Source organism: Argopecten irradians, chromosome 8 (assembly GCF_041381155.1).
Source record: "Argopecten irradians isolate NY chromosome 8, Ai_NY, whole genome shotgun sequence".
Classification (NCBI taxonomy): domain Eukaryota; kingdom Metazoa; phylum Mollusca; class Bivalvia; order Pectinida; family Pectinidae; genus Argopecten; species Argopecten irradians.
In genome coordinates this window covers 26,897,206-27,041,384 of record NC_091141.1, presented here as the reverse complement: position 1 = coordinate 27,041,384, position 144,179 = coordinate 26,897,206, and the positions used below count along the sequence as shown (strand labels likewise).

The 144,179-nt window shown below is 36.1% G+C and overlaps 5 protein-coding genes and 1 non-coding gene across 12 annotated transcripts in view; 4 read left to right on the top strand and 2 right to left on the bottom strand.

Moving 5' to 3' along the window:
- The window catches only part of LOC138330011 (glycerol-3-phosphate phosphatase-like), a 10,557-nt gene extending 9,419 nt beyond the window's left edge, over positions 1-1,138 (top strand). The window contains exon 8 of the mRNA XM_069277354.1: positions 1-1,138. This exon is cut by the window's left edge and continues 577 nt beyond it. The gene's annotated coding sequence lies outside the window, so the exon portion shown is untranslated.
- Positions 1,139-5,432: 4,294 nt separating this feature from the next.
- Positions 5,433-11,258, top strand: LOC138330010 (glycerol-3-phosphate phosphatase-like). 2 transcript variants are annotated; one of them, XM_069277351.1, is made up of 8 exons: positions 5,433-5,726; positions 5,930-5,997; positions 7,295-7,387; positions 8,575-8,712; positions 9,238-9,300; positions 9,462-9,612; positions 10,077-10,218; positions 10,921-11,258. In XM_069277351.1, the coding sequence occupies exons 1-8, from the start codon at positions 5,648-5,650 to the stop codon at positions 11,105-11,107; spliced, it is 921 nt and encodes a 306-aa protein (XP_069133452.1). In that variant the 5' UTR covers positions 5,433-5,647; the 3' UTR covers positions 11,108-11,258. The 2 variants fall into 2 exon arrangements, with proteins under 2 accessions (XP_069133452.1, XP_069133453.1); XM_069277352.1 differs by lacking the exons at positions 5,433-5,726; positions 5,930-5,997; positions 7,295-7,387 and adding an exon at positions 7,885-8,156.
- A 1,184-nt stretch (positions 11,259-12,442) lies between these two features.
- Positions 12,443-13,345, top strand: LOC138329811 (uncharacterized). Its single transcript, XM_069277105.1, has one exon. It carries the CDS (start codon positions 12,443-12,445, stop codon positions 13,343-13,345), a length of 903 nt encoding a protein of 300 aa, XP_069133206.1.
- A 40,944-nt stretch (positions 13,346-54,289) lies between these two features.
- On the top strand, positions 54,290-105,365 carry LOC138330008 (protein PRRC2C-like). Of its 5 annotated transcripts, none has more exons than XR_011209506.1 (5): positions 54,290-54,651; positions 70,396-70,496; positions 91,843-95,735; positions 100,833-102,527; positions 102,559-105,365. XR_011209506.1 is itself a non-coding variant. In XM_069277350.1 (4 exons), exons 3-4 carry the CDS (start codon positions 91,858-91,860, stop codon positions 100,867-100,869), a joined length of 3,915 nt encoding a protein of 1,304 aa, XP_069133451.1. In that variant the 5' UTR covers positions 54,291-54,643; positions 70,396-70,496; positions 91,843-91,857; the 3' UTR covers positions 100,870-105,365. The 5 variants fall into 5 exon arrangements, 1 of the variants encoding a protein (XP_069133451.1); XR_011209505.1 differs by having other exon boundaries at positions 54,291-54,643; XR_011209507.1 differs by lacking the exon at positions 54,290-54,651 and adding an exon at positions 69,411-69,540.
- Positions 105,366-109,747: 4,382 nt separating this feature from the next.
- On the bottom strand, positions 109,748-123,749 carry LOC138330007 (nucleoporin NUP35-like). Of its 2 annotated transcripts, none has more exons than XM_069277348.1 (11): positions 123,626-123,749; positions 122,831-122,976; positions 122,317-122,414; positions 121,392-121,512; positions 120,535-120,595; positions 118,231-118,327; positions 117,269-117,322; positions 113,478-113,547; positions 113,069-113,197; positions 112,586-112,747; positions 109,748-112,311 (listed from the first exon to the last, which is right to left on the bottom strand). In XM_069277348.1, the coding sequence occupies exons 1-11, from the start codon at positions 123,651-123,653 to the stop codon at positions 112,234-112,236; spliced, it is 1,044 nt and encodes a 347-aa protein (XP_069133449.1). In that variant the 5' UTR covers positions 123,654-123,749; the 3' UTR covers positions 109,748-112,233. The 2 variants fall into 2 exon arrangements, with proteins under 2 accessions (XP_069133449.1, XP_069133450.1); XM_069277349.1 differs by lacking the exon at positions 123,626-123,749 and adding an exon at positions 123,504-123,622.
- A 4,269-nt stretch (positions 123,750-128,018) lies between these two features.
- Positions 128,019-128,091, bottom strand: Trnai-aau (transfer RNA isoleucine (anticodon AAU)). The gene has a single exon. It is a non-coding gene; the product is annotated as a tRNA-Ile (tRNA).
- Between the last annotated feature and the right edge of the window lie 16,088 nt (positions 128,092-144,179).

Here is a 144,179-nt window from a genome sequence, read left to right as displayed (position 1 = left end):
CGATAACTTAAATATTTATTTCCATTTTCAACAAAATTTCATAAATTGCTTTATATCAATGAGATCTTGTATGAGTTCGATAATGGTCAAAATCTGTCAATATTTGCAAGAGTTACAGGACTTTGAAATCGTCAAAACAGATAAATCCATGTTATCCGTGCGATAATTTAAATATTTATTGTCCATTTTCAACAAAATTTCATAAATTGCTTTATATCAATGAGATCTCGTATGAGTTCGATAATGGTCAAAATCTGTCAATATTTGCAAGAGTTACAGGACTTTAAAATTGTTAAAACAGATAAATCCATTGTTTCCGCTCAATAACTTTATTATTTATTGTCCGATTTCAACCAAATTTGATGTACATGTATCGCTTTATATCAATGAGATCTTTGATGGGTTCGATAATGGTCAAAATACGTCGATATTTGCAAGAGTTACTGGACTTTAAAATCGTCAAAACATGGTTTCCGCTATATAACTTCAACCAAATTTTGTGTATTGCTTTATATTAATGAGATTTAAAATGGGTTTGATACTTGTCAAAATCCATCAATATTTGCAAGAGTTACGGGATTTGATATCTTCACCTAATTATTAACAATATTTTCAACTGTAAATAACTATCTTATTTTTTGTGATGCTGTGCGGGTGACACATCCACTTCCGTGGAATTCTTGTATGATTTTAAAGATGCCCCGCCGCTTACAAATGGTATTTTTTTTCACTATCAAAAACAGGAGCAGATGATTTAGTATTTTTATTCTGTTACAAAAGTTACTTACTTTACACCATTACCACCACTGAAAAGTTTGAGCTTCTAATTTTACTTCCAAGTTAAAAATATGAAATATAATTAATTGCATCCCGAAAAAATTCCATGTCACTATATCCTATATGGAATGAAGTACTGATTGTGCATGCACCAAAGGTGAAATAAATTATTTTATATTATTTTTTGTGTTAATTAGACATACATGTATATATATACACGATTAAACACCAATTATTGTTCAAATGATGAATATCTTTTACGCTCTTTTATGGCGGTGGAGCATCTTTAATAAAACAAAATTTGGGGTTGTATATGGTGCATATGGTTAATCCGTGACCGTAACTTTTACGAAAAAACCAATATGGTGCATATGGTTAATCCGTGACCGTAACTTTTACGAAAAAACCAAAAAAAAAAAAAAAAAAAAATAATAATAATAATAAGATAGTATAGACAGTATAGTATGAAATCCACAACAAATATGAAAAGGAATTGTCCATGTGAATTAAATTTGTGGCTATTACCGGTACCTGGGTAAATAAAATCTTTGATATTCCTGTATATCAGTTGTACAGATCTATATGTACTTTCAGTTCTTTAGTAATCCAATTTTTATGTTGAAGCTAAAAATTTAAGAAAGAAGACAGTTTCAAAGTTGTAATGATGGACCCGGTGACTTTAATGCATGCTTTTATAAGTGGCTGCTGTTGTATGGTCATAGCTATGTGACCTGTGATTGAACCAAATATCTGTGTTTGTGTACAATGGACAATAGATGATACATTTATGTATGTGTCCTTGTACAAGGTAACAATTATAACTTACTACTTTCTGTGTCTGATTAACCAACTCTCCCAGAATTTATGTTAACTCTACCTCAGCTATTTATAAATTATCTATAAACAGAAAAATGATTTCTGTATGTGTGGCAAGTCAAGTTACCTTGGGCTGATAATGCTCCAAATTTAATGCACATCTTTCATACAAAATGTACATTTACCGGTATGTATCTTTTCAGACCTGAGGTCAAAGCTCAAGGTCACTGTTACCTTAGATATGATTATAATTTGTTGAGATATATGTTTTGGAGAATTGGTGTTTGTGATGACTGAAGTTGCTGGCAATTTATTGACTTATGTTGAACTCTTATGTTTCATGATAAATTTGTTCTGTAATGAAAAACAAGTAAATAGTATACATCATCCTCAAAATTCAAAGGTTACTATCACTGCCATTATATCCAACCCAAGTCTATTTCATAGCAAAACAACTAAAAGCTCTGTGAGAGACAACAGATGAGTCAGGTAGTTTGGACATTTCATGAAAAAGAAGTGAATAGTATAATATATGTGGCTTTGTGGGTTTGATGTCACTCTATGTAATCTTCATCATGTTCATAGGAAGTCTCTGCAGGTCTGTGATTGGTAAATTTTTCTCCGCTACTGCCTCCAGTTTTACTACGACATAGCTACAAGTAGTCCAGGGGTGGATGTTACATCAGTGATAATTACCCCTGGAATATCTTGGATGGTCTATGGGTGGATATAACAACAGTGATAATAACCCCTGGAATATCTTGGATGGTCTAGGGGTGGATATAACAACAGTGATAGTAACCCCTGGAATATCTTAGATGATCTACAGTGACAGTAACCCTTGGAATATTGGGGATGAATACAAAATAGTCTAAACATATATTTACCAAATTATTGTAATATTTAGTGCTTTCTCGTTTTATTGTGCAAGAACACATGTCGGTAAAGTTGCTACGTAATTATCAGCTCATTACTTCATATTGTCATTTTGTTTGAAGAAAACAATTTTTTGATTAATTTAAAGTACATTATAGAATATTATGAATTTCATTGTTGAGATATATGTTTTGGAGAATTGGTGTTTGGTATCTGCGTGATTGTGGCTATAAAAAAATAAGTTAAACAAAATTATGGCAGTGGAATTATTCTTTTTAGTTGAATGCTTATGCAACAATTTGTATAAACAAATTTAAATATAAAGATATGATAGTCTACAAAACGTTTTTACAGCGTATCGTGATAGTGATATTGTATCAAAGAAATAAAGATATATATAAAAAAAAATAATGAGGTATTTGCTGGTTTATCATCCTATACAATCACCTTGTAGTAGTTGATGACTTTCTTATTTTTGCAATACAAAACGATTCCTGGATAGTTGACTACTGTGACCTTGAATGAAGGTCAACTGTTACACACGACTTGTGGCTGCCATCATAAAGGCTTGTTAACTTAATGTGAACAACCTTAGTAGTCCTTATCCAAATAAGCTACAACATGCAGGCGCAACACCATAGCTTTTCGGCCATTAGTGAAAAAGCCATTCATGTTTTGGCCTTTTTAGCTCGCACCTCAAAGAGAGGGAGCTTATGAATCTTTCCCGTGTCAGCGTTGGAAATCCGAGGTGAAAGGTTTTGGTGTAAGTGTTAAAAAACTGTTATCTATAACAAGTAACATTGATTTCTACAATCATTTTGGATTATAATTGTTGTTACGGGTGTGGACAAACATACAAAGGAACCAAATGCTGGATTTTGATAATTTCAAGACGCCTAATAGCCGAAATAGCCAGGGTAAGGTTTTGGTGTAAGTGTTGAAAAACTGTTATCCGTCACAGCTGACATTGATTTCTGCAATCGTTTAGGATTATAATTAGGTATTGACAATCTCTTAAAAGGGGAAACTGCTTAATTTTTGTAATTTCAAGAGCTCATTGGGCTGAAAAGTTAAGTTATGTAATGTCATTGCTATATTTTATAATACTGGTAAACAAGGAACCTGATTTAAATCAACAAAATTCCTGAGACGAGCTTTGCTGTTCTCAAACAGCTCTTGTTAACCCTGAATGATTTGTTTAATTCTTTGTTAGATTAATCAACGTCCTATTAACAGCCAGGATTATGTATGGATGACCTCCCATTTATTTGTGAGACTGAGGTATATTTGTGTTGTGTCTTCTTGTATAATGGAACTCTTGTCCTTTTTATATTGGCATATCATTAAAGCATTCTGAAGACACCAAGCAACACCCCACCTGGTCACATTATACTAACAACGGGCGAATCAGTCGTCCCACTCCCACTCCCTTTATGCTGAGTGCTAATTATGTATAAGCAGTAACAGAAATTACCACTTTTATATACACAAGTACTATGGTGCAGTAAGTTATCGTGCAGTAATTTAGTAATATGCTAAAATGTTGTGATTTCTTAACACATAACCAGAAACATTAAATATATAGATTGGAAATTCCGACATGTTTACGATCGGCAGATGTACCCACGTATGTGCCTTGGTTTTTTTCCCTGTTTTTCAAAATAGCTAAATACAGGAAAATGACTTTATATATAATATTTCAATAATTTTCAGATAGTGTGAGTAAATGTTTGAGAATAAAAAAAAAATATATTTTGAAGTCATATTTGAACAAAAGAAAATACACTTTCGCGGTTTTGATTGTATGATTTTCAAAATAAAGCACAGGTAAATAAACTGGTCATATCAAACCATTATATAATGCTTAAACTAAAAATTATGCATTTTTTTATTATTCGGTTTTCAACTACTTTCATTTACTAATATATAGTCACGTGACGTTCAATATATAGCATATTAACTTTCGTTGTTTCCATTTTCAGAAAGACCGAGTAGAGAACATATTCCTTTGTGAACTTCAGTGCACAAACGCGGCATTCTTCAGGTTGTCGTTCTTTGGCCAACGCTTTTCTTATAATTAATTTATTTCGGTTGATACGGTGTTATATTACCCTTTATTCGACTCGGGCGATGTGTACATGTAACACCAAATGAACCTCATCAAAGATTCGTAATTGATATTTATGTTTCTGGCATATTACCGAGCGGCATGGAAATTATTTGCTTTACAATATATGTATCTATAGCCGTGCGTCTGTATATCATTCTACATGCCTAGGTATCTCTATAGGTTATGCGTTACCGTTTTCTCCTCGTGAATATTAAAGAATTTGCAGGGTACGGTTCCGTATTACTCGCATTGTTGTCATTTTACGGTGTTTTGTGTACGATCTCTGAAGCGATTCCTTGGCAATTGTACACAATTCAACAACCTGAATATGTTGTCTAATACATGCAGAGACTCTATATCGGCCAGCTACATTTACATACATAAACTGATGACACGCAGAAAATGCAAATATCTATCAGTTGGTATAAGCCGTTCATTCGAATATCAATATGTGAATACATTTGTATATCTGAATCGAATTTTAACTTCCTTGCTGTTCTAAAATGCTCAATAAGAGTATTTACTGATTTGAATTCGATATGACGTCAACAATTAAGCGCATGCAAATGTAAACGTTCTTCCACGAAATTACATTTATATATAGAAAGTCAGATAGCAAATTGGTCTATTTGTGTTTTGAATAATTGATGTGTTGGTAGTATTCTCTGAATATATTATTACCCAGACACGCTGTCAGATTATTTTTTTAGTCTGTAAATGTCCGTGGAAGCAACCAGATGAATAGGACACGTGCATCATTAATATTCTGTATAATGCATTGTGGATTCAAATGGCACATGACGTAACATACAATAAGAAATTCCATACTGCACATGGAATTTTATGTAACTCGTCTCAAAGTGGAAATCGTCATTCTCTTCATGTAATGTAACATACATCTATTATGGTATACAATTATACTGTATCACGCTTTCTCCCCCGTGACAGTTCAGAACCACATGTACAGTAGCTGCATAGATATACTTTGGTAAATATATTCTTCAATGCCCTTTACATGTAGCTTTATTCAGCCTAGCTAGCTAACCATTAGCAGACGACACCCTTACCATGGCCTGTAGACATGTCGATCTTAAAGTCACGGAGGAAATCATGGAGTCAACAGACAACTTTGTGTTTGATTGTTTCGGTGAGTTGGGGTTCATACATGCACCTTTGCTATATGGTATTGCTTTGTAAATGATCACTTGGTGTAATATGTGTAACGGAATAATGTTATGTACATAAACCATGCAGACTTGTTCTACCTACTGTACACTAGTGAGCTAAATATATAATTAGCACTGAGCCTGCTGTTTATTGCAATATTTGATTCCTTGGATTTTGGTCTAGGTGTGTTGTGGAAAAATTCAGAGGCAATCCCAGGCAGCGTGGAGACGATAAAGCTGCTGAAATCACGGGCGAGTATATATTACGCTAAATATAGGAAATACACGTTACTTGTACTTAATGATGCTCCTCCGCCGACAAACGGTATTTTTTTCACTATCAAAAACAGACGATAAAGTATTTTTCTTCAGTTACAAAGATTACTTCCTTTACACCATTATCACCATTGGAAAGTTTGTGCTTCTAATTTTACTTGTGAAGTTAAAAATATGAAAAATAATTAATTGCATCTCGAAAAAATTCCGTGGCACTATATCCTGTACGGAATGAAGTATTAATTGCGCATGCACCAAAGGCAAAACGAATTATTTTATATCATTTGTTTGTGTTACTTAGAGATACATATACACGATTAAACACCAATTATAGTTCAAATAATGAATATCATTTAAGCTATGTAGGCGTGGGAGCATCTTCAATATTACGAGCATGCACATACACGTATGTTACATGTACATGTACACTGAATATAGTAAATATTTATAAAGGTTGTGGAGGACGAGCGAGTTAGTGTAACTCTGAATACGATGGATAAAAGAAGGTCGTGTATATATTTTAACTCACAAAGTTGACAATCATCAATTTTAAGGTCAACTAAAATGAGCCTCATTATGCGTCACGCATGCGTTTGGTATTAAAAAAGAATGCAGCAAGGCTGTGCTGTGTCTCCCTCAAGTTTTAATTGTGTTAACTCGCTAAATTATTATAGTTCCAGACACACTGCATTCTCGATATATCAGGGGTTAATATCACTGTCAGTACATCCTTCCTTGAAAATTAAATAATTTACAGGTTAGTAACCGGACCCTGACCTATTAATTCGTGGATCGAACCCCGGTCGGCTAGATAAAAGGCGAATGACTTGACTACTACACCACACGATTACCAAATATAATGATATAATTGTAGTAATACATTTGGTCGTATGAAGAAGTTGCAGATAATGTTGCTGAGAAGACATCCTCAATACTCCCTGGGTAACTATCACTGACGTTATATCCACTATAACCACAGTGATAGTTACCAATAGAATATCGGGGATACTGAAAAGAATAGCTGATGATAAGATGATGAAAAAAAATGCCATTAGAGTAAAGAATATTAGGGGCCTATATGAAAATTACGGCAATGACGCGACAAAGAATGCATCTGTTACATGTGTTGTTTTGTGTCCATTGGTCCAACAGTTTTAACATTGAAAATAAATTTAATTTCGCGCGAGCTCTAAAGTTTGTCTCTTACATTCACTATTCTTTTATCAACAAACTTTTGTAATACCTGCTTTAATTGACATTTTTCAATTTACAGGGGAAACGAGTTTTCTACCTAACGAACAACAGTAATGATACAAGACAGTACTACCTAAATATCTGTCATAAGTATGGCTATAATGCTACCGAGGTAAGTTACAGGAGAGCCATATTTATAACCGGTTACTTTCCTGGGTCAAATACACCAAAAATGTTTCAATACATATAAAAATTAAAAGAGTATATATATGATTTACTTAAAGGCCCGCTACCTTTTCGAAACAATTTTTAATTTTCAAAATTGGAATGCAAAACGAGATTGATAATTTTGTAGATTCGCAAAAATTGTTAGCTTACTGTTAATACTAGGCCTGTCATCACCCTCTACACATCTAAAATAATGTAAATTAAATGTTAATTTTCATAACGCGGGTCGTATTATATTTCCCGCCGTCGTCCTTATTACCAGCGTTAGTTGACTATCGCTGAGTGAGACGGTAAAACAGCGAAACGAATCTTCAATGTTAACATAGTTTACGAAGGAAATCTTGCATTTGTTTTGTATTATAACCTCATCTGTATATGTTTCCTTATGTTATAATATTTTTAAGAATCTCTATTTTTGTGTTTTAGGGATTTTAGTTTTGATGTTTGATGTTACAAACAATATATCCACCAAAGCGCGAAAACATCATTTCCGCTAAAATTACCGGCTTTTCGGTACACGTGTATCTAGTCACTATTAAGGAGAGAGTTTGCCTGTGAACAACAGTTGCCTGTGAACAACAGATGCTTGCAAAAGTTTGGTAATGAACAACTATAGGATGGGAAAGTTGGGTTAGGAGCAAATGAAGGATGCGAAGGTTTGGTTATGGGTAACTGAAGGATGGGAAGGTTTTGTCATAACAACAGACGGATGCGTAAGTTTGATCATGGTCAATTGAAAGATGCGAAAGTTTGAATTTAAACTATTTTATGCGTAAGTTTGGCAATAAACAATTGAAGGATGCAAGAGTTGGACTTTGAGCATTTATAGGATGCTAAGGTTTCTCCGTGAGTCTCTGAATGATGTTAAAGTTTGCTCATGAGCAACTAAAGGGGGCAAAAGCCTGACAGTGAATAACTGAAGGATGCGAAAGGTTGGCCATGAGCAATTGAAGAATGAGTACTAAGCAATATGAATGTTTAGTCTTGTAAATACAAAAGGGCGTAACACGCTTTGAAGGTGTATTTGGTAGTCTTCTCCCATCAATATAGGGTTACATGTTCTTGTCTGTAACATATTGACATAAACCGTGTTTCTTGGTTATTTTATTAGTTTACATGTGTTTTACTCAGGACGAGGTGTTGTGTACAGCCTACGCCAGTGCACTGTACCTTCACAACCGGAAGTTTAATGGTAAAGTGTATGTAGTCGGGAACCCGGCCATGGGGGAGGAGTTGGACAGGTTTGGAATACGTCATACTGGCCTTGGGGTAAGTCGTATGGCTATTTAAAGTTAAATAGTCGCTGTTTATATATAGGAGGCCCTCCTTCTGTGAAAGAAACGTCGTATCATAGGCTTATTTTTATGTTTTTTTTTCTCGTTTTATTCTGCCTCTTGACAAAAACGTTTACAGCGCACATCGGTATGTTTCTCAGCTTTATTAAAAAAAACCAACACATTTATAGAATGAAAACGTCGACACATAGCCACTGACCTCAACTATTTGTCTGTACTTCGCTATGGCAGTTTATCTGATTAAGATTGTAGCATCAACATGATGATAGACAAGTACGTTTATCTTTCCCCAATGGTATTTATTTTACCATTTCCATAAATTAAGCCAGTGGTGTCGTCGGAATCAAGTGTTGCTAATGTTCCTAGTTAGATGTAATACGATTCGGTGTTTCAGTCAAAATCAGACGCACACTGATCAGTGATTGATTTTAACACGAGTAACGAGCTTCATTGAGTTTAGTTACTGAACTTTAATTGTCTTTTGATCTATATACTACAGCCTGATACAGTGGGGGATCAAAGAAGGCTAGAAGATTTCGTCCCAACGGAACTCGACCCAGAGGTGAGACAAAGATAAGGTTATAATGAATTCAACTGTAAAATGTCAATTTCATTTTCTTTTTTATCTTTTTTTCCCATATGGCTTGAAACATGGTTTATATGGATAAAAATGAAAGACAATAATTCATGCTGCAAAATTTACAACATTTTTTTTGTATACAGGTTAGCTGTGTGCTAGTAGGGTTCGATCCTAACATCAGTTTTATAAAGATGGTGAAAGGTGCGTCGTACGCCCGACGTCCACACGTGTTGTTTCTAGCGACGAATGAGGACACCCACCTACCCCTCCACACCGAGGACGTTGTCGTACCAGGTACGCCTGGGTATCAAGTCACGTGACAATTTGATAGGTCTAGGAGAGTATTGCGTAGTTTCTATTTTCGGCCGGCCAATGGTCAATCATACAATTGGGCAATGTATAGAGTTGATAGTGGCAGAAAACGTGCTAACACAATACTATTTTGCGTGAAATCAATGCTATTGTGTATTGGCGCTATACTATTATTTGCAAAGTCAATAATGATATAATAATACGAGCTAATGTATATTGTTCTTATGGTCATTTCCATTTCCAGCTACCTTGCAATTGCCTTTTGGTTTGGATAGAACAGAACATATTTTGAATCCTAACGCCATAACGACGAAAATTTGTACAGTTTTGCCGTTTGTCAGATTTAGAATAGTACTTTCCGAGTTTCTGACAATGAATTGCTATATCACCTCTCTTGGTAAACCTCTATACGTGATCCTGATGCTCATCGTTCTTAATGTTGGCAGGAACCGGAAGTATCGTGTCTTCTATCAAGGTGCCTGCGAGAAGAGAACCTATCGTCGTCGGTAAACCCCAACCTGCGATCTTTGACGTCCTGAGGGATGCTCATAACTTAGACCCGGCCAGGACCATGATGGTTGGAGATACGTATGTATATAAGTATATTTACTTATATTCCAGTGTTTACTATCACTGTCGGCATATCCACCCATGGACTCGTCTCATTAAACTCCATATGAACGAGGTTTACGGAGTGTACACAGTGAATTGTGGATTTTAGTTAGATTTTCCTGGATCATATATATATGTCATAACAAAACTGAAGGCTCAGTGGGCGACAACACGTGATACAGGTAGTGCGGTAGAATAGCATCGAATAAACGGTACAATGTATGGCTTTGAAGCTGGGTTTCACTCTTTTTAAAGGATTTCTCCAGGCTTGTAATTGGTCGTGTTATATTTCTCCTGAAGTGACTCCAGTTTTACGATAGGGTTGTCCAGAGGTGGATATTACGACATTGATATTGACTTGGAACAACAAGGGGGTATATCTGAAAGCTGTTGTCGGGTTTATGCTTTTTATATTGGGAAGACGCTCTGATTTCAGTTACAATTGAATTCATGTCTTCGATACATATCTATTATTTATTTAATTTAAGCAAAGTATAATTAAGTTTTTGATATCTTTGATAAAACCATGAATCGCAGGGGACCGATGCATTTTACCAAACGGGTTTATGGCGTTATTAATCATGTTAAGAAAATTTGAAATTAGCATATTGACATAAAATTTCAATAAAATGAAAATGTTCTTTTTTTAGCGGATCGATAATACTATTTACATTTCAGACCCAGTACTGACATCCTACTGGCCAAAAACTCGGGCCTAAAGTCCCTACTGGTCCTTTCTGGGATCACTACTCAGGAGGACATGGAGGCCCTCGGAAGGTCTTCTGATCCCGCCACGAGACGTCTTGTACCGGACTTCTACGCCGAGTGTCTGGGGGTACTGGGGCAGTATATACAGGAGGGATAGGGAAATTAAGTTACTGATAAATTTATATGTCATTTCGTACATTGATGATTTATATATATATGTGTGTATACATATTAATATGATATCAATATATCAGTCAGTTCCCTGTGCTGGCCTGTTATTGTGTTCAATTAAAATTTTATTCTTTTCATACGATTTGGATTTATGATATGTGAAAAATCGTGATCGAGTCATGCGAGTATACACTGGCCATGACATAGGCTTTCTAACAGAGATGTTTGGCCTATACATGTTATCCTCGATATTCCAGGGGTTACTATCTCCCTGTAATATGTCATAGCATAACTGAAGAAATTTTGCTACAACGCATGAGCAGGTACAAGTAGTTTGGTCCAACAGAATCGAATAACGGTATATTGTATGTGTTTAAAGTTGAGCGTCGCTTTCTGTGTAATCATCAAAGAAAGTCTCTGTAGGGCTGTGATACGTCAGAACTGGCTGCATTTTACTATGAGATAGTACAGGGGTGGATATAACGACAGTGACAGTAACCCCTAGAATATCGATGATACAATGTCGGATGTTCTAACCAAATATACACTATATAAAGTCCTACATAAGTCAACAGCATCCATATGCATACTGTATAACACTTCGAAGATATGAATCGGTGGCATGATTTTGATTGGAGAAAGTCTTTTAAACATTCTATTCGATCTTTGACAGCATAAATATTAAAATTTGTTTATTGAACTGCAGGACCCAGTTTCGCGAACATTCCTTAAATTTAATGAAAGTCTTAACTTTCAATTCTCCATAGAAAAGCAGTGCAGATTTTAAGGAAGGCTCCTTAATTTCAGATCGTTTCCCTAGCTTCTGTAATACTTTCCTTTGGGGAATTTAAAGTTAAGAGATTCATTAAAGTTAGAAATGTTGTTGAAACTGGGCCCAGGGTTTACATCCTGTGTCTTTGCATACATTTGTTGGTGTTCTACAACAAAGAATAGATATATACTGAAGCCAAAAACAGTATTATTGTCTCTGCAAAAAAGTAATTGTCTCCGCTAGGATTCAAACTCGAAACATCTGGATTAATTGAAACGATTTATGCAACATCTAGTGTTTAGCAGGGTTACATATTGATGTTAAATATTCCCTGGTTCAGTCTATAAGGGTATGCTCAAGTGATCAGTTCCGGTCATGTCTGTCAACGTTTTTCGTACATCGGAAGTGTAGGCTATCTCTTCAATACACTACCGGAAGAATCTCATCGAATGTTAATCTTCTGTACCAAGGAACTTATATATGTACATGAAAACTTATCAATTCGCATGATACAACTTTAACCTTAAAGCAGAGAAGCACAATTTCAAAATGTCTGACTCTATATTAGATGAAAATGCTAGCGCTGCCAGCGTAAATGATGCCGATATCAAGGAAGCGTTAGATGGGTTAACGGCGTTGCAGAGTGATGGTTCACAGGAAGTCGACGTATGGACTGGCACCTTGTCTTTAATCAAATCTGTTCAAAGAAGTTCACTGGGGTCGGGCAAGTCGTACCTGACCGCCGGGGTTTTCACAGAAAGTGGGATGCTACTACTCACAGACCACGTAAACCGGAGACTCGTTCTGGTAGACCAAAGCTATAATTTTGTGGACGAATTCAAATTGGATGGAAAACCTACCGATATCACGCAAGGCAACGAACCGAAAGAGTTCTTCGTGGCTTTGAGGGAAGATGGCATATTGAGGTGTACATTTAAGGATGGCCAGTTCAGTGCGTTGGGACGACTACTCAGCCCTACGGGAGCATGGGGTATCCGTTTCCTTGGAAACACACGTGTGGTGGGTACAGAAAAGTTTATATCCGTTGTGGGTCCGGATGGCCAGGATATTCGGTCGATGAGTAAAAGTGGTGCCGATACGTATCTAGCCTTGCTGAAAGAGGAGAATATGTTATACCACAAAGATAGCAATACCATCGTCGGTAGGCGGATGGAGGGGGTAGAGATCTTCCGGTATTCTACCAACAGTTTGGTATATCCGGTCGGCCTCGGTCTGGATCGGGACGGAAACCTGTATGTGTGCGGACGTAACTCGAAAAACGTCCATCTGGTGTCCAAGGACGGACTCAGAGACAGGGTAATCCTGTCCAAACTTGTCGGCATCTCCAGTCCTTACGCTGTGGTGGTCAACCCTCATAGACAAGAAATTGTGGTCACTTCCAGCCAGGAAACTGTAGCTTTCGAGGTTTATAGATTTTCTGAATATAAATGACACATTTTCTGTACAAAAGTGGTATATATGCAGTTGTAACATTATCTTGCAAGGACATCCTAGTACCGTGCACGGCAAATTCAAGATTAGGGTAAGAAAATGTGCTTCAAGACAATATAGTAACCCGATTGTTTTGCGGTTGTGTGCACCGTACCAGCGAAAGCTTATCATATTTATTCCTAAAAATGATCCCCATTGGCCAACTTATATACCGTGGATTAAAGGCGTAGACAGATATATTCTTGTGTTAGTTGTCAGTGTTGACGTCTAGATCCTTGCTCGGATTGTCTGTTTGATTCACTACGTTACTCTACGAGTGTATCCGAGGTATCGAGGTTTGCCGAAAAAATACAAAACTTAAAGTTATATGTGCCGTAACTGGTCGAAAATTTGGACATGTTATTTTTTCTTCAATTATCTATCTAAAACCATAAGTTTTAATGAATAAAGCTGTGAAAATCATTCAAATGGACAGACAATCATATATAATGCCTTAAAAACGTTAGTTAGAACACATTGGTTATAATTAATATGCACTGTGAATTCTTTATTTTTATGCCTTATACATGTTTAGATGGAAATATACCTTCAGAAACCACTTTACAATTACTAATAACACTGTAAAAATGTGCAATGAAATTGTGGACACCAAGATGGCTTCATGGTCTGACCGTATGTTCTCATTTCATTACACTGAAAATGTTAATATAATGATTTTTGGCAGTACTGCCAAAAATCATTTCCAGTCCTTTTTGTTCTTGAGAAATTAAAACCTATGCATTGAAAGTATTGTAATTTTCAAAATGTTGGTAACTTTTGGAGTTGAATAACATATCAAAAGCTCTTCTTTCTTGATTCGTGACTATGAAAAACACGGCACATATAATTTTAAACTAATAAAAAACCCAAACGGAAATATAAAAAAATGCTACAGCACGATACATAAAACACCCTATCATTACATGTTGTATCATATACGTTTTATTAGGGCTTTTTACGTCTGTATCTGTTAAATGAGGGGACCTCGTGAACTCGCATGCATTCTAAGTAAAATGTAACATGGCGTAATAGCTACCGACACACAAAAGTATAGAATCATTGTTGCTGAACTTGAACAGATGAACAAATTAAAAGTGTATTTGTTACATATATGTAGTATATTTGTTTGTTTTCTGTGTTGTTAAAAGTCAAGTGAGTTGAGCGACTGACCACTGCCCAGTCTGAAGTGTTTCATGTTTGACAGGATTTAGCATGGAGATGAAAAATGATACATTTGCATATATAAGCTGTATATACTGCATCACAGTAGCCTAAATGTTTTGATTAAAAACAGATAAGTGGTTATTTGAGAGACACATTGAAAAGTAAGCGTAAAATTTGATTCTTATTTGTGCAATATCATTATTAACTTGAGTAAATCAATAATTTGTTTGTTTGTTTAGTTTTACGTCCTATTAACAGCCAGGGTCATGTAAGGACGTGCCAGGTTTGTTGGTGGAGGAAAGCCGGAGTACCTGGAGAAAAACCACCGGTCAGCGGTCAGTACCTGGCAACTGCCCCACATGGGATTCGAACCCGCATCCCAGAGGTGGAGGGCTTGTGGTAATATGTCGGGACATCTTAACCACTCGGCCACCGCGGCCCCAAGAGTAAATCAATAAAATAAGGGGATCAAGAATTGAGCCCTGGGTAACACCAACATTATGAAACCAGAATCGAGAGAAGTTATTGATAAATACTTTTTTACTCATGTTAGATAGATAGTAAGTTTTCAATCAAAGGAAAGAAATTCTCTGAAATACCATACGATTTCAACTTAAAGTTCATTCAAGAGAATCCTTTTTTGTGGTTGTAAAACTTTCAGGATGTACTTTCTGAAAGTTCTACCAGACATACATGTATAAGAAAACACAGGGACCTGGCACGAAAATTTTTAACCAATAGTATAAATATATATATGTATACTATTGGTTAAAAATTTTCGTGCCAGGTCCCTGTGTAAGAAAAGTTCGTATAGCTTATTCTTGAATGCCTCACAATCCATTAAAATGTTCTCAAAAATGTTCACGTGAAAGATTTTCTACATGTATAAAGGTACATATTTCAGTTCCATATGTCGCGATAACTTTGTCCGTGTTTTCGTGAAAATGGCACTTAGACGTAAAATGGAGAATGGGATAGATGTACAGATCCTTGATCATCATTTCAGAAATGACCCAAGGTTGAATCTCTGGACTTCCCGTCTGGTTTTTTTTTTTTTTTTTTTTTTTTTTTTTTTTTTTGACAAGCCACCATCTTTAAGATAACATTTTCATAGAATGACTGCTTAGCATACTTTTTTTTACCGATGATTGTATGTTTAGCTGTTTTATGCTGTATGATCCATCGCATTACCGCTATTTTTCTGAGGTCTGAATTCATCTAAGGCTTATCTTTTGGTCTTATCACAGGCTTTTGGCTCTTAAGATATACATGTACATTATTTTGTACGTACACCTTGGAATTTCTCATTTAGTGAAGGATATTCTTGTCATAGAAACGTTACGTCGTGTTATAAGCCAATCAGAGGCGATTTTACAAATGAAAAAAAGGATGATGATGATGATCAGATTAAACTAGCAAAACAAAATGTGTTATATACATCACAATCACATTCGCAGCAATCAAAATATTTTAGATTTACATACCATCACTAATTTGCACTAAGTTCACGTTTATATTTGCTTTATTTCCATATATCTATAGACATATACTTATAAGACTAAGAGTCTTAATTTTGATAAATTTCCAAAATATCAATTTATGAAAAAAATCTTCATTTTTAGTAGTTTATACAATGTAAGTCTCACTTATAAAAATCTTAACTCTTTAAAACATTCTTGTTTTTGGAAATACATTTTTTGGAATATACATGGTTTCGGAATATAAATGTTATTATTAGTACTCGTTTTGCAAAGCTTCATTTTAAAAAGCGTTATCTCCCTTTCTCCATTCAGCACGTGGCCATTCATGCGCGCAGAACTTCAGCAGAACACTCATTGATGCACAGCATGCTGCTGACCACAGAATTATGAGATGACAACACAACAGGACAATTCTTTTGATAATGGTATGTACGTAAATGAATTATGTCAGTACAGATGCTATCAAAGGACATCAATGAACACACGAAAGAAACTTGCATTTCGATGGCAATGCCATTGATAACAAGCAAATCCTAGCGACCAATACCAAAGTAAGGTTCTATAATAACATTACCAGAGATACATAGATCTAATATACGATGGTATTTAATTCTGACTGTACTCTCCATATCGCTGTCAATCAAATCGAAAGTCCCTAGTCCACCATGAGTGATCAGCATCTCTCGACTGCGCAAAAATGATCCATAGTTGAAATTTAACATTGCTTCTCTGGGAGTCAAGGTCAGTCATATTAAGAGTGGGACACAACATCTTTTTCTACTTCAAATTATAATAAAAATGTTATTTTCAAGGTAATTTTGAAAGGTCATGCATTGTGGTGTAATATCCTCCTTCTTTTAAAGTGAACAGTCGGGCAAGGATGGCTAAAGTCGGTAAAAATGGTGTGAATGTATCCAGTATAATTTCTTATGAAATTGAAAAATAAAATCTCTCGTCAAAATCTGTCTGCGTACGAAGAAATTAATTTAAAGTATGGAAATTCTAAAACGTCCTCTCGGCTCACTATGTCAGTGGTTACATTTCCACGCTACCTCGCTTTCAATGCTTTCAACTTTTCTTTACTTTAATGGTCAGAACTGGGAAACTAAGGAGAACTTGACCGTCGTATTAATATGAGAACTTTTGGAAGGCCAATGAACGCATTTAGACTGGTTTTCTTTGCCCGACTATTCACTTTAAGGTTACGGCAGTATCACAAAGTTACATGATGTACAGTAGATGTTTTGTTGGAGTGAAGAGATGAAATGGGCACTTGAAAAAAAGGTATATCAGAATCATTTCATTACATGCAATTCAAGTGTTTGATGGATTTAAATTGATGTATTTAATTTTAACTCACCCTGTCCAGGGCCCTTACAAAGTTAAGCAAAATGGGGCGCTTATGTTTCTGTAAATAGAAACAAATTTGGACTATAGCCATTCTTAAAATTATTCTACCAAATAAGCCATAGAGCAATTTGTAAAAGAAATCAGTACGGAAACCTATACAAATTTCTTATTTTTTGTCTGGATTTAAATCATAGTAAGTGAAATTGAAGCCTAAAAAAGAGGGAGATGTGCTATAGGACAGAGGGGCACTTTTTGGGTAGAATAAGGTATAATTAGAATGATAAAAAAGGCTAGAAAATTTTTTAGAGGTATTGATGCATACATTCAGTGCATATATGCATGTATGTACATTAATTGAATGCCTTGGTATAGTATCAATTTTAAATATTATTACCTGAACTACCATTAGATAAACTGCAAGTATAAATTTAACCCAAGAGTGAAGACCTTTGGGATGTTCACCAGTCAAATCCAAGGTCGTTGAACTCTATCATTAATCTCCTTTAGGAATATGACATCAAAAAGGACATTTTTTATCCTTAGTTGAACAGCTGGTCCTGTCCATTCTCAATCCATTGTCATTTTTATTAAATCAGCATTCACGTTTTTTTATTGCTGAAGTCGCGGTCAGCAACCTTGTCCAGCTGAATGCACACACATATTATCTAAGTGAGACGTTTCCTGTCATACAAACTCTGAATTTAAGTTCCTTTTGTGTATTTTAAGTGTAGTTAAAGAGTATGTATGGGAAACAGGAACTAGATCTTTTTGAGAAATTTGATGAGCAAAGGGGTAGATGACCATATTTTACAGATACAAATGCTTTAATTTTATGTGTCATTTCTTTTAAACAAAATTCTAGTTTAATTTGAGCAGATAAGATTTCTTATAATACAAGATATACGAAGCTCATTGATGAACAAAACATATACCGGTACCTAGTAATTTAAAGCACAGTTTGATATCCCAGCTAGGTTTGAAGGAATTTAAACAATTGAAACAGACTGCCAGCTTTAAAGTTTGTATTGTATTTATCTACAACCTTTATGGAAACAGGAACTGTCTTTGGAAAGAAATTAGACAACAAAACAGGGTGATGACCGTATTATCAGTGGTGTTCCGATATCTGAGCTTTTCTGCTAGCTAGGTGTTTGAGTTTAATTGTTATCATATTCATTAAGTTAAATTAGAGATTTATCGTTAAGCAAAACTGACAGGAAATGAACTACACATACCTGCATGCACAATGATGTAGCCATCGAATCACGTTCATGACTTTAATGAGCAAAGCTAGCCTAGCTAACCAGAAAACCTCAAGTTTTTTTCCCCACTTAATTGGGAAGGTGTCTTTTATCCTATTTTTGGGAGAGAATTGGTAAATTGGAAAGGAAATTTCCAGGAGTAAACTGTATTTTTAGGGAATTTGGCATGAATTTGAAAAATTTCCATTGGGAAATTATCGGCCCCTAGAAAAAGCCATGAACCTACATAAGTAATTGAAACTTGTCGAAAATTTTCCCCACAAAAAAGAGAGTTTTAAATTCTATAGCTAGATAATGTCTGTTAATGAACACTTGACCTTCTAAAACTTTTAATTGACTTAAATCTTCTGAAGACCAGAGACTTAGAGATATTTGACCTGAAGTATGTATACGGAGAAAATGATTCTAGGTATATGCATATTCAAATGAATGACATCTTGACCTTAATTCATTCATCTTTAGACGTGGGTCAAGTTAGTATGCAAAAATCTTTTAAATATTCTTGGTTCCAGAGAGGGCCATTATAGCCCTGATACATGTAGTTGGTCTGTCAATGACAATAAAGTGTGCCTTTATAGCATGCTGGGATGAAAGGCTATGGAGGTGTTCAAAAAATGACCTTGATCTTCATTCAAAGTGACAGAGGGGTACATATTTCAAATAGGCCTAAATTTTTAAACAGTTTTTCCTGAATAACAAGGCCGTTCATGCACAGACCTATTAGATTATATATTGTACCTGTTACATAATATGCTTGGATGAAGTGCTATAAAGTTTGTTTAAATGAATGACCTTGACTATGATTCAAGTTTTACAAAGGTCAAGTAAGATCAATTTCTTATAAGAATATGACTTCAATTACCAAGAAGTACGTCTGGTGATGTTAAACTTAGTCTGCATCACATAAGAGATATATAGTAGATGAGTGATTTGGGTCCAGTAACAATTGAAGATAAATTTTCTTTATGCTTACCTGCAAGTCTCTTACATTAGTCATGCATATACACATACAAAAATGTAGGTATGTAGTGCAATGCCAGTCATTGTAACTTTGTTCCCACATGCGCCCAGATCTAGAGGTGTAGCGCTTATTGGTAGAATTTCAAACATTTCACTACTTGTAAGGCGCAGCTACATGTGTTGTGATTTTGAGACACTTTTACTACTAAGCCACAAGCCTCCTGGAGATAAAAGGCTTACGGTAAAATATTGACCTTTTTATCCTTGTGGCCAACGTAGCTTCTATATTTGTTATAAAAAGACATTCTTCATTCATACCATGTCTACTTATGAAATAAGTTATATGATGAGATAAATGAATTCCAATCTCCTGTGAGGTATTTGTATACTCTAACTGTCCATATCTAACACATTCTCAAGGTGATTTAGACCTCTTATCACCTTTATGAGTGGCGCTGATCAATACTTTCAGACCACTGCTGTAAGACTTCATTGTTTTGGGGGACTGTTGACCTCGCCCTCACCCCGATGTCTCTGATAATGAACTCATTTAATCAGGTCGGACAGCTGAATTATGAACTTTATAAGTGGTTTTATGGTATATTGGTCAATTTAGGTATTGTCATACAACTAAAAATAGATTTATAGCATGTCTATCAAAACTTCCATATTCCTGATAGTTAGGAGCCTGAGAAGTTATTGGGTCACCTTACAATGAATGTATATTTAATATGAATTCTGTACTATGGGCCGCGGTGGCCGAGATGTCACGATTTATTACCACAAGCCCGCCACGTCTGGGATGCGAGTACGAATCCCATGTCGGGCAGTTGCCAGGTACTGACCGGTGGTTGGTGGTTTTTCTCCGTTTTTCGCGTAATTTCACTGGACAGCTCAAATTTGAATTCAAATGTTTGTGTAAAAGGATGAATAATGATTTAATGAATGCACAATTACCAGTAAGGACTCTTGATTGTAAATATAACATAGATATTTTGAAAATAATGTATGCAAAAATAAAGGATTTACAATAATTTCTCCAAAATAAGCTCGTCAGGAAATCATTGAAAAGTCTGCACATGCGATCAACTAGGTGATCTCTGTATTATTATGAAATTAATGTGAAGTAATTATATGAAAAAATATGTAATTGAAAATCAGCTTTTAATACTGTCCCGATCAAAGATGTGATACATGTATTATGATGGTGGAAATTTGATGTTATAAAGAAATAATTTCAGAACAAATTGTTGAAAGTATAAGTGCTTCAAATAGACTTTGATGTCTAAAGATAAATGGAATGATAAGTTGTAGATTTTAGTTTAGGATAACCATGCTGCACTTTTCTTTACAGTCAAAACAGGAAATCGTGTTATCAAATAACTTTAAAAAATACTTATCAGGAATACGAAAGGTGAGAAAATATTAAATTGTGTTTTTGATAGGTTTGATTATACTTTTTTTAGGTAAAAACATTTTAGGCCAAAAATGAAAGATTAAAAAAATTTTTTTTTGCTTTAATGAATTCTTTTGAGTCTAAGACCAATGCTGGAGGCTTATTAATTGACAGGTTTGAAAATGGTGTTGAAAATTTTATGGTTTTAGTTTGGTTTATGACTTTGCTGAACAAAAAATAAGACATTGATGACATCTGTTTCAAAGACCTGGTCCATAACGTTCGAATTTGTTGAAATATATTAAAGGCATTGACTTTCTTTCAATGTAACAAGAACCAACAAACGGCTATTGCCAAACTTCTTTGAGAATATTTCAAGTTGCAGTCACCTCATATAGATATTGATTGGAAATCTTTGAAAAGCAAAGAATAAATTCAGAAAATCCCTATAAAAATGTATGGCTGTACATGTTATGTTACAGTGTAGAAATGAACTTTTTGTGCTTTATAATGGTAAGTGAAGATTTGTTTCCTTTGTGGTGTAGCATAATGGATTGACCTTTGACCTGATGGATGTACTTATACACTTCATGTGTATTTCATACATTGTTTACCTGGGTCCAGGAAGGATGTTTGTTATTACATAGTGTATTTATAGATATGATCATCCTAGTTCATTTCAGATTTGACCATGTGATATACAGGTATCATGACGCCACGGTCAGCCGTTCGATTGTATGAATCCAAATTCACACAGTCTGAATATTTGTAAAGTACGTTAAAGTACAACTTGTAAATACTGACCAACATGTTTGTGACTATACATCAAACCATCATTATAGACTCTATACAAATCAGTGGTTTTTATCTCTCCATTAAAATCTGATTAAAATTAGAATCATACCATGATCTTCTCAGAAGTAAGCATTTCAATTTGATTGGTTGAACATTCTATTAACAGCAGGGTCACTGATGGATGTGAGAGATACCCGGAGAATATACACTGGTCTATGGTCTGCACCAGGCACCTTCCCACCATGGGATTTGAACTCATAACCTGGATGTGGAGGGCTTGCGGTAACCTCGATCATTGGAGCCACTAACAGCAATCAGTTTTTAAAATTTGTGAAAAGGAATTATGGGTTGAATTAGAATAATTACATAATGAGAAATATTTTTTGTCATCAAAGCTAAACCATTCAGAGTAGGATGTGAGGATACTACAGTAGAACTTTGATGCAGCATCAGTTTACCTTGATTGGGATAGTAAAAACAATCAAACCTGTCTATTAAGGATAACGAAAATGCCCTTTGTAGACAGGTATTCTTTATACAATTATATGTATAGTAATTAAATTGCACTAAAGGTTGATGATGAGCTTATCCTTTATATGCAGGTGTCTGATATACAAAGGTGTCCTTAATAGCAGGTTTGACATATTGGATTGTAATCTATTTAGTGTTGATATACACATACAATTAAACTTGCCTATAAAGACCACCAAAGGGACAGAAAACATCATCTTTACATAGTTATGTGGTCTTCATACACAAGCATTGTTCTCTAGAAATTGGGCATTTACGATCCAAAGAAAATGGTCTTATTAAGCAGTTGGAATAAATGTGGTGATGTTATAAGCTCCATATGTTTTCATATAGAATATTTTGCAATTTTGTTGGTCTGTACAATGTGAGGCCGTAATTCCTGTTTACCACATAAATTTCAAAAGGCGCCTTCAGTCTTAAATTCACACAAACCTGAAAGTTTGGATCATAAGGCAAAAAGTTGCTTCATATGAGAGCAGAGTTTTGAATCTTTTCCAAGTCATAAATGTGCTGACTTCTCAAATTGGAGGCAACACCTGAACTGTCAACAAACTTTATCATGCTGTAAAGTACTATAGATATTTGTGACCACAGGTGATGTATACCTTACTGGTAGCTGACAATGGATTCTCAAGGGTTTTTTTCCATAAGGGGACTCGGGAAAGTACACTTCAACAGACTAGAAATGAGGACACAAAGGCCCCCCTTTAAGACTTGTATATTTACAACTTATATCTGTATATAACTTTGGGTGGGGTAAGTTTTTCATTAAAATGAGTTTCTGATAAAGATAGTGGCACTTTTCATCCCCTCCTTGGACCATATCTTGCATTATATATAAATGATAAATATATATATATATATATTATAAAAAAATATTTGATTAACCATTTTATGCTTATTTTACATTTCGTCATTTCTTTAGTGAACGGCCATTATCAATTCAGATAATGTCTTTTGGTTTTTATTTGAAATATCATTGGTCCAACAAGTTAGTTCTTGTTAACTTAAATTTGCGTCTCTGTATCACATGTTACATATGCAAGATGTTTGCCAAAATTGTGATTACCTCAGCATGGTATATGTTTGAAAATAATATAAGCCTAAGTTTAATTTAATTCAGAAATTTGGAGGAAATAAACTTGGGTGAATCAATCATTATATTATATTTGAATGAAATTAATTCACTTTTACTTCAACAGAGATGTGATATTTCACACACTCAGGTACTATCTTTAACTAAAACTCCTGACATTCCAAAATGGACCATTCTAGCCTTTAAGCTAAAGGAATCTAAATGTGTCTTCAGGGAGGAATGGATTAAGATGAAGTGCTTCAGACTACCAACTCTTTTTAAAGTAAAACTTTAAAACTCAGGACCATTCAAACACTTAAAAAGCCAGAGTAGCCTTTACTAAATGAGATACAAACAGATTCAGAACCGTAATGCCCTTTCCATCTTTGTTAGTCTTGATCATCTTTAAGACTCAACATACAATTAAAACTGAGGTCCTTGCTAAGTGTACCACCATTACTTGAAACAGGGTTTGCATATATAGTTATAGGCACAAATGGAAGTAGGACCTGAAAAAATGCATGGCCACATTGGGGTTCAAATCCCTGAACACACTCTGGAGTGATCACTAATACAGCTACCTGGTCACCAGCTAATGACCTGCTCCAGGATCCAGAACCATTACAGATATACATGGTTGTATAAGACCTATGTGTTTGATACATGGTTGCATAAGACCCTGGAGTGGATTGTGATTTTGTAAGGGTACTTCAAACTTCTGTTATCGTCACTGTGTCAACACCATTCGCCTGTATGATGGCACTAGGGACACTTCATACACTGTGTGGAGGTAGCTTGCAAATATTTCAACAAGGCACCTAAATCTTGAGCTTTCTACAATGATTTTTCACTTCCCATATTACTTGTAGATATAACATACATGAATATATAGAATTATATAAGAAGCCAGATTTATTGACAGATGAAGTCACAAATATGCTTACTACTGCAATCCTTCACCCTTTTCTTAATCTGTATTGTCCACTTAGAATGACAACCTAAATCCAATGAAGTCTTTTGTGCTCAGAAGTTGATGGATAGGTTTTGACATTTACCTCATCAATCTGTTTCAAAATTTTAGATAAAAAAAGGAATGATAAAATTTTAGTGAAGATATATATACTTAATCTTCTTCAAGGCTTTCAAATGTGCTTTATATCGCCCAAGACTAATAAAATATCCACACATGCTTCATTGCCTCTCAGATGTCCTTTGTTTTGTCCAAGAATTTTCAAATTGTCATGCTTGCTTCATTGCCTTTGAGATGTCCTTTGTTTTGTCCAAGAACAAAATTGTCATGCACGCTTCATTGCCTCCAAGATGTCCTTTGTTTTGTCCAAGAATTTTCAAATTGTCATGCATGCTTCATTGCCTTTGAGAAGTCCTTGTTTTGTCCAAGGATAAAATTGTCTTGCATGCTTCAATGCCTCTTAGATGTCCTATGTTTTGTCCAAGAATTTTCAAATTGTCATGCAGTCTTCATTGCCTTTGAGATGTCCTTTGTTTTGACAAAGGATAAAGATTGTTTTGCATGCTTCATTGCCTCTTAGATATCCTTTGTTTTGTCAAAGAATTTTCAAATTGTCATGCTTGCTTCATTGCCTTTGAGATGTCCTTTGTTTTGTCCAAGAACAAAATTGTCATGCACGCTTCATTGCCTCCAAGATGTCCTTTGTTTTGTCCAAGGATATTCAAAATGTCATGCTTGCTTCATTGCCTCCAAGATGTCCTTTGTTTTGTCCAAGGATAATCAGATTGTTATGCTTGCTTCATTGCCTCCAAGATGTCCTTTGTTTTGTCCAAGGATAAAATTGTCATGCATGCTTCAATGCCTCTTAGATATCCTTTGTTTTGTCAAAGAATTTTCAAATTGTCATGCTTGCTTCATTGCCTCCAAGATGTCCTTTGTTTTGTTGAAGGATATTCAGATTGTCATGCTTGCTTCATTGCCTCCAAAATGTACTTTGTTTTGTCCAAGGATATTCAAATTGTCATGCTTGCTTCATTGCCTCCAAGATGTCCTTTGTTTTGTCCAAGGATATTCAGATTGTCATGCCTGCTTCATTGCCTCCAAGATGTCCTTTGTTTTTTGCAAGGATATTCAAATTGTCATGCTTGCTTCATTGCCTCCAAGATGTCCTTTGTTTTGTCCAAAGATATTCAGATTGTCATGCTTGCTTCATTGCCTCCAAGATGTCCTTTGTTTTGTCCAAGGACATTCAGATTGTCATGCTTGCTTCATTGCCTCCAAGATGTCCTTTGTTTTGTCCAAGGACATTCAGATTGTCATGCCTGCTTCATTGCCTCCAAGATGTCCTTTGTTTTGTCCAAGGATAATCAGATTGTTATGCTTGCTTCATTGCCTCCAAGATGTCCTTTGTTTTGTCCAAGGATAAAATTGTCATGCATGCTTCAATGCCTCTTAGATATCCTTTGTTTTGTCAAAGAATTTTCAAATTGTCATGCTTGCTTCATTGCCTCCAAGATGTCCTTTGTTTTGTTGAAGGATATTCAGATTGTCATGCCTGCTTCATTGCCTCCAAGATGTCCTTTGTTTTGTCCAAGGATATTCAAATTGTCATGCTTGCTTCATTGCCTCGAAGATGTCCTTTGTTTTGTCGAAGGATATTCAGATTGTCATGCCTGCTTCATTGCCTCCAAGATGTCCTTTGTTTTTTGCAAGGATATTCAAATTATCATGCTTGCTTCATTGCCTCCAAGATGTCCTTTGTTTTGTCCAAAGATATTCAGATTGTCATGCTTGCTTCATTGCCTCCAAGATGTCCTTTGTTTTGTCCAAGGATATTCAGATTGTCATGCTTGCTTCATTGCCTCTAAGATGTCCTTTGTTTTGTCCAAGGACATTCAGATTGTCATGCCTGCTTCATTGCCTCCAAGATGTCCTTTGTTTTGTCCAAGGATAATCAGATTGTTATGCTTGCTTCATTGCCTCCAAGATGTCCTTTGTTTTGTCCAAGGATAAAATTGTCATGCATGCTTCAATGCCTCTTAGATATCCTTTGTTTTGTCAAAGAATTTTCAAATTGTCATGCTTGCTTCATTGCCTCCAAGATGTCCTTTGTTTTGTTGAAGGATATTCAGATTGTCATGCCTGCTTCATTGCCTCCAAGATGTCCTTTGTTTTGTCCAAGGATATTCAAATTGTCATGCTTGCTTCATTGCCTCGAAGATGTCCTTTGTTTTGTCGAAGGATATTCAGATTGTCATGCCTGCTTCATTGCCTCCAAGATGTCCTTTGTTTTTTTGCAAGGATATTCAAATTGTCATGCTTGCTTCATTGCCTCCAAGATGTCCTTTGTTTTGTCCAAAGATATTCAGATTGTCATGCTTGCTTCATTGCCTCCAAGATGTCCTTTGTTTTGTCCAAGGACATTCAGATTGTCATGCTTGCTTCATTGCCTCCAAGATGTCCTTTGTTTTGTCCAAGGATATTCAAATTGTCGTGCTTGCTTCATTGCCTCCAAGATGTCCTTTGTTTTGTCGAAGGATATTCAGATTGTCATGCCTGCTTCATTGCCTCCAAGATGTCCTTTGTTTTGTCCAAGGATATTCAAATTGTCATGCTTGCTTCATTGCCTCCAAGATGTCCTTTGTTTTGTTGAAGGATATTCAGATTGTCATGCCTGCTTCATTGCCTCCAAGATGTCCTTTGTTTTGTCCAAGGATATTCAAATTGTCATGCTTGCTTCATTGCCTCGAAGATGTCCTTTGTTTTGTCGAAGGATATTCAGATTGTCATGCCTGCTTCATTGCCTCCAAGATGTCCTTTGTTTTGTCCCAGGATATTCAAATTGTCATGCTTTCTTCATTGCCTCCAAGATGTCCTTTGTTTTGTCCAAGGATATTCAAAATGTCATGCTTGCTTCATTGACTTAAATCAGATGTCCATTTTTTTTCCAAAAATATTCAAAGTGTTCAAATCTTCACCCATATTTTATTTCCAAGGTTGTTTAAAGCTTCACACCTCTCTGATGCCTTTTCTTTTGTCCAAGGCTGTTGCTTTCTTCAGGGTTTTCTCTGAATTAGTTATAGATCGATCCTGTCTTCATAACCAGTACTATATAGCCACTTCTGACATGTATAGTTATGGAAAAATCTATCTGAGTTTATAAACAACAAAATCATGATCTCAATTCCTGTAGATTCTTGAAAACCTGATTGAAAATAAGCTATGAAAATAAGCCAATATTTATGATTTTATGATTCATGAAACATTCATGCATGCTCATGATTTAATCATATGTATCATACTATGATTGTAATGCAGGGAATTATTTGAAAGAAAATCTCTTTGGAGTTTGTTCACATGTTTGCTCAAAATGGCACATAAAGTTATTTAAATTTCTAATAAAAGAATTCACTTTGATTAGCAGTTAATTTAAATCGCTTTTTTATTTTTTAAATAAAACGTTAAGTCTCACAGAATTTATTTTCAAATAACCAGATCAAAGATATAAGATAGAAAATGTAAGTAGGAAGTGTGTATGTTATAAATTTAGTGTTCTTGAAACTATTTGAATAAGGAAAAGAATCATCATTAAAAAAAAAAAATTTGGCATGTATTCAAATCTTCAAGCTTTTAGCAAACATTAAGTACACTATTACATAATGTTTGTAAGTTAAATATACTTATGTAAACATAATGTATGTGAAATTTATATAAGCATGCAATCAAAGTAGCTTAGATATCAAATATCTAAAAATAGAACCTAATACCTCCATAAAGTCGTGTTTTTCTCAACTGTTAATATTGATTTACTGGATTTTGTCCTTTGTAAATTATGACATAATACATGTATTTGTATTTCTCAAATGGGGAATGGAGACTTATCATTATTTTTAAAAAAATGTGTGTATATATAGAAAATTTGTGACTTTATGAGAGACGACTTCCTTGATATATTTAATCTGACTCAATAAATAATAGATATATACATTGTATATCGGAAGTGGTCAAGGAATTTGTAATGTCCTCAGGCTAATGTTTATTGTAATCAGATAATACCAACGTATCCATAAAAATATCATAAAACCTCATTTTTATGTCCCGATAGATCTCTTAAGACAAGGAGTCTCCCTGTCTCCCTGCCTATCTATACTTGCCCTATATTTTTATGCATGAATGCAATCTTTAATCCTAAACCCTCAATACTCAAGTTTTGTTTAAAATTGTTCCTTAAGAAGCCTGTACACGAGGACAGAAATTGAACATTTTTCAACAATCATTGATCTTGAGATATAATAAATGTAACATGGATATGATAAAAAGATATTTCTTAATCACAGAAACATTTCAAGTAATACTTTTGTATTTGTAAACTTCACAACAACAGGTTAAATACAATGGACTCATGATAATTCCGGGCACCATTAGTCCAGAAAACTCATAACCCTGACAGAAATGTAACTTAATGGATTTGATTCTTGATATATTCTACAGAATCTAGCAGTCCGGAATTGTTGCAATCGAGATTGCTTGGGCTCAGATTATCTAGGGTCCAGCTGTAATACAAAATCCAATGATCAAATAATTGTCCAAAGACGTTTAGAATTGGAGAATGTGATCTTTACATTCTGACTGTGATCGAGGTATAGGATAAGTTGATACAAAATGTTGGTGCCTTATATCTGTCAACATGTTATTTTACCCCAAGCTTTATCAACATTCTTAAAGTGAACAGTCGGGCAAGGATGGCTAAAGTCGGTAAAAATGGTGTGAATGTATGCAGTATAATTTCTTATGAAATGGAAAAATAAAATCTCTCGTCAAAATCTGTCTGCGTACGAATAAATTAATTTAGAGTATGGAAATTCTAAAACGTCCTCCCGGCTCACTATGTCCGTGGTTACATTTCCACGCAGCCTCGCTTTCAATGCTTTCAACTTTTCTTTACTTTAATGGTCAGAACTGGGAAACTAAGCAGAGCTTGACCGTCGTATTAATATGTGAGAACTTTTGGAAGGCCAATGAACGCATTTAGACTTGTTTTCTTTGCCCGACTATTCACTTTAACTTTCAGGAAATTTCATAACTTAATGAGACATTCTCATAGAAATAGTTACAGAAGTAATAAAGGAATATTCCTATAAGTTAGGGATGATCTTTAACTTAAATTGTTCTCTTAACTTCTGTAATGCTCTCCTATTTGGAAAATATCAAATGAAGGGACTTTCTTAAGTTAATTGAAACCAAATGAAACTGGATGGCCCGTATTATGTGTATACACATATATACTGTCTAAAGTCTTAAAAAAGTCAGCTGTGTTTAATACTGATAGCACTGCATGCCTTAAGCATAGACATTTGTTTACTATATGTTTTAAAGAAAGTTCATTGGTCTTAAATATGACTGTTGTTGAGTTTTAAGATTCTTGTCTAATAATAAACAGATCTTTATCAGATAGTCTCCAATGATATCATAGTCACACACTCCAGTGAAACCACAGTGACTTCTATTGTAAGTTGGGTGTTTGGTCCTGAGAAAACTTTCAATATTTAGTTTTGAAATATGCCTTGTGTTGTAACCTGGGACAGTCTGCCTTTTGGCTGGTACTTGAGATATATAGCACACTCCTTAAATGATAGATTTACAAGACCGAATTTATTGGAGAACTAATATTTATGCTGTATATTAGTTGAAGTATGAACTCAAAAGAAAAGTGTTTTTTAAATCTCCCTTTATTTCAAGTACAACTATCAACAGATGGACTCTGAAGTAAATTTTAGATTTGGGTTATATATTTTAGGATAAAATATTTTTGCAATCTGCTAAAGTTGTTCAAGAGGAATAATTTGGTTTGAATTGATTGAACCTTATTCCTTGATTATGATGAATTTTTTTCTGTTAAATCATGCTAATTTGATATATTCTAAACACTTTAACCTGTTTGGGTAAACATCCCAGCTATTTCAATTTTTTACAGGTATTTATATTGGGCTTTAAATTATGAAGTACCGTTTTCATATTGATGTATGTGCTAATACAAATCCCACTTTCACATCCTTTTAGGATCATTATTGTATCTCTTGTACCATAAATTACTTCAAGATGTGAGAATCATCCTAGTTATGAAAATTAATTGCCAAAAAAGGTTCTCATTTCATTAAGGCTTATAATTGTCAGTCTTCAATGCCAAATGCTAAATCTTCCAAAACAAGAAGACTTAAGTTTTGTTTAAATGTGATAAAATTCATTTGTGGCTGTTAGCTATATGCTCAAACGCAACAGTGATATCTGTTAGTTGATTGAAAATTAAATTAACAAATAAGATTTTGTAAAGTAATCAAATAGGAAATTAATCTAATTCATAGTGATACATTATAGTAGTTGAAAATAGATGGCCAGTTATCTGGGGTTCGAACCCAGGACCGCTGAACAATTGATGGATATGCTCTATTGATATTGAGCTACCTAGCTGGTTGTTGGTGAATGATCTTGTCGAGAACCACAACAATAGATAGATATTAACGATTACCATTCAAATTCACCACATATCTTCAAGGTTCATGACATCATATCTGCATTTGAAGTATTAGCATCCCTCAGTGCACTCGACACTTGGATGTTGTGAAGTTCATGTGACTTAATAAATATTAAATTGGGGGTTTTAATGAAGAACTGTTGAATATATTATACTGGTAACCTTAATCTGGTGAAAAATGAGATAAAAATAGCTGGATACCAAATCTCACCAGAAATTGTTACTGAAAACCTGCTCTTTTCTATATATATGTCTGTTTACTCTCATTTTTAAGTTATTAGACAGTTACTTGACTGGATCTTAACATAAACATGACACAATTATTGTAGATTGTCAATCTCTCCCTCTTTCCCCTAACCCCTGTGCAGTTCAAAACCTAGCAGTCCATGTCACAGATTTTCATCTGTCCTTACTCTGCAAATTTGCTCATATATATGCATTATTTTATTAATCCGTCTAGTGAAATGTTACCTGCTGTTTGCACCAACAGATACAATTATAGACCTTAATAAGACCTGATGGTACCTGATGTTCCTTGTGTAGCAAAATTAGTCTGTGACCTTGTAGTCACCTTGATTTCCTATCACCTGTCCTATTGTTATGTAAATAAGGTACAGTGTGTTAGAATATCTTGCTTGGTTATGGCATGGTATTTTAATATTAGCAGTAAGTGCATCGCTATAAATATGATTACAGAGGAGCTATATGAGTAAGCAATATATATTATATTTTACAATATGTAGTTGCCTCTGATATGCAGTTTAGAGCAGAAAGATTTAAGAGGTTAGTAAACATTTGTAGAAGAAGAAGGAGAATACACATTTCTATTGCATGCCCCGACCAGGAATCAAACACGGATCTCCAGTGTTAAAAACTGCTACTCTGCTGACTGAGTCAAAGAAGCATGCTCCGTTAGCTTTAATGATAAAGACAATGTTAATTAACACAATGAACAAACCACACTGAACCTTCCTTTTACACAATAAACAAGTCAAGTTGCCTTTCTACATCAGAACGCTTCTTATACAGAATGAGTCCTTTTGCAAGCATGATTTGCTCACTGAGAGCTTACATACATGTATATAAAATTAAGCTTGCATGGAGGCCAACAGTCCTTTTGCATTGAGGCCAACAGTCCTTTTGCATGGATGCCAACTGCAGTCCTTTTGCATGGAGGCCAACAGTCCTTTTGCATGGAGGCCAACAGTCCTTTTGCATGGAGGCCAACAGTCCTTTTGCATGGAGGCCAACAGTCCTTTTGCATGGAGGCCAACAGTCCTTTTGCATGGAGGCCAACAGTCCTTTTGCATGGAGGCCAACAGTCCTTTTGCATGGAGGCCAACAGTCCTTTTGCATGGGAGGCCAACAGTCCTTTTGCATGGAGGCCAACAGTCCTTTTGCATGGAGGCAAACAGTCCTTCATTGAGGCCAAAAGTCCTTTTGCATGGAGGCCAACAGTCCTTTTGCATGGAGGCCAACAGTCCTTTTGTATGGAGACCAACAGTCCATTTGCATTGAGGCCAACAGTCTTTTTGCGTGGAGGCCAACTGTCCATTAGCCCTGAGGCCAAGTCTTTTTGCATGGAGGCCAACAGTCCATTTGCATTGAGGATACAGTCTTTTTGCAAGCATGAGTTGCTAACTACAGAGAGCTTGAGTAAGTCTGAAATTAAGTAACGAGTCCTTTTGCATGGAGAGTATAAAATTTGAATGCATATATAATTTTAGAAAGCTACTTTAACAAGGATTTTTTTTCAAAATTGATTTGGATATTACACACATAAGTTTACATACTTTATTTACTGTGATGATATTCATTAAGCTAGCAAAAAGTTACAGATCTGTTTTTCCTCCGATTAGTTTTGTGATCTTGCTACATGTTAGTTTGGCTGAAAAATGTGAGTTTGTTACTACAAATGTATTAGGTTATGCTTGTACCCTACGACTTTCTAGTTGCAAGTTGTTTTTTCTGTGTGTGGTAAAAGACCTATTATAAAAGACCTCAACTCATAATTTAATAAAATACCAAAGTGAAGATTTAACAATTATAAATACATTCTCCATAAACGATCAACACTTTGTAGTGAACAATTGGACACTTTAATGGGAATAAAGATAATGATTGCTTATGAGATACAGGGAAAGGAAGAGTGTCATTTAATTCAGTCTATATGATTGACATCAACCAGATTTGAATTTATATCAATTAATATCAAATAATAAAGTCTGTTTTTAATGACCTTTTACAATGATAATCTGTTTCTGAGGCCTTACTTGCACTTTACAATGTTGGATATCAAACATCTGGTAATGAATGCAACAGGGTCCATAAAGCTCTAAGCCTCCTGTTTATGTAAACAGTTTATGTATGCAATAACTCTCGAATCTTTTTATTCTTATTGGAGATGATACCCCACTTAGACACCTGTCTTTTCTACCTGCAACAATCGCTGTCCCCAGATCAATAAGGGCTAATAGGACAGTTTTCACCCAGACAGGCTGTTTATACCATCATTTACATACATCTGAATCAATTTGCCTTTGATTGGTATATAACGAGCGTTTAGTCTGTGCCCTGCGATTCTTCATCACATTCCTAATGATATTGTAAATGTTTGTTGTTCACAATTTGTTTGTTAGAACAATATAGATGAGACAGACCTGATAACAATAGCGAGGTATTTCTGTTGGTTCACACTTTCAGACAAATATCATTAATCTTTTAAATGCCAGGATTTACATAATGATATTGGCCATTTTATCGGTATAGATTGAGATTTCCAGATTGTGTCATGTCAATGCGCAATGTCATCTGAGAAATCCGTACAAAAAAATTGTGTATTGAATTTCTGACGCAGTTGTACTGGGTGGCAAAAGCGAAAGCTATATGTCGTAAAATTGTCGTTTCTATACAAAAGCTTTTCGGGTTTAGATTTTGAATTGCACAGTTGATCGCTTTAGGGTCGATAAGTTTTAAAAGGTCAAAGGTGAATTAGGTAACAAGTGCACTTGGTGTGCTGATGTTTGTGTAAGATAACGGTGAATGGTATTAGATAATAGACGCCTGTTGATTGTCACATTATAGGTGTAACATACCTCAACATTCTTATCAGGCGAGTTGATGCTCCAAACTTATATCTTATCAAAGTATCAAAAGGTTTTTTTTTTTTTTTTTTTAGTTTTTTTCCATTTCTTTAAAATAATTTTTAGTTAAAGAATCTCCAAATTTGATCCCACAGTGCAACTCGACACTTTGTTGTGAAGTTCAGTGATTTCATTGTATCCCTGGTCAAAAATGACCAAATCTCACAGAAATTGTTAAAAACTGCTCTTTTCTATATATATGTCTGTTTACTCTCATTTTTAAGTTATTAGACAGTTACTCGACTGGATCTTAACATAAACATGACACAATTATTGTAGATTGTCAATCTCTCCCCCTTTCCCCTAACCCCTGTGCAGTTCAAAACCTAGCAGTCCATGTCACAGATTTTCATCTGTCCTTACTCTGCAAATTTGCTCATATATATGCATTATTTTATTAATCCGTCTAGTGAAATGTTACCTGCTGTTTGCACCAACAGATACAATTATAGACCTTAATAAGACCTGATGGTACCTGATGTTCCTTGTGTAGCAAAATTAGTCTGTGACCTTGTAGTCACCTTGATTTCCTATCACCTATCCTATTGTTATGTAAATAAGGTACAGTGTGTTAGAATATCTTGCTTGGTTATGGCATGGTATTTTAATATTAGCAGTAAGTGCATCGCTATAAATATGATTACAGAGGAGCTATATGAGTAAGCAATATATATTATATTTTACAATATGTAGTTGCCTCTGATATGCAGTTTAGAGCAGAAAGATTTAAGAGGTTAGTAAACATTTGTAGAAGAAGAAGGAGAATACACATTTCTATTGCATGCCCCGACCAGGAATCAAACACGGATCTCCAGTGTTAAAAACTGCTACTCTGCTGACTGAGTCAAAGAAGCATGCTCCGTTAGCTTTAATGATAAAGACAATGTTAATTAACACAATGAACAAACCACACTGAACCTTCCTTTTACACAATAAACAAGTCAAGTTGCCTTTCTACATCAGAACACTTCTTATACAGAATGAGTCCTTTTGCAAGCATGATTTGCTCACTGAGAGCTTACATACATGTATATAAAATTAAGCTTGCATGGAGGCCAACAGTCCTTTTGCATTGAGGCCAACAGTCCTTTTGCATGGATGCCAACTGCAGTCCTTTTGCATGGAGGCCAACAGTCCTTTTGCATGGAGGCCAACATGGAGGCCCAACAGTTCTTTTGCATGGAGGCCAACAGTCCTATTGCATGGAGGCCAACAGTCCTTTTGCATGGATGCCAACTGCAGTCCTTTTGCATGGAGGCCAACAGTCCTTTTGCATGGATGCCAACAGTCCTTTTGCATGGAGGCCAACAGTCCTTTTGCATGGAGGCCAACAGTCCTTTTGCATGGAGGCCAACAGTCCTTTTGCATGGAGGCAAACAGTCCTTTTGAGGCCAAAAGTCATGGAGGCAAACAGTCCTTTTGCATGGAGGCCAACAGTCCTTTTGTATGGAGACCAACAGTCCATTTGCATTGAGGCCAACAGTCTTTTTGCGTGGAGGCCAACTGTCCATTAGCCCTGAGGCCAAGTCTTTTTGCATGGAGGCCAACAGTCCATTTGCATTGAGGATACAGTCTTTTTGCAAGCATGAGTTGCTAACTACAGAGAGCTTGAGTAAGTCTGAAATTAAGTAACGAGTCCTTTTGCATGGAGAGTATAAAATTTGAATGCATATATAATTTTAGAAAGCTACTTTAACAAGGATTTTTTTTCAAAATTGATTTGGATATTACACACATAAGTTTACATACTTTATTTACTGTGATGATATTCATTAAGCTAGCAAAAAGTTACAGATCTGTTTTCCTCCGATTAGTTTTGTGATCTTGCTACATGTTAGTTTGGCTGAAAAATGTGAGTTTGTTACTACAAATGTATTAGGTTATGCTTGTACCCTACGACTTTCTAGTTGCAAGTTGTTTTTTCTGTGTGTGGTAAAAGACCTATTATAAAAGACCTCAACTCATAATTTAATAAAATACCAAAGTGAAGATTTAACAATTATAAATACATTCTCCATAAACGATCAACACTTTGTAGTGAACAATTGGACACTTTAATGGGAATAAAGATAATGATTGCTTATGAGATACAGGGAAAGGAAGAGTGTCATTTAATTCAGTCTATATGATTGACATCAACCAGATTTGAATTTATATCAATTAATATCAAATAATAAAGTCTGTTTTTAATGACCTTTTACAATGATAATCTGTTTCTGAGGCCTTACTTGCACTTTACAATGTTGGATATCAAACATCTGGTAATGAATGCAACAGGGTCCATAAAGCTCTAAGCCTCCTGTTTATGTAAACAGTTTATGTATGCAATAACTCTCGAATCTTTTTATTCTTATTGGAGATGATACCCCACTTAGACACCTGTCTTTTCTACCTGCAACAATCGCTGTCCCCAGATCAATAAGGGCTAATAGGACAGTTTTCACCCAGACAGGCTGTTTATACCATCATTTACATACATCTGAATCAATTTGCCTTTGATTGGTATATAACGAGCGTTTAGTCTGTGCCCTGCGATTCTTCATCACATTCCTAATGATATTGTAAATGTTTGTTGTTCACAATTTGTTTGTTAGAACCAATATAGATGAGACAGACCTGATAACAATAGCGAGGTATTTCTGTTGGTTCACACTTTCAGACAAATATCATTAATCTTTTAAATGCCAGGATTTACATAATGATATTGGCCATTTTATCGGTATAGATTGAGATTTCCAGATTGTGTCATGTCAATGCGCAATGTCATCTGAGAAATCCGTACAAAAAAATTGTGTATTGAATTTCTGACGCAGTTGTACTGGGTGGCAAAAGCGAAAGCTATATGTCGTAAAATTGTCGTTTCTATACAAAAGCTTTTCGGGTTTAGATTTTGAATTGCACAGTTGATCGCTTTAGGGTCGATAAGTTTTAAAAGGTCAAAGGTGAATTAGGTAACAAGTGCACTTGGTGTGCTGATGTTTGTGTAAGATAACGGTGAATGGTATTAGATAATAGACGCCTGTTGATTGTCACATTATAGGTGTAACATACCTCAACATTCTTATCAGGCGAGTTGATGCTCCAAACTTATATCTTATCAAAGTATCAAAAGGTTTTTTTTTTTTTTTTTTGTAGTTTTTTTCCATTTCTTTAAAATAATTTTTAGTTAAAGAATCTCCAAATGAAGTTTCAGTGATTTCATTGTATCCCTGGTCAATACTTGCCGCAATAAACTTCTTGGCTATAGGTAGAATTTCTCGTAAGTGATTGCATGGTTGAGCATCAGACTATTAATCCAGAGGTCCTGAGTTCAATCTCTGGCGGAGGCAGTGATTAAATCAACAGTGATATAAATCCTGCGCTCTGCTGCATTATGATCAAATTTAATTTGATAAGTGGTAGAGTAACGTCAGACAACTATAGGGCCATCAACCACCAATAATCTGGCCCCAAAATAGGAGAATAGTATTTTTTCTTGTGGAGAATTTGATTGGCTGGTTGATTGATTGGGCTTATAGTGTTCCATTAAGATCAAAGGTCATTAAACATTTAAGCATGACATCTCCTGTATGTGATGTGCTGCGTGTAAGAATGTCTCTTTGTATTTTGGAAAACTTAATGTATGCCCTGAATCTCACTGAAGCATGCCGCGAAGAAAAGGCAATTAATAATTAACATGCTATTATTTTCAATATTTGATTGAATTTATGCAAAGGAAAAATGCCATTGAGATACGACTGTTCCGTTAACTTAATTGGGGATTCTAAATTTGTCATCACAATTAAGACAACAATTTTAAGAATCTGTTGATTTTCTATGAAAAGGTAAAGGTCAAAGTTTTTCAGCTTGCACCTTAGGTTGATAATCCAAGAAATCAATTCTCAAATTCACCTTTCAAACTTCAGAGGTCAAGGTCATGCAAGTATCTATTGTTTTCTGGATATTGATTGAATTGTATACATGTGGCATATCTGATGGAAGTCTGAATAAAAAAATTTCTATTGCCTATGGGTTAAATACCAAAAGACTTTGATATGCTTTGGTATTACCTTGCTGTCTTTATTTGTGTATGCCATAATGGGGTAAAACACTTTCTTACTAAGGAGTGTCTGAATACCTGGTTACAATGGATCTTAAAGTTAATATTATATCCAGTATGTCATATATTGTAAAGCTGTCAATGTTAAGGTAATTAAACCTAATCATTGCGATTATTACATTGTATACTGGGCCAATTACCAAGTAATGTATGTGTTTTCGATAATGTAACAAAAATGATGTCATTTTGTAAAAGATATTAATATTGCTTCACTGGAATTCTTTTTAAAAGTCGTATCTTTTGATCGCAGGTGTGAACGTCACAACCCCTAGCCATTTTATCGTGATGATTTATGGGAAGGTAAAAACACCCAAGATCCTTGTAGTTTGCCATAAACGGTATACATGGTAAAAACAACAGTGATATGTAATAAAAACTACTTGCTTGATATACAGTTCCTGTTTACAAAATATAAATTCTTATCTGTAAAACTTCCAAGGGTGTAATCAGAGACTCATGTATGGGGTAGATCAGACAGGGAATATATAAATAAAATGTTTTGAAGTAGCAATTTGTAACTTTGATTATGAACCGTTATATATCTATAATGGTGTATTTTACTCCTATATGAATAGGTCAGTGAGAGGATAGAAGTTCATATAAGTTTGTGTAAATACAGGGAAGAAAATATGGCAAATAGACCGCTTAGTGGGGTTCAAACCCTGGACCTACTGGAACCCTGGCTGGCTTATATATAGCCATGCAGCGCTCTAATGATTGAGCTGCCTATGGTCACTGATGATCGATCAACCATCCCAGTCCAGTTTTGATGCTCTCTGGCCTCCCAGGTCCATCAAGGGTCCTTTCTCAAGGTCTTCACCTTCTTACTAAGTAAAGACACACAAATCCCTTAACTATTCCATGATCATGTGTATAGTCATGTTCATATAAGTTCAATTGGGAGAGTCTTGATACTTTTTAGGTTACCATAGGCGAAGTCTCCAGTTATCTATTCTAATCACCTTTTGTCGAAACAAACTTAAGTCAAATACTGACTTAAGTCATAAATTTTCATATAAGTTACATAAAGAGAAAAACTTAAGTTTAGACTTAAGTCTGCACTTTTGTTTCGAGAAATCGGGGCCTAATCACCTTTTGACCATCCTGCATGTTTATCACCTCTATACCAACTGACCTTAAGAATCCTGTTAAACATGAAACTAGACAAATTGATTTTTACAGTTTACCCCAGGTCTTTAATTTTTCCCATAAATTGAGTAGTGTATGGCCTGGGTTTTGTTATGATGCAGTGAAATAGCAAAGTAAAGTGGTTTATGTTATATTTCACCCCTTCACCTGACGTTCACCCTAGAAACCTGTCACTTGTCCTAAGTTACAGCAGTGAAAAATACTGGTCACATCACAAACATGGCCATGCTTCTATGATCATATCTGTAATATGTTGAATACAGTGTGGTAGAGACTATACAATTTTGAAGGGTATATTCTAATTGTCATCAATGTATTTTGCAATAAACTGCTTTGCACAGCTGCATGACCTTGAACTTTGACCCAGTGAAGAAAGGTCAGTGGTGAACTTGCCTCCTTAAACATTGTTCACTGATTCCTAAGCATCTGATATACCAAAACTGTAGATAAATTTGAAGAAAATAAAAATTGGTATCCATTCATCGTATATCAAAAGCCTGTAATATAATACAGAATTTGATGTTGTGATAGATATGTTTTCCTCATGTTTTTCTACGTTGTCCTGTTTCATTGAGTGAAGATGAATGAAAGTCTACTCCATTGAGGACCAAACATCATTCACAAACTCAACACAAACGAAATTGCTTTAAAAAGGTTGAAGGATATATATATTAATACTTAGTGGTTACCAGAGGATAAGCCTACCCTGGGACGTCTCTCATCACACCGTGAATGACAATAAATACTATCCTGCTGTAAAGGGGTTGATGGATTCGGCAACCAAACAAAATTCAATTTCTATTTTAGTAGCTGTTTTTTATTATGGTAAGCTACACAAAAAGGGGTATTACTTCATTGAGATTCTAGTACAATTTTTGTTTTTGTTGTAGGTCTATGGTATAAATATTGGCTAACTTTCTTTGGTTGTCATAATGCATAGACGCTAGGTTATTTGTTATTCATTTAAATTTCAGATTATAAAAATATGAAAAGCATGACTCGAAAAAATGGGAATAAGCTAGGAGAAATTGAATTATGTGTTGATTTTGTTTTTCTTTTATTCTAGTTCAATAAAAACTAAATGGAAATATAAAGATGTTGAAAACTGTTTACCTGAGTGTATTATCTGAGTATACCTGAATACACCTGAGCCAGGTGATCGTTAAGTCTGCGAGTTATTAACCTCTGACTAGGTGAGATGGGCTGAGGTGAGCTCAGCTACAGAACTCAAACACACATCACTCAATCATAGTGTCACCGACATTTCTAAACACCAATTTCAATGTAAAAATGATCATAATACCCGCACCTATAGGGTAGATAAAACTTGTGTGAAAGCTGATTTAAGATTCTTTTGAAGACTTGAAAAAAGGTTATACAAATTACTACTGACTGCATGCTTTCATCTTCAATACTTATAGTGTAGTTATATGGAATAAAAAACTATATTCTTGATCGAATTAGGGATGTCAGCGGTATACTACTTTAAAAACAAATTTTTCTCCCTTTATATAGATGATAGCTTCAAATGGATGGAGAATGATTTTAGGTCATGATTTAGATGTGTACAGTACTGCATTGTTCTCTCGTTAACAATTCTACATTTTAAATCAACCAAATTCATTGAAATTTAATTTGCAGACACCTTCCACAGTCAAAATCAATGTATAAGTCCATCAAAATTATTAAGGATATGGTCCCTATACTCCCAGGGGTCTTTTAGGACATGCAGATCCAAAAGCGATAACATGATGGTTAAAATTCAGAAATCTTCTTCTTAACACTCTGAGATATGATATGTAAACATGCAATTGATAGAATCCCATAGTTTTCATAGGTTGAAGGGGTTTCAAGGTCCTGTACCAAAATAATGAATTAAAAGATCCTTCATAGTGACATTTACCAAAGTCATTGTGACCTCCTGTACCGTATTTCACTGGCCCACCTAGAAAAGAAATAAATTTCAAAAGTTCAAAAGGGAAAAGGTCAAAAGTGGAAGTGGTGGTTAGAGGGGAGGGTGCGCAGTTTTAATTAGGACTTAAACAATGAAAATGTGAATAACCTGAGCTTATGTCATGGCGCGGCGTCCGTCCGTCCGTCAACATTTCCTTTAAATCGCTACTAGTCATAGAGTTCTGCATGGATTGTAACCATATTTGACCACAAACATCCTTGGGGAAGGCGAACAGAACTTGTATAAGTTTTGGCTCTGACCCCCCGGGGCAGGAGGGGCGGGGCCCAATAGGGGAAATAGAGGTAAATCCTATAAATCGCTACTTGTCCTAGAGTTCTGCATGGATTGTAACCAAATTTGGCCACAAACATCCTTGGGGGAAGGGGAACAGAACTTGTATAAATTTTGGCTCTGACCCCCGGGGGCAGGAGGGGCGGGGCCCAATAGGGGAAATAGAGGTAAATCCTATAAATCGCTACTTGTCCTAGAGTTCTGCATGGATTGTAACCAAATTTGGCCACAAACATCCTTGGGGGAAGGGGAACAGAACTTGTATAAATTTTGGCTCTGACCCCCTGGGGGCAGGAGGGGCGGGGCCCAATAGGGGAAAAAGAGGTAAATCCTATAAATCGCTACTTGTCCTAGAGTTCTGCATGGATTGTGACCAAATTTGACCACAAACATCCAGGGGGGGAAGGGGAACAGAACTTGTATAAATTTAGGCTCTGACCCCCTGGGGGCAGGAGGGGCGGGGCCCAATAGGGGAAAAAGAGGTAAATCCTATAAATCGCTACTTGTCCTAGAGTTCTGCATGGATTGTGACCAAATTTGACCACAAACATCCAGGGGGGAAGGGGAACAGAACTTGTATAAATTTTGGCTCAGACCCCCCAGGGAGCAGGAGGGGTGGCGCCCAATAGGAGAATTAGAGGTAAATATTCGAATTCCTTCAGAAAAGAAACAATGAACCTGTATTTAGAACATTACTTGGTATTACAAACCAGGTGAGCGATACAGGCCCTCTGGGCCTCTTGTATTCATGTCTTGTAGCAATAAAAAGCACTTGATCCGACTGACTCATGCCGTCAATCATGTGGGTTGCAGATTCTCTTTGATCAGTTTCATAGCATGCATGTTTGTAATTTTTACAGTAAGCATGAAATGTAAACATAAGTAAACATGTAATAACCAGTATTTATGTTACCTGTCTGGGTATTATAACAATATTTGTTGATATGCACCATAGATGTGAAAATGTTAATACTATAATTGATACAATGACAGTGCTACTTTCATTTTACATGCACTTTGTGTGATAATTAGTGCACACTTGTGCATTAGACCTTGATAATCATTAACTGTAGGTATTATCTGGGTGTTCATTCTAAGCCCATCCCTTGTGCAGAAATGGATTTTACATGGAGGCGAGGGCATTTATAACTAATTATTACAATCATTTCCAGTTTGTTTTACATACATGTATATGCATGAACATGGTTGACTACATTTTACACATCATTTCTATATTTTCATAATCTTGATTGCGCCATCTGATCACATGATCTACTGACTATATATAGATATTAAGTTTTTGATATAAAAATACTGTTTTTAGGAAAATTCCCCCTGTAGATATTAACACATTGTCTACAACCACAACTGGTGGGGCAGTTCAATCGACAGGACTACTTTGTGAAGTAATGTTGGTGTTTTTTTACAATTCTTTCCGACTTTCTTCTACGGTAACCTAGCTGGCAAGTCTTTAAATGATCGTGTCTAGGATCTCTGCCAAACTCAATCCTAAAACCACTATTGAAGTACCAAATTTCTTTAAGGTATGCTACTGTCGTAGTACTGACAATGAGCCCCACCCCCTACCCTAGAAATAACTTAATGAATATTGAACGTTCAGGGGTCTTATTACTGAATGTAGGTCTGTTGAGAAACGATAAGGAAGAAGTGTCATAACATATTGCTCCTGTCGGCAGAGCGATTGAACAGTTTTCCAGGGGCCGCAGGTTTGAGTTTGGCTGGTGGCGCACTACTATCGCCGTGTTGCATTTCTTTAGATTGAACGTCTTGCTGTAAACTGTAACATAAAACTAAAATTATATTTACATGCACCTATCTCTTAGACATATGGCACAGGTTAATGTTTCATGTAACCTTGTGTTCTGTATTATTTGTTTTTGTTAGCTATATACAGTTTGTTTGTTGTATGATAATACAGTAGTGTTTTAGATTGTTATAATGTCTAGTCATTACAAAACCTTATGCCACCTCATTGTACAGTTATTTTTTAAACATTTACAAGTAAGAGCCCTTGTTCATTGACATTAAGCTTATAAAACGAACTTGTAAGATGACCCAATGACATTGACTCCAAAAGGCATGGGCAAGCACATACTTTGCAAGCAATCCAATATTTATGACCATGCATGGTCCACGTTATCAACCTTTTATTTAAACAGACTTTGGTGTATATTTATTGTATTTTTCTTGATTTATATTTGAATTGTAAGTCACACTTCCCCTTCTCTACCCAATAATTTAAACCTTTGTCCCAATTTTTTTTAGCCCACCATCATCAGATGGTGGGCTATTCAAATCGCCTTTCGTCCGTGGTCCGTCGTCCGTCCGTCCTTCCGTCCGTCCGTCCGTCCTTCCGTCCGTCCGTCCGTCCGTTAACAATTCTTGTTACCGCTATTTCTCAGAAAGTACAGAAGGGATCTTTCTCAAATTTCACATGTAGGTTCCCCTAGGGCCTTAGTTGTGCATATTGCATTTTGGGACCAATCGGTCAACAAGATGGCCGACTGGCGGCCATCTTGGATTTTGATAGTTAAAGTTTGTTACCGCTATTTCTCAGAAAGTTTTGAAGGGATCTTTCTCAAATTTCACATGTAGGTTCCCCTAGGGCCCTAGTTGTGCATATTGCATTTTGGGACCAATCGGTCAACAAGATGGCCGACTGGCGGCCATCTTGGATTTTGATAGTTAAATTTTGTTACCGCTATTTCTCAGAAAGTACTTAAGGGATCTTTCTCAAATTTCACATGTAGGTTCCCCTAGGGCCCTAGTTGTGCATATTGCATTTTGGGACCAATCGGTCAACAAGATGGCCGACTGGCGGCCATCTTGGATTTTGATAGTTAAATTTTGTTACCGCTATTTCTCAGAAAGTACTTAAGGGATCTTTCTCAAATTTCACATGTAGGTTCCCCTAGGGCCCTAGTTGTGCATATTGCATTTTGGGACCAATCGGTCAACAAGATGGCCGACTGGCGGCCATCTTGGATTTTGATAGTTAAAGTTTGTTACCGCTATTTCTCAGAAAGTTTTGAAGGGATCTTTCTCAAATTTCATATGTTGGTTCTCCTAGGGCCCTAGTTGTGCATATTGCATTTTGGGACCAATTGGTCAACAAGATGGCCGACTGGCGGCCATCTTGGATTTTGATAGTTAAAGTTTGTTACCGCTATTTCTCAGAAAGTTTTGAAGGGATCTTTCTCAAATTTCATATGTTGGTTCTCCTAGGCCCTAGTTGTGCATATTGCATTTTGGGACCAATCAGTCAACAAGATGGCCGACCGACTGACGGCCATCTTGGATTTTGATAGTTAAAGTTTGTTAACACTATTTCCCAGAAAGTACTGAAGGAATCTTTCTCAAATTTCATATGTAGGTTCCCCTACGACCCTAGTTGTGCATATTGCATTTTGGGACAGATCGGTCAGCAAGATGATCGACAGGTAGCCATCTTGAATTTTGATAGTTAAAGTTTGTTACCGCTATTTCTCAGAAAGTTTTGAAGGGATCTTTCTCAAATTTCATATGTTGGTTCTCCTAGGCCCTAGTTGTGCATATTGCATTTTGGGACCAATCGGTCAACAAGATGGCCGACCGACTGACGGCCATCTTGGATTTTGATAGTTAAAGTTTGTTAACACTATTTCCCAGAAAGTACTGAAGGAATCTTTCTCAAATTTCATATGTAGGTTCCCCTACGACCCTAGTTGTGCATATTGCATTTTGGGACAGATCGGTCAGCAAGATGATCGACAGGTAGCCATCTTGAATTTTGATAATTGAAGTTTGTTACTGCTACATATCTCAGAAAGTACTGAAAGGATCTTTCTCAAGGTTCATATATAGTATGTAGTAAAAGTTTGAAAAGCAGGGAAAAGATCCCTCTTTCTGTTGTCAGACATAGATTATTCTTTGGTGGGCGCCAAGATCCCTTTGTCCCAATTTTTTCATTTATGGGATAAATCTGGCATCTTCAGCAGACACAATTAAGGTAGTTCCTGTTGCTATGCCAGTGCCTTCTCATGCCTAGATTGACCTCTGGTCACCAAAAAATCTCCAGGAACATTTTATTTCACTGTCTGTGAGGCCACCCAAAAGGGAAGTGCCAGGAACATTGTACTTCACTGTCTGTGAGGCCACCCAAAAGGGAAGCTGCCAGGAACATTGTACTTCACTGTCTGTGAGGCCACCCAAAAGGGAAGCTGCCAGGAACATTGTACTTCACTGTCTGTGAGGCCACCCAAAAGGGAAGCTGTCCAGAACATTGTACTTCACTAGTACTGTCTGTGAGGCCACACAAAGGGAACCTGCCAGGAACATTGTACTTCACTGTCTGTGAGGCCACCCAAAAGGGAAGCTGCCAGGAACATTGTACTTCCCTGTCTGTGAGGCCACCCAAAAGGGAAGCTGCCAGGAACATTGTACTTCACTGTCTGTGAGGCCACCCAAAAGGGAAGCTGCCAGGAACATTGTACTTCACTGTCTGTGAGGCCACCGTAAAGGGAAGCTGTCCGGAACATTGTACTTCACTAGTACTGTCTGTGAGGCCACACAAAGGGAACCTGCCAGGAACATTGTACTTCACTGTCTGTGAGGCCACTAAAAGGGAACCTGCCAGAAACATTTTACTTCACTGTCTGTGAGGCCACCCAAAAGGAAAGCTGTCCAGAACATTGTACTTCACTAGTACTGTCTGTGAGGCCACACAAAGGGAACCTGCCAGGAACATTGTACTTCAGTGTCTGTGAGGCCACCCAAAAGGGAAGCTGCCAGGAACATTGTACTTCACTGTCTGTGAGGCCACCCAAAAGGGAAGCTGCCAGGAACATTGTACTTCCCTGTCTGTGAGGCCACCCAAAAGGGAAGCTGCCAGGAACATTGTACTTCACTGTCTGTGAGGCCACCCAAAAGGGAAGCTGTCCGGAACATTGTACTTCACTAGTACTGTCTGTGAGGCCACACAAAGGGAACCTGCCAGGAACATTGTACTTCACTGTCTGTGAGGCCACCCAAAGGGAAGCTGCCAGGAACATTGTACTTCACTGTCTGTGAGGCCACCCAAAAGGGAAGCTGTCCGGAACATTGTACTTCACTAGTACTGTCTGTGAGGCCACACAAAGGGAACCTGTCAGGAACATTGTACTTCCCTGTCTGTGAGGCTACCCAAAAGGGAAGCTGCCAGGAACATTGTACTTCACTATCTGTGAGGCCACCAAAAGGGAACCTGCCAGGAACATTGTACTTCCCTGTCTGTGAGGCCACTAAAAGGGAACCTGCCAGGAACATTGTACTTCCCTGTCTGTGAGGCCACCCAAAAGGGAAGCTGCCTGCCGGGAACATTGTACTTCACTGTCTGTTAGGCCACCTAAAAGGGAAGCTGTCCGGAACTTTGTACTTCACTAGTACTGTCTGTGAGGCCACACAAAGGGAAGTGCCAGGAACATTGTACTTCACTGTCTGTGAGGCCACTAAAAGGGAACCTGCCAGAAACATTTTACTTCACTGTCTGTGAGGCCACCCAAAAGGAAAGCTGTCCAGAACATTGTACTTCACTAGTACTGTCTGTGAGGCCACACAAAGGGAAGCTGCCAGGAACATTGTACTTCAGTGTCTGTGAGGCCACCCAAAAGGGAACCTGCCAGGAACATTGTACTTCACTGTCTGTGAGGCCACCCAAAAGGGAACCTGCCAGGAACATTGTACTTCCCTGTCTGTGAGGCCACCCAAAAGGGAAGCTGCCAGGAACATTGTACTTCACTGTCTGTTAGGCCACCCAAAAGGGAAGCTGTCCTGAACATTGTACTTCACTAGTACTGTCTGTGAGGCCACACAAAGGGAACCTGCCAGGAACATTGTACTTCACTGTCTGTGAGGCCACCCAAAGGGAAGCTGCCAGGAACATTGTACTTCACTGTCTGTGAGGCCACCCAAAAGGGAAGCTGTCCGGAACATTGTACTTCACTAGTACTGTCTGTGAGACCACCCAATAGGGAACCTGTCAGGAACATTGTACTTCACTGTCTGTGAGGCCACCCAAAAGGGAACCTGTCAGGAACATTGTACTTCCCTGTCTGTGAGGCTACCCAAAAGGGAAGCTGCCAGGAACATTGTACTTCACTATCTGTGAGGCCACCAAAAGGGAACCTGCCAGGAACATTGTACTTCCCTGTCTGTGAGGCCACTAAAAGGGAACCTGCCAGGAACATTGTACTTCACTGTCTGTGAGGCCACCCAAAGGGAAGCTGCCAGGAACATTGTACTTCACTGTCTGTGAGGCCACCCAAAAGGGAAGCTGTCCGGAACATTGTACTTCACTAGTACTGTCTGTGAGGCCACACAAAGGGAACCTGCCAGGAACATTGTACTTCAGTGTCTGTGAGGCGACCCAAAAGGGAAGCTGCCAGGAACATTGTACTTCACTGTTTGTGAGGCCACCCAAAAGGGAACCTGTCAGGAACATTGTACTTCCCTGTCTGTGAGGCTACCCAAAAGGGAAGCTGCCAGGAACATTGTACTTCACTATCTGTGAGGCCACCAAAAGGGAACCTGCCAGGAACATTGTACTTCCCTGTCTGTGAGGCCACTAAAAGGGAACCTGCCAGGAACATTGTACTTCACTGTCTGTGAGGCCACCCAAAAGGGAAGCTGTCCGGAACATTGTACTTCACTAGTACTGTCTGTGAGGCCACACAAAGGGAACCTGTCCTGTTGGCTGACACCAAATATATTGTACATTCATTAAAAAAATAACAACTTTTACCCTAATCAACTTGGTTTCACATGGACACAACGCAAACTCGCCACAAAAACTTAAATTAAAACCTTGGATTATGCAGTTGAAATTCACATATTTATATAATTCATCAGATTTCGGCTTCTTTATGTTGCTACCAAATAAAGCAGCTGATTGCTTTGAAAGAAGGTAGAGAAATTTTAACTGCATCATGTTTACTTGTAGTAGTATTTATATACTTTAGACTAGGCAGTCTTTGAGGTAGCCACTAGTTACAACTCTATTTCAGTACGGTATAGGGGCCCAATTTCATCAGTATTACATCATTTGTGTTTACATATTAGGAAGCTTAGATTCCTGAAGTTCTGTCATTATTTTCTATGGGTGTCAAATCCAAAGTTAAAAATTTCCTTATGTTTAGGAATGATGATGAAACAGGGCCCTGGAGATATATATACATCACCTCAAAATGACCCTGACTTCACGTATACATATTCATGTTGTATCATTTAAGCTTACACAAACAAACAAACATTGGGTAACCTTTGAAGTCTGACTTGATATTATGCTAAATACACATACAACAGTAATTAACATACATAAAAACGCTTTCCAGCGAGTTGACTTTATATTCCACTATTATTTTAGCAGTAAAACCTTACGACTAGTGTTTGTGGAAGACTTTCCCAGGTACCTGTGATTAGGTACTATAAGTCGACGGGTTGTAATGAAGTCATGGGATGTGGGGGAACTAAATGGTTATCAGGATGGAGATAGATGGAGCGTTTCATCCAAATTGTATTACGGAGTCAGTCAACCATAACATTATAATGTTGCCAATGGCGAAACGTTTAGAAATCACAACCGAGACAAGTTGTTTACAGTCACGATTTTATACAGCCGTATAAAAACATCAATTTTATGACCTCATCTTTATGAAATTGTAGTGAAAGTCAAGTCTATATATAGAATATGAATATATGACTTTATATTGATAAATTTAATGGCTTAAGCTAAACCTTAACTACTGTGGGTTTATACTTAACTCAGGTGAAGAGAACCATATCTTTGTTTCTTTACTTTCTTTACTTACGTTAACAAAAGTGATTATTTGGGGGACACCCTCTTTAGACGGCAGACTATTCCATCGGGTTTTGTCTGGACTCGTATATGATTTCATCCTTTCAATCAACCCATTAAAATTCTTTGTAAATATTATATCTCAGAAAGTTACTGAAGGGATCTTTCTCAAATTCATTTGTTAATTTTCCTTTGTTCCTAGAAATGCATATAAAAAAATATTGTCGATAGGTGGACACGTCAGATTTTGACAACTGAAGATTATTACGACTATTATTCAAACTGTACAGAAGAAAATGTAGCCAATGGGGGTGTGTGGAGGATGAATGTTACTTATAAAAAGTTGGTCAACTGTGAGGCAGCCATTTGTTGGACTCAGACAGATTAAGACTGTTTTTGCAGGATGTAACATCATGTATTGACTTAACAATTATATTTCATATATCTGGTATATATTTTATCTGGTTCCTTGATATGAACGTAATTGATTTTCAGCCTGATGGAGAAGCAAAATGGCGACATATATAAATACACCAGCCATATTGAATTTTGTCAAAGTTGATTATCTGTTGGACATGTGTTTTCCCTTATACATATTGCCAAATATTTTTATGGAAAAAAAAAGAAACACAAAGAAAAGAGCCATCTTGCATTTGACTGATACAGATTCTTTTGGTATAGATAGTGCCAAATTCTCTCTGCGATCTCTTGTTTTTATATTGTCAATGGCATAGTTATAATGACTAACAGTTATTTCAATACATTCTGCTTTTTCCTGCTCCTTAATTGACCACTCCATGGATTAGTTCTTTGGCTACACAACTCATGTGAGTATGCTTGCAAATGATAGAATTTTCATGAAGATAACATTAGGAAAAGTACGTTGATTTTGTCAGAAACATATGACGTCTAGTTGTTGATGAATGTTATGTCAAGGACCTCTATTTAGCTCGGGGAAAAGTGTTAGACAGAAAACGCTGTTTCTTAACCAATACATACACTAGTGTGTTAACATCAAAGGGACAACTAACGCTAACCACAAGCAGACATGTATCATTTGTGGAAATTGGACATTGTTTTATGGTGTGGCTGAGATATATTTTTAGTGGAAACTGGACACTGCTTTATGACATGGTTTTTCTTCTTATAGGTGGACATTTACTGACCATTCTCTACTATAAGAAAAATCGCCCCTTGACTGTTTAATTGTTTACATGCAGTGAACTGATATCATATGTTTCCTGTTCCCTATGTGAAACTTGCCTTAGTGACCAACTGTGCATAAAGACCACCTGTTTAATAAGACACCTTCTTAGGACCCATTTATAACACAATTTAACCTTTGTATAATGACCAATTGGCTTAGACACCACTTTCCTTTGTTAATTGTATGGTTTAGACAGGTGTGTATGTATAATCACAATAAAATATAAAGGTGATATCAGAGATGGCTAAGATCCAGTGGGTCCTGGATGGTGTCCAAGGAGTCAAGGTCAAACAGAGGTCGTACATGCATTAATCTAGGAAAACAGCAAGCAATACCCTGAGTGATGAGTTGATGAGTGATACAACTCCCAGTAACCACCTGTTACTAATCAGGATATATCATTACATATAACAATAGATGTCACTGCTCTAATCTGGTGGGAAAACAATGCCACTGAAATATTAATAAAATAACATTTTTAATCCCTATCTTGAACTAATTTTCTTTCCCCCTCTTCCAATATTGTTCTTCTCCGAGTCATTATGAATATTCATGTTCATCTTCTTTTTTGACATTTTGTTATACCTGTCCAGTTATTTGAGACAAAAAGACTGGCTCGTTTATTCCTGTTTTCTTTTTGTTATAATATATAACATGTTCAATGTAATAATGTTGTTATGACCCCAAAGTCCATACAGACATCCTTCAGCAGATTACATCCTTTAATAATGGACAGTCAGGGTCAACTAAGGACATGGCAGCTTGCCTGAAAGGAGGGGGAGAAATAAAGAAAATTTGATACATTTCTATAGCCTAATATGATATATACTTACACACCTAGCCCAATAAAAAAAAAGGATATAAAAAGATACATTAAAGCATGGACCTTCAAATATTTAACGTCGCCATGATGACTGATATGTCATTATTTCAGAGACCATTTCTGCTCAAATAATTTTTTTGAATAATCTGAAAAGACTGTCGTTATTGGTTTAAACATTTCTTTAAACTTTCTTCCATTTAATTGTCTTATTTAGTAATATGATATAAAGTTACCATTCTTTAATACAAGTAGATTGCCTATTGGCACATTCTGAATCAGCTAAATGTTTGGGTGTTGACAAATGATGTCATCTTGTTAAAATGTCCCTCAGGGGAGATTCCAACTCAATGTCACCTTGTTACCATGGAAACAATCAACATCTAATTATAGTATCATGGTAACTGAAGATTGGTATTTTTGACATTTTCTCAATTTGTAGTTAGTTTATCAGATCACAATCGGACATTGTACAGTATTTAATTTAAGTTTCAAAACATTTTCATTGTCATGAGAAGAACATCAATAATTGCTTGTTTACCTTAATTGTTGTAGGTTTTAGTTGTAAACAGTGTACAATAGTGATACAGTCAACTTCTAGCTTTGTGCTAAGGAGAAGCTACCTAAAATTAGCTCAGTCAGTAGACCAGCGAAGTTAGAGAGTCCACGGATGTGGGTTAGATCCTGGCTGGTGGCACAATACTCTCATAATTGACTTTTGGTATTGATATCATCAGTGACACAATTTGTATCTAAGACACTGTGTTCTAACTTGCATATGTTATCACTGTATTATCAACATTGAATCAAGTCTCCTTAATGTTGAAGAATTTGGTATCAGTAATTGGAAAAATTGTCATTACATTCTTTTCACTGATGGCCATTGCATCTAGATGATGAAATCTCATCCATGGCGTGTTAGAAGTATCAAAATGAATTGATTAGTAATTACAATGAATACTAGATTTGTTGTCTAATTTTCAGTATGATGTGTTTTATTTTTATTTCTTTAAACTTTCACAAAGAAAATATCCATTAAAAATGATTTCCTTTATGACATTAGATTCACTACCTGCAGTAGAGTCTGAGTCAGTCAGTACTACAAAATGTTGGTACATTTGTACATGTATGTGGTATACAGGTTAAAACTAAGATCTATATTTCCCTATGGGGCACCCTTGATTTTGGCCATTGATAGGTCACAATGAACAGTTTGACCGCTTGACCATTGTTACTAAGGTCATTTTTAGTCCGCTAACATGTGATTAGATCTTGATTACCATAGAATATCCCGCTTACCTTACTAATACTATTCTGGTGGGGTGTCTGTTATATAGCCTATAGGAGTGAATCACCCACCTTGTACCATGCAAGGTCATGACCTTTAAGGTTGTCAAAAAGGTCAATTATGAAGATCAAAGTCTATGCCTATAGAATTTAGATGTTGAAACCATAGGTATTATTTTGTGTATGAATATATCTAAAACATAATTTAGTTTTACAATAGTAACTTAAAGAGACATCAAATTTCAAGACTTCAAATTGAGAAAATGTCAAAGATACCAATCTTATCCTTTTGGATACCATGCCCTGATTTCTTGAAACAAAAAGCAGTTATTTCCATGATGTATCTTGTGTTAAAAAATGACTCAAGTTTTTAAATTGTTTTTAGAAATTCAGCCCAGGAAGGAAACTTGGAGTTGCACAACTGTCAAAAGACCTTTTCACTTATATAAAGTGGGATTGGACTTCGCTCATCATTGCATGGTGACCAGGACGCTCATCCCACTACTGTTACACAAATGATGTCCAATTAAAATACCCATGGTTGTGGTATGAAGGTCTTGTGTCCATATGTCTTCAAGGGAGAAGAACTAATTAAGGAAGCTATAAGGAGAGAGGTGTGTATAAAAACAGGTTGGTCATCATCTGTGACCAGAGATAGTGCAGTTGGTAGATCATCATGCAGGCAATAGTGTTGAGATCCCTGGTTCGAGTACAGTCTGGCTACTATGTTTGGAGGTTCCTGGTTCGAGTACCAGTCTGGCTACTATGTTTGGAAGTCCCTGGTTCGAGTACCAGTCTGGCTTCTATGTTTGGAGGTTCCTGGTTCGAGTACCAGTCTGGCTGCTATGTTTGGAGGTTCCTGGTTCGAGTACCAGTCTGGCTGCAATGTTTGGAAGTCCCTGGTTTGAGTACCAGTCTAGCTGCTATGTTTTATCCTCACCTGATATTACATCTATACTGTATTCAACCCAATCAGCACCCTGTTCCTATAAGGGCACCTTCTTCTCTTTGAGGCTTCAATTACACTTACTTTAAATTACTGTTAATTACTGTAAAAAACATAATGGTCATTTAATTGTTTGTTTGTCATTTAACTCTTTGTTAAAATGACATAATACCCTAGTGACACTACTAATTACTACTGTTTTCTTTTAAACCAAATAATCTACAACAACCCTCATTAAATACATCCATTCACCAAAACAAATAATTAAAACACATCCATCCTAACAAATGCTGCGTTTCTGTATGGTGTTGTTAGATAAATCTTCTCTCCCCTTGATTAAGTACCACACTCCCTCTGATCAAGGTTAACTATAGTGTTCCTACTTTCCCCAAAGTTGTTTAAATGTACACCGTTGTTTGAATTCCTCTGAACTAATTGTATATGAAGAGAAATTGTTAAGTAGTGTATAGGTTTTGTAAGGTTTCTTGTCTATATACGCCTACAGATATACATACGGCCTATGTAAATATAGGAACCCCGAGCTATTGTACAGGAGATTATAGTCCTCCCTGGCCGCATTGACATACAGGGTAATCCCGCTTGTAGGGTAAAACTCGGATCTTTTGTTCCGCGTCCATTCAGTTGTGGTTCCACTTGACTGACCACAACTTACACAGGTAGCAGTACCTACCTGTGTACAGGTAATACCTACTCACTCATAGGTAAATCGTTAGTGGGACTGCTGATATATTGCTGTTTGGGACGCTTTTTTCTGTCACCTGTCAAATGTTTTTCGGTTTAGATAGTTTTCGGTGAAACTAAGGATTTTCAAACTACTACAAGAGTGTTGCAATCAAAGAGAGAATTCCAGTGGATCTATTTAAGTCCTTGTGTGTTTTTAAGAAAAAGCTACACTCCGGAAAATATCCAAACAAGATTTTCTTAACATAACTTGGAGTAAAAGTGGCCTTGATTGTAAGATACATCAAACGAGTATGGACTAGAAATAAACACAGGTAAGAATGTATGTATATAGCTACAGTTTTGAGTTTCATTAAGTTTTGTTTTACAGGTATAATTTACCTGTAATTGAATATGAAGTAATTTATAGACGTTTGTAAGTTAGCAGGTGTGGAGAGGAAACAGTCTGAACATCTGGCTGTCAACTGAAGGTGGATTTTCAGGGTGTGTGGAATTGTATAAAAAAAAATAGAATATGGCTTGTAAAATGATCTGTACATGTTTGTGTTATTTGAGTAAATGATCTGTACATGTTTGTGTTATTTGAGTAATTCCTCAGAAGTATGGTGAGTATATATACTATAGGGGCTATGGGTCCTCAGAATTCAGGGATAGGATGGGGTTTGAGGCTTTTGGTAATCAGTTCCAAGAATTAAGGGGTGGATATAGGGATAATGAAAGGGTTTTGGGGTACCCAATTAAGACTATGGGTGGAAGCTATAATTGAGTGACTGAAATTCAGGAGTGAGTATGGTGGAGGATGGGATCCGAGCTTTCCATCCTATGAACATTAATTGCTGTTTATTGTGTGCTAAATAAATATTCTACTTATCTGAAATCCAGACGGGAAACTTAATCATGTTCTGAAATATAAAGCTGGAATTTAACATCTCATTGTATAAATTCCCATCATATATCACTGTGTAATTGATTGAGGTAAACATCTTAAAATAGATTTTGAAAGAGATTTGTTAAAAAAGTCCTTATTACAGTAAGCTATTACAGTATATGACATATTCAGTTATGGGGTTTTCCAAAATTAAAGAATATCTATTTTAGATAAAAGTTAACATTCTATCTGCATGGTCCCGTACAATTATATAAATATGGACATACGTAATGTTTAAAACACACTCCATAATTAACATGTGTGTTGGTCTGATGTTACTGACATTGAAAGAATTAAAAGTCTACGATGGTGCTCAGGTGACTTTTCTCCTCAACTTTATATAGTTAGCAGATCACAGTAACGAGGGTGTGGATTTTAGAAGGAACACAACAATTAAGGTATAAAGTGTATTTATCCCTAGGGGGCTAATGTTTATATCTTTGTCCCATAGGTGTGAGGCATTTTTCTTGTTACATAAGAACATTGTCGGTCCTCAACAATATACCTATTTAGTATGTACAGGTGTGATGTTTACCTTATTGTTACACTCGACCCGGGTGTGGGATTAGCCGGTGACATTGAGGTCATGTGACCGAGCCCTTCGGGTCACTCACTGTCCCGGCAGGTAGCTAGTGACAGATAGGATTAAGTACTAGTGATTTGTACTATTTACAAGGACCATAGGAATGTTTAGTTTACCTACTGATTGTGTAGATAAGACAATCTTAGTGATCAATCTTATTGATGAGGAATTATGTCCTTAGTTTATATAGATTTCTGGATCATCCCACCTCTAGGATCAAAGGCACCAAGTTATATAGACTTCTGGGTCATAGAGAAACTTAATTTTTGAATCCCACCTCTAGGATCAAATGCACCAAGTTATATAGACTTCTGGGTCATAGAGAAACTTAATTGTTGAATCCCACCTCTAGGATCAAAGACTTCTGGGTCATAGAGAAACTTAATTGTTGAATACCACCTCTAGGATCAAAGGCACCAAGTTATATAGACTTCTGGGTCATAGAGAAACTAAATTGTTGTATACCACCTCTAGGATCAAAGGCACCAAGTTATATAGACTTCTGGGTCATAGAGAAACTAAATTGTTGAATCCCACCTCTAGGATCAAAGGCACCAAGTTATATAGACTTCTGGGTCATAGAGAAACTAAATTGTTGTATCCCACCTCTACTTCTGGGTCATAGAGAAACTTAATTGTTGTATCCCACCTCTAGGATCAAAGGCACCAAGTTATATAGACTTCTGGGTCATAGAGAAACTTAATTGTTGAATCCCACCTCTAGGATCAAAGGCACCAAGTTATATAGACTTCTGGGTCATAGAGAAACTAAATTGTTGTATACCACCTCTAGGATCAAAGGCACCAAGTTATATAGACTTCTGGGTCATAGAGAAACTTAATTGTTGAATCCCACCTCTACTTCTGGGTCATAGAGAAACTAAATTGTTGAATCCCACCTCTACTTCTGGGTCATAGAGAAACTTAATTGTTGTATCCCACCTCTAGGATCAAAGGCACCAAGTTATATAGACTTTTGGGTCATAGAGAAACTAAATTGTTGAATCCCACCTCTAGGATCAAAGGCACCAAGTTATATAGACTTCTGGGTCATAGAGAAACTTAATTGTTAAAATCCCACCTCTAGGATCAAACTATCTGGGAAGGTTTCAAACCACAATGTTCATTTTGCAATATAAGATCAACATTTTAGAATGTACCTCAATCTATACATGCCAATATAGATACATACTGCATGAAGCTAAAATATATATCCTTTCCATGTTAGATAATTTTAGGTTTTTGAATATATAAAATGAATTTTCATATACTTACCATTACTCTATAGAGTATTTTTAATTATTTTGATTTGGTCTTTGTATTCACATGGATCCATGGCTGGTTCCATCGAGATCTCTACGAAATTCCACATTTTAGGACATTTTGACTACAAATCCCTGGTAGCGATTAACTCAAGGACATGATTTCAGTGTTGAAGATATTCAGTGGTGCTAATTGAATAATTGACTATGTATAGTGACTTAATATATCCCTCTTAATTAATTTTCATAAATCTACAGTTGAGCTATAAACTACCAGGTGACAAGTCAGTGATGACCTTTCAGACCTCGGTAATTAATTTCTGTATAGATACATGAATGTCATTGAGATACTTTTATCCCTGATTGATGTTGACATCAAATTGCCAATGATGTGGTTCACCGATTATTGTTTTGTGGTTGATCAGTTCTTTATGTTAGCAACAATTTATTACTTTGGACCGTTCTGAATCCTGTGGAATCAGGTCATGTTCCAGTTTTAGAAAACCCCTTTTTGGTGTTCTGCTTATAGACTAAATTATATGGAGAAGAATGCCATATCTAATTGTAGCATCATGTATGAGCTATTAGACTCCATGACATAGACGTTGCAGTTGATGACATCAGAAGTTTGGGGCATAAGAAGTTGCATGATATGATATATTAGAAGTTGGGGACATCAGAAAATGGTGACATCAGCAGTTTGAAACATCAGAAAATGGTGACATCAGAAGTTTTAAATTGAAACATCAGAAAATGGTGACATCAGCAGTTTGAGACATCAGAAAATGGTGACATCAGCAGTTTGAGACATCAGAAAATGGTGACATCAGAAGTTTTAAATTGAAACATCAGAAAATGGTGACATCAGCAGTTTAAGACATCAGAAAATGGTGACATCAGCAGTTTGAAACATCAGAAAATGGTGACATCAGCAGTTTGAAACATCAGAAAATGGTGACATCAGCAGTTTGAGACATCAGAAAATGGTGACATCAGCAGTTTGAGACATCAGAAAATGGTGACATCAGCAGTTTGAGACATCAGAAAATGGTGACATCAGCAGTTTGGTATATGAAAGTTGGTGGCATCAGAAGTTTGGTACATCAGAAGTTACCATTTCTTTTGATGGTTATGATTTGAGACCTTAATGTGTAAGAGATGGTCATGGGCTGTCATAATCTGAGGGTGATTCAAACTGAGTGTTCTTATGGGTCATCATGATTGGAGACTTGAAATCATAGGATTTAAATAAAAAAAATATTGCTTATTGCTCTGTAAAATAATTTGACCTGGGTATATAATTAGAAGTACTAAACCATATATTGACATTTTAGTGCTAATAGATTATGGATGAGAAATGAGATATCTAGGATATAGTTCTATTGCAAAATTCTCTCTAGGACATAGTTCTATCGTAGTTCTATTGCAGGATTGTCACCTTCTTGCTTTTATGTTCATGTATACACTAAAAATGGGCAGTAATTAGCATTTTCCATTCATTGCTTGGACAACATTATGGAGCCTTTTCTATTAACTTTATACTAGATATGATAAATAGACATAAGAAAATTGGTCTCTCATTCATATTGCTAGACCATTTCTATTAACTCAGCATTAGTTGTGATATATAGACTTAAAAATTGGTCTCAGAGATTATGTTACTGTTTCCCATGGGTTAATTACAAATGTAGATAGGACAAACACCTACATACATATACAAACACCACTCTCCACATGGGACAATTTTCTGATAATTATCACAAATTGAATAAAGTTAAACACATGTAATTTCTGACGACTGGTCTCCTAATTTTGTTTTTGTGTAGCTGCTTTAGAAATTGTATAACATTACAGTGACTGTATATAGACACTAATCGTGTTGTAACTATGAATGACAACAGGTGACATATGACCGACGAGTCATTCTCACTCGGGCCAATTTACACTCTCCCGTACTATAATATCCACGAGGTCTTTACTGTAATATCCACGAGGTTCAATGAACCTTTAGAGAATATACTGTGTACTATAGAAGTACAAACAGATCCCCTTTGGAGATCAACACTACTACATTCCGTACCTCAGTGATGTTTTCAAGGTATCTGGTCCAAATTATGGCTTGGACAAAAGTAAAGGAAATTTGTTAACTGATTATTTTGAAGAAAAACTTTGCTTAAGAACTACCTAGATAATTATACTTACAGGCTTTATATGTATATATGGACCTATCTGGAAGTCCATAAATTGTTCATCCATTTTCAGGTGTTGTAGTCAGCAGGTCTACATTACAAAATTCTGAAGGAAAATCATATCCCTACTAAAGCACATATAGTGGTGATGATTTGTTCTTATTTAAATATAGACCCCTAAAATATCTCTAAATAATCCGGACATTTTATAAAGTCCCTGTGAAAGACATAAAAAAATTCAAGAATTATCCAGATTTATTCCTAATCTGATTTTCAGAAACCCTGATGGTAACAATTAAGCTTAAAAGGGGCAAGAACTTTAGGGCTAGGTTATTGCCAGTTGTTCATTTGTTGGGGTTCATTTAAGGACATTACAGCTCTAGAAAGTGGAAGAGGCCAGAGTTTTAGGAGAAAAACTGTGCACTATGATACCTGCAGGCTAACTACATACTCCAAAATTGGTTTGAACTACCAAATTAACCCAGAGGTAAAGGGTTGAGGGCTGTAGTAGCCAAATATTGCTAGACTGGTCCTTGTTTAATGTTTTGAGATTTATGAAAGGCTGTACTGAAGTTAAATGACCTTTAGCTGTGAGTATATTTACATAGATCTGATAGTTTGTATCTAGAGTACAGATACTGAAAGTATTTACATGTGTCTCTAACTAGATTTGACTGATCATGTGCATACTGCCATTCTCTTGCTTACTAATTTGTCACCATCAATCTTCTCTCTGAACTCCCTTGAGATACAAATTCTTGTTGTTGAGGTTAAAATGCACAGTTTTTGCTTGATATTTGGTTTGAAATTCAGTCAGGTTTATTATGCTTTGTTTTTAGCCTGGAAATAACATTTTGACTTATTTCTTAGATTGTCGCATACATGAATGTGTTTTTGCTGAACTTACAAATTCTTTTACACCTGAATTAGACATAAAGATATCAAATAGTGTAAATTGAAAGTAAACTTGACCTCATATTGTCAAAATCCACCTTTCATTATGTTTTCTTGGCAATTTATCTATAAAAAAGCATGAAGTCTTGATAATGACAATCTCATTTTTTCATCACACCTGTTTAAGTCGACATATACAACTCTATAAAGTCTGTGTGATTACTGTCACTGAGTAACCATAGGATCCTAATGTGGACTTGGCATCTGTGACAAATAGTATCAGAATAACAAATAGACCACTTAATGTAAATGTCAAAAAATCAGGACATTCTTATCAGGGTAATAAAACCACTTAGATGAGAAATAATAAAAGCATATTTTGGAAGTGACTTGTACGTACAATACGGCAGTACTTGTGACATATCCTTCTTGTACAGAAAAGCAGAGCTATCAGATAAACCAGGTCATCATTGACAAACTGTTTAAGTGTTTTTAACTTAAAGTGAATTGTAGTATTTAAGACTGTTTTAGTAGTCATTAAAACTATTCATGGTTTTCGTGATCTGTTTTTTGTTGAGCATCAAACTAATGGCCGCCTCCATCAGATCAAAATCCAGATGGCTATTTGGTGATATGTCTTCCCTTGCTCCGCATTGACTTTTAATCAGAGGCGATTAAAAAACAAAACAAAACGGGGTAACCTGGAATATATAAGTCAAAACAATAGTCACTCCTTTGGAAGTCCTTTGGTCTTGGTGATTTAAACAAATGATGGACTTCAATTATGCTTAAGGCTATTTCATCTTCAAAGGTTTGCCATTTGAGTACATGCTTGACCTTCAAGTTTGAAGTATTCACCTTCAAGAACGTTTTGATTTATTTAAGGTCTTAATAAAACTTAATTAAGTTGATTTGTTGTCCTCGAATGAGTGATTAAAGATGCTCCACCGCTGACAAATGGTATTTTTTCACTATCAAAAACAGGAGCAGACGATTTAGTATTTTTCTTCAGTTACAAAAGTTACACCATTACCACCATTGAAAAGTTTGAGCTTCTAAGTTTACTTCAAGTTAAATATATGAAAAATAATTAATTGCATCCCGAAAAAATTCCGTGCCACTATATCCTATATGGAATGAAGTACTGATTGCGCATGCACCAAGGCGAAATAAATTATTTTATATTATTTTTTGTGTTAATTAGACATATATACACACGATAAAACACCAATAATTGTTCAAATGATGAATATAATTTATGCTCTGTCGGTGGTGGAGCATCTTTAAGGTTGATGGTGTTAATTACACTAGTATGAATTACATTACATATTTCATTATGCATTGATGAAAACAAAAGCAGGAACAACAAAATAATAGTTTAAAGTTAGAGAAATTGGGGCTTGAAAAATATGAGTAGGTTTATCAGATGAAATACGGTATTAGGATTGTTTACTGTACCATGTCATCTCTACCATACATAATACGCATTATCGTGGGATTATATAGAATTGCAAAATCTATTGTTGGAAATACAACATATCAACCAAAAAAACTGTCACAGCGACACATTGTATGGATTTTTGTATAAAAATCTGTGGAGACAGCTTGAAATTAAAGTGAGCAAAGAAAACAAATTTACATTTATTTGAATGTAATTACAAGCCAAGATGTGGCCTAGACATGTGGCAGAAATAAACTAGATTAAACATTTAGAAATATAAGAAATATACGATATATCTATAAATGTAAGGACAAATATTTAGTAATCTTTTTTTGTCATGCATTTCATATGCTGCCATTCAAATTTTTTTTTTATGCATGCATTGTCCGAAAAATCTTTATATCGGTCAGTGGCCTCAATGTTTTGGTCATCAGTGGCCAGTAACATCCTGTGGTCTGTTGTTTCCACTCTATTGTTAATCGAGCTCTAACATGCTATTTTGATATTAAGATGTTCATATCAAGATGACATATTTATGACTAGAGACAATTAACCTGACACAAGGTTTCCGACATCTTCGGTGTAAAACTGCCAACGTTTTTTGGTTCATCACGATTGATTTACAAATCTAGGAGTAAATAATTATTTTGTAGATTGAGATTCATATAGCCATTTAAAAAGAAAACTTCCTGAAAGCTTTGAAAGCATCCTTAAAGCTTTTTGCAGGAGAAAGTAACATTTTTGTTCTTGTACATTTGCCATATTGGTTAAATTTCTAAATGTATTTGACCAACTTCAAGAGAAATATAATTAGATTTTGGCATGTCATGGATTGGTTCCCCTAGATATGTTGTTGATGGTGAGTGATGTCTGCCATTTTACTGTTGTGTGACATGTTTATACAGGTAAACACTATACCCTTATTTACCTGTAGTGATCAGATACTAATTCTACCTGATGGCACTTCCTGGACCCGATCTTCCCTAAAACCCCGTCAATATGTCGCCATCAACAGGTATCAGTATAGTTTAGTGATGTATTATCAGTACAGGATCTTCAGGTGTAACCTCCAGGTATATACAGGTGATTTAATTAAAGTCTCGTTAGTGCTGATAAACAGGTTCTGGTCTCTACAGGCCATGGTGGTCCAGCTAGTGGTTAAGGTATTCCATCTTTTCACCACTAGCCCTTCACTTCTAGGTTATGAGTTGGAATCCTGCATAGGGTGTGTGGTTACAGGTACTGACTGTTGATTGGTTGTTTTTCTCTGGATACTCTGGATTTTCTACATCTCCTAAACCTGTCGTCATAATATATGACAATAAACAAAATAAAAACAAAGCTTTGATCTAAATCTATTTAAACTTTTGAAAGGAATTCCTCTTGTGAATATCTATATAAAAAAAATATGCTGATTCTTTCTTGTTGATTTTATTCATCAAATCTGGGTACATAAGAGCAACATCCTCTAAAATTCACCATTATTTTATATTTGTTGTGATGAACTTTATTACAATTAATGACCCTGTGGGATTAGAAGGTCAATATAACAATCAAGTTGTTACCTCTAAGCTGTCCTCATTGATGAAATATCAATATTGCCCCTTTAAAGATGCTCCACCGCCGACAGAGCATAAATGATATTCATCACTTGAACAATAATTGGTGTTTAAAAGTGTATATATATGGCTAATTAACAGATGAAGTAATATAAAACAAATTTATTTTGCCTTTGGTGCATGCCCAATCAGTACTTCATTCCATATAGGATATAGTGCCACGGAATTTTTTCGGGATGCAATTAATTATTTTTTGTAATTTTAACTTGAATTAAAATGAGAAGCTCAAACTTTTCAAAAGTGGTAATGGTGTAAAGTAAGTAACTTTTGCTACTGAAGAAAAATACTAAATCGTCTGCTCCTGTTTTTGACAGTGAAAAAATACCATTTGTCAGCGGTGGAGCATCTTTAAGTAATGTTTACCAAATTACCATACCATTATGGTAGAATTGATTCCGTTATTGTTACCTTTAGCTTCATTAACGAATGCATATGTCATAAAGTTAGATTTTCTTTTGTGTGTCAAGTCGTTATGGATCCATTTCACAATTGGTAATTTATAGCTTTGCACCAATGCAGCTTATACTTCATTTAAGTTAGACCAGTTCAGAAATTGTTTGAAAGACCGATTTTGAATTGATGTGGATGTGATCTATATGTCTGTTTTTTAAGATGGTAATGGATATCTTTAACAGTATTTTATATTCTTGTTTTAAAGGTAAACATGCAGGTGTGTATGTTGCAAACTAAATTCAAGTCTGTTCAAGACCGTTTTAATGTTGATAAATAATTCATCCAAAACAAATACATCCACGAATAATTTATTAGTTGACGAGATTCATAAAATGATTTGGTGTAAATATATAGCCTGTTAGTCAACTCTCTTTGAAGCTAGATTTGGTTTAGAAAGCATGAAGATTTATTCTATAGGATTTCAGATATTTTTCTTTTTTTCTAAGAATAAGACGAAGTCTCAAGTGACCTATTCTAATCGCCTTTTGTCCGTCGTCGTCCGTCGTCCGTCGTGCGTCGTGCGTCGTGCGTCGTCCGTCGTATGTCCGTAAACAATTTACATTTTCAACTTCTTCTCCAAAACTGCTGAAGCAATTTCAATGAAATTTTGCACAAACCTTCTAAGGCATAAGGCCTATCAAAATTGTGAATTATATGGTCCCCATCCCCCAGGGGGCTGCCGGAGGGGCCAAAAAGGGTAAAATTTAGTAAAATTTCAAAAATCTTCTTCTCTACTCACAGATGTGGCAGAATCAAATACTCTTCATAGATAGAAAGGTCTTAAGGTCCTTTACAAAAATTGTGAATTATATGACTCTGGGGTCTCTAGTTTCCCCCTGGGGAGGGGGTTAAGTTTACTATAGTTTATATAGGGAAAACACATTTTTGAGCATTATTTGGTCATTTGTAATAGGAAATGAGTCAAATGTTGTCAGAATTGTCAGTATGAGATGGCCATTAAATCCTATTAACAAATTTTCTATGACTGACCCCCAGGGGCCTTAGGGGCGGGGTCAAAAGGGGTTAAATAGGCTAAAACTTCAAAAATCTTCTTCTGAAATTCTGGAAATGGTAGAATCAAATTCTTTTCATAGATAGAAAGGTCTTAAGGTCCTTTACAAAAATTGTGAATTATATGACCCTGGGGTCTCTAGTTTCCCCCTGGGGAGGGGGTTAAGTTTACTATAGTTTATATAGGGAAAACACATTTTTGAGCATTATTTGGTCATTTGTAATAGGAAATGAGTCAAATGTTGTCAGAATTGTCAGTATGAGATGGCCATTAAATCCTATTAACAAATTTTCTATGACTGACCCCCAGGGGCCTTAGGGGCGGGGTCAAAAGGGGTTAAATAGGCTAAAACTTCAAAAATCTTCTTCTGAAATTCTGGAAAAGGTAGAATCAAATTCTTTTCATAGATAGAAAGGTCTTAAGGTCCTTTACAAAAATTGTGAATTATATGACCCTGGGGTATCACGTTTCCCCCTGGCCTGCGGAGGGGGTCAAGTTTACTATAGTTTATATAGAGAAAACACATTTATGAGCATTTTTTGCTCAATTTTCATTGGAAACGAGTCAAACTTGGTTTGAATTATTAGCCTGAGATAGCATTTTAACATCATATCCATATTGGTTCAGGCCGACCCCCTGGGGGCAGAGGGGCGGGGCCAAAAAAGGTCAAATAGGCTAAAACTTCAAAAAATATCCTTCTAAAATTCTGGAAATGGTAGAATCAAATACACGTTATAGATGAAAAGGTCTTAAAGTTTGTTTCGTAAAAATTGTAAATTATATGACCCTGGGATCTCATGTTTCCCCTTGGGGAGGGGGTCAAGTTTACTATACCGGTATATGTCTTTAATTTGTTTCATTATTTGTTTCATTATATATTCTAACTCGGGTGACCGTTAAAGCCCATGGGCCTCTTGTTTCTAAGAATAAAACTTTTAATAATTTTGTCATGTATTTGTATTATTGCCTCTAATATATATACTTTAAATCCTTTGTAACCCCATTTTCGGGCCTGCAGTGGCCAAGTGGTAATTTAAGATGTTTGGACATATATTACAACAATCCCTCCACCTCTGGGTCGCAAGTTCAAATCCCATATGAGGGACAGTTGCCTGACCACAGGTTGGTGGGTTTTCTTTGGGTACTCAGGCTTTCTTCCACCATCCAAAACTAGCACGTTCTTCATTGACCCTAGCTGTTAACAGGTAGTTAAATTATATCAAATCATGATTGAATAAAAATATATATGAAAAAAAAAATCCAAAAAACTTAAATATCACACCAAACCAAATTGCAGCCACGTAGAGGTGTATTCTTTATATGGTCTGATCTTGTTCCAGGACAGAATTTTAGTCTGAAAACTCAATGCTCAAAAGCGTTTTTTTCACACTGTGTTAGATGGTTGTGTTTTATAGTTTTATGGCCATGAACAAAATGACCTGACTTATTATATATATAAAAGTGGGGGCTATAAATGAAGTAATACACATGAATACACATCCATCCACCCATATATCAGTCTGTTCCGCTGTGGTGAATGTTCCCAGGAGCAGTGAAAACCACCCATATATCATTTGATATGTACCCTTAAAGGAAGTCAATGGTAGTTAGCAAGTAAAAAAAGAAACATAATTTCTTGGCCATGTACATGTATCTTGTCTTCTGGCACGTTACCACAAAGAATGACACCATCTCGGTGTCATATATCTAGGCCATCAGAATTTTTGAAAGAAATGTTCTTAGAAAACATTTATTGAAATAAAATTGGACAAATGTAAGTACAATCATTATTTGATCTTCATTTCATGAGATACATTTTTAAACACGATTGTCTTTAATAGGGTTTGAGGATTTGCAGCAGAATTAGACTCTGTGGATAATCAGTTCAATCACTTTGGTCTGACTGCCACATTTTCTTATCCTGTTACAGAAATTTGAAGTACCAATAAAATTGATGTCAATGTGTAAAGCATGACAATATTTTACTGTGTGACACCTCTGGCTCATGATTATCTCAAACCAGTTTTGTGGGTTTTATACTTTTCTGTTAAGAATTGTCATACCTGGATAAAAATCATAATACACCAAGGTTATCTGAGTTAAGTCTCGATCCTACGTTGAATGTTACAGTACAGGGATCATAATTTGGGTTAGTGCTCAGCAATTATGGTACATGATCAGGTGGAAATCAAGTCGCTAATATCCGGACACAAAGTTGTACTTGGGGGTAAGATTTGTTATTGCTTGGTCGTGACACTGATCACATTCACTTCCGCCATGTCATAATTATTTCAGCATCCTGTACCCACCCACACTCAATCTGTTGAGGTCATGTTCAATTTTTTTCTCAAATCTCTTAGTATTACTTTCAGATAAACATGGACATGGTTGATTGAAATGTATTAATTAAGATATATATAGATGTTTATTAAAGATAATCTTAATAAGAATTCATTTATGTTCTTGCGATTTTATTAAGATATTTTGTTTGAACCAATACATCTATATAGTATTATTGTTTGTTAGTATCCCCCAAGCTTTTTAAAGACATGCTATACAAATCGCTGTGTGATTGCAAAGAACATCAATTTAACTTTTAAACTTTTCACTTTACAACAAAGTTAGATGTAAAGGCCTAAATATATTGGTACAGATTAAGCAAAAGAATGAAGTTAACTCATTCTCCCCTGAAAAGTCATAATAAACTAACTCATTCTCCCCTGAAAAGTCATAATGAACTATCCCTGTCTTTGAATTAGAAGAGTCCAAATGTGTTTTAAGGGGTGATGGAGTTAACATTAACATATTCAGTAGATTAAGTAATAAAGAATGAGACTTTACTATATAATCTGGTACTAAAGATATTGTGTATGGTTGCATTGTTTACATTTAGGCTATAGTAGAATTGGTATTATTTGCAGGGCGTCAATCGTTGGTCAGCTGCTATGATTCATTAAAATTACTTATCAATACCTGTCATTATCCACTTACCTTAATCGCTAATAGCACCTGTTAACACAGAATTTAATCTTTACTTATTTACATATATATTGTATCTGATATCGAAGAGTAAACGACTCGTAAACATGAAGTTGCCTTGCCAAACTACAGTCCTGCAACATTATTACTCTTCATTAATTATGCTGCTATTTAGATAAAGTGAATTATATTCTGTTTTTGCATATTACAGAGTAAGCTCCCTTGCGGGTAGGTATCGATTGTTACGTCATTATTTTGTGGGTGCAATTCATGTTGTTTTCTCAGAAATGTATGACGTTACGCTCGCAAACACATGACGTCACAATCAATAACTACCTGCAAGGGCAGATAACTCTGTAATATGCAAATACGGAATAGGAGTAGGACAACTAAAAAACCTATAAACTTCATACTTTGATCATAAGAAGAGAAGTTTAAAAAACAGTTTCTGAATTTAAGGAACAATTAGCTGATCCTAACAAGTGTTATATTATGTAATATCCTTGTTCACGCATCATTTTGATGTTTTTTTATGAAAATGATTATATAAATAACTAGTAGTTGATATATTTAGCAGTGGATATATGTACACACATGTAATTATAACTCATGAAGATATTTTTTTGCGAATAAACCCCAGATATGATATAAAATTCTTGATGCTTTTGGTTGATTCTGTTAAAAGATAAAAATTACAGTATAATATAAAGTCACATATGTCTATAAAGACCACTCGAGGGACAAAGCAAAAATGATTTCAATGTGTATATATATTTGTGAAAGTTAATAGGTTAAGCACATCTAAATGAAAATGATTCAGCATGAATAAGAATTAATATCACCTGCTTATTGAATAATATTGATTTTCAAAAATATACATATTATAACATTACACTTAAACCTAGACCAACACTGTTTGATGGTCAGCTGTGCATGTGGATCAATGCGTAAAGCCGTGTCGGGAATATTAGCTGATGATTGTCAGCTTTGATGAATACTCAGGGTGGAGTTTTCTTCTGATTGTAGAAATTGTATAAAGGGCGGACCCATGTAAGTGAGTGTATACAATTTCTTTTGTTAGAAAACGTGTCTTTTTTGTTTAGTCTGACTCATAAGAATGTTTTAAAACATTTATTGAACATAGATCAGTCACCCAAATTTGTACCACTTAAGCCTTAGACGTTACACAATTAAACAACATAATTGAAGGACGATGTTTGTAGTGGACACAGGATTAGAGGCTATAACAATGGGGTCGTGACAGGGAGAACCCACACACGACAGCTTCACACCTCACTGATCACCACAGCTTCATGCTTCACTGATCATTGGTGATTCCGTGTACCTGTCTCACCTGACACTGGTCGCGCTGGCCATTTATTTGTGGACGATAACTTGGCATTATACCTCAGCCACACAATAAACAAAGTTTGGGATGTAATCGGTCATGTGTGATAGAATGTCTTTCCTTGTTGAATCGAACCAAGAAGTGACAGCTTCATCAGAATGGAAATCTCCTGTATAAATCTGTCACGCTGACCAATTTATCAGGTATTTTTCATTAGATTGACCACGAAGTGAGACACTGCCACAGATACAAATATTCCTTGACATTCTTGACATAGTTTTCAGAAGTCTAGGAGCCTTTAAACTATCAGATTGTATTCCTGGAACAGTATACTTGTGATTTCCTTTGGATTTATATCTAGGATATGTTGATTAAGTTTGATATTCTTGGATGAAGCAATGCTGGGATGAGTTGATTGTTGTTATACCCATGCATTCACCCCTGAAGACGCATTTAGGTTCTTCTAGACCAAAGGCTGGGAAAGTCTATTTTAAAATAATAGGGTAAGAATGAATTTAAAGAAATCAAGGTTACTAAGAGAGATACAGGAACAGTAGGAAGCTATTTGATGTGTACCTGTGGTGATTACTATTCGCAGTATATACTTCTTGGCTTGAGAGAACTTTCTAATTGGTTGAGAGTCAGACTAGTAACCAGAGGTCCTGAGTTTGATCCCAGGTGGAAGCAGTGATTGAATTTGTTTAAAAAATCCTGCACTCTGATACAGATAAAATCCTGTATGAATTTTGGTAATAATTTGTTAACTGAAAGTACAGCTAGACTAGGTGGGTTGGGCTGCTGAATCAGTCCTCCCGCTCACCTCTGACAAACAGTCTTCACGAGAAGGCTATTGTTTATCTGTATTGTTCTAGGACAATGACCATTACAATAAACACCTTGTATTGGTAAAAAAGGTAAACAAATTGGACGCTCCCATGTCCGTCAGTTGACCATTCACAATGCAGGTTTAAAGGAGTTGATAGAACTGCCTGATTAATCAAGGTCTTGTACTGGCTTTAATTTACAGGTTAAATAGATATGTCGTCGTGTTTGGTCATTTACGTGAGGCTAGTGCTGTGTGAATACAGAGGATTAAGAATTAAACGAAATTTACATGAACAGTAAAGGACAACAGCAAAGTATCTCTGTGGACGTAATTTCTGAGATGGGACGTCCAATTATTGAGTGTGTATTGATGAGATGTATTGGAGATGTCTGTTACACTGTATATGTACGAGTGTATAAAAACTCCTGGAATTAATGTGTAGTGCTATGTAAGCTTGTGTTTTTATGTTGTGTATACAACAGTATATTGATAAACTGCTCCGGTTAATAATGTTGCTCGTTTATCATTGTAGATTGGTGTGTGGATCTGTACAACCCGGCCACCACAATGTTGACATTCTTCTTTGATCATCGCTGACCTGTTAAACAGGTGCTTGGAGAATATCATACACAGGTAAGGAGACAATCAATGCTATATCTGTGCGTACAGGCTCAAGCCTGACACAAATTAACAAAGTTCTCAACAAATCACACCCTTTCATATTTAATGTAGATAAAGTTTTAGACATTCATAAGAAATTCTCCAGACTAATTCCACCAAGATGGAACATTTGATTTCCTGGTCGAAGATAGATTTGCTTTTAGTCAGGAATGCTAAATATCACTGAATAGCTCTGCTCTTAGTTTTATTATAAGAATTTTTCCTGAATTTCTTTTTGATCTCTGCACCAAATTCTTATGTGATACCCCATAACTTTTCTTAGATGTCAATTGTTAGGTGATCCTGGTGCAGTGCTTATTTAATAAGTAGACTTTGAGGATAAGAGTACATTTTTCGTTCATTTGGGAAAAAAATCTCAGAAAAAAGTGCAGTGTATTACTAAGACTTGAACTAAAATTCTATTAATTTTACAATATTCATAATTTATTGTCCTTATGTAACATCTAACATAAGACACAATTTAAAACTGCCGTCTATACACATGCTTGTGAAATAGACGACATGACTGCAATATCACCAATGAATCTAATACTGTAGTGACTACTTTACCGCATGCTGTTCAACTTTCTAAAGAATAAATTGATGTATTTAAGTTCAAAATTGACTTTCAAATTCAAATTTAAACAGAACAACCTTGAAATGAAATTCCTCTTATATATTTAGACCGAGTCAGTATTTTGAGGTAAAACTATCAATATCATATTACAGCTTACACTTGACAATCTTATATAATAGTAAGATTTTCTATCTTTTCATATCAAAGGCCAAGGTACATGCCTTCGAAAATGTAATTCAAATATCTTTTTTAATTATGACATTCCTGTTTATCGATTGTATCGAACATAGTCATATCTAGAACTTTTCTAAACCAGTAGTCGATTATTGAATGGATATGATTGACAGACATAATACCTGTCGAGTCGTATTGATAATAACTGTAATTTTAACGGCTTTAACTCACATTAGCTGCCTTAAGGAGCTGTTGGAGAAATGATCTACGTTATCAACATAAATAATGTGGTACATCTATAGCTACTGTGAATATGTTCATTTTAAATTTCACAGTGGAGTTAAGACAGTTTTGAGTTGATCCTGAAATCCCTTCATATTGATTACCTTGGGAGCGAGGCTGTTGTCTGATCAGGGAAGGCTTATAGGTTTTGTGGACGGGTTCAGACGATGTTGTCCCTGGTGAGAAAGGGTCAATACAACAACAGACATTGTCCATAGGAAATAGGTTAAGGTTTATAGTTTCATACCCTTAAATGGATTTTAAAAACTAATATACATAAAAAAAAAGTTTGGGGATATTTTCGACAAGTTATGTGTTGTTCCTGTGGAGAGATTTCCTGTGTTTCGGGGTTTGATTTGAAATTGAAGACAGATTTTTTGACTGGACTACAATGTCCTTTAAACTTTAACAATATCTGTTTCCTAAACATGTCGAGAGTTAATGGCCAGCGTTGATAATCTGTCTGTAGGGTTCGGGACAGTGTAATGGGTTATAAGGATAAAAGTAATTTCTCTGTGACTGTCAAACATTTTATGGCAAGGGAGACAAAAACACATCTAGGTGAAGTAACTGCTATAAAATGAAAAAAAAACATCCTGGATATATTTTGCTATTGCTATAAACTTTTCTTTCAGTTTTTCAGTTGAGTGGTATTCTCTGCTGTGATCTTCAGAATTCTTCTTCACCTAGGACTTTAATTACCCCCTCAAGTTGCTTGGGTGTAAAAAATCCCTCGAAAGCCTTGCAATAACCTTTACATATGAATCTCCCACCATCTCCCTGGCAAAAGTTGAGCAGTAGTCTCTGTTGTGATCTTCTGAATTGTTTCACATTTACTACATGTGACCTTCTGAATTGTTTCACATTTTCTACACGTGACCTTCTGAATTGTTTCACATTTACTACAAGTGAATCCTCTGTTGTCCTTGTGACCTTGGGAGAGGCTCAGAACTTGTGTAAGACTACTCAGTTCATTTCTGCAACAGAGACCTTAAGAGTGGACTCAACAATAGAACTTTAAAAGAGAAGGTAAATAGAACGGTAGGGGATTAAAGATCACATATGCTCATTAAAAATCGAAGAAAGGTGATTTAAAGGTCAAGGTCATTGCATCGTCAAGTACCATCTGATTAAAGTTTTCAATATAATTATTGGGTATACTTTCATGCTTTTGGTACTTGAGTTTATGAGTAGATAAGAAAGGCTGATCTAAATATACGAAAAGACTTCTCATGAATTGGATAAGGACATCCTGGTTGTGTTATTGTTTAACCTTGTGATGATTTGCATCAATCTTTTTCTTCTGCATTATATGTCCCATTGTCTGCTCACTCCATATGGAGGTGGGGCCCTTGTCCTACAGACGTTTCGAGGTTTCAATTAAGAAATATTAATTCAATTGTGATTGTAATCAATGAAGACAATATTCCCTCTATTGAGCTGCATGTATAAAGCTTTTTCTCCAAGTCAAATCACCTGGCAGAGTTTGAGGATTGTGTACCGTGTTGATGACAGAGACAAGAAAATGGCCATGTTTTACAGATGTAATGAGCTGTGTCTATCCGTGTTTATTATATAGTTCTTCACACTATTCCTCTACACCTATTAGGTGGAGTCCACTCAACTAGTCTCGAACCAGACGGCCACAACCATGTAACATACATTGTCACTCTAATATCACAAACCGACTCATTGGAAATATATAAAAAAGTTTCCCATTCCTTTAAGTTTTACATATTTCTTTTTAAAAGTTTTTGAAACCACGACGATGGGTGATTTCTTGATGACTTAGAAATACATGCTTCGTTTATATTTACTTGAATAAACATTATTTTATATTTCTGTAAGCTGTCCCAACTTTAGAGTGTTGAAGATATTAATTATGATAACCTCCAGACCTGTCAGCGTACCAGAGTATAGTCAGCTGGGTAGATTAGTATACCTCTGATCCTTTCAGGCTGTCGTTCCATCGCGATTTGCATGAAGGCCAGCGGTGATGGTATCGGTGTGTCGTCAGATTGCCCAAGAGAGATAGATGTGCATGAGTAAATCTGTCCTTCTCAGTATATATATAAGGACATACACTGTATATATTAGTATTACAATACAAAACATAGGCCAAATGTTTTGGATACCTAATACACATTCTTTATAAACTTTGTCTTGTCGCTACAATAGGTATTTGTCATTCCAGGGCTATTTGATTACGTAAAGCGCACCATTTTTAGGACGTTTTGTGTGTCATTTGAAATTGATACAAAGTTCATAGCTGGCCTTAGTCATTTGGTCGTTAAAACACCAAATAAACATAATTAATGATTACATATAAACAGCCTCACAGAACATGTGGAAACTATGACAAATATCTTGTTTTGTTTTTGGCTGATTAACGATTTAATGAACAGGTTGTATCCACTATAGTCACCGAATACTAACACAGTCTATATATCAGCATGTTTATAGGGGTAATTTTTATTTAAATGTCCTATTTACAGCCAGAATCATTTAGTATGTGCCAGGTTCAGAAGGGAAGCAAAGCCAGAGTACCTGGAAAAAAACCCAACTGATCTGCCTGCAGGTAACTGTCCCACCTGGGTTTCAAACTTGTAACCCAAAGATGAAGGTGTGCTTGTACAATGTCGGGACATTTCATCAACTCTGTCAATATGGCCGACCTTTAAAGCGACCTCTTATAACGACTAGACGCTGAGATCATTAGAGTCATGCACTCAACAATATCTTCAAAGCTTCGGAGAAATTTCTATTCACATCATTAAAATGACTTAACATACTTCACATTTTGTAGCCGAGTTTGTTACAAAACAGTTCAATGTTTCTTTTCAATATATACCTGATTAATACTTTTTAAAATCCGGGAGATTGAGGATCATTTCGGTGTTGACCCTAATTTATACCGGGATATTTAGATATTTCCATTCTAATCTTAATTGATTTTTCCATATAAGGACACACTACAAATCGTTTCTGTCTGGGTATACCCAATGACATCTGTTAGTCAATTACCAATACACAGGTATGTTGTTACGGCTCAACAACGTTTTTACTCAGGTGCTTTAAATGTCTTATATATATAAACCTTATAATAATACTTGATGTGTAACATCGAAAGATTTTCTGTTGAGGTGGGGTCAAAGTTCAGCTGGTTTGATTTCAACAATGGGAACAGATTCAACAGAACAACTCTTTTCTTTGGAATCTTTTCTTCGCTTTCATTTCTCATGAGCGTATTTCCGCCTGAAGCAAAATGTTATAATAATTATCATGTTTCAAACATATTTGACATTCCGAGTTAAACTGGCAAGAAATATAAGTGCCGTATTGTATATTTATCTAAAGGGACTTGTAAAATGTACCTGTATTTTTGTTTGTCTTTTGATGCCTTGGATAATGCTATAAAGTAAAACAATTCTAACTTTATCCAATTATTTACACTACAAGAGGACATATGTAACCTGATTATTTGATGTTTGACTTGTGATTCACATACAAAAAAATATTCAGTCCTGTTGTGTTACTTGATATGACCATTCAAAGCAAGGCTAATGAAATGCAGCTATCCTATAATAATAAACAGAATTTAATAAGTTCTGCTACTGTTGGTATTCTTTTCTTAAGTTTCTTGTTGCACCCTCAGTTATCTCATTCAGAACAAAGGAACTGCAGTTACTGAGTTGCTACAATGGTTCTAGCACCAGTCCTTAAGCTAGCTCCATCTTTGGGTTGGAAGATGGAAAGCTTATTAATTAATAATATTCGTAAGGTCATAGGTCAGTGTCCTCTTATTAACTTCCTTCGAAAGATTATATAGTGGTGAGTAATCCGGACATGTTTCCATGCGGTGCTTGAACTCTGGACTGTGATTTCAAACCAATACTGACCAGTTACCATCATGCAGGTACTACATATAACCGTGTAGGTCTGTGGTTTTTCTCTGGGTACTCTGGCATTTCTTCATCTGAAGTTGTAAATGAGCTAGTCCAACAAAATAAACCAAATAATCTCAGAAGCAGATACATTTAGAGATTGATTCATAAGAATAGAATAAAGACTGGGCCTCTTGTTCTTTCCATGTCCTGCCTTTGAAATAAACTGCAAATGTTTTGTGTACTATATGGAAATGTGTTTTAAGACATTGTGTTAACGTCTGTCTGAGTTACACAAATTAAAGAGATATAAGTGGTTTTTTTTACCTAAAGATGTAGGAGTTCAGCAGAATTTTAATACATTTACACAAACAAGACATTGTTACAAGTGTGTGTCATACTGATCTGTTGGAAATACCCTTCAGCTACCGTTTAGTCAGCGGTAGGAGTGTGTATTCACATTAACTTTGACAATATAACAAAAATTTAAAGGTAGTTTAGGCAAAATATAGGTAAAGATAATCAGTTATTCAGTGTTGTATGTATACCAAACAGGTGGCCATTACTACAAAATAAATGTACAGAAATGAGTCATGGGTAATTCATTCAGCATCTTGGAGTTTGTTCATGGGACGATTGAATGTCGGTTTTGGAGATAATATGATTCAGGAAGTCAGCTAGATATACAGTGTGCTTCTTAGTATATTCTTCAGGCTGGAAGGTAATTGGTATTGTTACACAACTTGTGAACATATTTATTTTACATTTTGATGACTATTACGATTACTATTACTATTTTAGTGTCACCTTTATCCGACAAGTGACCAGACAGCAGAAGTACACAAAGGTGTAAACATTCTGCAAGTAATCTTCAAAATGAAAGTTAAAATGACCTCTAAGAACTGCTTTAAGACCACCTTAGCGCTATACAACAAACGTACAAATTTTGAAGAGTACATTTAATTGTCTCATTGTGGATGAAATTCAGGTTTTGATACAGAAGGTAATCTAACAGTGCCCAAGGGATTGTATACCAAATAAGGTAAAAATAACAAAACAGCTTCATTGTTCACATTGCTCACAGAAAGATCTCAGAGATTCAGGGGTGGTCTTCTTAAAATTCTGTTCTTGATATTTTGCTTAGGGTTGTGTTGAATGTCAACAAGATAGCTTGAGTATGAATGATTTTCTCCAGAAATTGAATGTAAAGGATCCATACTAGTTTACTTAGCTAACCTATCTCACCTGTCTCATGAGGTACAGTAGTCAACAAATATCATATGTTGACCATTAGTTTATGTAAATTCTTCTGTGAACAAATTCCCTCTGTATACACAGTCAACACCTGACTAAGTAGGCTGAGTATGGCTAGTTTCCAATGTCAACTGTCCTCCACTGAAGTTGTTATGTAATTTGGTCGGAGTTTCTGTCACCACGCTCTAGATTGAATGTCTTCTAGTTCAGAAAATTCTGATTTGAAATTGCTTCAGGTTTCTTAGGTTTGGCTAATATTCAGCATTCTTGTACATTCAGTGTCATATTTCTCTTCAACATATATGTATCAGTTTCACTTTAAGCTATCAAATGACCTGAATATTTTGTTCATGAGTGTCATATACTTAATTGTTCTGGCCAAATGTGATATCAGCTGTGCATTGTTACATGATATTTGTAGAGTTGCAATAAAAACATTTTAACAATGACTATATGTGTCAGTAGTTAACCTTTCTATGCAATTTTCAGATTGACATTTGGTTTCTTTTGAAAATCTAGTATATTATTTCACTTTTTGTTCAAGTTATCTTCAGTTGCATGGAATATGTAATCTATATTTCTGTCATGTTTGTACTGAAGTACTCTTTACAGTAAAACATATATTCCAGAGAGCATGATAAAACAAATAATGTCACAATTGATACCTACATGTAAGGGCAGATAACTCTGTAATATGCAATCACAATTTATAATGATTATCTCCAATTTAGTACATTAGTATCTTATGTTTAATTTCTTATTTCTTCTTTGCCCTTTTTGCTTATTATTAATGAAGTTTTTGAGTTTATAAATCATGTGTTGTAAATTTTAAAAAATACTGGTATTCTAACAATTTTATGCATATTTACTTTAGAAACACTTTTACAAAAATTTTACTTTGACAACTGATGTTTGGACCGCTGTTGTAAATCTACCGTTATCAAAATGCAAATAATTTGCCAATCTTAAAACTTGAAAGTGATCAATGTTTGTTCTTATGACTATTTGCATTGCTTGTGTCAACACTATTGTGTTAATTTGAAATTGTAGATTTGATTCATTTTGATTTACCTAAACGGTGGAAATAATGTATGTTCTCCAGATCAAATATATTGCCCCCTTGATGTGAATTAAATGTTGTATTTAAAACTACTCGACACAACTTGTTCGCTACTGCATACAATATTGATTCTGTAAAGATTGTATAAATATTGACTGCTATTTAAAAGATATCGTTTTCACACAGAATTCATTAAATCGTCAACTGTTTGGTTTAAGTTGGGCACAGAAATTCTTTAATATCAAATCAATGTTTGAGGGGTAAAGTTACAGTATTATATGTATGGGATAGAATGTCACATTGCCTGGACCAGATCCCCGTCGACAGCCATCTTGAGTTACAGAATGGTTGACTGTCACTGTGTGGACATTTAAAACTAAATCAGCAAACTCAACGAGTTTTAAATGGAGGTCCATGAATTCCTTACTAGCAGAATCTGAACAAATTGCTGTATCAGCAAATTTTTAAAATTGTCGCAATTCTGCAATTTTAAACTTATAAATTTACTTTTCGGGTTACTCTTTGATAAACCATTTTGTTGACCTAAACATTTAGAAAATGTTATCTTCGATTTCTTGCATTATGATATTTTTAAGTGATAATATTTTGAGTCATATAAGAATCACCGATTTACTTTAAATCTTAAGCTATATCCCAGTTTCCAGATTGATCAATTTACCATAGAGACAATGGTATGCATACAAACAAATTCTGTCTGAGAAACCTGTCTATTAAGACCACACAAAGGATAACAAATGTCCTTATAGACAAGCACTCTTGTTTGGCCATTTGAGACTTCAAGAAAGTGGTCTCATTAAACAGGTGGTCTTTATAACAGGTGGCTGCTAAAGACAGGTTTTACAGTGCAAGCAATTTATGAAATAATATCCATGCAGTGATTATCTAAATCTGTACTTATATAAGTGGGAGGTAACTAATGCATGGTCAGAATATCCTTTGATGTGTCCACTGGTCATCATGCTTTTATAACTCCAGTAATTACATGTCCAGTCAAGGACAAATTGTCGCACATGTCCTGAACTATTGACCAACATCTTGGACCGGTCCTGTACCTGTCCTGTACTGATACAGGGATTCACGTATACCTCGGGCTTAATCACCGTAAGTGATCGACATATGGAGTCCTCTTTGACAATCAAACATAATTTATGTGAGCTGTGGTCAAGCTCTGTCAATTGTTGGCCTACTAACATTGGTCTTGAGTAGTATTGACCATAACATAGGTGAGAACTTTTTTTTTCACCTGGTCACTTGATGATTTCTCAGGTATTGTTGTAGCCCTGGACAGGTGAGAGAAAGTTTATTGATAGCAGACATTTATCTGTCTGGAGTTTAGAGGTGGTGTCATGGAAGGCCATGTTTCTCCGGAGTAGAATAAGTCTAAATCTCTTCACTGTACGCGAGCGTAGAAATATACAGGTATAAAAATATCATTGTTTAGTATTGACAAACTGTATCATTTGTCCTTTGTGACAATTGTCTGTACATATTACGTTTGGCCAGTTATTTTTGCAGTTCAAAATTTTCATGGATTGAACTAGAAATGAGAAAGTTAATTTTAGTGGGTTTTTTTAATTTCACAATTCGGCTATAAGAGAATATATATATAGTTAATTCAGTTCTCAATTTTTCGTGGATTTCACGATGGAAGCAATATAAAGATATTCCGCAAAATATATAGTATCCTCTTTTTACCTGTATATACAAAGCTGTACAATGTCTTCTATACAAGAAATATTAGATCCTTGTAATGTGCCATCATAAATAGATAGCAAATAGGTAAATATCTGATGTTGGTGATGGATTACTTGACTTGAGTTATATAACCATTTCAAAAAATCCATGTACTCAAAAATGTTTTGTGAATTCTCTGTTAAAGATAGAACAGGTAGAGTATTCATATGTAAAGTTTGATGGAATTACACACCCATTATATGATAAAAGACAAATTAACTCAACAGTTTAGGTAAACTCTTATGTAAAATATCCCTAACATATTCATACTGGTAATATTCAAAATGGGTATGGTGCACACTGTACAATGAAGCTTAGTTTAGCACTAATGCATTTATATATGCACTGATAAGTTTATTTCCCCTACAAAGGGCAGCTATACATACAAATTATTCGTGTTCTTAAAAAATGTACCTAATTTGACATTCAAATATTATACATAGGATGGATGTTAAAAGGCACAGCTAGTAACTAAATCATCATAAAAACTGCAGTCAACTAAAATATACATTCACCATTTTCTTAGTGTTTGTACTTAATCTGAAATAAGCCCCTGCTTGGTAATAAGCGCCCACCCCCATCCTCATTTTTGGAGTGATGTATCATTAGAAGTATAAGCCCCATCAGTGTGTGATGATATTGACATTCATTGCCATGGTAACATATCTACACATCTGTTGACATTGTCTCTCTATCCGCTTCATTTCCCGAACGATATAAAAAATTATGTTAAACTCCAAGTGTTGATAATAATTACAGAAATCTGAGCGACTCAGTCATTCATCATCAATGTTGTTTTTGTGACACTTGTCTGAAGAAAACTATGTCTAAACACTGCTCACCTGTGAGTTTGGACTTTGTAGTTAACAGAAGACAGATCGACTGAGGCCTTAGATTTGAGGGCGGCCATCATTGAGACGTTGTCAAGTGATCCATAATTCTCTGATTATCTGTCATGATGGCATACTCTAGATGAGCGTGGCCAGTTTTTTGATGTCTATTGGATAGAGTGACCAATGACTTTTATAAGGGAAAAAACAGATTACAGGTAAATAATTTACCACATGTTAAAGTACTAGTGTCTACCACATAGAACAATTAACCATACCTTGTTGTATAGTGTGTAGTCAGAGGTTTTTGCTGGAATGATATTTTTGCAATTTCGTGGGACATTGATATTATCACAATGTTACAGGTTTTTATTTTGATCCACAAATAATAAAAAATCTGTACCTAGAAAGCCTGACCGCATCGAAATTTGATTTGTGAACATAGTATCTTTCATGTTTTACCCCATCAAGATAATCTGCTATGAAACATTTTCTAGAAAGCAAATGCAGTTTGGTTTGTTTTAGTTTTACGTCCTATTAACAGCCAGGGTCATATAAGGACGTGCCAGGTTTGTTGGTGGAGGAAAGCCGGAGTACCTGGAGAAAAACCACCGGTCAGCGGTCAGTACCTGGCAACTGCCCCACATGGGATTCGAACCCGCATCCCAGAGGTGGAGGGCTTGTGGTAATATGTCGGGACATCTTAACCACTCGGCCACTGCGACCCCGTAGCAAATGCAGAATATCATCTATAACCATATATAGAATGATAACTAAATTTATACTATTTCGCTTCGTGTGCAGTACAACTTGCATTTTATGTATAAGAAAAAAAAGCTACTGAAACTTAACTTGTTTAAACTGTCAATGTCACCAAGTCCAGCATATTTGGCCAGTTTAGTCTGGTTTCCAGATTATAAAGGTTTTAAATTATTATAAATTTAGAAGAAAAAGCAATCTTACTGGACCAGAATACACAAGTATACAGAATACATAGCTCCAGATTAGACAGGGATCAGATTAGGCAGTGATCAGATTAGACAGCAATCAGGTTAGACAGTGATCAGATTAGTCAGTGATCATATTAGACGGTGATCAGATTAGACAGTGATCAGATTAGACAGTGATCAGATTAGACAGGGATCAGATTAGACTGTGATAAGATTAGACAGACAGCCATCAGATTAGACAGTGATCAGATTAGACTGTGATAAGATTAGACAGACAGCGATCAGATTTGACAGTGATCAGATTAGACAGGGATCAGATTAGACTGTGATAAGATTAGACAGACAGCCATCAGATTAGACAGTGATCAGATTAGACAGGGATCAGATTAGACTGTGATAAGATTAGACAGGGATCAGATTAGACAGTGATCAGATTAGACAGGGATCAGATTAGACAGTGATCAGATTAGACAGGGATCAGATTAGACAGGGATCAGATTAGACAGTGATAAGATTAGACAGGGATCAGATTAGACAGTGATCAGATTAGACAGTGATCAGATTAGACTCTGATCAGATTAGATAGTGATCAGATTAGACAGGGATCAGATTAGACAGGGATAAGATTAGACTGTGATCAGATAAGACAGTGATCATATTAGACAGTGATCAGATTAGACAGGGATAAGATTAGACAGTGATCATATTAGACTGTGATCAGATTAGACAGGGACCAGATTAGATAGTGATCAGATTAGACAGGGATCAGATTAGACTGTGATAAGATTAGACAGGGATCAGATTAGACAGTGATCAGATTAGACAGGGACCAGATTAGATAGTGATCAGATTAGACAGGGATCAGATTAGACTGTGATAAGGTTAGACAGGGATCAGATTAGATAGTGATCAGATTAGACAGTGATCAGATTAGACAGGGACCAGATTAGATAGTGATCAGATTAGACAGTGATCAGATTAGACAGGGATCAGATTAGACAGTGGTCATATAAGACAGGGACCAGATTAGACTGATCAGATTAGACTGTGATCAGATTAGATTGTGATCAGATTAGACAGGGACCAGATTAGACTGATCAGATTAGACTGTGATCAGATTAGATTGTGATCAGATTAGTGATAAGATTAGACTGTGATTAGATTAGACAGGGATCAGATTAGACAGTGACCAGATTAGACAGGGATCAGATTAGACAGTGACCGGATTAGACTGTGATAAGATTAGACAGACAGCGATCAGATTTGACAGTGATCAGATTAGACAGGGATCAGATTAGACTGTGATAAGATTAGACAGACAGCGATCAGATTAGACAGTGATCAGATTAGACAGGGATCAGATTAGACTGTGATAAGATTAGACAGGGATCAGATTAGATTGTGATCAGATTAGTGATCAGATTAGACAGGGATCAGATTAGACAGTGATCATATTAGACAGGGACCAGATTAGACTGATCAGATTAGACTGTGATAAGATTAGACAGACAGCGATCAGATTTGACAGTGATCAGATTAGACAGGGATCAGATTAGACTGTGATAAGATTAGACAGACAGCGATCAGATTAGACAGTGATCAGATTAGACAGGGATCAGATTAGACAGGGATCAGATTAGACAGTGATCAGATTAGATGATCAGATTAGACAGGGATCAGATTAGATTGTGATCAGATTAGACAGATCAGATTAGACAGGGATCAGATTAGACAGTGATCATATTAGACAGGGACCAGATTAGACTGATCAGATTAGACTGTGATCAGATTAGATTGTGATCAGATTAGACAGTGATCAGATTAGACAGGGATCAGATTAGACTGTGATCAGATTAGATTGTGATCAGATTAGTGATAAGATTAGACTGTGATTAGATTAGACAGGGATCAGATTAGATAGTGACCAGATTAGACAGGGATCAGATTAGACAGTGACCAGATTAGACAGTGATCAGATTAGACAGTGACCAGATTAGGCTGTGATCAGATTAGACTGTGACCAGATGAGACAGGGACCAGATTAGACTGATCAGATTAGACTGTGATCAGATTAGATTGTGATCAGATTAGTGATAAGATTAGACTGTGATCAGATTAGACAGGGATCAGATTAGACAAGATCAGATTAGGCTGTGACCAGATTAGACAGTGATCAGATTAGACAGGGATCAGATTAGACAGTGATCATATTAGACAGTGATCATATTAGACAGTGATCAGATTAGACTGTGATCAGATTAGACAGGGACCAGATTAGATAGTGATCAGATTAGACAGTGATCAGATTAGACAGTGATCAGATTAGACAGGGATTAGATTAGACAGTGATCAGATTAGACAGTGATCAGATTAGAGTGTGACCAGATTAGACAGTGACCAGATTAGACAATGATCAGATTAGACTGTGATCAGATAAGACTGTGATCAGATTAGACAGCGACCAGATTAGACAGGGATCAGATTAGACAAGGGCCTGCTTTGATAACTTTCATGTTGTGTTTATAATAGTCTTAACTTTTGTTTACAAATGTTTGTTTACCAACAAACATGTATTTACATGACCAGTATCTGTATAATTTTGGTATGTAATAGACTGGTTTGATGTGGTTGACTCACTACACCTGCCGATGATCTACCTTGGAGGCATTGTAAGGCTTAGCCAGTCAACACTTTGATGTTCTGGACATGATGACAACATCAGTCCAAGATAGGTTAATGTGCATCATTCTACTTTGGTGTGTCCACTGAATGTCCACTCAATGTCCAATCAGACATGGGCAGGTGACTAATAGCCCATTCATCATAGATCTTAATTAATATTGGCCCAGCCATGCATGGTCATCTGGGACAGTTATACATAATAGTAGGTTGTCTGTGAGATTGCTACAGAAAAAATGAGTCACTGCAGGTAAAAAGACATAAAAAAAGACAAAAAAGATAAATGTCACGTAAAATAGTTTATAGAAAAAAGGAAAAATATTAATAACTTCATTTACAAAAAAAGATATTTCTATAAAAACAGAATATTTTAGATATGTAAACTGGTTATGGTAGTTAGAATATTGGTGTTCTTATTACAATGAAATTAACATGTAAAGTTTATACCTGAAGCGCAAACCAGCTTATTTTTACATTGACTTTAAAATTCTTGTGTTTTCATGCCCAGCAACATTTTAACAGTGATTTAACTTTGTGATTTAAAGGCAAAATGTTGTACTTGTAGTTTGATCTGTTTTGTGTTGATTTATTTTCACAAATTTTGATTGCCTGCAAATATGCAAAAATCAATCGCTCATGAAAATAAATTGGTTTACTGTCTCTGAAGATATAGGGGTAAATCTTAGAATATACCACGTGACACCTGGAGACAATACCATAAGAATTATATTATTTTAGTTCCTGAATTATTCATTTCATTTAGACCACCTCTGTTATCTGTCCGTGTGAATTCCTCTGTGTTTTATTGACGACACAAATATCACGAGAGCTTCCTGACGATTCCTATCTAAGCTAACCTTTGTCTTCCTTGATTTACTGTCTGTGAGGGATACAAGACATTGATAAACATGTATATATCTTATTTAATGGAGTTGCTGTCAATTTGTTAATACATATGTATACTCCCAGGGGGTGCATGAATTATGGGGCTATACATCTGGAATTCACTTCATATGCGCTTAGAAAAATTAGCAATAAAGAATTTCTGAAATGGAGATTATTTTGGTTATGAGTTCGGAAAACATGGAGTACTGAATAGGTTTGTGTTAATTGGTTTTTGTTTTTGTTTTTTTTGTGTGTCTTTTTTGTGTGTCTTTTTTTTTTTTTGAGGGGGGGGGGGTTACTCTGGTTTTTCTTCATCTAAGTCTGGCTCATCTTGAATGACCTTGGCTTTTGATAGCACTGTAAAACAATAAATGCTTCATTGTCGCCAGCAGAATGGTTTGTTTTATATAACACTTGTGTTATATTGCTGGGGGTTGAAATATAGACGGCTGGAGGTATTTAACCTGAACACATGAGACATGTTGGCTTCTAAATAACCCTTATCTTAGTACAAAAAACCACAACCTTGGTACAAATAAAAAAACATTGGAGAAATAATTTTGTTTTGACACGAGATATATTTTTTAGATGGATTCTTGTTCAACAGCTATTTAAATGCCATATATGTGTAGGAAGTGAATATGAGATTAGATGTGATTTTTATCACCTCATGAAAACACATGGAAGATAATTGATTGGTTGTTCTCGTGCACTGAAAATCATTAATTTGGTACTTGTCAACCATTTTAAAAAATGGCTTACAGCCGGGGTCAAATTTTAGCCATTATCTTTTTGGTATAAATTCCTGGGTTTCAAATTACATGAGCCATCATTAGCCAAACAGGCAAAAACGATGCTTTTTGAAGAGCAACACGTTTTCAGTTTTTTTGCTGCTGTAAATCATACAATAAAATCTGTGATGGTGATTGGTAGATAATACAAGAATTGAATCCATGTATTACGTACAGTTATGTCATAGGGTGGGCTGACAAGGAGTTAACATACAGTTGATTCCTGATTTGTCAAAGACAAGACAACAATCTGTAATATGCTGTTTTAGGGTTTGCTTTCTGCCAAAGCCTTTGTCACCTACCTGGGTATTGATCAAGAAAATCACTTTAAGTCTAATTATTGAAGATATAGGCCCAATGATTACATGGCTCTTTGTTAATAGGAGAACATTCTTGTAGCTATATACATCTACCGATATATTATATAAGGAATAGAATTCCTCAGATTTTATAATAAATGCTTTCAATGCTTTCACTACTTTGGAAAAATTAAAGTGAAGGAATTTTCTTATATCAAGTTAGCTTTAATGCAAAAAATTTAACTGTACAATATTTTTAAAAATTATTTATGTATAATTGCTGTGATGATATCAGATTTAGTAGCAATATCATTGATTATAATATTCACCCTATAGTCAAAGACTAGTTTTATAATCTGCTGAGCAAGGAATTTTATATCAATATGGACAATTAATATAATATAATGGAAATGCATACAAATGGGTTTAACGGTACATATGTATCAAAACCCAAGAACTTCAACTTAGAAGCACTAAATCAAATGGAAAACTGACAGATTTAAATAGTTTTGATTGAATATAGAAATGGAAGGCATTGATATGTGTTGAGATATAAAAGCTGGCAGGTTCATTGACTAAATGACGTCTGTCTGTAGGTTTACCAGGTTGACCTCGCAGACTGAATGTCGACTGTCACCATATACATACAGAACTTTGTTAAGAAATCAATGATCACTCAAACCCCAATGTACATGTGAATGGTTATATCAATAACCCTCTTTGTGTGCCATATTTTATTGAAAATTCTATTTGACCCGTGGAAACAAAAACTTTCTCTGAAAGAAGCTTATTGTCTGGGAAAACATTTATTAACTTACGAGGAAATTTCAACGCCGTCTGCTCGCAGATTATAGAATACAGGTGCATTTTGGTATTAAATTCAACAAGTATTACTGTGAACAAGCCCATTTTTGTGTGCAATGAAATTTTGCATATTTTGCTAGCGATAAGGAATTTATGAAAATTATTCACTGCAAAAATGGTTCAAGTACAGTAAGTGTATGAGTCTAAATCATGAAATAAGATCAACATGGGTCCACAGGTTAATAACCAAGATCGGTTACAGTGAGTAATCCCTGTAGATCTTATCTTTCATGCGTTTGAAATGATAGGATATAATGACATGTTTTGGAAGCATAAAAGTGATACAGATGAATGTACCCAGGTATATGTAGATAGAGTGACCTTGATGTCCATGCAGTACTAGATTGATGTGGGTATGGTGACCTGATACTTAATACTGTGTACCAGGTTGTTGTGTGCTCATACCTTTTATTAGCTGACCATGGTAGTTCTAGCTCAGGATCATGTATAACCTTGCTGAACTAGAGGTTGTAAATGTGTAAAAACATATTGTAATAGATGTTTGTGTTTATATTCAACTATTCAGAGAAAGTCATGATGTCAACACTTTAAAACCTGTAAGCAAAATTTGCCTATATGAGCAAAACAAGCTGATTTGTAAACTCTGTATTAAAGTTTTCTTGAACTAATGTATAGAGCTGAATTTCATATTTCAATTCAATTCAAGTGTGAAATATGAAAATTTCATAGAAATGTAGTCTTATTTCCAAAAGTTATGTTTTGTTGGACTTAAGACCATGCTAAAGGTGGGCAAGTTCTAGGAGACAATTAAGCTATCATTTCCTTTTATTAGCTCACCTGTCCCGAAGGGCCGGTGAGCTTATGTCATGGCGCGGCGTCCGTCGTCCGTCGGCGTCCGTCGGCGTCCGTCTGTCCGTCAACATTTCCTTTAAATCGCTACTAGTCATAGAGTTCTGAATGGATTATAACCAAATTTGGCCAGAAACATCCTTGGGGGAGGGGGAACAGAACTTGTATAAATTTTGGCTCTGACCCCCCAGGGGCAGGAGGGGCGGGGCCCAATGGGGATATAGAGGTAAATCCTTTAAATCGCTACTAGTCATAGAGTTCTACATGGATTGTTACCAAATTTGGCCACAAACATCCTTGGAGGAAGGGGAACAGAACTTGTATAAAGTTTTGCTCTGGTCCCTCGAGGGCAGGAGGGGCGGGGCCCAATAGGGGAAATAGAGGTAAATCCTTTAAATCGCTACTAGTCATAGAGTTCTGAATGGAATGTAACCAAATTTGGCCACAAACATCCTTGGGGGAAGGGGAACAGAACTTGTATAAATTTTGGCTCTGGTCCCTCGGGGGCAGGAGGGGCGGGGCCCAATAGGGGAAATAGAGGTAAATCCTTTAAATCGCTACTAGTCATAGAGTTCTACATGGATTGTAACCAAATTTGGCCACAAACATCCTTGGAGGAAGGGGAACAGAACTTGTATAAAGTTTTGCTCTGGTCCCTCGGGGGCAGGAGGGGTGGGGCCCAATAGGGGAAATAGAGGTAAATTCTATAAATCGCTACTTGTCCTCGAGTTCTACATGGATTGTAACCAAATTTGGCCACAAACATCCTTGGGGAAAGGGGAACAGAACTTGTATAAATTTTGGCTCTGACCCCCCAGGGGCAGGAGGGGCGGGGCCCAATAGGGGAAATAGAGGTAAATCATTTAAATCGCTACTAGTCCTAGAGTTCTGAATGGAATGTAACCAAATTTGGCCACAAACATCCTTGGGGGAAGAGGAACAGAACTTGTATAAATTTTGGCTCTGGTCCCTCAGGGGCAGGATGGGCGGGGCCCAATAGGGGAAATAGAGGTAAATTCTATAAATCGCTACTTGTCCTAGAGTTCTGCATGGATTGTAACCAAATTTGGCCACAAACATCCTTGGGGGAAGGGGAACAGAACTTGTATAAAGTTTGGCTCTGATACCCCAGGGGCAGGAGGGGTGGGGCCCAATAGGGGATTTAGAGGTTAATATTAAAATTCCTTCAGAAAAGAAACAATGAACCTGTATTCAGAACATTACTTGGCATTGCAAACCAGGTGAGCGATACAGGCCCTCTGGGCCTCTTGTTATAGATCTGTATGTCTATTTTTAGCATGGAAACTAAAACAGCTGTGTTATTAATGTTTTTGACACAAGTAAAATTTGTTCATTTTTAGCTCACCAGGCCCGAAGGGCCGGTGAGCTTATGTCATGGCGCGGCGTCCGTCGTCCGTCGTCCGTCGTCCGTCGTCCGTCGTCCGTCGTCCGTCCGTCCGTCAACATTTCCTTTAAATCGCTACTAGTCATAGAGTTCTGCCTGGATTGTAACCAAATTTGCCCACAAACATCCTTGGGGGAAGGGGAACAGAACTTGTATAAAGTTTGGCTCTCACCCCCCGGGGGCAGGAGGGGCGGGGCCCAATAGGGGAAATAGAGGTAAATCCTATAAATCGCTTCTTGTCCTAGAGTTCTGCATGGATTGTAACCAAATTTGGCCACAAACATCCTTGGGGGTAGGGGAACAGAACTTGTATAAAGTTAGGCTCTGACCCCCGGGGGCATGAGGGGCGGGCCCAATAGGGGAAATAGAGGTAAATCCTATAAATCGCTACTTGTCCTAGAGTTCTGCATGGATTGTAACCAAATTTGGCCAAAAACATCCTTGGGGGAAGGGGAACAGAACTTGTATAAAGTTTGGCTCTGACCCCCTGGGGGCAGGAGGGGCAGGGGGCCCAATAGGGGAAATAGAGGTAAATCCTATAAACCGCTACTTGTCCTAGAGTTCTGCATGGATTGTGACCAAAATTTGGCCACAAACATCTTTGGGAGAAGGGGAACAGAACTTGTATAAAGTTTGGCTCTGACCCCCCGAGGGCAGGAGGGGCGGGGCCCAATAGGGGAAATAGAGGTAAATCCTATAAATCGCTACTTGTCCTAGAGTTCTGCATGGATTGTAACCAAATTTGGCCACAAACATCCTTGGGGGAAGGGGAACAGAACTTGTATAAAGTTTGGTTCTGATCCCCCGGAGGCAGGAGGGGCGGGGCCCAATAGGGGAAATAGAGGTAAATCCTATAAATCGCTACTTGTCCTAGAGTTCTGTATGGATTGTAACCAATTTTGGCCACAAACATCCTTGGGGGTAGGGGAACAGAACTTGTATAAAGTTAGGCTCTGACCCCCGGGGGCATGAGGGGCGGGGCCCAATAGGGGAAATAGAGGTAAATCCTATAAATTGCTACTTGTCCTAGAGTTCTGCATGGATTGTAACCAAATTTGGCCACAAACATTCTTGGGGGAAGGGGAACAGAACTTGTATAAAGTTTGGCTCTGACGCCCTGGGGACAGGAGGGGCGGGGCCCAATAGGGGAAATAGAGGTAAATCCTATAAATCGCTACTTGTCCTAGAGTTCTGCATGGATTGTAACCAAATTTGGCCACAAACATCCTTGGGGGAAGAGGAACAGAACTTGTATAAAGTTTGGCTCTGACCCCCCCGGGGGCAGGAGGGGCGGGGCCCAATAGGGAAAATAGAGGTAAATCCTATAAATCGCAACTTGTCCTAGAGTTCTGCATGGATTGTAACCAAATTTGGCCACAAACATCCTTGGGGGAAGGGGAACAGAACTTGTATAAAGTTAGGCTCTGACTCCCCGGGGGCAGGAGGGGTGGGGCCCATTAGGAGAAATAGAGGTAAATCCTATAAATCGCTACTTGTCCTAGAGTTCTGCATGGATTGTAATCAAATTTGGCCACAAACATCCTTGGGGGAAGGGGAACAGAACTTGTATAAAGTTTGGCTTTGACTCCCCGGGGGCAGGAGGGGTGGGGCCCAATAGGGGAAATAGAGGTAAATCCTATAAATCGCTACTTGTCCTAGAGTTCTGCATGGATTGTGACCAAATTTGGCCACAAACATCTTTGGGGGAAGGGGAACAGAACTTCTATAAATGTTGGCTCTGACCCCCCGGGGGCAGGAGGGGTGGAGCCCAATAGGGGAAATAGAGGTAAATCCTATAAATCGCTACTTGTCCTAGAGTTCTGCATGGATTGTGACCAAATTTGGCCACAAACATCCATGGGGGAAGGGGAACAGAACTTCTATAAATGTTGGCTCTGACCGCCCGGGGGCAGGATGGGTAGGGCCCAGTAGGTGAATTAGAGGTAAATATTCGAATTCCTTCAGAAAAGAAACAATGAACCTGTATTTAGAACATTACTTGGCATTACAAACCAGGTGAGCGATACAGGCCCTCTGGGCCTCTTGTTTTTTGTCCTGTTCATAATAAATAACACAATGAATATGAAACTATTGTTCCACTTCAAACATCCTATATTGCATGTCCTCATAATTAAGCTGGACTGATAGGTAGACTTTTTCTGCCTTTGTGTACTTCCTATTGACGGGAAAATCCTTTGTTAAATTTGGCGTGACAGATAAAAATTATGTCATAGATGTCACAATAGATAAACGCTGCTGACATTCTCATGGTCACAGATTGTTTACTAACTTTATTGGTTTATTTCTTGGGAAATCTTATAAATTTACATGCCTCTCGCTGTCTTAATCTGTTTAGTTTACTGCTTGGTTAGAGATTTTACAATTGACATTTTAAATTCTTTATAAATATGTTCTAAGTTTTTGTCTTCATTGACACAGAAAAGCTTAAAATGCTGATTGAGAACTTGTGTCTATTATAAACAAAAACAATAGGTACACTAATAAGTCTCTATAATAAACCAATATCTTATTATGTAGGTGATATGAATGACTAAGGACTTCAGAATTTAGATTGCTCTAGCCGAGAATTGAAATAGTTCTCAGGATTGATCTGGTATCAAAGGCATATTAAATTTTTTTTTAATGAAGTACCAGTTAAAATTTTCCAAATTCACAGGATAGAAGGTTGATAGCAATCTGCTGATGGGAAGGATTTTAATTATGAAAATGTTGTTTTCTTTTTTAGATATATTCAGATAATTTTTTTTTTTAATTGAAATATTTTAGTAGAAATATAATAATTATTTTTGTCTGTTTCAGACTTGAGGTACCAATATGGGCCAACAGCAGTCTCAGACGGCCAGCAGGGAGCCTGTGGTGCGGCGACCACCTACACGGCCAACAGCGCCACCTAGTGCCCGACCTGTCAGTGATCTCGGGCCCAAGGGACCCAGTTATAATAACCCTGTAAATAAAGTGCTTCCCGCCGTGCTACCCACAAAGCACCAGCTACGCCCAGTGTCGCAGGAAATGAGTAAAATCATTCCGAACTATAAGGATATATACGCATACGATGATGACATAGAAGATAATGATAGTCTTGACACTAACCATGCTATGGATCATGAACTTAGTAACGGAAAAATACTGCATAGCAATGGTGGTATTCCGAATGGGAAAGTGGCTCATTCCGAAACAGGAAGTGTTGCTAGTGACAGTAGTTCATCTGGGCGAACGCCAAGTGTTTCATTTGATCCATCGGGGAAGTATAAGGTTCATCGGCGCCAACAGTCGGCGACATCTAGTCTGTACAGTCGAGAGAACACCATCGAGGAGGAATCAAAAGAAAGCTTAGAATTACGTGGCAAGCTTGATTCCATGTCTACTTCCTGTCCTCAAGTGTCTATCCCGGTCAGGAGTACGTTTGAAATGGACTCGTCACTGAACATGACCTATGCCCAGTTGGCAGAGGCCAGACGAAATAAGACTTTATCAATGATAGAACAAAAGACTGGTAGAAGGATAGAGGACCTTAGTAATGACCTGTCTGAGCACGCCAGCCGCCCCGTAACAAACTTGGTACGGTCTAATTCCACAAAGTCCACAAAAAGTATGGATGCTCTTGACGGACGAAAGAAGAAGCAAAGAGCTCCAGCCCCACCTGTAAATCGCCCCCCTGCCCCTCCTGCTCCTGTAACCTCCAAATCTGCCCCCTCGACACCGCGAGGACCCATACGTTCAATGTCCCAGCATGCACCACCCCGGCCCAACAATCCACCACCTCCTGTTTACAATCGGGGTTATTCAGTACAGTTTGAACCACCAGCTGATTATGACATGGAGGATATCTCTATCCCACCTCCTCCGCCTTTGCAAGGCATTCTCAAAACCAGCAAGTCCTACAACAAGCCTAGGGCAAACAATGTGGAATATACAAACAGTAATGGCCTAGATAATGATAGACAAAGGGAAAGAAAGCCGCCGTCAAGGTCTAACAGTCAGAGGGTACCCCCAATTGTTGCTCCAGTACGTCAGGAGGACCCTCTACTGCTGGAGATACAGAAACTGGCAGAGAAGAAGGCGGCCAGACGTCAGATGTCTGAGGAAAAAGAGAAAGAGAAACAGAGACTTGCTGAGGAAGAGCGAGAAAAGGAGAAAGTGGCAGAGGAAGAAAGGCTAAAACAGAAGGCAGAGAAAGAGTTAGCTGAAGAGAAAGAAAAGGCAGCTGCTCAAGAAAAGTCAGAAACAACTGGTGCTTCCAATAACACTGAACCTAGTTTAGTCTTTTCTAGTGGCAATGTTAAACCGCCTCTTCAAAAACAAGATGCTGTTGAGGAGGAGAAAAAAGTTCCTCCTCCACCCCCTCCTCCAGGAGTGATTCCTCCAGTTGAAAAATCTGCAACAGGGACATCCACCCTTGAGAGAAAGCCTTCCACAACATCCACAACTAGTTCAGCGGAAAGTGCAAACCGACGCCTTAGTTCCCTGTTGCAGCATGACATCAAGATTGCTGCTCAAGCTAAGGCTACTAAAATTGTCAAGAAATCCACCAAGGTGAAAGAGAAGCCAAAAGATCCAGCTGATGTATTCAGGGAGCAGCTGGAGAAGGCTGCATCCGACCGTGAACACAGAAGCAAGACAGAAATGAGTATAGACGAGTTAATGAAGAAGAAACGAGAAAAGGAAAATAACGTACCAGTAACTGGGAGAGTGATAGAGAAGGATACAGAGAAACAAACTGTGTTCAAGTCAGACAAACTAGTGGTGAAGAAACAGGATAGTAATGGGGCAGAAAAGCCTAAAGAAGTAATCACATTGGACTTGGATACAAAGGAAAACCCTAAACCAAAGTTTGAGAAAAAGTCAAAGAAAAAGGATAGTAAAGTTGCTAATGGTTCAGCAGCTAAGAGTTATCGTCAACGTCAACAAGAATCTGAATCTGAGGAAGAGAAAGATTTAGAGGCAGTTGACGATGTTCGAAACTCTAGTATTTACTCACGGGAGGACTGGACTCCATGTGATGATCTTGACTCTGATGACAATCTCTCTGATAAAGACCAAATGGTGACGTCAAGGGGACATGTTCAGGGCTTCAAATCCACCATTGTTCCAAATAAAGTCAATGATCTCAAGATTAAGGAAAAGAAAGGCAAAGGCAAGGAAAACAAATACACAAAGAGAGCTTCAGATGCCGCAGCTGAAGAACGGAGGAAATATGATAGCATCAAAAGATTCAAGAAATCAGTTCATAAAAGTGTCAGAAATGCTTTCGGGTCTATCAGTAAAGCTAGTGGAAAAATCCTCAGTAGACAGAAGTCTGAGGATTTGGAAATTGTTAACGAACCACCACCGCCGCCACCAAACTGGAAACTTAGAAGTTCTGTATCAGCTCCTCAGGCCATGAATCAAAATTTCGAGACGGAGCAGGCAATGAAATACATGGTACCTCATGGCTTCAGTGATCATAACTCAGATTCTTCAGATGAGGAAGAATATACAAAGGCAAGTGTAAATTTCGGACCTGAGGTTGATCACACTGATGACGAGGACGACAGTGATAAAGAGGAGATTCATCAGATGAAACGAGCTGGTGTTGCTTACATTGGCAAGAAAGGTCAGATAGTTGTCCTTCCTGAATATGAAAATGTGCCTGCAGGGAAGGACAGGAAAAGTGGTGAATTTGAAGGTCACGCACCTAAAATTTACCAGAAAAAGAAAAAGTTCACCTTTGATGACACTGTACGTAAGAAAGAGAGGCTGAAGCGAGAGGAAATGCTAAAAGAAGAGGTAAAGAAGGAGGAAGAGAAGAGAGAGGAAGAGCGACTGAAGGGAGAGGCAAAGGAGAAGGAGATGGAGAGAGTGCGGGAGATGGAGGCTCGGGAACGACTCCAAAGGTTAGAGACACAAGCTCAGATACAGCAACAGTTGCTGCAGCAACAGCAGATGGGAATCCTGTCTGCTCCCCCTCTCCCACCGCCAGCTGGGTTCCAACAGGGCTACAATGCTTCAGTGGATTACTCCCAGCTTCTTTCTCAGTCAAACCTCCCACAGTCTGGCTTCAACCTACCATATGGGTCACAGCCAATGTTCTCAGCGCCCATATATTCAGGCATGCCCAACATGTCGTTAGAGGACTTTTCGCAGTATATGAGAATGATGAGCATGCAGGGTTCTGCCCCAAACCCACAGCAACAGTATGCTTTCATGTTAAACAGTGTCAACCTTGCCAATCCAGGTATGCAAGGTGGTGGTTTACTACACATGCTTGGGCACCAGGACGGTACCAAGTATTTTAAAACTTCCTCACAGGAGTATTTAGACAGTGACAGAAACCAAGTGTTCAATAATTGGGTCGGTCCAACAAAACAGCCCGCCTCCAAGGCAACCGTTGTGCCCACACCTCAAATAGTGCAATCTTCTGGTGGGATGACCGTTGGTGCGAACTCTGTAACAGTGAGTGGACCTCGTGTGTCTACACACAGTGGTGGTCAGATCAGGACGAACAATATGGTAAACGATGATGAATCGGATACGTCCGACGGACTATCCCCACAGAATGCTGCCTTGGCTTCGGCAGCTGCTGCAGTCGCTAATGGAGGCCCTACCATCATCAATGGGTTTGATGGTGAAGGGGGCCATCGGACCAAGATCTCTGTGAGTGGGGGACATAACCCACGGGGCTGTAACAGACAGACAAGCTTCTCCTCTGTTAGGTAAGAGTTATATAATACCTCACTTCTAGCTTATACTAACACCAATTCTGCTGTACAATCTTATCACTGCAAATATCTCAGATGAAACTTTGATTCCTCGCCATAAAGATTCGATGGGGATATAGTGTTGCCAATGTCTGTCCCGTCCTATCTTCTCTAATAATTAGGCAGAGACCTTTATTATTTCTAGTTCTTTTTCCAGATTTTTTTTTACCTGAAATCACTGCTTTCTCCACCAAATGGATCAGTTTGAGTATACTGTAAAACTATAGAATGCCCGATATATATTATTTAGGAAGATAAACTTCTCTGAGAAAATGTAGATGGAAATCCAACCAGTACAAAAACATGCAATACCAATGCATCCATTTCAGTGGGATCTCAGTTTTGCAAATTTTTGTTCTTTAGAATATATTTTCAAAGTCCCCCATTATTCAAAACAAAGACCTATTATTTAGACTGAAAATCGATCTGGATAAAGAAACATCATTATTGGCATACCAATTATAAAGGCACTTATATCAGTGTTTTCTGCAAATATATCATATAAATATATAAAATAAGGTTAAGAATCACTATTTTCGAAAAGTAAACAACCTTCACAGTATTCGATACATTTGGAATAACACATTGTCATGAACAATCCATACCCTTCAATAGAGAGTATATAAGTTCCATTGAGATCCACCGGAAGTCTAATGAATAGTGTATCTTCTCTCTGTGTAGTGTGTGGTACGGCCAATTGTTTTATTTGTAAGGACCGGTTTGTTGATTATCCAGGAATAACAAAAACAAATTTCAGTTTGACCTTGAAGGGTTAGACGCTTCTTTCTGATAACAATTAGATGATGACCGTAACCTGAAGGTTTATGTACTGTGTAAGGTTAAACAGTATTGATTACTCTACACCAAAGGAAAAGAGGCGTGTGAAAATGTTACCAGTAAAGGAATACATTCTGTATATATGTATATGATACTTATAGTAAAAAAAAAATTCTTATTTTAACTATAAACTTGCAAGTTTGACACTGTCGCAGAAAAGTAAAAAAAAAAATCTTATTTTAACTATATATATAACCCTGCAAGTTTGACACAGTTGCAGAAAAGTGACAAAATTGTCTTGATGACATAACCATATGTAACTGAGACATTAAGATATGTAGCTTGGAAAAATTAAAAAAAAAAAATGTAATGCAATCATATCCCTGCTAGAGTGTTAACAATGTTAAATCTCGTCTTACTGCATTCTCAATTAAGGATTACTGGAATAATTACAGATTTGTCCAAAAAAATCATTTTGGTATAAGATATTGATGAGCTAAGGTTACAAAATGTCAGGTATATTTCACATGTGTTGTGTAATTTTGTGTAATGAAGTCTAAGATGTGTAAAAATTTTGACAACTGTCCAACATTTTATCCAACATATAAGCCAATCTGCTGAAACATGTGTATAGTAAAACTGAAGCATTAAAAATAAACCACAACTGATTTAAATTGAGCAGACAGGTAGTTTGTAAAGTGTAGTTAATTAGATTTTAAAGTACTTTTAAACCTATTTTATTATTTTATCAATAGTTTTTGTCTAACGCTTACCTCGACCGTGTCCAAATTAAGTTACATTTTGAGTAATTTTATTAGTTAAATGTATCCTTGCTGATCAGACTTTCACACGATCTGTGTGTATTGGTTGTCTGTGAGAGAGCTGGAAGTACATGAAAAACCACAATGGGAATCCTTGACGGAGGAACAGGTTTAAATAACAGACGCTAGATTTAAATGGACACTCCATTTACTTTAGAAAATTAAATATTAATCTCCATGTTCGTATTTACCACACGATATCCTTCCTGATCTGAACGGCTGATAGCTTTGTTCATTGGGAAACGAGACCTTTGTCAAATTTAGGGAATGGCAAAAACTGAAAAGCATACATGTACATTTAGCTGTGTGTGTATTTAGGGGGTTAGAGGGCAAAGGAGTGCTTTAAAATCTGGTACCTGATGAAATTTAATCATTCATACCTATATCATAGATATCTATGATTTGTCAACTTAATCACTAAGGTCCCAGGGTATTTTTGATAATTTGTAGACACACTAAGGTCACTTTAGAACTGGTATCAATTGGTAGCATTATCAAACTATTAATTAGTTAAATCAGCATTAAATATTTAATTATAATAACGTCAGAATGATGTGTTAGATAAACATAAACAATTTTTATTTGAAGTCAATATTACACTTTTTAAGGAATTGGCTAGTCTCCTAAATTCTTTTGAAAATATTTATCTAAACAAGCAGAAAGAGATAGAAATAATTGCTAATTTAATAATATATCAGAATATTTGGTAACATCTTTTAACATTAGGCAATGCTTAAATATTTTCATAGCTCGCAGACATTGCTCAACATTGATTTCATATTTTGTAAATAAGTATGTGAATGCCTTATGTGAAATTCCAAGGGGCTGTGGTGGCCGAGTGGTTAAGATGTCTCAATATATTACCACAAGCCCTCCACCTCTGGGTTGCAAGTTCGAATCTCATGTGGGGCAGTTGCCAGGTACTGACTGCTGGCCGGTGGTTTTCTCCGGGTACTACGACTTTCCTCCACCAACAAACCTGCCATGTCCTTACATGATCTTGGCAGTTAATACGACGTTAAACCAATAAAATCATAAATCTTTAAAATCCAACAAGAAGAAGATTTTATTAATTTATACATCACATTTATGTGCTTCTAGACCTAGACCTTGAAAGATCACGAAGCAATCTAACTAGCCAATCACAGATGCCGTTATAAAACAAGCATCATTGTTGGTTAGCTAAGTAAAACATTTTCAGATTATTTCTTGACTTTTGAAATACCATACTAGACCCACATTCACTAAAACCACATTTAATATCGTAAGCAATTTACCAGTTTCCGTGAGTATATATTACAGATTCCATTTCCTCGTGGTCACTGAACCGTACACTTAATAGGTACATGTACGTCATTTCAATTCCTGTCTATCTGTACTTACGTCAAACATTGAGGGATTGACTGTACTTGCTTCCATTTCTAATCCCAATTACCAATATTCTTATTAGCATGATAGCTCAATTTGGTATTCATCTGGGAATTCTTTCTGTCAATTACACGTGTAATGAAATTTGTATTTCAAAGGAAAATGTGAAATTTGTTGAAGAATTTTAAATCTCAGGCTAATCATTGATAGTTTAGCACTGATTTTGGACATCCAGGGTGTTCATGCATGCAATATTTTTACTACATTACTGTAAATTAGTCATTAGAATAAGGAATGTATACAGTGGTTTTACAGTAATGTAATGCTAATTTAATTTGAGTTCTATGAAAATAAGATGTTTAGAGTTATAGAACTAACAGATATTCACATGTGTTTTTTACAGTCATGTATGTACAAAATGCGCTACTTAGCCATTTCTTCTAATGCAATGTTGCAATCTTAACTCGGGTACACATTTAAAAATTTCCTTCATTTTTTGGTTTGTTTTTTTACCTATTGTTATAAGTGTACCCAATAAAATTCTGGCCTAAAACCTGTCCACAAAAGATTTCTTACTATAGTGATCTAATACCTAATGAAATGTCATTTAAAAGAAACTTTATATGTATTTCCATACCTGTCATTTGCCACGCCATGCAAGGAACTATTGCATATTTAAACATCAATGCTGCTAAAAATAAACTAAATATGTTTTAAATTGCTTCAGTGAAAAAATATTGTTATGCTACCTTGTGAGTTTACCTGAGAGTAAATGTTAACAATCTAACATCATCTGAAGGTATTTAAGTGTTTCACCTTCTTCCTTTAGTGTATTTCCCAGTAAAAATCTGGAGGATATATGATAAGATCTCGGGAATTCTAGGCCAGCTTGGGGTGTATTTACATATCAAATACTCGCATATGTCACTGACACATTTGAAAAAGAATAGTGTTTTTTACCCTTGAAGGAAACTTAATAGTAAAATTTGCCAGGTATTAAAACAATCATCTGGATCGGTACTGTAAAAAAAATTCAACCACTGAATTCTACAAATGATTTCAAATGAGATGTTGGCAATCAATTTAGAGACCTCCACTGTTGAATCTTGCATCATTATGATTTAGAGATGTTGGTAATCAATTTAGAGACCTCCAATGTTGAATCTTGCATCATTATGATTTAGAGATGTTGGCAATCAATTTAGAGACCTCCACTGTTGAATCTTGCACCATTATGATTTAGAGATGTTGGCAATCAATTTAGAGACCTCCACTGTTGAATCTTGCATCATTATGATTTAGAGATGTTGGCAATTAATTTAGAGACCTCCAATGTTGAATCTTGCATCATTATGATTTAGAGATGTTGGCAATCAATTTAGGGACCTCCACTGTTAAATCATGCGTCATTTTGATTTAGAGAGGGTGATTGTAGTGTAAAACTTATAAAAGGTTTACATCTTTGACATATCACATCAACCTATATTCCGTCTTTGCATATTACAGAGTTAGCTCCCTTGCAGGTAGGTATTGATTGTTGCGTCATTATTTTTTGAGCGCAATTCATGCTGTTTTCTCTGAAAAATATGATGTTATGCCTGCAAACACATGACGTCACAGTCAATACCTACCCGCAAGGGCAGATAACGCTGTAATATGCAAATACAGAATAGGTAATACCACTCTTTGGTTTATACTGAATATTTGGCTGCATTTCCCCCTTGAATTTCACACAAAAAAATTGTTTCATCTGTGAAATTCTACGGTAACATAATAGTCAATTATGCTCTTTTTTACTCATTCACCCCTGAAGACACATTTAGGTTCTTCTAAATCAAAGACTAGACCAGTCCTTATTAAGATTTCAGGGGTGGATGAGTTAATATGGTTTTAAAAACTACATATAATTGATTCAGATCCAGCTTGATAAAGATTTAGCTAAAAACTGAAAGATATAGTTCAAAATTTGTGAATCTTTATCTATTCGTGAAATATTTGATCAACTAAAATTGAACAAAAAATAAAGATAAATGTCATGGTAAACATTGTGATGATAAATAACATTTTTCTTATTTTTGTCTTGCAGTTCTCATCCAGGCAGTGAGACAAGTGCAGAGAGATGATCAAGCTATGTCATGGAGTTATTTTTTATGTAAAATTACCATTGTCCAGGATTCTGGACTGTGTCCAAATGGGACTGGACATGATGGAATCAACATCCTAAACAAAGAATGACCATTCTAGCATGCAGCCACATCCTGAACTGACCAGTGATGGGTGGTCAGTATCTGTGAAAACCAAGCAGATCTTATCTGCCAGTGTTGTACAGACCTAGTCACAAACTGATCAGAACCTATTCAAGGGGAAGCACCTGTTCAGGGGAGATAACTCCTTAAAATTAAATGATTGCCTAGCTGGAATATTTACCTTGGATGAGGAAACAAAAACGTCGATAGAAGATAACTGAAGGTTATAACAATATTGACCATTGAAACCCCAGTGAACCCTCCATATTACCTGGTGCGTATCGAGATGTACAGAAGTACTGATGGCTGTGTTTAAGATTGGGTGAATATTTCAGAATATTCACGGATATTAGTTATCATAAATTAATTACCAGAATTATGAATATTCTGTAAAAATGTGACATGTGACTTAGCATTGACATATACTCGACTGTGTTCATGTGAGTCTAACGACGTTCTGCAATAGAAGTCTGGAGATCTGTAATTGTCCTACAGTCAAATCAATGGTGTGTATCCATGAGGAATAAATTCCAGGTGCTAAAAACAGTTTTTGTGAAATGGAAGATTTTCCTGCTGCCTGGAATTGTAATACTTATGTTTTGACAATGATAAGAGTACATCAGGAGCAAAACTTGTCAAAATGGCAGAATTATACAAACTGAACAGTTGTTTTATGGTATATAAGAGAAAAATTATAAAATATTGCATGCAAACTATTACTTTTTGTATCAAGAAACATTCTTGTATAAATTCATGATCATAAATTTAAATCCTCAACTTGAATAATTCATTGGGATTTATATGTACATGTGTATGAAATGAATGTTTGAGAAGTTATTGACTTTTATAAAGTTGTATAAAAGTTATTAGTTATACATTTGTAGTGTCCCATTACTGTCAAAAATATGTAACATTTATTGTTGTTTGTAAATAATTAGCAAGTGCTCCTTGTTTCCTACAGACACATAAGCAAGTCTATTTGGCAATCTCGTTAAAACTTGGATCAAATTTGATAAAATACTTTGCATCAGTTCTGAGGTTTGGAACTTAATCTGGTATGTAAAGTGATTGCTTGGTTAAAATTTTGATTATCAATACTTACATGTGTATCAAATTAAAAAATTGTAATTATAATACTCCTATGGCAAATTACATTTATAAAGATCTGTTGGAAAACCATTGCAATGTCATAGCTGTTTATGTTATAACGCTTTTATCAAAAGTGCATTCATATTCAAAATAAATTCATCACGTCATAAGTATCATATTCCATCATAAACTTCATTTCAAAATGCATTCATTTCATCATCCATATATAGCAAAACTCGCCAATTCATTACATCTTATCCCTCATATCAAAGTGCATTCATTACCTTGTTAACCTGATATTTTGTACTGTAAATCTAATTTATCGCACATCTCTACAGACTTCAATTATCAACCATATCGTCATTAGAAATAATTATTTTTTACATAACTTATTCAATCATCCTTCACTCAGTACATAGTGTAGATATATGTATAGTTAAATACAGGTGACGTAGATATATGTATAGTTAAATACAGGTGACGTTATGTGTTAAATATAACATAAACATATTGGCCATAATGGTTTCACTTTTCTCTGGCATATAAGGGTCTTTTTTTCAAGTCTTCAAGTTTTGTTACTCGGAATTTGTTTTGATGTACGTTGTATGCTGTACTAGATGTATCCATTGAAATGTTTTCTCTGTGGTGACGTTGCTGTAAACTGATACAACTTTTTTTGTTGTTAATACATTAATGATCATGAATTTTTATGGAATGCCTGTCAAATATTTCTGTTAAAATATCTTTAAAAAGTGCTAAAATTTTGAAAATAATGGAGTCTGAAGTCAGAATTTATAAAGCTTGAAGTGTCAGTGGAAAGTTAGTGTTCATTGAGTCCTATAGCTGCATTAGACTTAGTTCTGATGATACTAACAGTATAATCCTACAGAAACCAATTTGTGTGAAACAGTAATTTTTTTATTAACAGATTTCAGTATCAATTCAAGAATTTTTAATCGAGCAATGTAGTTGGAGACTCCTGTTTTTCGAACACCTACCTGCCCCTAGGAGACTTCAATTGCTTAAACTATTCGTAAGCAAGGTCCTAACCTAACTATTTTTCAGAAAAGGGTTAATTACTGTATGTACACTATTTTGTCGTAATTTTGTGATACAGTTCCTCCTCAGCAATGAAAATGGTTAACAAAGATGGTTAGACCTAATTAAATTGAATCTTGACTTATTGAAACAAAAAATTATTACTTAATTGACAAAGAATCTCTTTATCTCTACCAATATACCATTTTTCGATCAACTTCAAATGATCTATCTGCAAGGGACTACTTTTTGCAAGAACCCAATCAGGTGCAGACCAGTACATTAGATTGTTTCATGACCTTTAGGGATGCCTATGAATATAAAGTGATCAGACAATGCATGTACATTATTGTATAATGTATTATTTATCTTAAAAGATGCTCCACCACCGACAAGAGCATAAACGGTACTCATCATTTGAATAATTACTGATGTTTAATATTTTATATATGTGTCTAATTAACACAAAAATACATCTGAAATAATTTGTTTTGCTTTTGGTACATGCATAATCAGTAATTCATTCCTTATAGGGCATAGTGCCATATGGAGATTTTTCGGGACACAATTAATTTTAGAAATATTTTTTATATCAAAGTAAAATAAGAAGCTAAAAATTTTCAAAATTGGTAGTGTTGTAAATTAATTAACTTTTGCAACTGAACAAAAATATGAATTTGCCTGCTCCTGTTTTTGATGGAGATAAAATACCATTCTTCGGTGGTGTAGCATCCTTTACTTAGATGGATTTGTTGTACGACAAGTAAAACAACGTTCATATATACGCTGTCAGCTCATGTTCAGTGGACATTAAAACACTGTGATGTTACAAAATTTTGAGGGGAAAAAAATCAGGTACCCCCCATTTTCTTGTTAAACAAGTAATTCAGGTTTTAAGACTTAAACGTTACTTTTAATAAGTTTATTGTCGTTCTTTGAAATATCCTGTAAATAGTTTGTAACTCTTTAAAACTTGTTTTCTAGTATTTCATTTTGGTAAGAATATTTTCATCATGAATCTCAAAATTGAAATTTTGTTTGCTTTTCCCATAAATTTGCATAAATTAAAAGGCATGTCAATTTATTTTTAGTGCAAATATAATCTCACATAATGAAAATCTGTGATATATAGATATACAATGTGTATTCTATGCAAATGATATTAACTTGCCATTGAAAACTACCAGCTAGGAGAAGTCTATGTGCTTTTTGTCAATTATGTTGATCGATGCAATATTTCTGTTTGTCATGTACAATATAAAGGATCCATTTCAATGATGGGATAAAGAAACTTTTGCATTACAGTGGCGAGGATACATTTTTTCATAATGGAAAAAAAATATAGTTACTGTATGTTAAAAAAAATTCAGAATATCAGAAAGATGAATTGCTATTTTGTCCTTCTTAAACCACATCTTTGAACATACAATATGTATAACAGTAGCTAAAGGCTTATTCAAGAAAGGAAAAATAAAAGATTTTCAAACTCTACTGCAACGATTGATGGATCAAAGTTCGATGTTTAATGACTATGTCTATGTGAAAATGTTTGTTTTTGTCCAGCAGTGCCTCAGGAACTAGTGAAATGATTACCAATGGCCAAATTGTCCTTGGGATGAAATGTCTTCCATTACTCGTTACTTAAGACAACTTTGATTACCGAAATAACTAATAATCAATCAATACATGAAAGGGATGTTCCTTCATTTGGACATCAAGATAACGTTTAAATTCTAAACATGAAATGAATAAATACATACTAGAAAATTGATGGTATAATGTTGTGTATTTGTAATAAAATCAGTAACAAATGGTGCAGAAAATGGATGAAGCATATTTATTTTTATTAGTGATTAATTATAAGGATTTAAAACTTTTAAGAACTTTTAGTGAATCAATGTCATATTTCAGATTTGGTTTGTCACAGTTAAAAAAATATATATATATTTCACCATAAGTTTCATTTTGGAGATCGTTTCAAAGGAAGCAATGCGCCTTAAAATCTTCCTCCATCTGTTTGACCTGAATTTTAAAGAGACGGTATACATAAAATAAGAGTATGTGTAAATGGAAAAAATCATTATAGCCATGTTAAATTGAGTTGTCTGGTATTTTGTATAACATACCTAAATCTCTCATATCAATACTTTCAATACTACGATAACATATCCTACTATTTTTATTCAGTTTATGTCTATATTATATATTTGTTCATATATTATATATATATAAAGAAATAAGTTGTATTTATATAAAACGATGAATTGTTATCTCCCTTGTTTGTTGTCTTTCTTGTCGTCTTACCCAAGCTCAACTCCATTTGCAGAAAAGATCTTCCAGCATATAAATGGATGAGCTTCCAGAAGCAGAATCCTAAAGCTATCAATTTAGTGGTTGGAAATATTATTCTAGATGTAGAAGAGGACGAATCGAGTTAGGCACTTAATTAGAGTTTGTCTTTTAGCCTACAATCATCAGATGGACAATTTTTCAAATCACCCTACGATCATAGTCTGTTGTATTACTGTATTTGCCGTAATTATAGCGCCCCTGCCCTTTTCTGGAGAAGAGTTAAAGTTGTATATTAATGCCCTCTTTCATTGGGTTTAACAATCTTTTTCAACAAATGATAGCTGTAACATCAGCATTGTATCCCATATTACATGAACTTGCGAGTCTTTTACATGTGAATTGCGACATAATAATGTCTGTCACAAAGGATACCCGGGTAAAAGGCATATGCATGTTTACTGTAACAGATATTAATGTAGCACGATGACAGAAAGATTTAAAAAATGGATGACTTTTTTCGTCCACAACTTAACATTATTTTGGTTCATTACAACATTACTTTGTTACAATTATTTAAGCGCCCTGGGTGCTAATTACGGCAAATACGGTATGTCAATGGCTGGATTTGGTATGATTAGTTCAACGTTCTATTAATAGTCAGGATCAATTAAGGACTTGTCGGGTATAGATGGTGGAGGAAAGCCTTAGTGTCCTGAGAAAAACCACCAACCAGTGATAATTAGTACATGTACCTGGAAACCACTCCACATGGGATTCAAACTCGCGACCTTGAAATGGAGGGCTTGTGGTAATATAAGATGGAACATCTTAACCAGTCGGCCCCTATGTCAGGGGTCCATACACATACCTCCCAATGTCCTTGACCTCGCTGAATCTTCATTTGTGGATTCTTCTCAGTCCCTAGTTTGGTCTTAGCTACACTTGTCCATCCTAAAACAAGATGGCTATTAGGCTCCATCATTGATAATTATAAAGTTTATCACTTTGTCTGAGGATTAATATTATTGATCAACTTATTTTTGAGTTCAATTCATTTTTGGGTATTAAACTGCATGTCAATTGGAATTTGCGAAAATAAATTGCAGTGAAAAATGTTCAACTACAAGTACAGCAAAGTGTTTTAGCTGTAAAGCGCAAAATTAAAATGCTGTTAAGATGTTTTTTGACAGGAAAATTAAGTCGTGAAAATAAGTTGGGTTGCAGAACATGGATATATGTAGGGTTCTTTCTGAAGTCTCTTTTATATGATCGGGAAACAGCATGGCTGGGAGGCAACCATCTTAACATTAATTTAACTTTTTCTCAGAAAGTACATTAAATGTTTCCTTTATCCAGCCAACCATCTACATCAAGATGTGTGGTCGTCATGGCCTCCCAATTACAACTCTAATTATCTATGGCCAATTAACATCATGATTCATTGATGATTTTCTGTAAATATACATATCTACACGAAAGATTGATCACATGATCTAAACAAGGATTATTATACAGAGAAAAAAAATAGGTAAATATATATATGTAAATCTTCCTGTATCCTTAGGTGAGTGCCGACCCAGATACGTTTTTATGTGTATTGTTATTGTATGATCTTCAAAGGTAGATATATCTAACCATGAAAGCTTTTCACATTACTTGGTGGTTCAGGAGAGCGAAGACAGTGGTCGCTTTGTGTCCCACCACAGGGAACTAAAACATATCTGTGGAGGATTTAAGGGCCCCAATACGTGTGAAAGGGACGTAATCATCCTGAATTATTAAACTGATAACAAAATTGGAATTTTTTTGGTCCTCATTCAGATGGTAAATAAATTTAGTCTTTATGACCTAAAAACTATAAACACTAAGATGAATTTTGTTCTATTGTCAGAGTTTTGTTATGCAATGGATGAGATATTTTTTTTCTGCTGAAAGGAAGACACTGGTGACATACAAGATATGTCAAATATATCCTGGTACAGCAGTGAAAGGATTCTAGTATTGTGATAAGGGAGATAACCTTTGCAGGACAAGCATTATTAATTATTATGAAAGCAGTAATGATTCTTGTATGAAATCCTGTCAATTGAAAATCATGATTGACAAACCAACATTGTGCACATGTACACGACAAAATGTTTGACCTTGTTATTTATAAGATAGAAAACAAAATGAGAATGTGCAATTCAAACAATGTTAATCAATAAACCAAAATTCTAAAGATTTGGCCCCAGTGGGTCAGTTTAAGGTTTAAGAATTATACTTTTTCCAGTATGAGCCTGTATATACACAGAACCCAGTATTAAAAGTCCCCAGTCAGATGTGACTATATATGGAGAAATATTTCTGACTGAAGGCATCTGTGGGTCACAGACAAGTTATAGATTTGTATGACAAGAGTTTGAACGTGTTCCAGCAAGGGGGATTAGTGTGTAGAATCTTTTGTATACAAAGTATAAGTGGGTCAGACTAAACCGTCCCAAAGTATAACCTGTAAAAACCTTGACACACAAACGATATAAAAGATTTCAAACATCCTTCTGATCCTGCTCAGAGATTTGGAAACCTGAGCACCTGACGTCATCCCTGAATGACACACGAGTACCAGTTAGTACATGTATCTTAATGTTACATAACCAAAGACAATAGAAATATGAAATGCTCTATCTTCAAACATTTATTTTTAGATAGAGGAAGTTTTAAAGCTCTTAACAAATTATTTTGATAAAATCTACTTTACAGTATAGATACACCTACCACATGTCTAAAACAAAGTTTCTCATTAAAATCCACAGAATAAGTTTGGGTGTTTCTAAACAGATCCGACCTTTTGACCCCTGTCTGCTTACCAGGGCATGGGAAAGTTAACATCTTCATTATAAGAAACAAAGTCTTCAGGAAGAAGATGGTGAAGATATAACCTTCATACACATTACGATCTTTTGTGTTTTCGATCCCTGTCAGAGCATGATTACAGAGCATGCTTATTTGTAGAGTCGCTGCATTCTGAAAACACACCAATTGCAATGACCACGGTTGAATTTGCATTTTTCCTGTACTACCTTTAATTCCCAACCTATGCATTATAATTACCTTAAGACAAAATGGCTGTATGATTACTGTAAAAGTGCTGTACTTATTTAAGCAGTAGTATTATTTTATATTTTTTTGTATACTATAATTTGTAAAAAGGTCTGGCCACCAAATTGTACTAATTAATCATAAATTAGTTTTTCACATTTGCGCTAATTTTAGCTTTGCTAAAATTAGTACTATTACATTATAATTATATATCTGTCTTTAGTCAAAACTGCCTATATAGACCTCCCACAAGACAAACAACAAAACATATTTAGAGCCAAAAGGTCTGTATACACAGGTCTCTGTATACACAGGTCTCTGTATACACAGGTCTCTGTACACACAGGTCTCTGTACACACAGGTCTCTGTACACACAGGTCTCTGTACACACAGGTCTCTGTACACACAGGTCTCTGTACACACAGGTCTCTGTACACACAGGTCTCTGTACACACAGGTCTCTGTACACACAGGTCTCTGTATACACAGGTGTCTGTATACAGGTCTCTGTATACACAGGTGTCTGTATACACAGGTGTCTGTATACACAGGTGTCTGTATACACAGGTGTCTGTATACACAGGTGTCTGTATACACAGGTCTCTGTATACACAGGTCTCTGTATACACAGGTGTCTGTATACACAGGTCTCTGTATACACAGGTGTCTGTATACACAGGTCTCTGTATACACAGGTGTCTGTATACACAGGTCTCTGTATACACAGGTCTCTGTATACACAGGTCTCTGTATACACAGGTCTCTGTATACACAGGTCTCTGTATACACAGGTCTCTGTATACACAGGTCTCTGTATACACAGGTCTAAACGAATCAAAATTATCAATTGGGCACTCAAGAACGATCTTATTAAATAGGTGGTCGCTATGGCTGATTTTATCAACTTTATAAAAGGAACCAATGATTGAGTTTCAAATTAAACACTATCTGTATTACATTAAAACCCAAAGAAACCATCTAGCTGTATACTGCTTATATTTCATCTATGTGTACTTACTGTTACTGAGGGTATATATACTTCTTTTTGAATAAAAATATATGGTCTAGATCTATTGATGAAAATTCAAAAACTGAATGGACAGTTCTGGCAAAAACTTAGGTGATCATCTGTGCATGATGTCTTTATTATTAGTTTATAATTGAAGATGCCCCACTACTGACAGAGCATAAACGACACTCATCATAATTGGTGGTTACTAATCGTGTATATATATGTCTAATTAACACAAAAAATAACATGAAATAATTTATTTTGCTTTCACTGCATGCACAATCATTACATCATTCAACAGTGCCACAGAATTTTTTCGGGATGCAATTAATTATTTTTAATATTTTTATCTTGAAGTAAAATTAGAAGCTTAAACTTTTCAATGGTGGTAATGCTGTAAAGTAAGTAACTTTTGTAACTGAAGAAAAATACTAAATCTTCTGCTTCTGTTTTTGATAGAGAAAAAAAAATCATTTCTCAGCAGTGGAGCATCTTTAAAATGTGCATCTTATTTTTCTCAATAGAATGAAAAGATTACATATGAAAGGTTTTAAACACGAGGAGAGATTTCATGTTTTATTAAAATCTAAAATTTGCATTTCATATTGATGTATCTATGTTCAAATTTTATACTGATAGCAATATATATAATATATAGAACCAGTAAAAACAACTGTACAAATATTAAGTAATATCTATATATATATATATAGCTATATAATCATGATTATGATATACAACTTGTACAAATAGAATATGTATGTAATTACACACCAATGTAGCTAGTTTGTGCCTGTACCACAAATTTCCTAAAGTACAATTATTATCTTTACTGTATATCAAAACTGGAATAAAATGTTACCATAAGATTTGTTAGGTTCAGTATATGTATGCTTGCTATGCATCTGTACTGTGTCATCCTCTAGATCTTAAATAAAATCATCATGATTATAATGTTATATTATTACATTGTAAAGTATGTTTTTATCAGACCCACTTACATGTATATAAGAATTTTCAGAGAGATGTCACTAAGCATCTTCTCTTCCTCCACAACACATACATGTACAGATCTAGAACCTCTCCTACCCATATCACAGTGTTAACCTAATCTCCATATTTCTGCACATTTGATTATCTACATACCTTTACAACAACCTTCAGTACACTTTCAAATCTTATTTGGTCTGTTACTCAAGTGTCAAATTCCTCTCTCCATGCTTATCCCACTCCACCCCCCGATCTCAATCCCACAAAAAGGATTGGTTTTGGTTTTATTAGTTTAATGTCCTATTAACAGCCAGGGTCCTGTAAGGACGTGCCAGGTTTTTGGTGGAGGAAAACCGGAGTACACGGAGAAAAACCACCGACCAATGGTCAGTACCTGGCAACTGGCCAACATTGGATTCGAACCCGCATCCCAGAGATGGAGGGCTTGTGGTAATATGTTGGGACATCTTAACCACTCGGCCACCGCGGCACAAAAAAGGAGAAAATTAGCTTGTTTTAGTATGTTGTATCATTCAAAGCAATATCTAGAAGAAAAGGAAATTAATTCTACCTTTGCATACTATAGAGTTATCTGCCCTTGAGGTTAAGTTTTGATATTAACACAACAATATTTATATATATATATTTAGTATGTGAATCTCCTTGACACAACATCTTCTCTGTAACATCATGTACTCGTAAACACACGATGTCGTATACGTAACCAATGCAAAGGGCAGATAACCGTATCATATGCAAATATGAAATCAGAGTATCACTGCAACTATCTGTTGGAGGAACTATCCTTGTGTATCTGTGAAGCTTAATAAATTGTAGAAATCCTTCAACGGTATATATTTCATCTAATGCTTTTGGGAGCATTACTATTAACTGGACCCAGTTTTATTACTCCTGCTAACTGTAGATTCTATTTATTAGTAAAACAGTTCGGTAGTCAGTAACTAGATGAATTGCTAGTTCTTTCTTCATCAAGATGCCAGTTTAGAAACTCTTTTTCTTGTTCCCTTTGTGAGAAATTCGGTAAAAGTCCATCTTCTCAGTTCTTGTTCACTTTGTGAGAAATGTAAAAGTCCATCTTCTCAGTTCTTGTTCACTTTGTGAGAAATGTAAAAGTCCATCTTCTCAGTTCTTGTTCACTTTGTGAGAAATGTAAAAGTCCATCTTCTCAGTTCTTGTTCACTTTGTGAGAAATGTAAAAGTCCATCTTCTCAGTTCTTGTTCACTTTGTGAGAAATGTAAAAGTCCATCTTCTTAGTTCTTGTTCACTTTGTGAGAAATGTAAAAGTCCATCTTCTCAGTTCTTGTTCACTTTGTGAGAAATGTAAAAGTCCATCTTCTTAGTATGTTCTAACAGCACAGTTACTGTCAAGATCTACAAATTATTACTTCAAGCGAAAGAAGTAGGCCTTCGTCACTAGGTAAGTTCATTCTACCTCCAACTTGATCTCACATATTTTATAAGATCAATTCAATCAACTGTTTCTATATCACCTTTGTCACATATAAATTACCCCAAGCACTGTCCCCAGACATCAAGTCTGTTCATCTATCATACAGCACAGCAGTCGATTGCACACTCCCTTTGTTACAGCATGCTTCATTGTACAATCACAATTTCTCTTAGATAACATCAGGTGTTACCATCCAATCATAAACTCCGTAATATGATAGCACAGTTTATCATCCAATCACAGGTCCTTTTATATAACAGCATGTGTCACCATCCAAACATGTATTCCATCGCCTTGGAAACAAATGTGTTATTCTTCTGAGGAGCTTGACCATTTTTCACCACCTAAAATAAAATCCCATGTAAGATATCATGAAAACTCAAAAGAGAATTAACGAAATAGTGTTAAAACTGATACACAAATTAGAAATGTCCCTTTAAGCTTGCCTTCATACAAAAACAGAACAGGAATTCATGCAACAGAAGGGGGTGGTACGACCATGGTAAACTTACTCCCCCATTTCATGACAGGCGTATTAGTGCATATCATTTAAATTGTGGTTTTTAATTTGTTACGGCAAATTTAGTATTTTCAGTTTACCAATCAATGAAAACTCACCTCATTTTCACTGCGGGCCGTTCTGTAGGCAGCTGTGAGGGGCCTGATGGGAGTGTTACGGGGGTTACCCCCTGGGGTGTGGAATGTGGACGTGTTAGCCCCTGGGGTACCAAGGTTGGGATGTATAAGACTGGTATTCTCTTTCTCTTCCTCCATCACACTCTGGAACAAGATCACCATTATAACATTTTAAATGTTATTATTAAAGGATGTTTTTTTTATTTTCTGCAGCTGATAAATTGCTTCCCTAGCATTGTGTATATGGTAATTTAATTCATAAATATCTTGAAAAATATTATAAGGATTATGTATATAAATACAATTTATCATTTTCTGTAATTGCATTGAAGTGTATTTGCAATGGTGGCAAGTTCATATTGTGCTAGGTGAGCTAAAGCAAATCTAAACAACAAAAGTTTATAGAAAATTTCTGATATATTCCAATGTTGACATGATTCTTACCTACTTAAGCGTAAGACTTACTTTGTCTATACAGGGTGTAGCTCCTACCATCATACATCCCCCGAACACTTTCCCGTTCTTACTCAGTGCCTTCTTTGCTTGAAGTTTCGACTGATAATGGAGATGCATCCAGTTACCTTCCGATGCCACCTGGTAAACGTAATAAGTGACTAGGGATTCAATTTGCTATGTATGTCATTTCATTTAGCCTTTAACCACAGATTTAAAATTCTAAATTTCTTGGCATTTCCCTCATTTTTATACTCAAATTACTAATTAACAAGCATATACAATCCGAAAAAAAAAAGAAGTTGTAGAATCAATTTAGAAAGGAGCACAAATCCATATTAATTTTATATCCAATTACATATATACCTATTGTCGATTATTTTCAGAGTTTGTAGTACAAAGGGAGATAACTCGTACTCACCACATGTTTAACAATGTTGCCATACTGTGAGAATTGCTGTAGGATGTAGGATGCTGCAGCTGGAGGGAACCTGTCATTAAAATTATATATATAGTATCTATACAGTATACCACCCAAATAATTCTCTAATTATCTATACAATATACTACCCAAATAATTCTCTAATTATCTATACAGTATTCTACCCAATAATTCTATAATTATCTATACAGTATTCTACTCAATAATTCTCTAATTATCTATACAATATACTACCCAAATAATTCTCTAATTATCTATACAGTATTCTACCCAATAATTCTATAATTATCTATACAGTATTCTACCCAATAATTCTCTAATTATCTATACAGTATTCTACCCAAATAATTCTCTAATTATCTTAAAGTATGCAGGGGTGTAAAAATCCACTAGCCCGACGCCCGGGGCTACCAAATTTTCAGCTTGGGCTAGTGGAAATTTTAACCATACTAGCCCGGGGCTAGTGACTTTTTTCAAAGATATTTCAAAACGAAAATTACCAATATTAAGTCATAATAACACTTTAAAACATTGCAATTCTAGGTAATATTCGTATCAAACTTTAAATCTTAATCTGGAATCATGTTATCTAATTTATTTACGACTGTAGACAGGTACAGTAGACCTCCCGATCACCACAGTGAATAGTGATGCATAGCATTTCATGTGAAAGTTACGTAATTTGCAACACAAGTTCTAGAAAAACAATATACAAACCATCAAATAAGTCATCTCAGCTATCAGATCAGTAAATTTTAATAGTTACAAAAACGATGTTAAAGAACTGGAATCTATTCCTCAAAAAGTCGGCAGCAAAGCCATGCCTGCAGCAGGCAGCCATATTTGTTATGGTTATTCTAATATCCGGGTCAGAGGTCGGGAATCCAGAATCCGGTTTCAGGATTAAAAAAAATATCTAACAAGAGGCCCAGAGGGCCTGTATCGCTCACCTGGTTTGTAATGCCAAGTAATATTCTGGATACAGGTTCATTGTTTATTTTCTGAAGAAATTTGAATATTTACCTCTAATTCCCCTATTGGGCCCCACCATTCCTGCCCCCTGGGGGTCAGAGCCAAAATTTATACAAGCTCTGTTCCCCTTCCCCCAAGGATGTTTGTGGCCAAATTTGGTTATAATCCATGCAGAACTCTATGACTAGTAGCGATTTATAGGATTTACCTTTATTTCCCCTATTGGGCCCCGCCCCTCCTGCCCCCAGGGGGTCAGAGCCAAAATTTATACAAGTTCTGTTCCCCTTCTCCCAAGGATGTTTGTGGCCAAATTTGGTCACAATCCATGCAGAACTCTAGGACTAGTAGCGATTTATAGGATTTACCTTTATTTCCTATATTGGGCCCCGCCCCTCCTGCCCCCGGGGGGTCAGAGCCAAATTTTATACAAGTTCAGTTCCCCTTCCCCAAAGAATGTTTGTGGCCAAATTTGGTTACAATCCATGAAGAACTCTATGACTAGTAGCGATTTATAGGATTTACCTTTATTTCCTATATTGGGCCCCGCCCCTCCTGCCCCCAGGGGGTCAGAGCCAAAATTTATACAAGTTCTGTTCCCCTTTTCCTAAGGATGTCTGTGGCCAAATTTGGTCACAATCCATGCAGAACTCTAGGACAAGTAGCGATTTATAGGATTTACCTTTATTTCCCCTATTGGGCCCCGCCCCTCCTGCCCCAGGGGGCTCAGAGCCAAAATTTATACAAGTTCTGTTCCCCTTCCCCCAAGGATGCTTGTGGCCAAATTTGGTTACAATCCATGCAGAACTCTATGACAAGTAGCGATTTATAGGATTTACCTTTATTTCCCCTATTGGGCCCGCCCCTCCTGCCCCCAGGGGCTCAGAGCCAAATTTTATACAAGTTCAGTTTCTCTTCCCCAAAGAATGTTTGTGGCCAAATTTGGTTACAATCCATGAAGAACTCTATGACTAGTAGCGATTTAAAGGATTTACCTCTATTTCCCCTATTGGGCCCCGCCCCTCCTGCCCCCGGGGGACCAGAGCCAAAATTTATACAAGTTCTGTTCCCCTTCCCCCAAGGATGTTTGTGGCCAAATTTGGTTACATTCCATTCATAACTCTATGACTAGTAGCGATTTAAAGGATTTACCTCTGTTTCCCCTATTGGGCCCCGCCCCTCCTGCCCCCGGGGGACCTGAGCCAAAATTTATACAAGTTCTGTTCCCCTTCCCCCAAGGATGTTTGTGGCTAATTTTGGTTACAATCCATGCAGAACTCTAGGACAAGTAGCGATTTATAGGATTTACCTCTATTTCCCCTATTGGGCCCCGCCCCTCCTGCCCCCGGGGGGTCAGAGCCAAAATTTATACAAGTTCTGTTCCCCTTCCCCCAAGGATGTTTGTGGCCAAATTTGGTTACAATCCATGCAGAACTCTATGACTAGTAGCGATTGAAAGGAAATGTTGACGGACAGACGGACGCCGACGGACGCCGACGGACGACGGACGCCGCGCCATGACATAAGCTCACCGGCCCTTCGGGCCAGGTGAGCTAAAAATTGTGTTCTAGAAATATCACAGATTAAAGAATTTCTTAATGTTTATTTGAATTTAAATAAAAAAGGTAGATGCAAATAATAAAAAAAAACTCACTCAATTAAAAATATTTGAATTTATACAGTATGAAAAATACTGGTATTATAAATTTTCCATTTTTTTTTTGGCTGGGCTAGTAGATATTTAGGCCGGGCTAGTGAGATTTTGGTGTCTACTAGCCCTGGGCTAGTGCTTTGAAATAAATTTTTACACCCCTGGTATACTACCCAAATAATTCTCTAATTATCTATATAGTATTCTAACCAAATAATTCTCTAATTATCTATATAGTATACTACCCAAATAATTCTCTAATTATCTATATAGTATACTACCCAAATAATTCTCTAATTATCTATATAGTATACTACCCAAATAATTCTCTAATTATCTATATAGTATACTACCCAAATAATTCTCTAATTATCTATACAGTATTCTACCCAATAATTCTCTAATTATCTATATAGTATTCTACCCAAATAATTCTCTAATTATCTATATAGTATACTACCCAAATAATGTCCTAAATTATCTATATAGTATTCTACCTAAATAATGTCCTAATTATCTATACAGTGTTATACCCAAATAATGTCTTAATTATTTATACTGTATTCTACCCAAATAATGCCCTAATTATCTATACAGTATTCCACCCAAATAATGTCCTAATTATCTATACAGTATTCCACCCAAATAATGTCCTAATTATCTATACAGTACTCTACCCAAATGATGCCCTTATTATCTATACAGTATACTACCTAATGTCCTAATTATCTATATAGTATTCTACCAAAATAATGCCCTAATTATCTATACAGTATTCTACCAAAATAATGCCCTAATTATCTATACAGTATTCTACCCAAGTAATGCCCAAAATTATCAATACAGTATTCTACCCAAATAATGTCCTAATTATATCTATACAGTATTCCACCCAAATAATGTCCTAATTATCTATACAGAATATTACCAAATAATGCCCTAAGTCCATATAAGCACTATAATTCAGTTATAGACATCTTTGTAGAATAGAGTTTTTTCTCTTTTTTTTTCTCACTTAGACTACCAAATATACAAAATCTAAACATCACTGACTTTCCAGTCGATGGAGAGTGCTCAAGGTTATAGTACACTACTGACATAAACAAAAATATTATGCAGGCAAAGTCAATGGGTGGAAAAGAAAACTTACCCAAACACTGTCACCCATGTCTCATCTAAGACATCGTCTGATGTCAGGGATTCCCTGTGGATCAAAAACAAATATCCAGTAAGGTGAAAATATCGTCTTGCTTGACCAACATGCTATTTTGAAATTTTGCATAACTAACTTGTAAACTTTAACATTAAAACAGTTTTTACAGAGAGCAGGGTGACGCCGCAAGTTCAAACTGGTAGAGAACAGAGAAAAGTTATCTATGGGTATTCTAATACAGGGCAATTTTATGTTATTGTAAATTAATTCATTTCGTGGTGAATTAATTTCGCAATTCCAACTAAATATGGTTCTGTTATATAGTACCTCCTGAAACACTTTTGCATTGATAAATTAATACTGTGAAAGAATGTGAAAACAAATTGATTTACAGTACCACTTACAAACATGGTAAAATTAAAATGGTGCCATTTTCTTTTTGTTTCTCTGATCTGTACCTAATCTAATTAAAATCAGACTTGTAATTCTGCTCCACTACGATGCTCTATATTATGCTCCCATACAAGATCTTACAACATCCCGTTCAGGGACACCTCACATTGACCCCTATAGTTAGCCAATCACTGTATCGCCTACAAAATCTTCGGTGTGGTTGATTCATTCCAAAGTATACATGGCTCAGAGGTTTCATTATCTTTCAGGAGAGACGGTACAATTGCAATTTCAGGGGGTACTTTTCTATACCATCTGTATGCTATCTAATGTAATTTAGCCCAAATCAGGCGGTACCACAGCCAGGTTCAACCGGCAAAAAGTACCGGGTACCGCCTGATATTGAAACCCCTGAATTGGCTAACAATACATCCAGAGATATTTCGATTCTAGTCCAGGGGTCATGCTGGGGTGACCCCGAACAGGGTTTTGTTAGATCTTGTATTGGAGTGTTATGTTTCGTAGTGGAGCAGAATTTTAATTTAGATAGATTGATCTGTACCTACCCCTGTGTGTAGAAGGGGTCGAGCTGTGCTGGCGAGACCGGAATCCTCCCCGCCATCTGTTCCTGCGCTAGACTCTCTGATAAACTCTGTGATAAACCTATAAACAATTTGTCACCAGACGTCAATCAATCAAAAAAAGTAGGTTCTGTGTCTAATTTACATACCTATGAATGATTATAAACTTATATGGTGCAGAGGCTTTACACCTTGGATCTAGCTCTCATTCCCGGTAGTTAGATATCGCGCTTCACCTATTGGTCAATACAGAAGTTTTGAGATACCAAAAGTAAAAAATTGTGGGTTAAGTACAATGTACCGTCCATTAGTCCAACTTTCTGGTGACTTTATCTGTTGACTTAAATTTTGTGACGTCATAATCACCTGATGGTGGGACTAACGGCAGTAAATTGTAATATACCCATTTCATTTGGGGTCTTGAAACCCCTGTATTGTTTTCATGTTCAGGCTTCAGTAGGAACCAAACTTATCCAGTCCTTAAATAACTATAGGAGATTTCAGAAAAGATGGCGTGACGTCACAGAAAGTTTACATCCGGGTCCTCAAAGGTACAAACACAGTATGGCGACTAATAAAAACAATAACAGATATGTACATCCCTGCTACACAATCGATACGCTGGCAAAAGTATACACTTTCATACTTGCAAATTCTGATTTTTTAAATAGCTTCTTATTGTTTCAGAGGTTACAGACATTTATGTTTACAACTTGTTCATTGCTAAATATATTTGTGTAGATTTAGTGTTGAAGCCAGCTTGCGAAGCGGTGCCGGGCCGTCACACGTACCCGCTTTTTGTTCACACGTAGAAATCCATGTTGTGAAAAAGTTATGAATAGATAATTGATTTCAATGTATCATATTTCTTTTATACACGAAAAAATCTGTTCATAACACTAATTAATATAAATATAACGAAATGTAAACCACCTGGCCAGACCACGGCCGCTCGTGCATGGCTTCGCTGGTAGATCACCTCGGGTAACAGCCAATAATTGGGAAATTAATACCATTTATACGTAATTACCAACACATATCTCAATAAGTACTTGTAAAATATATATATTTCGTTATTTCCCATGTATATATTATTTTTAATGAATGGTATAAACCAATGTTACACATAAATAAAGATGTATGTGTACATGTACGCACACGTACAGTATGGCTGCCGATATCTCGAAAAATAAAATAGTGAAATCGTTCAATTTCATGAGTTTACTTTTTAATTTTTAGCCATTTTTATTCCATGTGCCGTTATGTGAAGTTCATATTGAGGTGATATTACTTTTAAATAATTTGAATACATGTTAGATAGACTACATTTAGATATATTAATATAGGTAGATAGTAATTACTATAAATGCCGACCAGGACACATATTGCGCACGGCTTCGAGAATCCTAAAATACTCGAAGTTTTGTTTTAAAATATGATAAAAAGTAACTATAAAATGACTCATTTGAATGTCATAAACTAAATTCCAAAATTTCTGACGAAAAAGTTAACCAGAATGCATAATTTTGTGACTCTGAAAAATGACGAAATTCGGGATCTCGGCAGTACCGTACGTAATGGCTGCCGTGCGCTTGGGGTGATCTACGAGGCAAATTTTAATTTGGCCATTATCACACATCGTAAGGTGTTTTACCAAGTTAGAATTTGAAAACATTAATCGCATATTAAAATGTCAGTATAATATTTGGGGAAACTTGGAATTTAATTTGTAGTTTTTGTCAATTTTGTAACTTCTGTCAATATTTATACGTAGGTCTAATGGCGACCGTGTTTTTTTTCTCGTGGCGGTCGAAAATGGAATATAAACAGAGTAAAGTAAAGTGAATACAACATGTTTATATCTAAATATTTTTGTTAAATATCTTTATTTACCCTTTTTATAATTAAAATAACGCAATAGTTCTCGGAGTGTCGTACTATTTATTACAATAAAATGTAAACAAACATCCCAAGCGGCTGTGTTCCCTCTATGTTTATGTGTAGATATACGGAGTTGTATGTGTAGATATACGGAGTTGTACTTTGAGCGCCCGGATGTACCTTTGTGTGACGTCATCGCCATCTTTTCTGAAATCTCCTATAACCAAAGTCAGTGTAATATCTCTGTAAGAACTACTAGCACATCCATCATTCTTAAAGTAATGCAATGTAATAACATTGAGGACAAACAACACAAGTGTTTTTATTATACTTTTAAACATTTTTCTATCCAATTTAACCCCAATTAGGCATACCCCCTTATGAGTCTACCTTATTATCTCCCCTTACCTGTGGTAGGTGGAGCTGGTGTACCAGCCATGGCGCCAGGGGTATGCATTGACCGAGAAACCTGTGAACAATTTAATATTAAGAACTTGTATTTTGAGACTTAATAGTTTGAAATAAACAAAGTTTGAAATAAACAGAGCTTTCAAAACTCTTCAGCTACCAGTCCATTCAAAGAATCTGTTTTCAAATTTTTTTTTCCAAGTACTGTAAACCAAAAGATCTCTTTGCTGAGGATTGAATCTTATTGGTAGTTTGTGAATTTTCAAAAGTTAATGAAAAATTAAGACTTCAAGTTCAAAAAATCAGTAAATCACAAAATCAAATCATTCTGATTAAGTTGTTAGACATGGAACCACAAAATAATGTCACCTTAAACATAATTTCATTTTTAAAATAATAGTGTTTGTTTGATCACAAAGTCAAACAATCCTTTTCCTATTCCTGGATCTTAGTCCATTAGTATCTCATGGCTCTCTCTCACTTTTATGTGAATGGGATCAGGGCCTACAGAATTGTGAAAGTAATCGTGATATTGACCAAAATTGTGAATATTAGAATTTTTCAAATAAAACAAAAACAACTGAAAACACGATTTATTTCAAGCAATACATTTCAGATTTACTTTTGGACTTGTTTTTTTGAAGTTTGACAATCCAGTAAAATATTTTAGTTTTCTGTTTTTTTTTTGGCTTTCCTTTTGATTATTTCGACATAAAGGCGATTGTGAAAATAAGCTTGAGGAATTGTAAAAAAAAAAAAAAGGTATTTTAGATTGGGAATAGGGCCCAAAATAGCCCCCAAAAACAGCCCAGCGAGAGCCCTGTATCTCTTTTCACAAATTGGTTATGACAACATACTTGGTGTACATTTGGTGTACCAAACACTGCCGACGTGTTCGCTACTGGGCTCGAGTGAGTCATCAAGCTCTTAGTGGGTGGAGCACCAACTTTCTCCTTTGGTCGCAGTACTTCTCCTCGACTGAAATTGATAAAAACATAGATTCCTAAAACATTGTACTGATAATGAAAAATATCTCAAGCTTGTTTATCACTAAAATAATTTTATTTCAAATATATATGCACAAAAAAAAATATGAAGATTTTATCTCTTTTTTTTATGTTGATCGGTTATACTTTTCATCTCACCAGAATTTCCCTCGGATAATTTTGATAATTTAATTCAGTATCTTTAAATCGAGTTCCCACATTATTCAGTCAACTTTTACCAAATTTGTTATCTTACATTGATAGATGTCTTACTATTTTAGCAGTTTCACTAACCAGCCAATTTCGTCAGAAATCATAGGTTGCTGATTTGCTAAGGCTCCACTGTAGTGCTTTGTCAGCTGGGTAATAAAGCTGTATCAATAATACTTAAAGATGCTCCACCGCCGACACAGCATAAATGATTTTCATTATTTGAGCAATAATTGGTGTTTAATCGTGTATATATATGTCTAATTAACACAAAAAATAATACAAGAATAATTTATTTTGCTTTTGGTGAATTCGCAATCAGTACTTTATTCCATATAGGATATATATAGTGCCACAGATTTTTTTCGGGATGCAATTAATTATTTTTCATATTTCCAACTTGAAGTAAAATTAGAAGCTTAAACTTTTCAATGACGGTAATATTGTAAAGTAAGTAACTTTTGTAACTGAAGAAAAATACTAAATCGTCTGCTACTGTTTTTGGTAGTAACAAAATACCATTTGTCGGCGGTGGAGCATCTTTAACTTGTCAATGATAAATAATACCCTAATAACAAACCCTTACCTCATCCCTGATGTGTTGAAACTGCTGGACACAAGGCCGGCTCTAGAGGCAGACTTTGGTGGGCTCGGACTAGCAGCAGACCAAATCCTTGGACCAGGCTTTAAATTAAATCATAACATGTAATATAATTATTATTACACCACCACATTTGGTTGTTTCACACACTATGTGTCAAAAATTAATTAGCCGTCAGAATTCAGCCATATGTATTGATCTCATCAGTCAGTGCATGTGCATTATTAACATATATAACACATTTCCTCATTTTATTAAAGAGATTTGTACCATTATGAAAGGAAACAGTTTTGGGAATTTTGACAAAACTTTAAAAGTATTCTATTTGAAATAGGACCGATTATATGTATTAGCCCTAAAGAGTCCCTAAAAACACATTCTTGTTGCGTTTACTTTCCCTTGCAGAAATATTTCTTCAGTATTTTGAAATACACGTTTCAATATATATCATAAGAAATATCATATATGATACCAATAACAGAAATTATGTAATAATTACTGAAACAGAGTGAGGCGTTTGGTCTCCCAGGAGGAAGCTGGGTAGAAACTGGGACTGATGAGCCCCTGTAGGGCTCGTAGGGCTGTTTGGTGATCCCATCATCATTGGCTCCATACCAAATGGTCCACTACTGAACCCACCAGGTCCTGCAGGTGAGAATTCAAAATAATAAGTCAATTGATTCGTCATTGAGAATATATTTAATCATCATTCATCATATGGACAGGTGTACATGACTTATAATGATATAATTTAGACATTATTTTCAAAACTGTATATTCTTAAACAGTCACAAAATAGCCCCAATTATATCCAATATTGGCAGTATTATAGTAAGTATAGGCCTATATATTTGTGCACTTGATTGAACAGTGCATTTAAGCACATTCAAATGTATCACACATCATGTATTCTGGAACAGGAATACGAGTGGGAAATTCTGTCCTTATAAAGTGTACATTTTGTATTTTTATAATCTGTAACAGTTACTGATTTTATTTTTAAAATATTAATTTATTTCAAAAGTTTCTCATATCCCCTAAGTTAAATGTTATAGAATTTGAATATTGCAATTTGGTATAGATCAACAGTTACAGTCACAATAATCATATTATAACAGTAGAAATGGGAATCAATGGTCTATGTTCATAATACAAATATTTAGTAGACTAACCTAGATTGCCTACAAAACGAAACTGACATCCACCATTCAAGAAATCACAGGTGAGCTAAATTTATGCTTTCGTGTGTTTTAAACTCTTAGTTTAGTCGATAATGATAAATAATTAATGTTACCGTGTGTATCGACGTTGGGGGAATGCATTTTCCTTGTAATACAAAAATCTGGTTCTTTAAAACGCCTATTTCAAATTTTCTGACATGTGCGCTAAAATGAGAACGGAAGTAAATTCAATGATGCGCGCGCGGTTTCTATTTGATAACTCATCGGGACTCTTCAACGATGATAAGAAAAAGTCCGATGTACTCCAAACAGCACGTACCTTGCAATGGCGGGCAAGATTTGATTGAAGAAAACACAACAAACTTTTGATAATGAGAGACTTTAATTATCCAAATATAAACTGGGAAACATGGAATACAAAGAGCGAGAATACAGATTCTCAAGAATACAAGTTCATTCGAAAACTCCAAGACAACTTTCTTTTCCAACATGTCCAAGAACCAACAAGATGGCGAGGTCAAGACAATCCGAATGTCCTAGATCTTATTATAAGCAAAGACGAGCATTCACTATCAGATATTGAATATCAAAGCGCTTTAGGTAAAAGTGAACACTGTGTACTACTGTTTAAGGTCATTTGTAAAGTAAAGGTAGCTCTACAAAGCAAGAAGAAAAAGAGTTATAAAAATGCCAATTATGAAAGGATAAACGAGGAGATAAGTGATACCAACTGGGATGAAATAATTATGAACTCTAACAACATCAACGAGAATTGGAACACTTTCAAAAGTGTGGTCAAAGAAATAGAAGAAGGCTATGTCCCTACAAAAATCATTAAAATAGATCAGAACAACAAGCATAATTTCCCAGCAGATACAACAACATTTGAAGCCATAAAAAAAGAAGCATTCGTTATCAAGGAAGGCTGCAACTACAAAGGATATGAACGTGGGAAAGGAATACAATAGGGTCAGAAATAAAGTAAGGAAATTAACACGCAGATTGAGGAAAGAATATATATATATAAGCACAATATAGCGATAAAGGCAAAGTCGGATCCAAAAGCGATTTGGAATTATATAAAATCTAAATCTACGTCAAAATCAGAGATTGGAGAACTATATGCAAAACCAGCGGACAAAACTTCAACTAAAGTTACATCAAATAAGGGAAAAGCAGAAGTGTTATGTCGGTTTTTTAGCAGTGTATTCATACAGGAATCGGACACGACCCCTCATCTGTAAATAAGAGAAGTTGCGGAAGAGATGTCACAAATAAATATAGAACAAGAAGCTGTATCAAAGATCCTAAAAAATCTCAAACCGGACAAATCCCCCGGACTAGACGAGCTTCACCCGATGTTCCTGAAAAACACCTCTGATACAATATCATATCCAATAACGAAGTTATTCAACCAATCAATTTCAACAGGAACTCTCCCGGATGATTGGAAAAGGGCTCGAGTGTGTGCCATTTTCAAAAAAGGAGATAAGTGTGAACCGGGAAATTATAGGCCTGTAAGTCTCACGTCAGTTGTTTGTAAAACACTAGAAACTCTAATAAGGGATCATATAGTAACATTTATGAGGAAAAACAAGTACTTCTCCAACAAACAATACGGTTTCTAAATCTTATCAGGTAGATCAACAACATTACAACTTTTAGAAGTTTTGGATAAATGGACAACTCATATAATTTCAACCAGCAGATGAAAACTTTGATTTCATCTTTTTTGAAAGGAAGACATCAAATGGTAACAGTGAATGGCAAAAATTCCGAATGGTCAAGCGTAACATCTGGAATTCCACAAGGATCGGTTCTAGGACCCATATTATTTGTGATATTTCAGACATCGTGCAGTCAGACGTATACTTATTTGCGGATGATACTAAAATATTCAAGGCTATCCGTGGCAAAGATGATGCTTTAGATCTGCAAAGTGATTTAGATACAATGTCGAAATGGAGTGAAACGTGGCTTCTAAAAATGCACCCAGATAAATGTAAACACATGAGGATACACAAACAGAGAACAAGAAACCAATGTGAGGAAATTATACAATACCAGCTCAATGGAAAAACACTGCAACATATAGACCAAGAAAAAGATATAGGAGTAGTTGTAGATTCCACGTTAAGCTTCGACAGCCATATATCAGAGAAAGTAAAAAAAGCCAATTCCATGTTTGGACTTTTGAGAAGAACTTTTCAGTTTTTAGACATCAAATCATTTATTCTGCTATATAAATGCTTAGTTCGGTCTCATTTGGACTATGCTTGCCCCGTATGGGCGCCTTACCTACAGAAGCATATAGAAATGATAGAAAGTGTCCAAAGAAGATCGAGCGACAAAATGTCTACCAGGAATGTCGCATCTAGCATACAGTCAAAGGCTGGAGAAACTGAAATTACCAACATTGGCATATAGAAGAATACGAGGAGACATGATAGAACTCTTCAAAATTTTAGATGGAGTATATGACTCCGAATGTTGTAACATTTTATCTTTATGGAAAGATGCAACGGACCGCGAGAGCAGCAGGGGGCATAGGAGGAAGCTATTCCATACAAGATCTAACTATGAGATTAGGAGAAACTTTTTTTCACTAAGAGCTACTAAGATATGGAACGATCTACCAGAGAATGTAGTGATGGCGCCAAATATAAACTCCTTCAAAAATGCGTTAGATAAACATTGGAAAGAACAAGAATTCTTATACAACTACAAAGCCTTTGTACATCATTAATTTATTAAAGATGCTCCATTGCCGGCAGAGCATAAATGATATTCATCATTTGAACAATAATTAGTGTTTAATCGTGTATATAATAGTCTAATTAACACAAAATTTGATATAAAATAATTTATTTTGCTTTTTGTGCATGCGCATTCAGCAGTTCATTCCATATAGGATATAGTGGTACGGATTTTTTTCGGGATGCAATTAATTATTTTTCATATTTTTAACTTGAAGTAAAATTAAAAGCTCAAACTTTTCAATAGTGTAAAGTAAGTAACTTTTGTAACTGAAGAAAAATACTAAATCGTCTGCTCCTGTTTTTAATAGTGAAAAAATACAATTTGTCAGCGGTGGAGCATCTTTAAATAAAAATATTACCGGATAAAAATGTATTAACTGTAAACTCTATATTTTGTCTGGTATAAAGGACTTTACATATACGATAAGTTCTGAACCAGAAATAAACTTATCTTATCTTATCTTATCTTATCTTAATGTAAAAGTGATGCACACTGATGTGAAAGCTAAACGAAAGTGTAGTACTGCATGTTACACACAGTGTATGAACGGAAGTGTATAGTATTTTTTAAATTTCGTAGTTGCGAGTCTGTATAGCGGTACTCGATCACTTGCTAAGACAAATGCAACAATAGATAGTGGATAATTTTTGCCACTATACCTTTTTGTTTTAATCTTCAGTTATAAACGGCGTCATGGATAGGAAATTTAACTACCAGCGACTAATGAAATGTTGAGGGTTAACCAGCATTAATATTTCAGACATTTTTCGTGAGTAAATGATCTGCTGTTCATCATGGTAGAATTGAGACACTCCCTACTATTTTACAGTATTTTAAGGTATTCTGAAAGGTATTCAAGTACCATCACAGGTTTATAAATGAACCCAACAATATAAAACACATAAATATAAATGGACACAATATTTTTTACTTATTCTTATTTTAACATATAATCAAGAAATAAAGGATCCTCAACATCCAAGAAGTGTTGACCTGATGACGGCCGCCTAGCGGTCGAAACATGTCGACCACATCAATATCCTGACCAAAATAAAGGAAAAAGTACACTTCTTTGATGTTGAGGATCCTTTATTTCTTGATTATATGTTTTCCACATAAGAAGGAGCTCTACTGAGTACCGCAAGGTATCTATCCATCAAGTGTACCGCTATTTGAAACAAGATGAGCGTTGGTTCTTTTCTTTATATCTTATTATTCTTATTTTGAAATTGTAGGATGATGTAGTTAAAATTGTATAGTCACTTTGCATAAAAATAATAACACATATAGACTGATTGATATTAGTAATGATTGTGATGAGCAACTAATCCACCCTTGTGCTTCTAAATCGATTGCTATATACATATTTGATATCATTGTCGCTCGGGAATCACGTGAAAAAAAGTGAAAACGGGGGAAAACGCAATTTCGTCCGAAAACATATCACATTTTTTATCATTATTCAGTGATTACACTTCGATTCTTATCTATTGCTAACATAATTTTCAAAATCATGTTCATGAATTTGTTAATATACATGTACATGTTATGAGGACGTCTATAATGTTAAACATATTTATATAGTTACAAATAATGCCGATATTTGGTGTTTTACCGACCTGTATACAATGCCTGTTTTCATTCATCCCACTTCGATACTAACAAGTGACAATACAAAAAGCTACTAATGATTATACGATACACTTCCGTTCATACACTGTGGTAACAGGAGAGGAGAAAATGTAGCGGCCAGACCGGGATTCGAACCCGGGACCCTCCGAACATTAGCCGAGTGCTCTACCGACTGAGCTACCTGGTCACGATGATCGACCCAGTCCAATCCAGCTACACTCCTCTCTCCTTTCTCCAAGTCTTCGCCCTTGAAGACATAATTATTACGAGACCCTTCCAAACACCACCACCTGGGTTATTTAGTTGAGTGCCAATTCTGTAACAGGAGACGAGAAAATGTAGCGACCAGATCGGGATTCTATCCTCTATCCTCGATATTCCAGGGGTTCTGATCACTTATGATCTCTATACCCATGGACTATCTCATAGTAAAGCTGGAGGCAACAGAACAGTACAGGTAATTCAGTCCTTTGATGTACATCAAAAGAGCCGTATAATGGTACACTGTGGTTGACTGTGTGGCTTTGATGTTAGGCGTTGCTCTCTCTGTAGTCTTCAAAGGAAATCTTTGCTAGCCTGTGATTGGTCAAATGTTTTCCGCTTAGCTGCCTTCAATTTCACTATGAGATAGTCCAGGGGTGTAGAGATCGTAAGTGATCGGAACCCCTGGAGTATCGAGGATGAGGACCCTCCGAATACTAGCCGAGTGCTCTACCGAGTGAGTTACCTGGTCACCGATGTTCAACCCAGTCCAATCCCGCTACAGTACAGTCAAACCTGCCTATAAAGACTACCCTATATAGCTAGGTGGTCTTTATACAAAGGTTGACTCTTGTTTAAACTGGCCATTAGAGAATGTTTAGAAAAGTGGTCTTATTAAGCAGGTGGTCTTTATACAGAGGTGATTGATAAAGCAGGTTTCGTACCCTGTTTATGAGTTAATGTTGCTCATGCATTATTTTTTTTCTTTTTAGATATCATGAATAAGATTTTTTAAATTTCTTTCAAGTCGGACATCTCAGCAATTTTGCTTATGGAAACAAGACATCACTCAAAATTGCAGGGGATGAAGGGAAGTGCTTTCTCAGCTGTAATGTGTCGAAAATTGAATAAGCTTTGTCAACTAACTGGTAGGTTTAAGAGATAGCCTTTGATGATGTTTTATTTAAAATAGCGAAAAAAGGAATTTCATAAACAGGCAAATATTGAAGTATGATATTCTCTTCATTCAATTTTTTTTTTTAAATCAAACAGAACATGTAATTTTTTTATTAAAACCTTTGAAAAAGAAAACTGTTAAGTTGACCAGCCATGTTGATTTTTCAGGCCAGGAAGCAGTTGGAGCTACAGGTTTTACACCTCACCAGTCTCCATGTGCCTTTGTTTTGGATAGAGAGATACCCTGGAAAATATTAGTTTCAGCGTAAAGCAGAAATATTGGTGAGTACAATTTTTTTTTTTTTTATATCATTTTGTTTTGGTCGTCTAGTAGTTTCAATTTGAGGTGTTTCTTCAGTCTGCGGTCTTTTCCAGCTTATTTTCTCCTGAACACAGCAGTGATAAACAGCTGTAACACTTATATGACCAATAACAAAACAAAAATTACTAGTATACAAATTTATACTAGTTGTACTCATCAGAGATAATTGTCTACAGTTTATTCATCCACTGAACTCATAACCAAAAAGATAAACAGATTTCCTGGCTTACTAGCTTTATAGGTCAATATATTTATATATTTGTTTACAATGTGATGTACAAGAAAAAAATCAAATCCTGTAAAAAGATCCAAGACTGCAAGTTATTGAAGTTAATAATCATTATCTGACAAATCTGTGTGGCCGTCATCATTTACATCTGTGTTAGTTATCATTATCTGTCAAATCTGTGTGGCCGTCATCATTTACATCTGTGTTAGTTATCATTATCCGACAAATTTGTGTGGCCGTCATCATTTACATCTGTGTTAGTTATCATTATCTGACAAATCTGTGTGGCCGTCATCATTTACATCTGTGTTAGTTATCATTATCTGACAAATCTGTGTGGCCGTCATCATTTACATCTGTGTTAGTTATCATTATCTGTCAAATCTGTGTGGCCGTCATCATTTACATCTGTGTTAGTTATCATTATCTGTCAAATCTGTGTGGCCGTCATCATTTACATCTACGTTAGTTATCATTATCTGACAAATCTGTGTGGCCGTCATCATTTACATCTGTGTTAGTTATCATTATCTGTCAAATCTGTGTGGCCGTCTCATTAATCTGTGTGGCCGTCATCATTTACATCTACGTTAGTTATCATTATCTGACAAATCTGTGTGGCCGTCATCATTTACATCTGTGTTAGTTATCATTATCTGTCCGTCAATTTACATCTACGTGTGCAAACTGTGGCCGTCATCATTTACATTTGTACATATCTCTGTGTTGTTAGTTATCATTATCTGTCAAATCTGTGTGGCCGTCATCATTTACATCTGTGTTAGTTATCATTATCTGTCAAATCTGTGTGGCCGTCATCATTTACATCTACGTTAGTTATCATTATCTGACAAATCTGTGTGACAGTCATCATTTACATCTATGTTAGTTATCATTATCTGACAAATCTGTGTGGCCGTCATCATTTACATCTACGTTAGTGAGTTTGTTTGATTAATTAACGTCCTATTAACAGCCATGGTCATGTAAGGACAGCCTCCCATGTATGCAGTGTGCCGTGTGTATGTTGTGCGAGGTGCGTGTTTTGGGAGACTGTGGTATATTCATGTTGTGTCTTCTTGTATAGTGGAACTGTTGCCCTTTTTATAGTTTTCCCACATGGTAATGTGTTTTATGTTATTATGGAGTATAGGGGTGTTTGGCAAGTTTACCAGTGGCATTAACTCCAGATTTTCTTGACTTTCGTATTACATGGTGAGATCTGACCTTTTATCATATCTGATGGACTTATGCAGATTAGTATAAAGGTTTATAATCACAGTTGAATTGATCACAAGAAACTCCAAATTAGATACCGGACCATAATACAGTAACATGTGTACAAGATGGGGTTTTTAGGAGTACCAAGATAGTAAGGTTAGGGTTCGGAAAATGTGCTCATGAGAAAGGGCTAACAAGGAAAAATTATCAATATGAGCCCCAGAGAGCTTTAGGTAAAATTAAAAAGAGGGTGAGAGATCTTCTAATGTATACATGGATGAAAACCTGTCAATAAAACCAATCGGGGGACAAGGAATAGTGGTCTAATAGTCAAGTGGGCTTTAGAAACAGATATTATTCTGTAGAAATGGTCCATTCAGCACCTTGTTGAAGTGTTCCAGTAGTCTTTATACAGAGGTGGTCCCTAATGTAGGTTTTACTGTATTACTGGGAATGATGAGATAGTTGTGTTGAGGGTCTATGTGGTGGAGATCTAGTGTTCTAGTGGTCGTTATACAGGGGTGGTCCTTAATGTAGGTTTTGCTGTATTACTGGGAATGATGATAGAGTTGTGTAGAGGGTCTATATGGTGGAGAGCTAGTGTTCTAGTGGTCGTTATACAGGGGTGGTCCTTAATGTAGGTTTTAATGTATTACTGGGAATGATGATAGAGCTGTGTAGAGGGTCTATGTGGTGGAGATCTAGTGTTCTAGTGGTCGTTATACAGGGGTGGTCCCTAATGTAGGTTTTAATGTATTACTGGGAATGATGATAGAGTTGTGTAGAGGGTCTATATGGTGGAGAGCTAGTGTTCTAGTGGTCGTTATACAGGGGTGGTCCTTAATGTAGGTTTTACTGTATTACTGGAAATGATGAGTTTTGTAGAGGGTCTTTATGGTGGAGATCTAGTGTTCTAGTGGTCATTATACAGAGGTGGTCCTTAATGTAGGTTTTACTGGGAGTAATGAGAGTTGTGAAGAGGGTCTATATGGTAGAGATCTTGTGTTCTAGTGGTCGTTATATTGAGGTGGTCCCTAATGTAGGTTTTACTGGGAATAATGAGAGAGTTGTGAAGAGGGTCTATTTGGTGGAGATCTAGTGTTCTAGTGGTCGTTATACAGAGGTGGTCCCTAATGTAGGTTTTACTGTATTACTTGGAATGATGAGATAGTTGTGTATAGGTGTCTATATGGTGGAGATCTAGTGTTCTAGTGGTCATTATACAGAGGTGGTCCCTAATGTAGGTTTTACTGTATTACTGGAAATGATGAGTTTTGTAGAGGGTCTATATGGTGGAGATCTAGTGTTTTAGTGGTCATTATACAGAGGTGGTCCTTAATGTAGGTTTTACTGGGAGTAATGAGAGTTGTGAAGAGGGTCTATATGGTGGAGATCTAGTGTTCTAGTGGTCATTATACAGAGGTGGTCCCTAATGTAGGTTTTACTGTATTACTGGGAATGTTGAGACAATTGTGTAGAGGGTCTATATGGTGGAGATCTTGTGTTCTAGTGGTCATTATACAGAGGTGGTCCCTAATGTAGGTTTTACTGTATTACTGGGAATAATGAGAGCGTTAAAAAAAGGGTCTATATAAGGTGGCCGAGATCCTGATCATGAGAGTGATATGAAAGGTCGAAGGATAACTGACTGATACATGTGTATAATGGTCAGTTTTATCACATTTACTTAGTGTTTTTACATGTACATGTGATTTATGTATCACAGGTTTATCTGTGGCTCAAATATCAATTTCAGATAAAACCACTTCAGCCTGATATCAGTATTGATATTGTAAATAGGGAAAACATAGACTTTACAGCTTCCAGGAAAGTTTTATGGATTGATCAACTTTATCAAACACCTCACAGACCTAGGTGTATTAGCTGATATATATACCCTGCTGGCTTTCTTTCAAATGTTTGAAGGGAGATAACTCTTCCAGTCTTACCACACTTTTATGGAACATATATCATTCCCAGCTAACATGGTCTTTCTAAGGCTCAGTATGACAGAACATCATATTCTTTATTCAGCACAGATAGTAGGGTTGTTGGTAAGCATGTGATGCTGGAGACCTGCTGGCTTGAGCACTTGATGCATGTTCATCAGCTTGTAGCTCAGCGGTAGAACATAAGCTATACTGTTTGGAGGTCCCATGTTCGAATCCCGGTCTGGTTGCCATAGTTTCTCCTCTCCTGTTGCAACTCAATAGCTTAGACTGATTGAACACAGAAGTGGTCCTCCAGCTAACCCTAATATATTAATAATGTCGAGAACCTGTGTCTCATTACGTAAGGGTTATTACAAGCCGTCTACCTCTTAGATGTGAGTTAGAATCCCATGTGGGGTAGTTGCCAGGTACTGACCGCTGGTCAGTGGTTTTTCTCCAGGTACTCCAGCTTTCCTCCACTAACAAACCTGGCATGTCCTTACATGACCCAGGCTGTTAATAGGAGTTATTAGAATTAGAGTAATAAAAAGCAAAACCTATGTTTGTGTAAAGTGATGATTCCATGAAATATTGTTCTTCAAAGGATACATTTCTGTAAAAACATTTTACAGTTTGCATAAGTTTTTGATGATCCTCATTTTGAATAATACACATCTCATTTTAAAAACTAATAAAGTTGTTACATTTAAGATAATTCTGTTTGTTTAAGAGTCACACATATTTTCTACGAACAAGTTTGTAATTAGGGTCAGTAATGAAACAAAGAGATAGGCGACGTAGATATTAGACTTTTATCTCTTCCTGTTCCTGTGTAATATCAGGGGGAGATAACTCTAATCTAAACAAATAGAGGGATATGATGTCACCCTTCATTAGTAAATACCTACTCCCAGATAATGACTTACATGTAAATTCTGTATATAATAGGGAAAAAATTCCTCTCATTATCTGGACACAAAATGACCTGAGGCTTAACAATGATCATTGTATAATTGTTTGTGATGTTAATTGATGTAATAAACAAGACAGCTCTGACAAGGTTACTTATAGCTTTTGGATATAAAAGAAACTATATTGTATGAAGGTTAAAGAACAAACATTCATTAATCTAAACCTTTTTTTCTAGTTTTATCATTTTTCACATTCAAATGTAATGTTTCTTTTAATGACATTACTTGTCAAACAAACGGGCCTCATTGCAAGCGATGAAGATACTTCGACATTCGGGGATTCATGACAACAGTTTGATATACTAACCCACATAGGTACAGGGATCCATGACAACAGTTTGATATACTAACCCACATAGGTACAGGGATCCATGACAACAGTTTGATATACTAACCCACATAGGTACAGGGATCCATGACAACAGTTTGATATACTAACCCACATAGGTACAGGGATCCATGACAACAGTTTGATATACTAACACACAGATACAGGGATCCATGACATCAGTTTGATATACTAACCCACATAGGTACAGGGATCCATGACATCAGTTTGATATACTAACCCACATAGGTACAGGGATCCATGACAACAGTTTGATATACTAACCCACATAGGTACAGGGATCCATGACATCAGTTTGATATACTAACCCACATAGGTACAGGGATCCATGACATCAGTTTGATATACTAACCCACATAGGTACAGGGATCCATGACATCAGTTTGATATACTAACCCACATAGGTACAGGGATCCATGACAACAGTTTGATATACTAACACACAGATACAGGGATCCATGACAACAGTTTGATATACTAACCCACATAGGTACAGGGATCCATGACATCAGTTTGATATACTAACCCACATAGGTACAGGGATCCATGACATCAGTTTGATATACTAACCCACATAGGTACAGGGATCCATGACATCAGTTTGATATACTAACCCACATAGATACAGGGATCCATGACATCAGTTTGATATACTAACACACAGATACAGGGATCCATGACATCAGTTTGATATACTAACCCACATAGGTACAGGGATCCATGACATCAGTTTGATATACTAACCCACATAGGTACAGGGATCCATGACATCAGTTTGATATACTAACCCACATAGGTACAGGGATCCATGACAACAGTTTGATATACTAACCCACATAGGTACAGGGATCCATGACATCAGTTTGATATACTAACCCACATAGGTACAGGGATCCATGACAACAGTTTGATATACTAACACACAGATACAGGGATCCATGACAACAGTTTGATATACTAACCCACATAGGTACAGGGATCCATGACATCAGTTTGATATACTAACCCACATAGGTACAGGGATCCATGACATCAGTTTGATATACTAACCCACATAGGTACAGGGATCCATGACATCAGTTTGATATACTAACCCACATAGGTACAGGGATCCATGACAACAGTTTGATATACTAACCCACATAGGTACAGGGATCCATGACATCAGTTTGATATACTAACCCACATAGGTACAGGGATCCATGACATCAGTTTGATATACTAACCCACATAGGTACAGGGATCCATGACATCAGTTTGATATACTAACCCACATAGGTACAGGGATCCATGACATCAGTTTGATATACTAACCCACATAGGTACAGGGATCCATGACATCAGTTTGATATACTAACCCACATAGGTACAGGGATCCATGACATCAGTTTGATATACTAACCCACATAGGTACAGGGATCCATGACATCAGTTTGATATACTAACCCACATAGGTACAGGGATCCATGACATCAGTTTGATATACTAACCCACATAGGTACAGGGATCCATGACATCAGTTTGATATACTAACCCACATAGGTACAGGGATCCATGACAACAGTTTGATATACTAACCCACATAGGTACAGGGATCCATGACAACAGTTTGATATACTAACACACAGATACAGGGATCCATGACAACAGTTTGATATACTAACCCACATAGATACAGGTATCCATGACAACAATTTAAAAGACTAACACACAGGTACAAGAATCCATGACAACAGTTTGATAGACTAACACACAGGTACAGGGATCCATGACAACAGTTTGATAGACTAACACACAGGTACAGGGATCCATGACAACAGTTTGATAGACAAACACCCACAGGTAGAGGTATCCATGACAACAGTTTGATAGACTAACACACACAGGTACAGAGATAGCTGTGACAGGTGAGTTATTACCTGGTGGGTGTATATATTGGTCATCTTTAACAAGGCTTCAGTTGTAAAATTTCCTAATGTTAATTCTTGCTTATATAAAACTGGTCACATTACTATCAATGAAATTAAGGATAGACTCCACCTATTTTATTGAACTGGTCAATGGCCTATTGTTATTTTAATGGGTTTCCTAGTACCTCATATCCTGTCACAAGGTCAGTTATGTACCTTGACTAGCAGTATCATTATATACTTTGGTCATTTATTCTGTTACTACATATTCATTAGGAGCACAATCCTATTTTGTTTCAAATTTTTGAGAATAGAGAAAAGCCAGCTAGAGTCTCTTATTGTCATGCATGTACTTGGTAACTATTCTAACCCAAAAGAAAATATGTATGACCAGGGACCGATCCCGCCGGAAAAAAACATATTCCTGTCCAGTGCCCCGACCACCAGGAATCGAATCAAGGTCTTTGGTAAAACCTAGGACCCTAACGACTTAAGGAAGCATACACTGTCAGCTTAGTGATAGACTACCTTAAAACTTAAGACCATGTACAAGCCAAGTCTAACCTGCTCCTCCAGTGGAGGAATGACTGAATGATTTCAGTAAACGTGTAAAACGTTTTTAATGAAACATTGATCTCAAAGCATTGATAACTATATCAACCGTAAGGATAGCGTATGTAATATATAATGCTTTAAATAACTGTGGAATTTTTTACGATTTTTTTAAAATTAAAAGATAGGTACATTTATATAGACCTAATTCACATGAAAAATGATATTAAAAAAACATTTTGTCCTGAAGTAGAAATTGAGCAAAGAACTTCTTTTGAAGTATCTGCATTCCTCATGTATGTGGTAATCAATGAAGTATTTAGGAAATGCTTAAAATATTTTAAACAAAATAATGCAGAAAAGTTTTTTTTCTCAAGTTTTGTTGTATCTTGACTGAATAAGCCTTTTACTAATAACCAGGAACGCAATCTCTGGAGTTACATAATAATACAACACATTAACATTGTCTAACTGCCATGTATAGAAGGTGCTTTAGCTCTATTTCTGTTAAGACGGCCATAATGATCATACTTAAACATTTTGCATTGCAGACGTCTGTACCAAAGACTGTTAAGTGTCGAGAGTTAAACTTTACAGGAATCTGTATGCAGAGTGGAGTTATGGAATTGGATACATATTTGTCTACGATAAAGGTTCATTATGACCTTGACAAGGTCATCTTCTGTGCTGATACTGATACTTTAAGCAGTAAAAATAACATGCACAAGAAATATTCTAATTTACAGTTAGGTTGGAAGATATTTTCAGAGGTATTTAACAGGAAGCTTAAGTTTTAGAGAAATATAATTTAAGGATAATTTTACAGGATTGATGGAAGGATATAATAGCTGACATTTACAGGAGAGTAAATTTTGTGAAAGAAGAATAGAATTAATATGGACACCATCATGTATTATGCTTCAGGTGCTCTTACTTGGGGTCATATGGCCATTATATTTCAAAGTGAAATATAAAGAAAATGCTTGTGCCAACTTCCCAACAAAGCAGTATACTCACGAAGTCCTTCCAACCTACCATTTTTAGCTCGCCTATTCGAAGAATAGGGGGAGCTAATGTTGTCGCCCCGACGTCAGCATTTCACGTTAAAGTTTTTGAGCAAGTTTCTGTTTCGTCAATTGTTTAAGCTTAAGTCATCATAAATGTTTATGATTTTATTTTCCTAATGTGTTTTGATGCTGAACGTGATAATACAACCAATTTGGGGCCCTTCAGGGGGTTTTTGAGTCTGTTAATTTGTCATATTTCCATGTTAAAGTGTTTGAGCAAGTTTCTATTTTGTCTTTTGTATAAGCTTAAGTCATCATAAATGTTTATGATTTTATTTTCTTAATGTGTATGGATGCTGAACGTGATAATACAACCAATTTGGGGCCCTTTAGGGGGTTTTTGAGTCTGTTAATTTGTCGTTTTTCCATGTTTAAATAATAAATACTTGAACATCAACTTCTTCTGAATAGGCGAGCTTTGCTGTTCTCCAACAGCTCTTGTTTTCCCAACATGTTGTGAAAAGGCACTTTTGTTAAAACAAAGCACTGTAATGAAAAAATTGATATCTTATTCAAATTTGAGCTAAGCAATTTTTCTGAAAGGTTTTCCTTCAATATTTCAAGACTGGCATATTCAATATGGTTGGTACATAAATATACCTTAGATACAACCTTGAGATAGCGGTACACAGATATACTTTAGATACGACCTTGAGATAGCGATTCACAGGTATACCTTAGATACGACCTTGAAATTGCGATACACAAGTATACCTGACATTGAGATAGTGATACACATGCAGGTAAACTAACCTTGAGATAGCGATCGATACACAGGCATACCTTGGATACAACATTGAGATAGCGATACACGGTATACCTTAGATATGACCTTGAGATAGTGACACACAGGTATACCTGACCTTGAGATAGCGATACACAGGTATACCTTAGATATGACCTTGAGATAGCGATGCACAGGTATACCTTAGATATGACCTTGAGATAGCGATGCACAAGTACCGTATTTTCCCTTATGAGGGCGCCGGGCGCGGGTAAATGGCTGGGGGGGGGGGGGGTTATTTGAGACCATTTTTTAGATGTTTTTTTCTGAAACAGACTATAGTCATCTTGCTTTTAGTTTCATATTTTTCTGAAACTTACTATAACCAACTTACGTTTTGAAGTCAAGTAAGTATTGAAATTACATAATTATGAAGAAATGCATGCACCAGAAGTATTAAACATTGGTGAAATATGTCTGTTTCATGGAATTTTGGCATTTCATGCTAGCCTGTTTGTTTACCATGCGTACACAAAATGGCAGACGTTGTTTTCGATCGCTACTTTCGTTTTGTGGCAGATGGGAAATACCGTCATGAGCACACAATAAAATGCTTAGAAATGATAACATTCCTGTTATTTATGAACCTTTATCATAGATATACAGTAAGTATTCATAAAATCTGTATAGACATCGCTAAAATGTTGTTGCCAGTTAGTCTTCATCCATACACATGTGTGGGGCATTCAAGTGACACGTTTTGTTTTGAACATGGCGTTCTCGCTGTTTCTATGTGTAAACACTTGGCAAAGATGTCCTAGGTTGCCCAATGCAATAAATTTATAGCTGATTGGATATCTGTTTAGCATCAGATTGATGTAAAACAGTATTTTATTAGCATCTGCAAAGACAAATCGTCACAAACTGGCACAAAAATTGTATGAAATTAGTTGATTTTATTCGGCGCCCTTAGAGGAGGCGCTCTTAATAGGGAAAATACGGTATATCTTAAATATGACTTTGAGATAGCGATACACAGGTATACCTTAGATACGACCTTGATATAGCAATTAACACACAGGTATACCTTAGATATGACCTTGAGATAGTGACACACACATATACCTGACCTTGATATAGCAACACACAGGTATACCTTAGATACAACCTTGAGATAGCGATACACAGTTATACCTTAGATACGACCTTGAAATTGCGATGCACAGGTATACCTTAGATACGACCTTGACATAGCGATACACATGTATACCTTAGAAACAACCTTGATATAGCAACACACAGGTATACCTGACTTGAGATAGTGACACACAGGTATACCTTATAGATACGACCTTGAAATTGCGATGCACAGGTATACCTTAGATACGACATTGTGATAGCAATACAGTTATACCTTAGATACAACCTTGAAATTGCAATACACAGGTATACCTTAGATACGATATTGAGATAGCGATACACAGATACCTTAGATACGACCTTGAAATTGCGATGCACAGGTATACCTTAGAAACGATATTGTGATAGCAATACAGTTATACCTTAGATACGACCTTGAAATTGCGATACACAGGTATACCTTAGATACGACATTGTGATAGCAATACAGTTATACCTTAGATACGACCTTGAGATAGTGACACACAGTTATACCTTAGATACGACCTTGAAATTGCGATGCACAGGTATACCTTAGATACAACATTGTGATAGCAATACAGTTATACCTTAGATACGACCTTGAAATTGCGATACACAGTAAACCTTAGATACGACATTGAGATAGCAACACACAGGTATACCTTAGATACGACATTGAGATAGCAACACACAGGTATACCTTAGATACGACATTGAGATAGCAACACACAGGTATACCTTAGATACGACATTGAGATAGCAACACACAGGTATACCTTAGATACGACATTGAGATAGCAACACACAGGTATACCTTAGATACGACCTTGAGATAGCAACACACAGGTATACCTTAGATACGACCTTGATATAGCAACACACAGGTATACCTTAGATACGACCTTGATATAGCAACACACAGGTATACCTTAGATACGACCTTGATATAGCAACACACAGGTATACCTTAGATACGACCTTGATATAGCAACACACAGGTATACCTTAGATACGACCTTGATATAGCAACACACAGGTATACCTTAGATACGACCTTGATATAGCGACACACAGGTATACCTTAGATACGACCTTGATATAGCAACACACAGGTATACCTTAGATACGACCTTGATAGAACACAGGCGACACACAGGTATACCTAGATACCTGATTATGAACACACAGGTATACTTAGATACGACCTTGATATAGCACACACAGGTATACCTAGATACGACCTTGATATAGCAACACACAGGTATACCTTAGATACGACCTTGATATAGCAACACACAGGTATACCTTAGATACGACCTTGATATAGCAACACACAGGTATACCTTAGATACGACCTTGATATAGCAACACACAGGTATACCTTAGATACGACCTTGATATAGCAACACACAGGTATACCTTAGATACGACCTTGATAGCAACACACAGGTATACCTTAGATACGACCTTGATATAGCAACACACAGGTATACCTTAGATACGACCTTGATATAGCAACACACAGGTATACCTTAGATACGACCTTGATATAGCATACACAGGTATACCTTAGATACGACCTTGATATAGCAACACACAGGTATACCTTAGATACGACCTTGATATAGCAAACACACAGGTATACCTTAGATACGACCTTGATATAGCAACACACAGGTATACCTTAGATACGACCTTGATATAGCAACACACAGGTATACCTTAGATACGACCTTGATATAGCAACACACAGGTATACCTTAGATACGACCTTGATATAGCACACACAGGTATACCTTAGATACGACCTTGATATAGCAACACACAGGTATACCTTAGATACGACCTTGATATAGCAACACACAGGTATACCTTAGATACGACCTTGATATAGCAACACACAGGTATACCTTAGATACGACCTTGATATAGCAACACACAGGTATACCTTAGATACGACCTTGATATAGCAACACACAGGTATACCTTAGATACGACCTTGATATAGCAACACACAGGTATACCTTAGATACGACCTTGATATAGCAACACACAGGTATACCTTAGATACGACCTTGATATAGCGACACACAGGTATACCTTAGATACGACCTTGATATAGCAACACACAGGTATACCTTAGATACGACCTTGATATAGCAACACACAGGTATACCTTAGATACGACCTTGATATAGCACACACAGGTATACTTAGATACGACCTTATACGGTATACCTTAGATACGACCTTGATATAGCAACACACAGGTATACCTTAGATACGACCTTGATATAGCACACACAGGTATACCTTAGATACGACCTTGATATAGCAACACACAGGTATACCTTAGATACGACCTTGATATAGCAACACACAGGTATACCTTAGATACGACCTTGATATAGCAACACACAGGTATACCTTAGATACGACCTTGATATAGCAACACACAGGTATACCTTAGATACGACCTTGATATAGCAACACACAGGTATACCTTAGATACGACCTTGATATAGCAACACACAGGTATACCTTAGATACGACCTTGATATAGCAACACACAGGTATACCTTAGATACGACCTTGATATAGCAACACACAGGTATACCTTAGATACGACCTTGATATAGCGACACACAGGTATACCTTAGATACGACCTTGATATAGCAACACACAGGTATACCTTAGATACGACCTTGATATAGCAACACACAGGTATACCTTAGATACGACCTTGATATAGCGACACACAGGTATACCTTAGATACGACCTTGATATAGCAACACACAGGTATACCTTAGATACGACCTTGATATAGCAACACACAGGTATACCTTAGATACGACCTTGATATAGCAACACACAGGTATACCTTAGATACGACCTTGAGATAGCAACACACAGGTATACCTTAGATACGACCTTGATATAGCGACACACAGGTATACCTTAGATACGACCTTGATATAGCAACACAGGTATACCTTAGGTACGACTACCTTAGATACGACCTTGATATAGCAACACACAGGTATACCTTAGATACGACCTTGATATAGCAACACACAGGTATACCTTACGATTGACGATACCTTGATACGACTTGATATAGCAACACACAGGTATACCTTAGATACGAGGCACCTTGAGATTAGCGTTACACAAGGTATACCTTAGATACGATCCTTGAGTGAGCAACACACAGGTATACCTTAGATTACGATCTTGATAGCACACACAGGTTGACTTAGATAGCGGATGCGATGCACAGGTATACCTAAGATTCGACCTTGTGATAGCGACACACAGGTCCTTAGATACTGCCTTGACATAGTGATACACATGCAAACCTTAGATACGACCTTGACATAGCGATACACAGGTTACCTTAGATACAACCTTGAGATAGTGGCACACAGGTTTACCTGACCTTGAGATAGCGGTTGTCTCTGGGATTTATATCTTTGTGCTAATCAGTAACCCATATGTTCTATTGGAGGATATTTTATTGCTATTGTGTGGGATGATGTTTAGCCAAGATCTAGAAGATGACAAAGATTATACTGAAAGTGTTAGTTATTTTTGCATGCCATGTAGATTACAGAATGGGTTTTCCTTGGCCAAACTTTTCTGTCCTATCTTTGGAAACAGATAAAAAGCCGTCAAAACATCATCCCACTTTATAGATCTGATGGCTAGAGGCTGTGGCTTTTTTGGTACAGCAAAAACAGTGACAAGGCGAGCTTTGTACAACACTTTGAGAATAAAAGCAGGTTTCTGCAATGTTGATTTAGTGGAACATATGCCAAATAATCCTTTCCTCTGGCAGATATTTTAATTTGAATTCTCTATATTGGAGGCCATGCATTAATAAAATCTTAAATTTTACATTGATATAGAAGACTCACTTATTTTGAGTGTCTGTAAGGGTATATAACAGACAATAATGTTTCTATATTAACATGTATGTAGGATCAGTTTTGTAAGTGTTCAGTTTGAAATAGAAGTATGTCTGAAGTATATATGCTTGTTTTTGAAATTAAATTCAGATACTGTATAAGTGGCTGCGGTGGTTAAGTGGATAAAGTGTTCCAACTTATCTCAGTGTACCACAATAGCCTTCTACCTTAGGGTAAAAAGTTAGATCAACATTGCCAGGAACTGACTGTGGGTTGGTGGTTTATCTCTTGATACTCTGGTTCCTTCCACCTCCCAAACCTCTAGGCATATGTCATAACTGGCCATGTTATTTCATTTAACCTCCTATTAATAGTCAGGGTAATTTGATTAAGAGGTGCCAGATTAAGGATGTGGATCTAGAAAGCTTAGTCGAGGGTATCCATAGAAAAACCACTGACCCACAGTCAGTATTTAGTGGCAACTGCCCCATGTGGGATTCAAACTTAAAACCTGCTGGTGTAGGGCTTTATGATAATGAAACAGTACACATTAACCACTCAGCCACTGCTGTGACCTTGAATATTAATAAAAGTATTTTTTCATTTTAAATATATCTTGTATACATAGTCCAATTCAAAAGTTAATTTCCGATCATTTTCAGATGTATATTAGTATATCTGTAGATATCACTGATTGATCGCTTATTTTAAAATGTAGATTCTATCTGAAGAGTACTTTCTATCAAAGTTACCTTAAAACATTTCTATAA

Bases quoted from the DNA above. Each gene is read 5' to 3' on its own strand.
- LOC138330008 (XM_069277350.1), top strand. From the start codon at position 91,858: ATGGGCCAACAGCAGTCTCAGACGGCCAGCAGGGAGCCTGTGGTGCGG. The intron at 95,736-100,832 runs GTAAGAGTTATA...TTTGTCTTGCAG, and splicing joins ACAAGCTTCTCCTCTGTTAG to TTCTCATCCAGGCAGTGAGA.
- LOC138330010 (XM_069277351.1), top strand. From the start codon at position 5,648: ATGGCCTGTAGACATGTCGATCTTAAAGTCACGGAGGAAATCATGGAG. The intron at 5,998-7,294 runs GCGAGTATATAT...TTCAATTTACAG, and splicing joins TAAAGCTGCTGAAATCACGG to GGGAAACGAGTTTTCTACCT. The intron at 9,301-9,461 runs GTGAGACAAAGA...TTTTGTATACAG, and splicing joins CAACGGAACTCGACCCAGAG to GTTAGCTGTGTGCTAGTAGG.
- LOC138330007 (XM_069277348.1), bottom strand. From the start codon at position 123,653: ATGCATTCCCCCAACGTCGATACACACG. The intron at 122,977-123,625 runs GTAACATTAATT...TCTCACCTGCAG, and splicing joins CCCCAACGTCGATACACACG to GACCTGGTGGGTTCAGTAGT. The intron at 120,596-121,391 runs GTATGTTGTCAT...AATTGTTCACAG, and splicing joins GTACACCAAATGTACACCAA to GTTTCTCGGTCAATGCATAC.
- LOC138329811 (XM_069277105.1), top strand. From the start codon at position 12,443: ATGTCTGACTCTATATTAGATGAAAATGCTAGCGCTGCCAGCGTAAAT.